The sequence below is a fragment of the Carex rostrata genome, chromosome 1 (assembly GCF_964058835.1).
Source record: "Carex rostrata chromosome 1, lpCarRost1.2, whole genome shotgun sequence".
Classification (NCBI taxonomy): Eukaryota; Viridiplantae; Streptophyta; class Magnoliopsida; order Poales; family Cyperaceae; genus Carex; species Carex rostrata.
Genome location: NC_135918.1, coordinates 15,955,226 through 16,081,386, shown reverse-complemented (window position 1 = coordinate 16,081,386; position 126,161 = coordinate 15,955,226). Strand labels below are relative to the sequence as shown.

Sequence of the window (126,161 nt, the reverse complement as noted above, 5' to 3'; positions counted from 1 at the left end):
CATTGGATATTGGTCGTGCTTATGCCAAGAGAACGTGCATTGTACGTGTACGATTCCGATAAGAAGAGCAAAAAAATGCTAATGATCACTACTGCTGTCGAGGAGTAAGTGTCTTCCTAAAATTTACGTTTGTCTAGAATGCTAATGATTTTATTATTATATTATCATTTTAAATATGTCTCGTAAGTACTGATTGTTCAATGTCTTCATATTTCAACAGCGTCTTCATGAGGGAAATTAGTACTTCTTTAACGGTTCGTAACGATTGCAAGGTAGTTTCTATTGCGATATGATTATAATGACCTAGTTGCACAAATTTGTGAATATACATAGAAGCCATTTGTATGCTCGTAATACAAACATTTTATTTTTTTGAAACTTGTTATATAGTGCCCACAACAACCAGCCGACTAGGAATGTGCATATTATACCATGTTGCTTATGCAAGACATAATAAAGGAATTCCTCGATCTTTTCCTGCAATTAAAGGTATATATGCATTTATAAATTTTTCAAAAATAAGCATTGTTGCTTCAAATATAATAAAATACAAATTTTAATTATACATACTCTTCTAAATTCTAAAAAATGCACGATATTCCCGCTAAACATATGGCACAACGCTTGGCCGACTTTCGCCTAATGTGGGTCCAAATTTTGCTAAATGAGATAAAGCCGAGAAGAAGTACAACAATTTAGGATGTGTTATCTGAATTTGCATGAACATTATTTTTTTGTCATAATTTAGGATGTGTATGATATATAATTAGTTTAGGATGTGTCATATTGAATTTAGGATTTGTGATAAATTAGCATGTTGGCCAACTAAATATATATGGAAGCTGGCCATTTAATAAAAAATATTTTTTAAAAATTCAATAAAGCATCAGGATCGGTTCTTAGCTAAGAACCGATCCAGATAGCATTTTTTTTAAAAAAGGCAAAATAACTATCAGAATCGGTTCTTATATAAGAACCGATCCTGATAGGCTACAATCTGGATCGGGTCTTATATAAGAACCAATCCAGATAATTGTATTCTAAATTTAAAAAAAAAATCTAATTTAAAATATACATCAAGATCGGTTCTACAATACAACTGATCCAGATGAACTCTTATCAGGATCGGTTCTAAGCTAAGAACCGATCTTGATGATGCCTATCTGGATTGGTTCTTAGTAACAACCGATCCAGATGGTGACTATTAGGATCGGTCGTAAAACTGATACAGATTTGTTTAGTATCTGTATCGCCCTGATCAGGATCGGTTGTGAACCAATACTAATATGTGTATATAACCGATCCTGATTCTATTTTTTCAAATAATGTGGTAAAGGAGGTGAATGTCTCTCTTTCTTTGTGCAAATGTATACATGCATACATAGAGTAGAACGAGGGTGTTCTTAAGTTCACCACGTCCATTTGTGAACTCAACTGTAAAATCTATTGGATTGACTTTAATCGACAAATTCCAATCGTTGAAACCCATCTACCTTATGAGTGATGTGTCTACATGAGAAATTTTAAATTTGGTGGAATTTCATGGATCATAGCCTTACTCCATATATAAATTTGGGAGAATTTCATGTATACCCTGCAAAAACTTGAAGATTACGTATTTTCCCCTCTAAAATTCATAATTTCATACATGAAATTGTCAGTCTTCTAATTGGTTAGTTTTTGAGAGCAAACGTGTCATTTCTCTATTTCTAACACTTACATATGCATATATCCAAATGTCACTGTATTGGAGTCCACGTCAGCTACCACAGAAGTGATAATAGTTTGCTACCACAGCTGCAAAGTGAACCATGTGCATATTTATATGGGCCCCAGAAAACAGCATATTTAAATCAAATTATGAAGTTTGTTGAGGGTCTTCACAACACTTAGTATGTCAGATCCAAGATCTGACGATACAATTGAAATCGCAATTGAGCCAAAAGCAAGCTACTTGAACAATTTCAGAGAAATAGCGAAAGAAAAGAAAAGAGGAAATAGTAACTTTCATTCAAAATTGGCATAATCCAAATGATTACAGAGACAGCCTTTATATAGGCGAACAAAAGAAACAAAGTAATTTGGTAAAAGATACAGTGGATCATTCAAATGTACCGTGAACGGCCATGTCAGCAATAACGATGGCAGAGAATAACAAACCTCTCTAACCGTCTGCTGACCCTCCTCTCCTCCAGTGTTAACGAGGGTGACCCCACTTCCCAGTTTAATGTCTCTTTAAAAGGAACAGTTTATGCCCTTAACTATGGTCCCACCTGCAGCGTTTCAGTTTCAAATTCTGGGCTGCCCGCCATCTCCTTCTCTTCAACGGTTGATTGAATTATCCCCAAATCCGCACAGCTCCTATCTTCCTTCATCAAATTCACCTCCGATCGTGACAATGCCCCTCTCTTGAAAGCTTTCTCGTCCTCGAGAATAAATTCTGGGTATTGCTTAGCCATTAAGCAGTAATCTTCCCAAGTAACATCCTCAATTTCTTCCCCTTTCCACTGAACTAGAATTTGAGTTTCAGCGGCATTGTTACGTTTCACCATCTTTCTAGCCAATATTACTTCAGGCCTTTTTGGTGGCTCTGCACCAGCTCCAACTAATGGTAGGGTGGAAGATACATTCAACCTATTACCAATCCGCCCTTTGAGCTGAGACACGTGAAAAACTGGGTGAATAGAAGACCCAGCTGGTAACTTCAAACGATAAGCTACTGTCCCCACTTTCTGAAGTATCTCAAAAGGGCCATGAAACTTAGAATTTAGCTTCTGATTTCCCTTCCTTGAGACCGAACTTTGCCTATACGGCTGTAATTTTAAGTAGACCCAATCTCCTTCCTTGAATGATCGTTCACTCCTCTTCTTATCAGCATGCTGCTTCATTCTATTTTGGGCCTTCTCCAAATTTGCCTTTAATGCAATCAGGGTCTGTTGCCTATCTCTTAACATCAGATTCACGGCTTCCACTGTACTTTTAGGTGCACTACCCAATGCCAGCTGTGTAGGAGGGTATCCATATAATGCTTCAAATGGAGTGGTTTTGATGGAGCTATGGAACGAGGTATTGTACCACCATTCAGCCAAAGGTAAGTAGAATGCCCAATTCTTTTGCTTATCGTGTGCCATACACCTCAAATAACCTTCTAAACATTGGTTCACACGCTCAGTTTGTCCATCGGTTTGGGGGTGGTAGGATGTACTCATATTGAGTTTTACCCCCAATAAACTCATTAGTTCTTGCCAAAACTTACTGGTAAAAATCGGGTCCCTGTCAGTGATCAAGGTATGTGGTAACCCATGGTGTTTATACACAAAATCCAAAAAGGCTTGGGCCACATCAATGGAATTGTAAGGATGAGAAAGGCCAATGAAATGGGCATACTTAGTTAGCCTATCCACCACTACCATAATTACCTCCATGCCCTTGGATTTTGGAAAATCTGTGATGAAGTCCATACCCACACTTGACCATGCCTCATTAGGAATAGGGAGGGGTTGTAACAGGCCAGGACTTGAAACCAGCTCATGCTTGTTGAGTTGACAAGTGTGGCACTTCTGTATGTACTGATGCACATCATTTTTGAGTCCAGGCCAGTAAAAACACCTCTTAAGCCTATGGTAGGTAGTTGTCACCCCTGAATGACCCCCCATGGAAGAATCATGCCATGCTTTTATAATGTCTTGCCTCCAATCACCATGATTTCCCACACAAATTCTTCCCTTAAATCTCAAAACTCCCAGGTGTTCACTAAACTTGCCACTATCATCAGCTTGTTTATCACTGTCATTTGATAACTGTTGTTTGATGGCTTCTATCCACTTATCATCCTTGTAACTTATGTGAATATCTTCCATCCATTTTGGCTTGATGTCACTTACATCTAGAATGCTGGTTGCTTCAACATCCATCTCAATTCCCATTTTACCCTCCTCTCTTCTTGACAATGAATCAACTACCACATTCTCACACCCCTTCTTATATTCAATCACAAAATCCAACCCGAGCAACTTGCTCAAGCCTTTATGTTGAGTGGATGTATGAATTTTCTGTTCAACCAAGTACTTAAGGCTGATGTGATCAGTTTTGATCACAAATCTGCCTCAAATTAGATAGTGTCTCCATTTTGTCACTGTTATTACAAGGGCCAGAAATTCCTTCTCATAAGTGGACAATTTCTGATTTCTTGGGCTCAACTTCTGACTGAGAAAGGCTATGGGTCTCCTTCCTTGTTGTAACACTGCCCCAATACCATCTTTGCAAGCATCAGTCTCCACAGTGAAAGGTTTGCTGAAATCAGGCAATGAAAGGACTGGAGCATTCATTGTGGCTTCTTTTAACTGTTGAAAAGCTGCTTGTGCCTCAGGACTCCACCTGAAAGCATTCTTTTTCAAAAGTTTTGTAAGTGGTTTTGAAATAATGCCATACCCCTTTACAAATTTTCTGTAATAACCAGTCAAACCCAAAAAACCCCTTAACTATTTTATATTTTTAGGCATAGGCCACTGAGCCATTGCTTCTATCTTTTTAGGATCTGTAGCTACCCCTCCCTTAGAGATCACATGGCCTAAATACTCAATTTTCTCAACACAAAAATCACACTTGCTAAGCTTAACAAACAGGTTGTTTTCTCTCAAGATCTGTAATGTTGTTCTCAAATGGTGAAGATGAGAATCTAGATCTGAGCTATATATCAATATGTCATAAAAAAACACAAGGATATATTTTCTCAAATGGGGTTTGAAGAGGGAATTCATGAGGGATTGAAAGGTAGGAGGTGCATTGGTCAAACCAAAAGGCATGACATTGAACTCAAAAAGGCCATCATGTGTTTGAAAGGCCGTTTTGTGCTTGTCATCTTCAAACATACGGATCTGATGATACCCTGACCTAAGGTCCAGTTTTGAGAAATAGACTGCATGCTTGAGTTCATCTAATAAGTCATCAATGATTGGGATAGGAAATTTGTGCTTGACAGTATTCTCATTCAGTTTTCTATAATCAACACACATCCGCCAACTTCCATCCTTCTTCTTAACGAGTAGCACAGGAGAGGAATAGGAGCTTTGGGAGGGTTGGATAAGGGACTTTTTCAGCAATTCAGTCACTATTTTTTCCAACTCTAGTCTTTGAAAGTATGAGAATCTGTAGGGTCTCAAAGCAACGGGTTTTGAGTCTTCCTTTAAAGGTATTTTGTGATCAACTGATCTTTGAGGTGGTAGGGTTGTGGGTTCTTGAAAGATTGCTTCAAACTCATCTACAATAGACTGCACTCTTGGGTCCCTGGCTACTGCTTCTTCTTTTTCATTGTTAATGCAGACACTGATGGTTGCTTGATTCACCAGTACATCTTCATGTTGCTCTTTAACCACTTCTTCTACTATTACTCCTTCGGCTATTTCCTCAAACCCTTCACCTTCTTGCTCCATCTCGGCTTCTAAAGAATGTAGCCGTAATGGTATTTTTCATTGCATCTAAAGCACAACCCCTTGGCTTTCTTCTCCTCTAAGGACAACTGGATCTGATTTGGAGCTGGAGGTTTTGTGGTCAATGGCAAGCCATCCCCTTTTCTGTACTGGTACTGGTCATTTCCCTTTATGACCCTTTGATAGACTGGTGGTTTGACTGAATTCCATTTCTTAGAGTTACCCTCAAGAGTAATTTCTATTTTTCTAGCATAACTAATGGCTGTTTTGAGGGTTGGTGTTTCAAACAAATCAATGGTGTTCTTAATTTCCTCCCTTAACCCTCCTATGAAACTGCCCACATAGAACTCTTCATGGTCAATGTTAGTTCTATGCATCAACCTTGCCTTTGCCCTCATGAAACTAGCAACATATTCATCTACCTTGCCAATTTGCTGCACTTTCTTAAATTCCTCCATTGACTTACCCACTTCATTCACAAAATTAGACAGCACCTCTTCTTTCAAAATTACCCATGGTGGATGCTGGTTGTTGATTTTAATGCATCGGTACCATTCTCTAGCATCTCCCGTAAAATGCATGGAAGCCATCCTGGACTTATAATGTTCAGCTACTTGATAGCAATCAAAGTAAAAATCACTTTCTTCAACCCAATCGACTGGATTTGCCCCACTAAATACTGAAAAATTGACTCGAGGTAGCTGAGTTCTCGGGGGAGGTTGCTGGTAATCACCTTGCCTAATGTCCTTCTCTCCCATAGACTCCTCTCCACCACCGATTTCCTCCACTACAGGTCGCCTTGGACCAGCTGTGAATCTGGGTCGCTCACCTCGATACTGACCGATGCCACTGTTTTCGCCCTTCTCCAGTGCCACTGTATGCATCATAGACTCCAGCATATTCATCATCTTGCTCATCGCCTGACTATTCTCCTCCAATCGACCCTCCATTTGACCAACCCGAGTCGCAACCTCATTTTGCAATAACTCGGATCGGAAGAACTGATCCTGGATCACAGCTAGATCCGGATCCATCTCTCCATCAACCTGAACAGCGGCTTTGGCGCGCGTTGCCATGGAAGCGCGTCGCACTGTAGTGTTCCTCCGCTTGCCCAGTTGTGATCGGAAAGGCTCTGATACCAAATGTCAGATCCAAGATCTGACGATACAATTGAAATCGCAATTGAGCCAAAAGCAAGCTACTTGAACAATTTCAGAGAAATAGCGAAAGAAAAGAAAAGAGGAAATAGTAACTTTCATTCAAAATTGGCATAATCCAAATGATTACAGAGACAGCCTTTATATAGGCGAACAAAAGAAACAAAGTAATTTGATAAAAGATACAGTGGCTCATTCAAATGTACCGCGAATGGCCATGTCAGCAATAACGATGGCAGAGAATAACAAACCTCTCTAACCGTCTGCTGACCCTCCTCTCCATTCTATGTTGCCTCAATCTCCTCCAGTGTTAACGAGGGTGACCCCACTTCCCAGTTTAATGTCTCTTTAAAAGGAACGGTTTCTGTCCTTAACTCTGGTCCCACCTGCAGCGTTTCAGTTTCAAATTCTGGGCTGCCCGCCATCTCCTTCTCTTCAACGGTTGATTGAATTATCCCCAAATCCGCACAGCTCCTATCTTCCTTCATCAAATTCACCTCCGATCGTGACATAGTACATGCTTCTTGGTTTTCTTTGCTTAATATTGTTTCTTTGTCCCTTTTTAGCTAACTCTTTGTATTTGTACCATAGGATTTTTTAAATTACTGTTTGCTACATTTACCATATTAGAAAGAATTTTGATGATTGCTTTATGTTGTCACTATTATAATTTTGGTTTTGCTGTCACATCTCTGTACTGTAATTCTTAAATTTTTAATTTGGCTTTTACTGATCGCTTTTACCTTTCATTTTTGCATTGTTGTTGGGTTAACGGTTTTCTGTTTTCTATATTTCATATGCCCATTTTTATTTCTAAATCACTCTGTCTTTGCTGGTAAATTTTTCAATGGCTATTTTTTTTCTTAAAATTTTTAGTTAATTTCCATCAATGGTGGTTTTTTTCAATTACTGGTTTGGGAAGAGCGGCGACGCTTCTGAAGCAGAGCGCCACTGAACTCATGGCGTTAATGGCAGAGGCTGAGCGACCGATCGATGCCATTGTTGGTGCGAGAAGCTCTGCTTGATGGCGTGTGCACGTAGTAGACCCAAATTGAAAACCTCGCAAAACCCATTTGGCAAATGGCAATGAAGAAACTAAGTTTGGGTAGTTTGAATTGGGCTTAAATTTGGGCTGGGAAGCCTTTTTCCTTTTACATTTTTGTGTTTGGTTAATAGCCTGTTGGGCTTTTTTTTTTTTTTTTTTTTTGGTTTTGACCATGCAATAATCGGAAAGTAAACATGTGCACTGCTAGCTTTATGTATGCATACAATTAGAGATTAGCACATGTTTCCGCACAGAATGAGAGGTAGAAAATCCCACACAAATCCATCTTGAATTGCATTGCATGGAGTTCGCATCATCTGCATTAACTCGAAAGAGCATCTTTTGAATTAACGCATCCCGCCGTTTCATTTTAAACGGAGTCAATCCGGTCAAGGGTCTTTTATATTAGTGTAGATTTAATCCGTAAGGATCTTAAAGCAAGTCGGATGATGTAGATGTGTTAATTCAAATATTTTTGTTTTTTTAGTTAATGCAGAGGATACGAATTCTCTGCATCGTCTGCATTAACTCAACATAGCATCTTTTGAGTTAGCACATCTCGAACGTCTAATTTTAAACAGAGTCAATCCAGCTACAATATTTAATTAATGAGCCCTTTAATATTAGTGTAAATATAGTCTGCATGATTCTTAAAGAGGATCAGATCGGAGATCATCCGTCACTCCATCCCAATCAAGCACGTCTCTACCAGGAATGAATACTTCAACGTGTATGAATGAATACTTCAATGTATATGAATGAATACTTGAAAACGTCTCTACCGGGTTAGATCCGTCAATGTCGATCATATCAAAATAATTTTGTATATGTATATGCAATTAATTCATTTCATGTTTATGTTCCCCTTCCTCATGAAGTAGCGAGTTTTGCAAAGAACAAAGCTTTATTAATGGTGAATTAGGCCACTACGTATTAAATAAATGACATAAAAACAAATTTTGAAAAAAAAATAGAGATATATGAATGAATACTTTAATGTATATAAATGAATACTTAATATCTTAGGTATGAATACTTGCGTGACAAGATATTAATACTTGTGCAACGGACAACTCGAAAGTATGTCATCATGGATCACATTCGAAAGATAAAATTGTATAGAAAATGTTCGTGGTTTCAGATTTGCAAAATTCTTCATAAATCGTCAGAAATATTAGTTAGATTGAACGGAGAAAAAAAAACTCACCTCTAAAAACGTGTAAAAGATGGATGAGTGATGTGTCCAGTTTTTATATTTGCACTTACACGACGAGGATTAATACTTTCTCGATAAGAGATGAATACTTGTGCAACGGACAACTCGAAAGTATGTTATCATGGATCTCATTTGAAAGATAAAATTGTGTAGAAAACATTCGTGGTTTTTGATTTCCAAAATTTCTCACAAATTGTCAGAAATATTGGTTAGATTGAACGGAGAAAAAAAACCACCTCTAAAAACGTGTAAAAGATGGATGAGTGATGTGTTCAGTTTTTATATTTGCACTTGCACGACGAGGATGAATACTTTCTCGATAAGGATGAATACTTGTACAACGGACAACTCAAAAGTATATCATCATTGATCTCATTTTAAAGATAAAATTATGTCAAAAACATTCGTGGTTTTAGATTTGTAAAATTCCTCACCGATCGTCAGAAATATTGATTAGATTAAACGAAGAAAAAAATCCCACCTCTAAAAACGTGTCTAGTTTTTTTTTTAAATACTTGATATATTAGAAATGAATACTTGATGTGTTATAGATGAATACTTGATGCATTATAGATGAATATGTGCGAGCGCCAGTTGTAAAATCTTTGAAATATTATGTGGTTCCCAAATAGTAAGTGGTCCCCTAAGTAGTTAGTAGTTATTGAAGTAGTTAATGACTGAGGGATGAAATGGGGGATTGTTACGGGAGGATAGCTAGGTGCTCCCTAAAAAAATATGAACATTATTTCACTACTAGAATTTCCGTTTTTTTCAAGGGTAGCATCTGTATTTTCAAGGGTAAGAAGGGCCCTTGGAAATGAAATTGAGTTTGCTGACACATTTAACTATTTTCAAGGGTAGGCCATTGGAAATAGTAGCGCATGGAAATCCCTGATGCCAACCCTTGAAAATGCTTGCTATCCACCCTTGGAAATACTTTTGCATGACCCATGACCCGCTAAATAGAACGAATACTATATTTTATTGAGAGCCCATATTATTTTCAAGGGACTACCCTTGAAAATGTTTTGGTAAGTCTGTTTATACTATTTTATAGTGAGGCTCATGGAAATGCTGGAGCACAATACCCTTGAAAATACTTTGTTGATTCAGTTTATATTATTTTATGCTGAGGCCCATGAAAATGCTGGAGCACACCCTTGGAAATGTTTTATTGATTCAGTTTATATTATTTTATAGTTAGATATAATATTTTCATGAGGCTACCGTTGGAAAAGTTTAGCTCTTAGAGACAGAAACATTTTTGATTATTTGAGATGCCCCTTTGAATGATAAAAATAATAAATCACAACAATAAAACTAGTACAATAAACACCCACAATTCCAATTAATAATACTAAATTATATAAAAAGATTACTAAATAACACAATAGTAATATCATATTATGCAAGTATCATATTTACAAAATCAAAGTATCTCATTATTCAACACAGTTTCATATATCTATGATCAGAAAAAATCCACCTACAATTTTTCTCAAAACAAGAAAAGTGTCAAAACCATTAAAAAAAACTCAACGCAAACTAATATATCCCCACTGGTTCTAACTAATACAGTGTACAGGGGGGATTTCATTGTGAATATGTCTAATAATCATGAATATCAATTACATTTTCTTTTGCTATATTAATTTTTTTCAAGATGGGATTTCATTGGAGTAAGGCTAGTGACTGGTACCAAGCCGGTACCAGCACATCAGTTTTACAACTGACCATATGTCAACATTACACAACATATATACCAATAGCATTCTTTTACTAATATAAACTCTTTCTAATAGCTAACCATGCAAAATAAAACCTGAGTTACAACCCAAACAAAACAAGTCTGACAACAACTATTACACTTTTGCAAATAAGTCCACATAACTAAGAAAATATCAAAAACTTGAAATCAGCAGCTAACAAATAAGCAAACTGTCAATTTCCAAATGGTTCAAACAGCCGATTCAAACCGTTAGACGTGGTATGTATATCAACAACATGTGCATGGTCATGCTCAAATGTAACCTGCTCTGCTGGCTTGAACTGCTCAGCCTGCACAAATTATCAAAAACACCAATTTAAAGCAAAAAAATAACATAAAAAGAAAAGGCATTTATTTTCTGGAGTGATTCAATGTCATAGTTATTAGGCAGACTAAACTCGATAATCAAAACTATAGGTTAGGCAAACAAAGCAAAGGAAACCACTTAAATTTTCCTAACATCAACCTCTTTAACAAAAAATTTGATTTCACTTTCAAACCCTTTCCTAATAGGTAACTATGCAAAATAATTTATGAGTTATAAGTAAAGTAAAATAATAAAAAAGAATATATATAATTAAGTCATGTTCCTTGATCCATTGTCAGAGAATTCTTCCCTGACCCGATACACAACCGATGCTGATAAGGAAATTATGAGGTGCAAAATCATGGAAATTATGATGCTGATAAAACCTCTCTCCCTGACAATGGATCAAGCTTAACTGATTCTTAGAAATTAGTTTCTTTGTACAAAATTACCTAAACTGAAAAATTCTCTTGTAATTATATCCGGTGCCAGCACATCCAGCACTAGTATATGTTGACATAAGTCTGAATTTACAAGCATCCATCTAATTTCACGCATAGAGTGCAAACTCTCCCTCTAACAGAAAATTAGTAAGAGTCAAAATATAGTTTTCATAAAAAATTAGTAAGAGTCAAAATATAGTTTTATCAACTTACTTTGGTACCATTGGGTACAAGGTCTTGCAAGATTCTCAGCCTCTCATTGATTATTAGGCTGTGAAGCTCTGAGGGTCTGTTGCAGAACCGTGACCGGCATGTGTTTTTGCAGAAGTTCGGTGTATTGTTTTTATTGTACATAATAGCTTTAAAAAGTGTATTTGGGGGTAAGCAAATAAACCATAGAGGGAATTGCGAAGCAAGGCATTAGATGAAGCAAGATGCATAACCGTAAATGATATCAGTACCAAATAATTTTCAATAAATGATATCTTGCAATAGCTCTGGTAGGATTCCATTATGACAATATATTTCATAATTTTCAATATAACCTAATTTTTCAACAAATGTAGTGAATGTTCCTTAAAAAGGTTAGGATATTTTACATTCTACATAACAAGGATAGAATCAGTTACTGGTAAAACCCTAATTCAATTAAAAAGCCCCAATTAAATAAAAATCAATCAATATCAGTGTATACAAAAAATGGTTAAAAAAATAGAGTGAGAGAGAGTACCAGTTGTGGAGGAGGTGGCGGTGGAACAGAGCTGCAGTGGCGAAGGATTGGACCGACGGAGAGGGGGAAGACAGCAGGGAGGGAACAGACCGCATGGTGTCGACCTTGGGTTTCAGGCGGGGATTTGTCGAAGGAAGGGGAAGGGAAAAAAAAGGTGGCGGCAGAGGAGGAGAGGAGGCAGAGGGAGGAGAAGGGGTGGTGGGAATGAGGATTGGAGGGGAGTAGAGAGAAGGGAAATGCAAAAAAAGAAGAAAAAGAAAGAAAGAATCGATACCGCTAAAGAAAGGGAGTCCGCATCGTCTGCATTAACTCAAAAACGGAGTCCAGCCGTGCGATTATAAACTGGATCCATCCGACCCTCCGCCTAAAACATTGGGTCTTTACTTTTAGTGCAGATCTAATTTGCACGACTCTCAAAGCAAATCAGACGGTCCAGATACATTAACTCAAAAGATTCCTTTTTGAGTTAACGTAGAGGATACAAATTCGAAGAAAGGGACCCATTATACTGTAGCAACTCATCAAGGATTAGATAGATAGTATAGATTGGTCCGGATCTCCTGAGGTAATGGAGATGTCCATTGACAATCAGGATGGCACATTTTTAATTGAACGGTTTAGATTTACAAATGTTCATAGCCCTTCGATGTCTCGATATTCCATTAGCTAGATGGATAAGTAAATGAACATGAAATCAGATCAAACTTTGCTGCAAGGAAATAAATACAGTGCTCTTTAATTTCAACGGTTCCGATCGACCACCGAACAATGTGTTTACGTGCGTCTTCATTAACTCACAAAGCAAGAGTATATGTTCTATAAAACATATACTCTTGCTTTGTGAGTTAATGAAGGCACACATATACACATCATTTGCTGATCGATCGAAACCGTTGAAATCAAAGAGCAATGCATATATATTATTGCAGTAAATTTTGATGAAATTTTATATTTATTTACCTATCCATCAAGTCGATGGAATATCAAAAGATCAAAGGGTTATAAACACTTCACGTTGGATCGAAACTCAAACACAACAAAACTTCAAAACTTTTATGTTGGTTGTGTTTAATATATGCCCTTGATCATTTCAAAACAAATTTATAATCATTTTATTGTAAATCAACCATTGATCGTTTACGCGAAAATGAACGGTCCACAGATATTTGCTAAATTTGAAGGGGCAAATAATGATGAAAGTCTTTAAAATTGACACTTATAAGTATAATTTGGCCATAAAAACATAATTAATTTTAATTTTAATTTTTTCATATTATTTGATGTATATGCATTACATAATTAGCAAATATCAACCTCCAAGCCGTATGATAGATAATGAATGGTGATGATGTATTTATTTGAGGTGATTTTATTAGCAAAGCAGTTTTCATTTATGCAGCGCACAACCTATATAATTTAAGGAGCTTCCAAAAAATTTGATACACTGCTTGAAGCTAAAACTGCTCTGTTAAAATCTATACTTGTCAAATTTAGTTCTCCCATTACATCCAGAGAATATCTTTAGGCGCCTCCTCTCTCTTTTCTCCCTAAATTTTTCATTTCTCCTAAATTTTCCCATTCCCTCCAATTTTATCCGCCATTTTTCTCTTCTTTTTCGAAAATTCCAAATGGAGCCGCCAAATGTGCCGATCTAACTAGACCCAGATTGAACGCGTCTCTCTCTCACACATACTTTACTCTCCTTCCTCTCTTTTCCTCTTCTAACTCCACCGTAGCACCTACCCTGCCGTAGCACCTCCCTCGCTGCCGTAGCACCTCCCGGCTGCCGTAGCACGTACCCCCACCGTAGCACCTCCCCCACAGCCGTAACACCTCCCGGCTGCCATAGCCCGTCACCTGATGCCGTAACACCTTCCCTGTCACCATAGCATCTTGAATTGTGAGTTAGGGTTTCAGTGAGTTAGGGTTCTGGACACATAGAACTCTTGAATTGTTTTTTAGTTGATGCCAAGTAATTAGGTTTTAATTATTTTAGTTTTAAATTAGACCACAACGATTAAATTAGACCATAAATTTCCTGGTTTTCCTTCCTTTTGTTGCTTGAAAATTGGTCGTTTTCTGTTTTACATTTTTTTAGGGTTTTGGATTTTATGAAATTTGGTTCAAAAGTTGAATACCAGTACCTTAGTGTATGCAGTCTAATAACAGGAATATTTGTATACTCTATAGTATGTACCTACATTGATGGCAGTTGTTCTCATTAGTGAAGCTGTATCCTGTACTGGTACGAAAGTCTCTGAGATTGGGACTAAAGGACATTTGTCTAATCCCCAAAGAGTACTACTAATTAATTAAGCCTTCATTGGGGATATATGATCCTAACACTACAAATCCTTATGTCAATTTGTACATATTGCAAAAGTTGTATGGAGAGAAATGCTTGGTCAGACTCTACGGACCCAACCCAAAATCTGGAACCAGTCAGCACATAGACATTGTGCTGCTCATAAATAAAAAGTTTGCCTTTCGTACCCTCATTTTATCAGTATAATTTATTTTCTTCTTTGCTTAAATCAGCCTGAGTTTTGTAATTTATGATAGTCTTAAATAAAAAAAAGATAGCATTGGAGATGTAATACCAAATCCAAAATTGCTAATAGTGTAAACAAAATTTGTAAGAAATTGACTTTACTGGGATCAATAAATTATAGACAGCAGTCGTTCTCTCTTTCATTTGCATAGTTGTTAATGCTTTACAGTAAGTTCATTTCAACAAATTTCTATTTCTATTTTTTGTATAATTAAAAAAGTGAATATGCTTTTAATTGTAGTTTGTCTATTACTTCATTTATATGCATTTGGTTTCACGTAGTTAATACATTCTTTCTTTTTCTGTTTCAGTTTATATTTCTTTACATATATTCTTTCTTTGCTTCATTTAATTTCAGAAACATAGTAAAACACTCTAACACTATTAGTTCTTTGTTTCAGAGGTCATGTATTTCAAGAAGAATGACAGTGCAAGAGCAGATATCAGCTTACATGGATTCGCCCCTGGCAGGCTCCACTATGCCAGAGAGTATCATCACCATTGCCATCACTCTCCAGATTTCGAAGAGGAGGTATCATACCACTTGTCTTTAATTGTCATTAGTCTAAAAATTGTGACTTATAAACTGAATTTCTGGTCTTCTGTCTGTTCAGTGCAACTTTAGTCGCCAGCTAAGCTTTCACTGGTCTCTTCCTGCACAGAGGTAAATTACTGTTTTTTTTTCTTTTCTTTTGTTAATGGCAAGTCTGTTGTTCCTTTTTTCCTCAATTGACTCAGCATTTCACTGATTTTTGTCAATGGTAGTGAGGTAAAAACAAATTTGTTCTACTTTTTTTTCCTGTGATTTTGGGTTCTATATCTCTGTTTTTTGTTGTATGTTGGGTCGTTTGCCTTTTCATGTAGAAATCACCTTATGTAAATGTCGGGAACAAGACCAAACAATAACGGTCCTATACTAATATAATACAACATTTTAAGTCAAAACAGACAAATAGTAGGACTGCAGTGACCATCCAATGTTGATTACAAAATTTTAAATGCACATATTAGGTATTGGGATGTGGATTGGAACTATCCTTGATACAAAAATGTTGCTGTCATGGACATGTAAGTAATTTTGTCAAAAATATTAGCTATATCTTAACATGTGCACTGCCAACACAATGTGAAATTTAATTGATATTATTCGAAATATGTACATGCTTAGTTATATGCAAATAAAAAATAGTATGCAATAATACTCTCAAGAATAACTTGTAAATATTGGTTGTACTAGATTTCACTACATGGCAATATCTTATAATAGCATAAGGAAATGCCATCTAAAAGAGAAGATACCATCTGAAAAGGATTACTTGTCAGAGGTAAATGATCTCATTTCTTGCTATCATTTTACTAAGTTGAATGTAGATGTAAGTTATGGCTATCATTTTATGTGGTGAAGTTGTACTTTTTTATGTTTGTAGAGTGTGGAAGCAAAATCATGACAAGCTAACAGTGATATTAAAGTGGTCCTAATTTGGATTGCTGTTGCGCTTGGCAAGGATTGGTAATGCTTTAGATTTTTACTATCTAAATATTAAATTGTATAACCTTTTAGTGATCACCACCTATTATTACAGTGAGAACAACATAGCAAGATAAAAGGAAGAGTGACTGCATTGTTCTCGTAAAACATTTTTGCAATTTAGTCAATTGTAAATATTATTTTGCTAGTTGTCTTCAATTAGGGCATATTTTGAGTATGTATAGAAGTGTTTTTTAAGCACTTTTAAAGGGTGTATACCATGGTTTATATTAGCGGTGTGCAAGCACACGATATTGTGTTGTAAAGGGTTTTTCACTTTCTTTTGATACAATGTGTTGATTATGCTATGTTAATGATTTATGCTTATTAAATGCTTTGCAATCTCTTTTCTTAATGTGTTTTTTATCGATTTGTAAGATGTGTTATCAGTTTGAATGGGAATTGGAGATTGTAAAGGAATATTGGGTTGGTATCGGGAGAATTATCCAATGAAAGCATTCTGGTACAAAAAAAAAAGAGGCTAGTATTTCCAGGGGTATATCAATGGAAAAAAAATGCATGGACCCATTTAAATAATAGCACCAATATCTGATCAGGTGGGGCCCACTTTCGCTGGTCATGGATATGCTGGGGTGGGTCCCTCGTAAACTACCCTTGAAAATACTCTAGTGGGTCCCAGGGGTGTCACCCTTGGAAATGTTCAAGTGGGACCCATGTTCCCTCCCCTTGAAAATAATCTGATGGGCTCCACGATGCTCCCCTTGAAAATAATCTGATGGGCCCCACGATGCTCCCCTTGAAAATAATGTAGACAGTGGCCAAGTTTGAAAGTATTTCCAACGGCCCTTTTTTCAAGGGTATTCTCTTGAAAAAAGTTAGAAAAGAGTATTTCCAACGGTACCCTTGGAAATACTGACTATTTGCAAGGAGGGTATTATCAACGGTAGTATTTTCAAGGGTAGCGCTTGAAAATAGCGATTTTTGGGCTTTTTTCAAGGGTAATCTCTTGGAAATAGCCATTTTCGGGAGCATGAAAAAAGAGTGAATTCTAATAGTGTTTTTGAGCCGATATTTCAACAAATATGAAAAAAAACAAAATATATACATACCAATTCTACCCTGAATTAATCAAGAAATCATTTTATATATAATCGTATACAATGAGGGCATGTAATAAGGACCAATTAAACAAAAATGACTTAGATTTGTGGCAAGCAAAACCTTTACCAAGAAAAACATAAAATAAAATCTGATACATTGAACTTGAAAAATGAATGTAGCATCCAACATAAAATAATATAGATAAAAAATGTCACATGCCTTGGCACATGTTAGGATCTTGCATAAAGGAACATAGGTTTTTGTCCATTTTATTCCAGACAATTTGTCCATACTTGAAATAAACAGCAATTCAAATTAAACATATATTAATCTCATTTCATATCCCTATGCTTATTTCATTGTATTGCTATTTTTATATTATTTGTACCCAATAATCCTGTTTACCAACAATTAGTGAAATTGGATTCCACCCCCGTCAAACTCGATCCATGAGTACAAGTTGATTTGAATTTGAACAACTATAAATTGAAATAAGAGTAAACAAAAACAGGGGGGGGGGGGGGGGGGCAGATTATATGGACGAAAAATAAATAGCAATTCAAATTAAACATATATTAATTATTCACATTCTATATCCCTGTGCTTATTTCATTTTATTGCTATTTATTTTGTCGGTACTTGATAATCCGATTTACCACCGATTAGTGAAATTTAATTCCACCCCATCAAACTTAATTCATGAATTCTAGTTGATTGAACAAATGTAAATTGACATAAGAACAAACAAAACTGAGCAGATCATATGGAGAGAAAAAAGAAAAAGAAATATCCTTACCTTTGCATGTGATATGTTCTGTGCATCACCACAACCGACAAATTGTGCCAAAACTATAAATTATTATTTTTTATAAGGATCAGAACCACAAGTTTTTAATACAAAAATGCAGTTTTAGAGGTATCCAAGTGTCAATCATAGACCTATATATAAAGACGAAAGTATAGCTGCCCATACAAAGAAATTGACCTAGCAACTTATATGTGAAAAAAATGGTGGGGAAAATGGTTGAGAGAGAAAAATCAAAGCCAAGAGAGATTTTAAAGCCACAATGCATGAAGGAGAAATAAACAAATTCAAGAGGAGCATTTTTGCTGCTAAGGCTGATTCTACCACCTCTGCAATTTTTATTTTGGCTTGTATTTTTTGTTCTCCAAATTAATTCTTATTTCATATATAGCTATATTTTAGTATGATTACACTATCTCTTTCTCTACAATGCTAAAGAAATTAATTAATTTTTGAAGCAATTTTTGGGTCACAATACCTGATATTATGAAAAAAATCTCTGGCGTAAAACATCATGTAGATATCAAATGGACGAGTCAAAAGTAAGATATTGGAGGAAATTGAATCCAATTTTTCTCAATTTTACATGGATTAAATTTCCTCCAATTCTCAAATTTGAATCCCATAAACACCGATGGCAACACAACTACCTTAAAATTAAGAAGGCTTTTGAATGAGCAAGTGAAGGTAAGATATTGGAGAAAACCAAACCAGCAGCAACTCAAGAGAAATGTATTGGTTTGATTTCCTGCAATTCTCACATTCAATGTCTCATAAACCCATAATATAATTTCATATTTCTTTCTTGCAAGATTAAAACTGAATATGAGATGTTCTAGAAAACTGAACTGATAATTTAATTCACCAATTATTTGAGAGTAAAATCAAAGTTCGGAGGTATCAAAATTGATTTATGCTGAAACTAGAATTGTGGGTTAATTTATAGAAAGCGAAACTGAGAAAGAAAAAAAGGCAAAGGCATGTATGGTGTGATTTCTCTTTTTCTGGTTCCATGTCATGGATATGGCATGAGGTTTTACCGAGTGATTGAGTGAACCAGTGATAATTTTTCTTTTTTCTTTTTTCTTTTTACTTTTCAAAGACAGCCTTCTATGCCCTCCTGTTACTTGTGTTGTAACGTCCCTTTTTTATTGCAAAATCACAACAGAATATTGTGTATGTGTGTGTATATGAGAGAGAGAGAAACTTTGGGAAATTCTTTTTCTTTTTCTTTTTTCTTTTTTTTTGCTTGTTTCACGCCCGTAGGCAGTTACATCTCTCCTGTTTTACATCAGAAAATAGGGTATCTGTACCCCACTATCCTATGCCCTTCAATTCTTCCTAACTTTGCCAATTTATCCGCTAATACATTCTGGTCCCTATTAATGTGACAAAATACCCACCCCCTATTCCTTTGAGCTGCTAACCATATTTGATGGACCTCTCCGTAAGCTTTCCAGTCCACATCAATTGGGGGCTGGTATTGAGAGACTGCCTGTACCAGAGTTAAGCTGTCTGAGAAAAAGGTGCAGCTATGCAATCCCAAAGATGTTACCTGCTTCACTGCTTCCTTCAGAGCCCCAGCTTTAGCCTGCAGCGGACTACACGCCTTTGTTGGAGACGCCCCATACTGTAGCAGAGTTCCTTCTTTGATAATTACATAGCCCATCCCTCCCATCCATCCCCCTCCCCAAGAGCCGTCAACATAGCAACAGGAATCCGTAGTCACCTCCTGTTGATCATCTCTTAAATTAGAATTTCCCGCTCTCATCTTCCTTCCTTTATCCATTGCCTGCGCCAATCGGGTTTCCTCCTGAATACCCGTTAAGAACCCCAAGAACTGTTCATGAGTCGGGGCTATTCCTTGGGGAACTGAATCTCCTGCTCCCTTATGGGCAGGAAAATCCTACCCACATTTGAATTTGGTCGGGGCAGGAAAATCTCCTGCTCCTCCTGAATTAACGTTTTGAAGTATTACTATGTCACATTCTTTTTTTTTTGTCATGTGTTTTACAATTTTTAATTGTGGTTCTCTTCTGATTTTGCTAATTTGTCAAAGTTACAAAGACATGTGCCCTTCACCCTCGTGGCATGAGTCAGAAAATAATAAGAAGGTTCAAAATTAAAAGTTAGGCAAGAATTCTGGTACCATGGCACTGGTTACTGGTACAGATGTGATATGTCTTCCTCTGACGCTATTTTACTGGTACATACCTTATGTTTTTTTTATAGTTTCTCGTTACTTTAGTTTAGCTTTTTATTTTACTTTTTTTTAGGTTTTAAATTCTGGTTTCCTTTTGGCTTTTATTTATTTTGTTTTGCACAATGTAATCTTGATACAACTTGTGACCATCATAAATGAAATCTATGGACATGACCCTCACCATTCTCTCTCAAAAATAAAAAAATTATTCAAGGTCAGGATGTCTGTGAGTTACACGTAGAAACGCTCATAGCAATTTCTTAGGGAATTACGTATTTACACATAGTTGCTAAGTAGCTGTGGAGAGAGCCCTTCTCCCTCGCGGCATGAGTCTTGGGAGAGGTGGGACGCATCGAAGAGGAAGAAATGATATTGTGCGCAGGAAGAGGAAGTGAGCAATTGAAGAGGAGGCAGGGGCGCGACGAAGGGGAAGAGAGCAATCAGGCGGCCGAGGGGGAAAGGAGGCAGGGACGCAAGAAGAGAAAAATTAGGAAGAGTACGAAAAGTTGAAGAGATTTTGAAGAGAAAAATAAAATAACGGAGATGCTGCTTACAATATTTCCGTTTCCGTCTAATTTCAGTGTCCAAATGAGCATCACAGCATTTTCTCACAGTGCGAATCTGAAAGCAGATCGGACAACCAAATTTAAGTGTGGGTAGGATTTTCCTGCCCATAAGGGGCAGGTGATTCGGTCCCATTCCTTGGTACATCTTGGCATTTCTCGACCTCCATATTGCCCAGATAACATTCCCAATTGAGCTCCAATCCTCTTCAGGTGTTTCCGAGGCTAGATACTCCAAATTTTCCTGAACAGATCCTGTCAGCCTATCCGTTCTGATCGGAATTGGCCCAATCAGCCAACATCTTCTCGCAAAGTCACACATAAATAGGAGGTGGTTTGGGTCTTCCACCCCTTGAGAGCACACCGGGCAGTATGGGGAACCTGTATTTATCCTTCTGTCCAGAGTTGCCGCTAGAGGGAGTCCGTCATGAGCCACTCTCCAAAGGAACAGACGAACCCTTGGCTGCAAGAATCCCCTTTTCCAGATCAATTTCCAGATTCCCGCTGTATTTGAAGATGATGTGGAGCTCGGGTTCGCTGCGCTTGTGTTGAGAGTTAATTGTTTGTATGCTTGCTTGACAGAGAAACGTCCGTTGGTTGCAGGTGTAAAAATTAGACGATCTTCCTTGCCTTCCTCAGCTGGCAGTTGGATGGAGGATACAATCTGCATAGTACTGACATGACCAAACAGCTGAATTAGCAGCGGAATATTCCATCCATTCCGCCCTTCCTCCTTCAGGTCCTTAACCTTGAGCTTTGCTTGGATTGAGTCTGTTGGCCGATGCCCCACTGCCTCCTGAAACCATGGTTCTCCAAACGCATCACAGGAATCACCCTTACCAATATCCCAATTTATCATTGGTTGGAGCTTATCCCTCAAACTCATTAAACCCCTCCAGAAGGCTGAGCACTGATACGTTCTGTGGGTGTGCCATAGTTTTGATCTTGGCATGTACTTGGCCATAACCAATGACACCCACTGAGCTTCTGCCTTGCTTGCCAACTTCCATAGCGATTTCATTAACAGCGCCTCGTTCACCAGTGAGAGGTCTCTAATTGCTAAGCCCCCTTCCCCAATTGGCCTCTTAATTTTGTCCCATGCAATGTATGCCACATACCTCACTCCCTGTTCCTTGCCCCAGAAAAAAGCCCTAACCAGCCTTTCAATCGCCTGAGTGACCGAAACTGGGAATTTTGCAGTGGCCATAAAATAAATTGGGAGTGAGTGAAGGACAGATTTTATGAGGACTACCCTACCTGCTTGTGATAAAAGCCATCCCTTCCATGACTATGGTCCTGATCACTAAGTGTGTGTGTTTATTGACGAGTTTGGATCCTCTGAAGTAATACACAATTTGAATTTGGATCCAAATCATTTGAATAATTTTGGCATGAATACTAATAGGGCACCGTAAATTTCAACTTAGACCAAATTGGCACACTGTTACTTACAGGAGATCCAACGGTCTGAATTCAACTTCAAATTCAAAATTTGAGTTACTTACATGAGATCCACACCCTCTGTTGACATGATGAGAAATAATAACTTGGCACACTGGTAGTTTTAAAAGCTAGCTCATGAGATAATATCTGTGTAAATTGTATATTTTTCGCAAAACATATGGAGGAGAAATCCAAGCTTTGGAGTCATAGAATAAGCATCCAATTAATGAAATCAACATTAGTGGGGATGGTTTTGGATATCTCTATCAAAACCATAGCCCATGCATCATGAAAGTAGCTAGATATTGATCGATCCCAGAGAAATTTCCTAAAAAAAAAAAAATGTAAATATCGGTCGGCACAAGATTTTTCCATTGTCTAACTAAATTAAAGATCTCCAAGCACATAAAACAGTAAAACCGTTGGATCAGCGATTTTCAAAGTGGCTTAATAAATAGTAAAAAATTTCAGAAAAATGTAAAATTTGGTCTCCAAGCACATATTAATATGGAGAACAAGATGAACGGTTCAGATCGACTTTTTGGATTTTGAAATTTCAAATTTGGACCGGTAGCACTTCGGCCCATATGCTACCGGAAGCACATTAGCCTCTCTCTCTCTCTCTCTCTCTCTCTCTCTATATATATATATATATATATATATATGAGATGAGCTACGGTGAGCTATTGAGTAAAACACGTTTATACTCCACGCAATATTTTCATTTTCAAAATTCAAATAGCCGATCCAAACCATTAGATGTTTAATCTATAATAAAATATGCTTGGAAACTAAATTTTACATTTTTTTTGAATTTTTTTTACTATTTATTAAGCCACTTTGAAAATCTGAAAATCCCGGTGAACAGTAAAAATATCTGGACCACCAGATTGGCGATTTTTAAAGTGGCTTAATAAATAATAAAAAAATTCCAAAAAAATGTAAAATTTGGTCTCCAAGCACATTTCAATATGGAGATCATGTTGAGCAGTTTGAATCGGTTGTTTGGATTTTCAAAATGGAATTTTTTTGCCATGGAGTAAAAAATCACTTTTACTCTATAGCTCACCATAGCTCATCTCATCTCATATATATATATATTCTGAGTATATACATTTCCATGATGATCCACAGCTACTGTTGTTCATGTATGAATTACAGCACAAAATTCCCCATAAATTTTCCCTTATGTCATTCTCAAATTAAAACTGTAAACAAGACTAGAGAATAAAATCCATTGACATACTTTCTCCTTGTTTTATTATATCATCCAGAGGGTGGTCTTACCAGAAATAAACAATATAAATTTACCTACTTGACAGCCTAGAATGGTTGCATAAAACATAATATTGAGTTTCCATGTTATCTATATTCAGACCTAGCATTTCATACTTTAAAAATTTATTTTCAAGCCTGATATCTGTTCAAGACCAACTAAAGCTCATTTTCAAGTCATATTCATAGTTAGAATCAGCAGCTGAAAAGAACAAAGTATCATCAGCGTAGTTTAAATTTTATTGGAATAATAGATAGGAGAAATTAAATTTTCCTAGGCCTTGCTAAATTTGATTGGAATTTGCGTGGAAATTTGATAACTAATTAAGCTATATCGGTTGATAGGAACGGAAGTAGGATCTGAATTTCGTGGAAAAATTATTTGAGTGGTGGGCCCCACATGTACTAAAAATTGGGGTATGACAGTCCCAATTTAACTAAGACTATTGCTAAGGATAAGATCATTTAAGTCAAAATTGATCGGTGATGGATACATTTTAGGGGGCTGCTATGTTTTGGTCAGAAATTCAACTATACTTAAATTGGTTGGTGATGGATACATTTTAGAGATGGCAGAAATTCAACTAGACCTGAATTGGTTGGTGATGGATACATTTTATGGAGGGCAGAAATTCAACTAGACTTAAATTGGTTGGTGATGGATACATTTTAGGGGGCAGCTATATCTTGAGGGCAGAAATTCAACTATTCAGAGCTGAGAGAATTTTCTTATCCTATGTACCACTTTTGCCCTTCTTAAAAACATTCTTGTTTTCTATTTTCTGCTTACAATTAAAATCTACTATAATTAGAAAAGTTAATAACCTGCTAAAAGTAGAAAGAAATTGCTAGATATTGAAAACATAATTTTATTTTATTTTTATTTGAAGTCCATAGGCATGAAAATAGAAATTTGATTCTTTGTTTATTTCAATATCTTATGTCCTCTTTCTTGCTCTATTCTATTTTGGTTTTAGAGTCTAATGTTTTCTTTTCTAAGGAAGAACGAACTTTGACCAGCTTGTTAGAATTTTGAACGGCTGAGATCTGTTTTTCAATCGTTAGAATTTTGAATAGTTCAGATCAAGGGTTAGAATTTTAAACAGTTCAGATCGGTCGTTAGAATTTTGAAAACAAAAATATTGATTTGTATTACGAACCAACCCGTAATATGCATAATACAATAGATTCATTCTAAAAAAATAGCTCAAAACATTGGAGCTTTGAAATAAAAGTTGAAAAAACAAATAAGGCAAACAAAGTGCAAGCCAGTAACAAATAAATTACTGGTAAAGTGCCGAAAATAGGAAAATAAACTAGGAAATATGTAGATCTTGTTCCTGATCAAGTTGTTAGGATCGCCTCCTACATCTGTAGTACCTCATGAGCCAGCTCTTATGCATGTGTCCTTTCTACAAATGAATTATTCAGATTTGGCTGGGCAGGGTCAAAAGTTTTGTGATTTCGGAATGAAATAAATTGAAATTATCTGGATCGAATATCTCAATTCCACAAGGGAGCAAAAAGAAAAAAAAAACGAATAATTCGTAAAATTTAGAAAATATTCATGAAATTCACAAATAATTCGGTCAAAGTTCGTTCTTCCTTAGAAAAGAAAACATTAGACTCTAAAACCAAGATAGAATAGAGCATGAAAGAGGACATAAGATATTGAAATAAACAACGAATCAAATTTCTATTTTCAAGTCTAGGACTTCAAATAAAATTCTGTTTTTAATATCTAGCTCTTTCTACTTTTAACAGGTTATTAACTTTTCTAATTATAGCAGATTTTAATTGAAAGCAGAAAACAGAAAATACGAAGGTTTTTAAGAAGGGCAAAAGTGATATACAATGTATTCGAAATAATAGAAGAAGAAAATTCTCTCAACTCTCAATAGTTGAATTTCTGCCCTCAAGATACAGACTCCTTTCTTCTATATTTTCAGAGAGAGAGAATTGATATACAATGTATTCGAAACCGTCACAAGTATGCGAATGATGCATAATTATTTCCGCATCGGAGGGGTAGCTGCTGATCTACCTTATGGATGGATAGAGAAATGTTTTGATTTCTGCCCCCTAATTTAAAGCATTAAATAATCTGCTGACTTAGTAACAGGTCATATGATTGTAATATTTTTATTTGGCTCAAGTTAAAAACTTTCTTTTCATTGGTTACTTTTGTGTGCTGTTGGTTCAAGAGATGATCAGATAATCAGACCAGTAGTGTTGGGTTTACTATATATATACTAACTAGGTAAATATACTGATTCAGTGTTGGTTTCCAGCGGCCGAAACTTTAATTGTGGGATAATATACAAAAATACAGACCAGATAACATGAAATTATTATTATTATAAAGATCAGAACCACAATTATTTATTAGAAAAATGCAGTTTCACAGGTATCCAAGTGCCAAATAGCAAAGCATAGCCATAGATTGAGCTGCTCGATCATACAAAGAAATTAACTTAGCAACTTATATTAAAAAAATGGTAATGAAAATGGTTGAGAGAGAAAAAATCAAAGCAGATAGAGATTTTAAAGCTACAATGCCTGAAGGTGTACCAGCCAGATGCTGATTCTATCACTTCTGCTGTTTTTTATTTTGGCTGGTATTTTTTGTTCTCCTTCAAATTAATTCTTACATTATATGTAGGTATAATTTTTACAGTACTTATAATGAGGGTATGTAGAATTAATTTATTTTTGTAGGAATTTTTTGGGTAACATTATATTATGAGAAATCTCTTGCATAAAACATCGAGTTGATATCTAATGGATGAGTCAACAATAAGATATTGGAGGAGATTGAATCCAAATTTGCTCAATTTCACATGGATTAAACGTCCTCCAATTCTAACATTTGAATCCCATAAAACACCGATAAGTGCCGTTTATATATTGACATGGCAACCTAACAGACTTAAATTTAACAAGGTTTTTGAATGAGTAAGTGAAGGTAAGATATTGGAGAAAATCAAACCAACAACAACTCAGAAAAAACAAGTAAATGTATTGGTTTGATTTCCTGCAATTCTCACATTCAATACCTCATAAACCCATAATATAATTTCATTTTTTTTTTTCTCTTTCAAGATTAAAACTGAATATGAGATGTTGGAGAAAACTGAACTCATTTAATTCACCAATTATTTGAAGTAAAAAGTTCAATTCCTTCCAACTCTCATTTTCAGAACTACCAATTGATTCATTCTGAAATTAGAATTGTGGGGTAATTTATACAAACCAAATATGAGAAAAAAGAAAAGGCAAAGGTATGTATGGTGTGATTTATCTTTTTCTGATTTCATGATCATGGATATGGCATGAGGTTTTATCATGTGTACTGGTGATATTTTCTTTCTCATGCAGAGACAGTCTTCTATGCTCTCCTGTTACTACTTGTGTTGTAACAGGATTATGGTTCATTTTTTTTTTCCAACTAAATGACGCTCAGCCACTGATTGTAGTTGTGATATATTGAGGGGTGGAATTTGAATTCAAGTTTTCATAACTACAAAGTAAAATTCTAACTATCAACCTACAAACACAAATTTAACATTTATGAGAAAGGCAGAACTTTATAGCAACAAAAGAAAAAAATTAATTAAATTACAATACTCATAATTAAAATTAAAAAATTATAGATGTATAAGCACTCCAGATTTGGCTGTAAATCTGCACCTCAAGATACTAAGTCAAAATTAAACCAACTTTGATTAACATTACAACATGTCATATTTAACATATATATTGACTTTTTTTTAAAATAAACCTTCTAAATAATTATCAAAAAAATTGCCCAAGGAAAATCTATCTGATTTGATTTCTCTCTCGTCAACTCTTTTGTTTAATTTGTTTAATTAGCTTCATGTTTATTGCCTCTCTCACTTGTAGGTACTTTAATATTACTTGATATTGGCATATCTCCAATCTTGACTTTACAAATAAACAAAGTAAACAAACAAGGCTCTTATAATGGGCCTGAGGAAGAATTAATTAAATTGGTCAACATTGTTACTAGAACATAAATTCATCCTAGTACTACCTCAGCACTCTGTTATGGTTAAATGTACCCATTTGGATGTTTCAATGGGCCATTAATGGGCCTCGAGAAGATCATGATCATCCATCATCATCCAGCCCAAAGTATACCGTTTAAATTCTACATTAGGCCTTTTTTTCCATTCCATCATTTTTTGTGTTCTTTTTGCATTTCATGTTAGCTGCAGTTGAGTAAGAATAGCTAGCGTTTAGTCAAAGTCAAGAACTAGGTCTTCATTCAAGGGGATGACCACTGAGTCAAATGCCAAGCCTCTTTTATCTTCATTATTTCTTCAACTTATTTTAAGCTATATATTTCTTCAAAACTTGTGGCAAGTGGTGTTTCTATTTAAAAAACTCTAGTGTGGAATTCAAATTTAATTAATAATGTGATGTTTTTTTTGTTTTGAAAAGTTGTAGTAAAGACGTGAAACTTTTTTATCTCTCCAACTAATTTTGGCTTTTAAGCTAAATAATGTTAACACAGTTGAGAGTTTTCGCAACCGATTTGTCATACAAAATATATATAAAAGTGAGATATTCAAGTATAGGTGCATAAAAGTGAGATATTCAAATACTCAGGGGTAGACCCATTGGTGGTGGTGGTGGTGGTGGTGGTGGTAGTGGTGGTGGTGGTGGTGGTGGTGGTGGTGGGGGTGGGGGTGGGGGGCTGCCCTCCCCTCCCCCCTAGATTTAAGTTCTAGTGGAGATCAGAATGTTCTGATCGATTTTGCATCTCCTAAAAACTTTTTTGTCCCTCTTTGGATGTTTAATTTATAATTCGGGTAACTTTAGAGTTAAAATGAAAACAAATTTCTTGAATTACAATTGGTAATTAGAATTATTGGTTAGATAATAAGAAATTACAAGTCAGAGTATTAATTAGAAAATATAAGTTAAGTCTTTGTTTTTTTATTGAGTACCTAATTAGTTAATGGGTTAAATCTTATTGATATTATCCCCCCCCGATGAAAATCCTGGATCCACCCCTACAAATACTATGTACAAAAAATAATCGCAAATGACTATTTTAAATGCACTTTATTTATATTTGAGATATCCAAATACGGTTTATTAATAAAATAAAACAATGTAAAAATATAGGTGTCTTTCGTACACGGTTGCGTTTTAAATGATTGTTTGTGTATATTGGAGCTCATTTTCGTGCAACCGTCTCGATCCTCCTTTTACACAGTGTTTATTTGAAACTTTTTTGCATCTGTGTATGATATGTTGTGCATGGTTAACGTTCTTGTATAGTAGTGAGTTACCTTTATGGGTTATGTGGTGTTTAAGGTTATTATATCAGAATGAATCAAGCTGTTTTTTTTTTTTTTTTTTTAAACGTTACAAGTCCTAATTAGAAGGCATGTTTAGTGCCATCACATCAATGGCGTGTAACGCGCCTTTTAGAAGCGATGTCAATGTATAATTAATGGTGTGGTCCAGAGGTAGAATACACAGATATAGTTATTTTACCGTTGGTTATAAAGAATTGGTCGGTCTTACTCGTTTAGCAGTACAGTACCAGATTCATTTATATCTTATTGTATGTGTTAACCATAACATGTAAGGAATAATTATCAATAAAATAATATTTATATATGGAGTTCGGCTCTTTTACTTTCCGTCTGTATCTTCAATTTTAAAGTTCAAATAGTCGATTCAAAACTTTCAACATGATCTCCATATTAATGTTCTTGGAGACCAAATTTTAAATTTTTTATTATTTCTTTAGAATTTTTGAAAATTACTGTTTTTAATTTTAAACACACTGATTTCAAAAATTCTAAAGATATAGTAAAAAAAATCTAAAAAAATGTAAAATTTTCTCTTCAAGCATATTTTAATATAGAGATCTTGTTGAAAGTTTCGGATCGACTATTGGAACTTTGAAACTGAAGATACAAGCACAAAGTAAAAAGAGACTTTAATTCCCAAAGCATGATATATAGCCCAACTCTTTATGCATGTTTTAATTCGAATATATATACTAAGTAAATATACTATTTCAAACTATAACATGTGCATAATTAATAACATAAAATAAAACAAAATTTTATTTATGTTTTCTCATATTTTTTTTTTAAGAAAATATAATAGCTATAACTAAATTATAGAAGATGAAATGTTCCATAAATCCATCTTAAATTCGTTAATAATTTGTATTTATCCATTATTCTGTGAGATAACAGTAGGGAGTGGATCAAAACCAAGTTACAAAAGCTGACTTTCTCAGTTTCTTTATTAATTGTTCATAGGATATGGGGACCAATCTACTTAGCTTCAGCTAGAAAATTTATTAATTGGCTCTTGTCTGTTGGAATTTGGAAATCAGATATCGTGCATGCACAAGTCTTCCCTCTGGCAACAGGATCCGTATCCTTCCAGGTACCTGACTCAACAAAATTGAAACGGACGGCCCAGATTTAATATCAGCCGGTGCCTGTTTGGGATGACAAAGGGGGCAGTTTTATTTGTGCTTTGTGATTCGTGCCATGTTAAAAATTTCAATCTTGGGTTGTCTAATTTAATTGTACTCAGTCAGGTAACCTGAGGGGATGTGAATTCCTGGCAACATATATAGCTAGATTTCATGACAACGTTATAAAAGCATCTATTAGTACTTACTAGTTACTAGTACCATACATCTATCCTTGTTATCTGAACTAATCATATTTCCTTCGCTATCCTTGTGCTTTTAATTAAACAATGCAGGTACGCAATGAGTTGTTCATAACTTCATATTGTACGAAATTGTACGTACATGTTATTACTTACTGGTAGCTAGCCATTTATCATAATTGCACCCCCAGTGAACTAATCATATTTCCTTTGTTATCCTTGTTTTTAAATTAAACAATGCAGGTACGCAATGAATTGTTCATATTGTACGAGATTGTGTGGCCAGTCATGGTAACAGGTCTCCTGCTCTACTCCAGAAACCAGGTGTCGATGCTATTTCTCGGGCAACTCGGCACTGCTCAACTAGCCGGTGGATCAATAGCGAATGCTATTACTCTGTGCTAAGGGGTCTGTCGGCCGGCATGGAGCCCATTTGTGGTCAGGCTTACGGAGCCCGGCAATGGCCTATCCTCAGCCAAACAGTTCAAAAAACCATTATTCTCTTACTTGCTGCAACTATACCTATCTCACTTCTTTGGTTATACATGGAACCCATCATGCTTTTATGCTATCAAAAACCCGAAATCATTGCACCCGCATAGGAGTACATTCTGTTCTCCCTTCCTGATCTCTTTGCCCAAGCCTTTCTTCATCCAGTGAGAATTTTTCTGAGGACACAAAACATTACTATGCCAGTAAGTGTTTGTGCCACAGTAGGCCTTCTATTACATATACCCATTAGCTACTTTCTAGTTTTCTCTATGGGTCTTGGGGTTAAAGGTATAGCCATAGCCTCTTCTTTGAACACCATCAACATAAACTTAGGGCTTATTGGTTATATGATCTTTTCTAAAAGCTGTCTGAAACCGTGGACCGGCTCCTTGGTGCCGGGGCTAAAGGGTTGGATCCAACTAATAAGACTTGCCGTTCCGAGTTGCATAGGGGTTTGCCTTGAATGGTGGTGGTATGAGGTGATGATGGTTGTGTGTGGTTGGCTTGTAAACCCTAAGGCAAGTGTTGCATCCTTTGGCATTCTAATTCAAATGACTTCTCTCATCTATGTTTTTCCATCCTCTCTTGGTATGGGCCTCTCGACCCGTGTAAGTCATGAACTAGGAGCCGGTCAGCCAACTCAAGCCAAGGTTGCCTCTTCTGTTGGTATTGTTGTCTCAATGGTTTGCGGCGTTACGTCTTGCCTCTTCACAATATCGGTCAAGGATGTGTGGGGGCAGATGTTCAACAAGGACCCTAGTATAGTACACTTGACAGCAGTTGCTTTGCCGATCATCGGCATCTGTGAGATGGGTAACAGCCTTCAGACTGTTGGTTGTGGAGTGCTTAGAGGGAGTGCGAAACCCGAAATAGGAGCGAACATAAATTTTGCCGCCTTTTACCTTATCGGACTTCCTGTCTCCTTGTTGTGTGCCTTTCCATTCAAGCTGGGTTTTGTTGGATTGCTGATGGGGCTTCTGGCTGCTCAGGCATCATGTGCTTGCTTCATGGTGTATGCTATTTGCACCATTGATTGGGAGGCTCAGGTAGAGAAGGCCAGAAACTTCACTGAATCTAGTGATGAGAAATCTGACTTAAAGGCTAGTCTAATTGTAGCCGAGTGCGCAGTATAGGCTGTGTGTTGTCAGTGTGTGTGTGGATAGTCAGGGATGAATCTTAGTGTACTTCAAAGGGTGCTAAACCACCTCATGATTTTGATTTTTTTTAATTATATATATTAAAATTGAATTGAATTGAATTTTCTTTTAAGTTCTCTTTAAGTTTTTATATATATAGTTCAGACTTCTTATAAAATATTACATGTTTGATTGTACTCTAGTTGTTAGAGTACTCCATTGTGGCCACATATAAATTTTTACATTATATTTTCGGTCTCTCTATTTACATTTTCTAATTCCACCCTGGAATATTAGGTTACATAAACCGGAAAAAAAAAAAATTCTCTAAATTTGTCCTTGCGTTTTTCATTCATGTCAAGACTAGTATCATGAATTAGCACACTCAATGTCCCTTGCTGGGCTGTAAAATTCCGCCTATTTCTTTAGCCCAACAACAAGCAACTATGTTTGGTTGGAAGGCTATTGTTAGAACAAGATTATTTGAAATAGCTTGTTCTTTGAATGGATGAAATTGAATAGCTAGAATAATGAATTCAACTCTTTTGACTTATTTGAATAGCATATTCTTACAAAAAGTTGAATTTGACTATTCTAATAAGACAAATGACAAAAGAATTATTCCAGTTATTCTTGTTTTGCAATCAAACATATCCATAATGTTCCGTAACCATTGCAATACAGTCGTGTCATGCAGTCGACATTTCAACAATATATACATTTTTACATTTTATTTTTATAGAAATTAATGTAAAATAGTGATCCTCTCAAGATTTTGATGCATAAACAAAACCATAAAAAAAAAATCGGCTCCAATGCATTCCAACGTATTTTTTGGCGGAATCAAATCTGCTGCTATTCTCTTCCTGTGAACAGTTTGCTATCCCTATTTTTTCAAATCCAACCGTTCAATTTTTTCGGAAATGAATCTCAAAATAATTTTTTTCAAAACTTTTCTGTGCATGCATCTCGAAACAATTTAATGACTGAATTTGGAAAAATAAGAAAAGCAGAAACATTATTCATAAACAAGAATAACAATAGATTTTGATCCTTCTTTGGCTCCAATTTTTGTTTGTCCGGATCCAATGTATCCAAGTCAAGCAATGTTCGTGGTGTATAGGGTGAATTTAATAGATCCCAACTAAAAATTTCAAATTCGGCTTCAAAGAATGGAGCCGAATTTTTTTTGGTTCCGTCTATGGCATCTAAAAACCTACAGTACTCATTCTAATACCTTATATTATTTTTTATATTTCTTTTCAGAAATAATTTTTTTCTGAAAATACAGTATAGCAAACTTCATTATTTTAGCTTATCTTAGATAAATTACTGCTACTTCCCAAACCCCATGTTTATCTTATCACCAAATATTATCACTTTAATTACATAATCACCAATTTATATTGTTACAGAGACAAAGCAAGCTTACCTAACTAATTTTAAAATGAGATGGATTGTATAGGTATTTATTCTTTCACTGGGTGTCTAATTAATTAAATGGGTCGATTTGGTCCACTGGAGGTGCAGAATAGGATACTTCAATTATTTATTTCTTTTTATTTCTTTTTTTTTTTAGTAAAGGTTGGAGGTCAAGCCACCTAACTATTTAATATCTTTATAATACAACAAATTATTTCTCTCATCTGAGTTTCGAACTCATGACCTTCCATATAGAGACCGTGTGTCTTTGTTACTAGACCAAATGCTAGTTCTTAAGATACTTCAATTCTCGCCTTTTTTTTTAGATTGATACTAAAGTGAGGATTTATTTACTTTTATTTTTTTTTGTAAAGGTTGGAGGGCAGAAAGTGACAAGTGAGAATTTTAATTTTTAAATTCAGAGATTGCTACTGTTGTTTCCTCCTATTTCTTGGGCCATGAAATAATGTCATATCAAAAATTATTGGGCATGCATGTATAATTATATTTTTATGATTTAGTTTGGTCATGAACTCAATAGCAAGTATAAATTTAAAGTCAGAAATAGGAAGAGAGCAATTTACTTACATGAAGAATTGAAACAGTGAACACATTCAAAGTAGCACCTCTAATTTTTACATACATATATATGAAGTTCAAAGCTACTTATTATACTCCTAGCAACATTTAGTACATTCTTGTTCTTATTAAAAAAATATATATATGACAAACATGAAACAGACACAACTCTATCCTGAATAGTGATGACAAATGAATTTTTCGGGTTCGGTTCGGCGAGATCAAAAATTCGTGATTCGGGAATAATTTGGATATAATTCAGGAATGATTCGGAATTATCCGAAGCAGAAATTTCAGTCTTGCAAGGGAGCAAAACAAAAACAAAAAAAAATAATTGTTCTTAGAAAAATTCGGAAAAAATTCGTGAATAATTCTTAAAATTCGGGAATTATTCGGGTTTAATTCGGTCAAAGTTCGGTGAACTGAATAATTCGGTGTTCGGTTCAGCATCACCCCAAAAAAGAATTAAACGGATATAATTCGGGTATCTTGTCACTATTCCTGATAGGAATCTATGTGCTTCTTGGTGAAAATATGAGCAAATTGATTGAAAAACATAATATAGGGATCAATTGATCGATCGCCTCACTCGAGTAGTAACTCGATGAGCAAATTTTGCCATGACTGCAGTGCTAATTACAAATAAATAACTAAATAAAAGCTGCTAGTTCTCTATTGAACAAAACTTATATAGATTGTTAATTTGGTGCTCAATCTATGACCTACTTGGAACAGGAGAGAATAGTTGCTTCTTTATTCCTTTTTGTTTTTTTTCCAGTTGGAAAATCCTTAATGAAGTCTAACCGGTCCAGTCTCTATATCTAAATATATATAGAGAGAGAGAGAGAGTAGATGCTGACTTTTGAGTTTTTAAGAGATAATTAATAGTGACTGCTATTTTTTTATTTTATTCTCTTTATACATTGCTAATGATATTAATTAACTGGTCCAGTCTCTATCTCTGGATAGAATAGATGCTACCTTCTGAGATTTAATAGTGAAAGCACTTTTTCTGAAATAATAAAGGTTGCTGCTGTATATATATAGGCAGCACATTGTTTAAGAAATATCCTTCAAGTATAAATGTATAATATACCTTATCCTCTTGATCTTTCATTTTTTTTTTACTTTCTTTTAGTACGGATAATATAATGCATTTCTGGAACAGAGAAACTATCCAATTTCATTAATTAGCTCTTGGAGTGATAGGAAGCCAATGAAGCAAGGCACTATGTATCTCATATATTCTCATTTAAACATAGCATTTTGGCTTTGAAATATTGGTTATTTATTATCAAGTTCTGATTATTCTTTTCTCATGCTATTATTAGTTTCATCACGATATGTCAGTCATGTGACATGATTCGTGTGTCACGTGATGTGTCAATTCGTGTTATGTGTCTCGCTTCAACTGTAAATGACACGTCAAATGATGTCACATGAACTGACTCGGTTACGTGATGTTACATTATGCATGATTAATTTTTTCAATATTATTTTTATTTTAATATATTTTGTAATATATAGCTTCTTCCTTTTTAGCATCTTTGTTGATTTATTTTCTAGCTAATTAAATCTTTAAAAAATAACAAACGTAATCGTGCATTTATGGCTAGGCTTCTACACGCGGTCCACCACCAAAATTAGTGGTGAACCGAATCAAACTTGACCATTAAAGTGTCACCAAATTTGATCTTTTAAGATAACAAGGCTCCTTTAGAGAATTTTTTTTTTCATTTTTTGAAGGTCTCTCACTCTCTAATCCAATGAGATAATTGAGAGAGGATTTAGTCTGTTTTGTAATTTGGAGACCAAATTATTAAATAAGCTAAAAAATATATATAATTTGATAATTATTCAGTTTAGACCATCATTAAAATAAATATCATCATTAAGTTTTACATATTAAAAATTCATATTCTATGAGACATTAATTTTTAAAATAATCTTAGCCGTGTTAATCATTTTTAATTAGATATAAAATTGTCAGTATACAATTCATATATAATTAAGCCTAACTTAAATTAATGATCCAACAATATCAACATAAAGTTAAATTGAAATTTAATTACTTTTTTTAAGTTTTTATATAGTTCAAATTCCTTATAAAATGTTAAATGTGTGTTTATATTCTAGTAGTTAGAATTTGACTTTATCATTGTGAAAACTCGAATGCAAATTTCAGCAACCACATATCATGCATTTTACGTTTTAGACTTCTAAATCTAAATTTTCTAGTTTTTTCTCTGAATATCTCACCACTTCACATAGATACTACTAGAATCAATGGATGAGCCCCCATGTAGTTGGCAAATTGAGATATTGTAATTCTAAATTGTTAACTTTAACTTTTATAATTTCTAACCATGTCAACAGACATGAGATCATAAGGGGTCTAATGGATATCAGATCAAATTTGATTCGATGTTCAGTCTGGATTATTCAATCGGCGTTGAAAGTTCATGCAGCCGATTTAGATTCACAAAATAATTTATAATTACAATTTCTGCACGAATTTTAAAGCAAATCAAACAGTCTAGGTCAACCATCTCTGAAAATAGAAATATATCATAATCCCATTACAACACAAGTAACAGGAAGGCATAGAAGACTATCTCTGAGAAAGAAAAATTACCAGTACTCATGGTAAAACCTCATGCCATATCCATGACATGGAATCAAAAAAGAAAAAATCACACCATACATACCTTTGCCCTGTTTTTTTTTCAGATTAGGTTTCTATAAATTACCCCACAATTATAGTTTCAGCATGAATAAATTGGCAGTTATGAAAATGAGAGTTGGAAGGAATTGAACTTTGATTTTATTCTCAAATAATTTGTGAATTAAATGAGTTCAGTTTTCTCCAACATCTCATATTCAGTTTTAACCTTGCAAGAAAGTAAATATGAAATCATATATGGGTTTATGAGGTATTGAATGTGAGAATTGCAGGAAATCAAACCAATAAATTTATCTGCTTTTCTGAGTTGCTGTTAGTTTGGTTTCCTCCAAAATCTTACCTTCACTTGCTCATTCAAAAACCTTTTTAAATTTAAGGTAGTTGTGTTGTTACTATTCTTCACTTTCAGTGGACTAAATTGACCCATTTAGACACCTTCTAGTGAAAAAAATACCTACACATTGGGGTGTCCTTTGAATCCGGTTTATTTGGTTTTGAATGGATTTGACAAATTTTGAATTAAATGATTTGGTTTTTCGATTTATATGATTCGGTGCAGTTGATTTTTATATTTAGTTTAATTTAGTCTCAATTACTTATCTTGGTTCAATCAAACGAACCGAAATTTACTTCATATTTACTTGAATTATTTCGATTTTTCATATTTGGTTTGATTAAATTGTTGTTGTTTCGATTCGACTCGTATATATCTTGATCTATTTCTAAAATTATTAAATGTATTTATGTATATTGAGTTTTGACTATTTGAAATTTGATATCTTATTTCAATTAGAATTTTTAAAATCGAATAAAATTTTAATTTGACTATCTTAATTTGATTTTAACCAAACCGACTGTTTAAATATTTGTCTACTGATTGAAGTTAATCCGATAAGTTTTAGAGTTGACTTCACAAAAAGATTTGGTAAACTTAAAGACACCCTAGTTCTACTTTATTATTTAAAAAATGATTAATACAATTAAGATTATTTTGAACATTAATCATGTAGAATGTGAACTTTTTATATGTAAAATTTAAGGATGATATTCATTTCAAATAATGGACTAAACTGAATAATTATTAAAATAAAGAATTATAAATTTTTTTGACTTATTTAATAATTTGGTCTCTAAATTTCAAGACAGACTAATCAATTATCTCATTAGGTTAGAGATTGAGAGACTTTAAAGAATTAGATTTAGTGATGCTTTCACGCTCAAGCAACAGCCGGTCTAATTTCAATAAAGATATCAATTGACTCAATAAAGATATCAATTTTTAATTATATAGTAAATTCTATGAAAATTATAAAATTGACGCCTCGTACTTTTTGTGAATAATTTATATGATTGACTCTAATACAAAACTTTCAATATTTGATCTCCATAAAACTCTGCTCCAGCGCTCAAGTCTGACTTGAATTCAGGTACGCTTTCGTATGAATTTTATACTCAACACAAAAACAATATGGTAGATAACTATGACTTTTCTAGTCCCAACAAGTGATATCAAAACCGTTTAATTCAAAATAACTTTTTTTTTAATTGAAATCGTACCAGATCGATATAGTTAATGAGTAGAGTTTTAGTATTGCTGATGAATTTCTATAGTAGAAATCTTATTTGAAGGTTCAGACAGTGACAATTTTGTACAGCGAAAAAGAAAGTTTCGAGTCGGTTCACCATTAATTTTGACCGTGGACCGTTTGTGAACCAAGTCTAGCCAGAAACCTTTTCGATCGAAAATCGATCGCGTAGCGTATTGTGAACCGAGCGTACACCGCACTCATTAAGGGCGTCGGCGATACACCAGCGCGCGTTTTGTGCACCGCGCAAGACCAGCCGAATTAAACCTCGTTTGAGATACACCGCGCGTAGACCGGTTCAGGATAGGTTCACCATGAGCCGCGACAACACCGGATCCGTATCCTTACCTGACTCAACACCATTTCAACGGTCAGATTTAATTTCAGCCGGTGGGTGCTCGGATGGCGTTAGGGGGGCAGTATTATTTTTGCTTTGAGATTCGTGTCAAGTTAAAATTTTCAATTTCATACCGTTTGAGTCAATTGTACTCGGTCAGGTAACCTGAGGGATGTGAATTCCCCCAACTTAGCCTCCTTAATTTCTCCCAAATATAAATAAAAGTCCAAAGTGGGGGCGCACATAGACCAATTCCATTCTAGGGACGGTTTTTGAGGAGATAGCAGTCATTACTAAAAAAACTGTTAGGTTCAAGTTTCAACCACCTGAGAAAAAAATAACCAGTAACTTAAAAATAAATAATCAATATTTCATAGCCAAAAGGCTGTGTTTACATGAGATATATGGCGAAATTTTTTTATTTACCATCTTTGAAAAAAAAAATTTATATTATCAGAACCGTAGTTTCAAACTGGATATTAGCATTGCATTTTAATATCACACAAATTTATATTTATCAGGACCATAGTTTCAAATTGGATATGAGCAGTGCATTTAATATCACAGTGTATTAATTTGGCAGTGCAGTTCTGATAAGTATAGAATTTTTCAGAAAATAGGGTTAAATGTTTTTTTCCCTTTTTTAAAAATGGTAAATAAAAAAATTAGACAATTTCTTCATATATGTCCCTTAATTGCTTCATTGGCTTCCTATGACTCAAAGAGCTAATAAATCAAATTAGACAGTTTCTCTGTTTCAGAACTGCATTACTTTATCTATATTAAAGGAAAATAAATTAAAATTAAAGAAGGAAGATCAAGAGGATAAGGTATATTATACAATAAATTAATATTTTTTTTCAGTAGTACCTAAAATATAAAAGTCAAGAGAATATACTGCAGTGGCTATAGCTAGCTGTTCTGCAATGCATAAAAATACAGTAGCAAGCAATCTTTATTATTTCAGAAACGGTACTGTCACTATTAAATTTTAGAAAGTAGCATCTATCTATCCAGAGATAGAGACTGAACCAATTAGACCTCATTTGTATAAAGAAGTCAAATTAAAATTCCTTTGTATATAGAAGCATCTATGCTCTCCTGTTCCAAGTAGGCCATATATTGAGCTCCAAAATAACAAAGCAAGTTTTCATCAATAGAGAGCTCTGCAGCCATGGCAAACAACACAATAGGCACTGACGACCTGGAATCGGCCAAACCGAATCAGCCGCAAATTAAGCCGAAAACATTCCTAGCGAAGGCGGGTGACAACATTGCGTTTCGGACGAAATGGGCAGAGATAAATGGCGCCATGGGTGATCTTGGCACTTACATCCCCATCATACTTGCTCTTTCCCTTGCCAGGTTTTTATATTGTGATAAATTATATCTAATTATTTTGAACTTTTTGGTAAAACAAAGATGATGTTCATACTTTTTTTTATGTTCTGATGTAGGAATCTCGATTTAGGAACGACTCTTATTTTCACTGGCATTTACAACATAGTCACTGGTCTCCTTTATGGAGTACCGATGCCGGTTCAGCCGATGAAATCCATTGCTGCTGTTGCCATCTCCAATAGCTCTTTCGGTGTCCCTGAAATCATGGCTGCTGGTAAATTTTAAAAAACAAATAATTGATTAATTTCTTGCTGCCAAATTATCTGAAACTATCAACTAATTATATATAGCAAATGTAATATTCAGGTATAATTACTTCGGGTGTTGTTCTTGTACTCGGTGTAACTGGCCTGATGAAAGTCGCATATTGGCTGATACCTCTTTCGGTTGTTAGAGGTATCCAGTTAGCACAAGGTCTCAATTTCGCCATGACAGCCGTGAAGTACATTAGAAACGAGCAAAACCTTGGAAAGGGGAAATCACTCGGTGAACGTCCCTGGACCGGACTTGACGGCTTAATCCTTGCAATCGTCGCATGTTGCTTCATACTTGTGATCAACGGTGCCGGTAAAGAGGCTCAACAACAGAATGAAGATGAAACTAATGATGACGAAAACCCTGATTCTACTGTAAGGCAACGTAAAAATTTCCTGGAGAAGTTAGTGGATTCGATACCATCGGCTGTCATAATTTTTGTTTTGGGGCTTATTTTGGCAATCATTAGGAAGCCCAGTGCTGTCAAGGAGCTACATGCCGGTCCCGAGACAATCCGCGTGGTAGATATCTCTCGGCATGCTTGGAAAGACGGGTTCATTAAAGGCGCAATCCCTCAACTACCTCTTACATTACTGAACTCAGTCATAGCCGTATGTAAATTGTCCAAGGATTTGTTCCCGGAAAAACAAGTTAGTGCCACTTCACTCTCCGTGACAGTCGGGTTGATGAACTTGATCGGGTGTTGGTTCGGTGCCATGCCATGTTGCCATGGGGCGGGTGGTCTAGCGGGTCAGTATAAATTTGGGGGAAGGAGCGGGGGATGTGTAGCAGCACTTGGAGCATTGAAATTGGTGTTAGGGTTGGTGCTTGGCGGGTCAATACTACGGGTGCTTGTTGAATTCCCGGTCGGATTACTTGGTGTGTTGTTACTATTTGCCGGAATTGAATTGGCCATGGCAGCAAGGGACATGTCAACCAAACAAGAGGCTTTTGTGATGCTTGTTTGTACTTCTGTTTCATTGGTTGGATCGAGTGCAGCTCTCGGTTTCCTCTGTGGCATGGTAGCACACGGGATCATCGAGTTAAGGAAGCTTGCACTCAAGTGAGACGATCGATCCCTGTTATGCTTCTTCGAATAATTTATTTGTTCATATTTTCATCAAGATTTCTGTTAGGGTAGAGTTATGTTTGTTTCATGTTTATCATGCTTTTTTTTTCTTTTTCTTTTTTTCTAATAAGAACAAGATTGTATAAATGTTGCTAAGAGTTCAAGCTGTTTTGAACTTTACATGCATGTCAAAATCAGGGGTGCTATTATGAATATGTTCTCTTCTTCAATGCTTTCTTCCATTTTCTGACTTTAATTTTATACTTGCAGTTGAATTCACAACCAAACTACTAGTATAAATTTTATTATACTTTAATTATTAAAGTTTCTTGGGTTCTATAAATTTACTGATTATGTATTATTTTTGTTTTTTTACTGGCACTTTATTGCCATGATAAATGATTTGAAAATATTCTCGCTTTGAAGTTTAGCACAATATAAAGATCCAATTTTGGATACCAGAAAATGAATCAGATACTATTCTTCACCTTCAATGGACTAAATCGACCCATTTAGACAACTTCTAGTGAAAGAATAAAAAACCTATATGTAGGGGTGTCCTTTGGATCCAATTATTTGGTTCTTAATCCAACAAACAAATTTTGGATCAAATGATTCGGTTTTTCAAGTTAGATGTTTCGGTTCAGTTCGGTTTGAATTACTTTAATTTTTTATATTTAATTTGATTTAATCTCACATATTTCGGTTGACAAACCAAAATTTACATAATATTTACTTGAATTATTTCGATTTTTTATATTTAGTTCAATTTTATATTTCTTATATTTATCTTCATATTTATTTCTATAATTATTAAATATAGTTATATATGTATTGAGTTTTGACTTTTTAAATTTGATTTACTTTATTTCAGTTCAATCAAACAAATTAATATATATTCATCATGATTCGATTTGATTTTTGAAAACCAACTAAAATTTTAATTTAACTATTTTAATTCAATTATAACGGAACCGACTGTTTGAATACCTACCTAGTACCTACCTGCACCATCCATCTCATTTTATAAAGAAAGCTTGATTTTTCTATGTAAAAATAAAAAATGGTGATTCCAGAGAGTGATAATATTCGGTAAAAAGAGAAATTAGGGTTTGGGAATACCAGTAGAAACCAGATCCTCTGCATTAACGCACCGTTTGAGATAATCTCTGAACCATCCAATAAAAATCCAGACCAATCCAGCCCACGCCTGTAGCACACAGGGCCCTTTAATATTCGTGCGGATTTAAATCAGACAGTCCTGATCTTAACTCAAAATTTGAGTTGACTCGTAGGATACGAATTCGTACCAGTAGGCTACCTAAGAAAAGCAGCTAATAGGTGCAACAAAACATAATATACTACCAGAATATACCAAAATACCAAGTTCTAAATTGAGAATTTAAAATTACAAAACATACTAATTTGCCTACAAAATAGATGCTCAGCCATTAATTTTAGTATACAATGAACTACCAAAATTTCACCAGCTCAATATCACACCTTCCTTCAAAGATTCAGAATAAATAATTCAACAAAATTTGCCCATAAAAAAAAAAGAGTTACTCTGATTCAGTCTTTCTCTTCTTACCCTCTTTGTTTTGTTTGGCTTCGCGCCTCTCTCTCTTGAGTCCTTTGATGTTATTCGATAAAGGCATATCTCCAACCTTAATAGAACAAATAAATAAGTAAACAAACAAGGGTCATAAATGGAAAAAAGGGAGTTCTATGAAAAGAAAAAACTAAGAAATAGGTTTGAATCAAAACCTTCTGATCAGGCATGTAGATCCTTCCAGTTTTGCCCTCGATAACATCACTCGAGACATTCTTGATCTGAAATGTAATAGATATTATAAGACTTAGTACCCTATAATTACAAAGAAGCCCTTCTTGTTTAAATAATTACAAAGAAAATTCTGTTAGATATTCAAAAGTCCAAACAGTCAACACATTCACCATATGAAAACGTACTTGTAGATCAAATTTTACATTTTTTAGAATTTTTCTTACAATTTTTTTAGATAGGTAGAAAATCACTTGATCTAAAGATTCTAGACCATTCATAAGTAGTAATTTCTTTACCTATCTTAGAAAATAGTAAAAAAATTTCAAAAAATATAAAATTTAGATATACAAAGAATAATGGCTGCTAAATGATGCATATGTATATGTATTATGATAGCAGTTCACCTTCTTCGCCTGATCAGGTGCTTTCATGGCATCTTTGAATAAGCCTTCACTAGGAAGCCGGTGCCTTCTGACGACCAAGTCCATAGAGGGGCCCACCTCAACCAACTCCATTCTTGGTACAGCTGTGCCAGACTTCTTAAGACGAAGTGCACAATGATTCAACAGCACAGATTTTGAGGAGATAGCAGTGCATACATACACGTGATCCACCCCTGTTAGGTTCAGGTTTTCAACCACCTGAGAAGCAATAATGAATTAATATACTTCATATATATATAAAAAAATTCTAATAAAAGATTTGCATGTACCCAAAATATAAGGACCAGAAAAAAGGGAAATGATCTTTGCTGCAAAAGTTAATATTGCCAAAGCAATGCAAAACACAGTATATATGTTTTTAATAATTTGACCATATACTTTTTAAAGAGTTCCCAATATTTCTCATATTTGTAACTAACACCAATTATTGTTTGAACTTTGCAGAAGCAAAAATTAGAAACAAAGGTACATTGAAATTTGAACACAGAACACTCAATATATAAACTACCACAAGTATATTTTCACATATATTCAACTTGCTTCCTGACATACTAATGCAATGTTCTAAATCAAAATCTAAATTCAATTGCCTCTATTCGAGTACATTTGGGCCTAAAAAAGAAAGAACAGTAACAAGAAATAAGAGCAAGAGCATCGAGGTTTCATATGTACAATGATTATTTCACAACAGTCACATAGTCGGGCATAATTACAGTATATACAGTATGAAAACCCTGCTGTTATTTGTGAATATAGGGTGTTAAGCAAAAACCAGAAAACAATGATTACAAGTACCATAGAGTGAGGCTACAGTACTATGCATAGCACATAATGGTCCGTACTATGGTTCAATATCTCCATTTTCAAAGTCCAAACAATCAATCTAAACCGTTCAACATGATCTTCATATAAAAATATACTTGTAGATCAAATTTCAATTTTTTAGATAGGTAGAAAATCACTTGATCTAAAAATTCTAGACCATTCAAAAGTAGTGATTTTCTACCTATCTAAAAAAATAGTACAAAAATCTGAAAAATGAAAAATTTAGTATGCAAGTACATTTTCATATGGAGATCAAGGTGAACAGTTTGGATTGGCTATTTGGACTTTGAAAATGAAAATTATTGATCCGTAGTATGGACCAATCTGCGCTATGCATAGTACCATAGCCTCTCTTGGCATTGGCCAAAAATGAGCATACCTCTCCCCTGAAAATATCAAGTAGCACCTCTTTCAAGTGCTTCAACTCATCAACAGTCTCAAATTCTTCTCCTATAAAAGCAAAGAACGGTTTTGACCCGATTTTCGGTGTCAACTTCTTGTCATATTTGAATGATTCCATGGATTTGAAATTCTCCACTCCAACTTCAACAAGGTCATAGATGTGGTGGTCATATGTTCTCCCAAGAACTAAGTTGTTCGGCCTTTTCTTTGAATGCGCACCATACTGGCACATAAATAATGTAATATTAGTCAGAGAAAAAAATGACCAAATAAAAATTATAGGGGAAATTTCAAAATTTGTAATATCATGTTTACCCTTCTAAATTTGAAGAACTCACAAATTTACCAGATTTATCGAGTTTTAATAGAAAAGTCAATAAATTGGGTAAATTGTGAGTTTTTTAAATTGAAGAGGGTAAATATGATATTATGAATTTTAGAGGACGAAATACACAATTTTGAGATTTATAGGGGTATACATGAAATTCCCCCGAAATTGTATAAATATTTCAAAATTGTGAAAGTCGTGACTAGGACCTTCGTAATGCCAATATTTTAATTTGTTTTGTTACTTTCTTCTTCTCTAAATTTTCTCGACTAAAATCAGGAGATGTAATTAGGAACAATTGATGTTACTAAAAATTAAATAAATAAACAATTAATTAACATACCACAAAAAGACTGCAATCTGTCTTTAGAGAGTAAAACTCCAGAGAGGTCTCGCCACCGCTCTCAAAAGGTCTTATATTTTCATTCTTTTTTGAGAATTTCACCGCACTGCCTCTTTTCAAGTGGTATAACTCAGTCAAAATTGAATTCAATACAGCGCTTGTCTTGGTGCCATGTAGAATCAGTGTTTTCTTCCCATTTTCAACCTAAATAAGAAGTTAAATCAATTATGCACAATTCACTGAAGAAATATATTTTTTTAAACTGAATATTGAAAAAATGTACCACTGATTCAGTGAACCGGATATAATTTTTACAATTAACAAGAGCCAACAACCATTATATTATTTTTGTTGTTTTTATTTATAATAATGCAGTGCACATCCCAAAGAATTAAAACAGAGCACATTATGGTTTGTGCGCTGCTTGAAGCCAAAACTGCTCTGTAAAAATCTTTTGCCGTTCTATTGGGGTATGGTTATTTAGATTAAACCACCATGGATCAACAGCAATCAAGGTTCTATTGGGGTAAAAATTGAACAGCGCAGTTTTGACTTCATGCAGCGCACATATCATAGAATTAAAACAGCACACATATGGTTGGTGCGCTGCATGAAGCCAAAACTGCTCTGTTAAAATCTTTGCCAGTTCTATTGCCTTAGGAGTATGGTTATTTAGATTCAGGTAAAAGAACAACAAATTAACAAAAACAAACAAAAAAGGTGAGAAAGAAATTAAGTGGACTTACGAGTTTAGGAGCGCGTTTCTCAATCTCCCGCTTCGCTCTTTTCGTTTTCGGAGTCCTTATTTGCATGATACCAGCTATGCGAAACCTCAACACGAGCAGAGCCAATCGCCGTAGAGGGAGAGAGAGGCGGAGAGGGGGAAGAGAGAGAGAGAGCGAGCGCAGCCTAGGGTTTTAGAGAGGGTTCTCACTTTTCTCAGCTGGAAGAAAAACGAGCTTAGTTTATAATTCCATCATGGATCAGACGGATGATTAGGTGTCAATAGTCGTGCTTCGTTGATTAGAAGGATTATTGAAGGCCCCCGGAATTTTTAGACCTAAAGTAACATAAATATTCTGTTTATACTCACACCGTTTAATCAGAATCTGCACGACAATTAAAGGAACATAGTTCTGATCTTACGGTGCTGATCTAAACATGAAGTTTATGTTACCTCAGAGATAAATAACTCCGGGGATCCGCAGCTTTTCTTTCTTGGGCTGGAGATTTTTCCTAACTTTTGGAATCACATAAATACTATTGGGCTATTTGGGCTATTTGAAGATTCAATTGGAGAAAGATTTCAGAGGCTTTGGAATTTCTCTGTCCGGCAAGTAAGTCTTATATTGTATTCATTCATGAAATCACATATACGTAGGGGCCAATTTAGGAAAGACCGATGGAAATTTAGGGATGCAAACGGATTGGATACGGGGATCCGATAGTGGTAAACTCATATCCGTATCCGTTTTTATTTCTGGGATGCAAACGGATTGAATACGGATCGAATAGTGGTAAACTCATATTCGTATCCGTTTTTATTTCTCGGATACAGATACATATATTCGCTTTTTTAAATAGTAAATAAAATATTTTTTTAAATATATATTAAACTATATATCTATTATTTGCATGGGCGGATCCACCTTGAGCTAGAGGGGGGCAACGGTCTCTCTCTGGATTTTGAAATTCAGTAGAAAAATACGGATTCGATATCACTTTGCCCCCTTCCTAGAACTAAAAATTTCACCAAACCAGTTCAAAAGCATTGTTAATGAAAAATTGTGTTGTTTTTATATAAAATTTATAGAAATTTACAGATCCGGACCAACTTTGTTGTTTTTTAATATGTAAAGTGATTTTTTTTTATTAAGTAAGAGTATGTTATTTATAATGTTTTTTATTATGTTGATTGTTTTTTTTTATTTAGTATTCGATAGTTAATGAGTTTGAACCCTGTAAGCTATTTGAATCTGATTCCTGCTAAATACTGTATCCGCCCCTGATTATTCGGATGTGAATAAAAAATATTTAAAATTATATCGGTAACCGTATCTGTACGAATATCAGTATTTAATTTTCAGATACGAATCTGAATACGAACGGATAACATCCAACCTGTTTGCACCACCTAAATGGAATTCATATCACGTGTGAGGTAACTCAAATTTTGAGTTTTGATATGCTTTTAGGGTATAAACGGAGTTAATGCGGAGCGAATAATGTTAATATTAAATTTGTATGTGTGTTTCAATGATTGAAACGAATACAGATAGTAAATAGATGTCAAAAATTAAAATCAAATCTGTCTTAAATGGAAACGGAGCAAATAATTCATAAATATGAATAAAAAATGGATTATTGAGTCATATAAATAATCCAATTAAATAATATAATACAAGTATTATAATTAAAAAAAATTAATAATGTAAAATAAAAAAAGAACAAAAAAAAGTTGCTCCGATCTGGAGCACAGTTTAATTAGTCCCACAAGTCACAACTGTAATCAAAAGTGTAATCGTGGGCTGTTACATTTCTATGCGGTTATAGAATTGGATGATTTTTTATGAATCCGCAAATTTATCATGTTTCTGCATTCGGATCCGAAAATTATTCGATCCGTTTACACCTCTAATTTAGCCGAAATATTTATTGATAGAAAAATAAACAAATATCGACAATGAAAAAAGAAATGGTGTAAAATTGAGATTTAGGAAAAACATGATAGTCTGTTCTAATTACTCTCTAATTAAACTGCGGGAAAAAAAAAAAAAGTTCTGGTCTTCATAGACTATCACGGCCAAAGGCCTTCGTAGACTATCATGGCTAGAGATGAAGGCCTGATAGTCTATGAAGCCCAGAAAAAAAAATTGCAGTTTAATTAGAGAGTAATTAGAGCAGATTAACCAGGCCATCAATATTGGACATTATAAACTATCACATTTTTTCTATATCTCAATTTTACTCCATTGTCGATATTTATTTATTATTTTTCTATTAATAAAAATTTCAGCTAATTTAGCACATATATTAAAAAGACTTTGTATATTCTATTTTGGATCAAATTAATTCGGATTCTGACTGGATTGTGCCGATCCAAACTAAAAATATGATTGTGCATATCTGCTACAAAATCGAAGAAAAGTATTCCTTAATATATGGTTATGCAAAAAATTATTACTTAATCTATCAAGAAATTAAGATAAACAATGAAAAATGAAAAAAAAAAAAAAATTGACCAATTCCTTGTTGATACTTAATGAAAATTTTGCTCAATACATTTTTTTTTTCATATGTCAAATCTTTGTTGAACGTATTGAAAGTTTACAATTCTTAATTAATAAACGAAATAATTTTATTACTTCGGTTTGCTGAATTTTATGTCTTTTATTATACTTATATGTTTATTTACAAATAATAAAGTAGGAGGAAAGTAAATTATTTTTTAGATTTTTTGTGACAGTGGATTTATGTGCACAATCAAACGGATAATTTATTTCTAAACGAGCGTACAAATTTTGGAGCAAATTAGACGATTCTGATAAGCATCAAACTAATTTAGTTTTCAAAGCTGAAGAAGCAAATACAAAATTGAAATGGATGTTGACTCAATTATATAATTAGGAGATCAGATCTACATTTCAATAATTGAATTTTTTTTATTTAAGCTGTCCTTTTCTGCAATTATTTTTCCTTCAAACAGCATTTCATTTCAATAAATGTATTTCTTTATTATCAATTTAAATACCTGAAAATAATTTTATTAGAGGAGCTAGGCTACAATTGATAGACAAGAGCAGAGAAATCTCAAAATATCTTGTATAGTTTTCATGTGTAAAAATCAAAATAAACAAAAAAAAAAATGTGATACTATAATGTTGTTTGTTATATATGAGCATGAAATTAATGTGAGGATTTCTATGAATGGATTATAAACACTAAAAAAAATATCACTTAATTCTTCTATCTAAAATCTTGCACCTTACCGTCTATTTACCTAACAAAGTCGTCTATGTATTAATCAAACACAAAAATATAAATTTAAAATAAGATAATGGAGTAAACTAAAAAAAAATTTATTAATTTTTAGCAACCGAAAAATTATATCGGTTTTGTTTCTCTATTATAGAATTGCTTAATCCATCTGAACTAAAATCTTTTCTACTTTGTTGCGGCCCAATTGCTCCATAAATATTGAAAATTTTAACAAAGTTAGTTATTTAATTATATCCAATTCATTTCAAAATAAATTATTTATTTAAAAATATTAATTTATCTGTCTTAACCAATGCCTTTTCCAATTAATTAGATAAAATGATTTTGAGATCTTGAGGTATTGGTAGGGCAAACTCGAGTTTCAGCTCATGTGCCATCAATGTATTGAAATTTTCTCCGCATAAATTAATATTTTTCTCAAATTGTTTCGTTATTGATGATTTTTATTCCAAATTAAAAAAAATTCAAATATAGAAAACATTTTGCAGAATCTATTTTGTACGTTAATAAAATTTTGAGACAAAATTGTGTAATAATAACGAATGTTTTTAAGTAATTGTGGAAATGAGCTGAGAATTATATTATGCGACTGTTATGCAATTTCATCCGTAAATGTTGGTTCTTCTGAAGAAATTCATTTAAATGATGTATTCAAACAAATTTTTTTTTGCAAATGATAACTAAATTATGCAAAACTCGAGTTATAATTTTTGTGAGAAATTAACAAAAAAAACTTTTAATCCTTATTTGGATAAAATTATAAAAATATATGCATTGTTTCATATGTCAAATCTTTGTGGAACGTATTGAAAGTTTACAATTTTTAAAAAAATATATTTTTCATAATGCTGCAAAGTCTCCTCATTAAAAAAGAAATAATTTTATTACCCTTCGTTTTCTGAATTTTATAACTTTTATTATACTTACATGTTTATTTACAAATAATAAAGTAGGAGGAAATTAAAAGAAATAAAAAACCGACTCTGTATCCGGCATTTTTTTAAGTTGTTAGTCCCAAAAATTTTACAAGTCATAAAATATATATTTTTTTTCATCAATGCCTTCAGCTCATGAGCTTCTCTTGCTAATTTTTTTTCTTCATGGCCAGAAAATGGCATCTGTCTGTGTGCCTCTTGATGAAGTATTATTTTTTAGATTTTCTGTGGCACTGGTTTTATGTGCACAACCAACCGATCACTGATATCGTTGTATTTAAGCTTTGTAGTAGAGATGCTAAGTTAATTCATTTTGCATCATTTTTTACTGTTTGATTTTATGTTAAATTAATTCAAAATTTTAATTTTTGCATAAAAAAATATTATTCGTAAAATAGAACAATTTGAACAGTTTCAATTTCTTAATTATTAATTTAATATTGATATAATTAATTTTAAAATAAATTCACCAAAAATATTATGAGCTTAAAGGATACTATAGTTTTACTCAAATAAATGTATCTCTTTATTTTATTTTATTTTTGGGCTTTTTATTACCAATTTAAACACCGGAAAAGAATATAGGCCAATTCTAGACCTCTCTTAGTAAATAAAATAATTTTATTAGGGGATGTTATAATTAACGGACGGGAACAGGGAAATATCAAAATATCATGTATTTCTTCTCATGTGTAAAAATCAAACTAAACACAAAACATGTGATACTATGATATTATTTGTTATAAATGTGCATGAAATTAATGTGAGAACTCATGTGAATGGGTGATAAACACTAAAAATATTAGTTAATTCTCACTCTATAAACTAACACCTCACCGTCTATCTACCTAGCTAGGTTGTATATATGTCAATCAAACACAAAAGTATAAATTCAAAATAAGATAATGGAGAAAACTAAAAAAACATAATTATTTTTGGGGAACGAAGAAGAGTTATATCAATTTTGTTTTCTAAAGAGTCAACGTGAAATTTTCCCTTAAATTCAATACCAGAATTTTATATGAAAGATACTTGATAGTTAAAAGTAAGTTATTAATGTTGTATGGTTGATTCAGGTCGATAAATAAACACAAATGAAAGACGTAATTTTGTAATTTATATTATATTTACGAGTTTTTGATGGTTTTACAATCGCTAACAAGGTTTTAATTAATTAAAAATATATTGTAAATGAAATCAAAATTACAATTTTAAAATAGACTTTTATCATATTATTTCCAACGTTTTTTTTCTCCTATATTTTTGTATTTTTTTTTTTTTGTAATTAACATCCTCTCTCCTTCTTGTGTGCTCAAATAAAATTTTTCATTGTTGTTCGACGTTACTTGGTCGCTCTTAAGTTTGATCTTGCGTTTCAAATTACAATCTTAGGGTTTATATTTTTTTGATGTGATCACTCGGCTAAAATATTTGAATTAAATAATAATCCCAATTTTTCCCCAATTAAAAAAATTAAATTCGAAATTAATTAAGAATTTTATTTACATACATAATTCTGACTGCAACTGGTTCACCGTGTACTTTGAAAAATATATTCGATCTGATGTTTGATCGAAGTCGTTAGATCCGCATTAAGATTCATATAGATAATTTATTTTAAAATCCGCCCCATAAATCTAAATAAGCGTACAAATTATGGAATGGATCGGACGGTTCTGATCGAGTATCGAATTGAATTTGTTTTTCAAAGCTGAAGAAGCAAATACAAAATTGAAATATGTTGAGTTGTTGACTCCATTATATAATTAAGAGATCATGTCAACATTTTACTAATTGAATTTTCTATTCAAGCCGCCCTTTTTTGCAATTTTTTTTATTTCAAATGTCATGTCATGTCCCCAAAACAACCTAATTTAATCCAAACAAGTGATCTCATTGCTAACATGTCACTTATATTTATTTTTCAAATAAGTCATGAAATTAACTCGGCAAAATAAAAGATATGCAAGATAAATCTTTATTTTTTTCACTAGGACTTTGTAACAAAAAAGAAATATGACCAATAATTAGAATTTAGTAAAAAAAAAATCATTTCAGGTAATTATTTTTTTAATTAATTTTAATTTATGTTTTTCACTGCAATTCATTTTACTTTTAATTCATGAGATTCATTAACTATTTTAATTTTTAGCATACTTATACATTATTCTTTTTATTTATAATCACTAGTTATAAATTAAATGTAAATGTTAATGAGAAGGCTTCAAAAGCCTATATTTTTGTGTCTCCATTATAATTTTATTTTTAGAATTATAATTACAATAACTTAAAATTTTAAATTTAGATTAAAACAACTAGATATAATCTAAATTATTTTCTCTATGCACACGTAAAAGATCATTACATTTCAATTCTTTTATTAGTATCAAGAGTTTAAAAATTACAAAAAACGTGGATAAATTATGGACGTTAATTTTCAACTTATTAATTCATATAAAATTGAAATTAAAAAATGATAATTTTTATTGTGCATGTAGTTACATCTAATATCTAATAATTTTAATTTGACATATACATTTTTAAATTTTATTATTAAAAATTTTAAAAAGTGAAAACACAACGAAGAGACAAAAAGATAATGATATTTCAACCTTCTTCAACCTTTTCAGAGGCTGCGAAGTTATGAGAGAGAGTTTTGTGAAGAAAAATTAAACTCTCAATCTTTAAATAACGAATAATCTTAGGACTTTTTTCCTAACCAACTGTGCTACTTTTCTTTTCTCGAATCCTTTTCAATGTTAATATAATATTTTAATCTTATTGTTATTAAATAAGAGGAGTGATCCAATTACACCTTTTTGGTAACACCGAATTACACTCTCCATTTACAAAGTTTTCAAAGTTCAAATAATCGATCCAAACTGTTCAACATAATGGATATATTAAAATATGCTTGCAGATCAAATTTTACATTTTTTTTTGAATTTTTTTACTATTTATTAAGTATTTAACAAAATCACTGTATGCAGACCATTGATTTTTTGTATCCATTTTAATATATAGTAAAAAAATTCATAAAAATGTAAAATTTTATCTGCAAGTACATTTTAATATATCTATCATGTTTAACGGTTTGAATCAACTGTTTGAACTTTAAAAATATATAGTATAATCCGGTATCACAAAAAAAAAATGTAATTAAATTCCTCATTAAATAATCATACTAAATTTGATCTGTTACAGTTCGGATCGACTAGACGGGTCACATAAGTGGGCCGTAAATATTTACTCGGATTGTATCTGTCTTCTTCTCCAAGACAAAAAAAAATCTACCGGGGGGTAAAGTTCTTAACAGAGTAGTTTTGACTTCATGCAGTGCACGAACTATAGAATGATAATAGCACTGCATATGGTCCCTGCGTTGTATGAAGCCAAAACTAGTTTGTTAAATTCTTTACCCCTTACCCACGCCATTAATTACTTCAAAAATCCGGTCCCACGTGTCAGAGTGATTGCTAGATGAATTTTATTTTTCTAATAAAACGGGGCGTTCAACTCAAAAGTCGCTCACGGCTCTTGTGGCTTTATAAAAGCTCTTCTTCAATCTTTCATTCTCGCAAAATTCTCTCTTCTCATTTTCTTCTCTTTTCAATTTATAAAAGCTCTCTCTTTTTGGCTCTAATCTAACAACACCATGGGTAATGAATCAGTTTTCAAAGCCTTTTCATTAATCAAAATGTACCTACACTTCTTTTATGTATTTATGTATCTGTCTCTGATTTTTCTTTTGCTCTTTGTTTTCTGTTTTGTTTCCTCTGTACAGGCAAGATCAAGATTGGAATCAATGGTATACAATTATTTTTTTTTGGGTTTTTTTCTTTTTTCTGTTGCATTAGTTGTCTTATGTAATTACAATTTTTTTTAGAGAAAATGATAAATTGGGATTTATTGATTGGAATAGGTTTCGGTAGAATCGGCCGTTTGGTTGCCAGGGTTGCTCTTCAGAGCGAAGATGTCGAGCTAGTGGCGATCAACGATCCATTCATCACCACTGATTACATGGTAACACACAAATTAAATGTACCTTTTACTAGTAATTTAGTATTATCAACCATGATACCAGTACATTTTATGATCTGATACTGGTACAGTACATTATAATACCAATGCTGGTATAATATCAGGTATCCAATTCCTTAATCAATCTCAACATGGTAATTAGTTTAACTAGATATGATTGATATTTGTAACATATTTTTGTTTCAAATGCACCAAAACTTGTAAGATTTAGAAAAGTTTTAATGGGTGGATCTAACACATTATTTTACATGGTAACACACAAATTAATGTACCTTCTATTAATATTTTAGTATTATCAACCATGATACCAGTACATTTCATGATCTGATACTGGTACAGTACATTATAATACCAATGCTGGTACAGTATCAAGATCTGGAATTGCAATTATTGAGTCCTGTTTGTTTAAAATGAACCAAAACTTGTATGATTTAGAAAAGTTTAACGGGTGGATTTAACCCATTATTTTCTGAAATGTAGACATACATGTTCAAATACGACACAGTGCACGGATATTGGAAACACAGTGAAATCACTGTCAAGGATTCGAAGACTCTTGCCTTCGGCGACAAAGAAGTTACCGTCTTCGGCAACAGGTACCTTATCAAATTGCAACTATTTTATTATATCAACCTCAAATCAAACAATAAATGAATAAACAAATAAAATGGATAAAAAAGAATAAATAAACTATGTATAGTGTGGATTGGTCGGTCCTATGGATCATTATTTTCGTTTTCCAAGTTCAATTAGTCGATCTGAACCATTCAACATGATCACCATATGAAAATGTACCTGCAGATCAAATTTTAATTTTTATAATTTTTATAATTTTTTTACTTTTTTTTTGGATAGGTCGAAATCACTTGATCTAAAAATTCAAGACCATTAAATAGTAGTGATTTTCTACCTATCTAAGAAATAGTAAAAAAAATCTAAAAAAATGTAAAATTTAGTCTGCAAGTACATTTTTATATAGAGATCATGTTGAAGATCAACTATTTGAACTTTGAAACTTGTTACTATGGAATTTAATGACATGATAAAGTTTCATTTAACTCATTTAGAAGAGGATAAATATGTTGAGTTAGCTCTATTTGATTGTTTCTTTTATAATTAATAATTGGATATTTTTTTTAAAACTGATAGAAATCCAGAGGAGATCCCATGGGGAGAGGCCGGAGCCGAGTATGTCGTGGAGTCAACCGGTGTTTTCACTGACAAGGACAAGGCTGCCGCTCACTTGAAGGTATATCTTTTGTTAGTGTTAAAATGATAGTAGAAGTAAAACAAATGAAGAACCATCTTTTATTTTGATATGTTTTGATATTTGGATTCTGTAAATGGTACCAGCTTACTGGTACCAAAAAAACATAAACTGATTTATTTGGTAATTACAGGGTGGAGCAAAGAAGGTGATCATCTCTGCTCCGAGCAAGGATGCACCAATGTTTGTTGTTGGTGTTAATGAGACCGAGTACAAACCCGACATTGACATCGTCTCGAATGCCAGCTGCACCACCAACTGCCTTGCTCCTCTTGCCAAGGTACATTTTACAAAATTGTCCCTCAATTTTTTTTTTTCCATTTTCACAAAGGTATATATATTTTATTGATGATGATGATATATGTTGTGCCAGGTTGTTAATGACAAGTTCGGAATCATTGAGGGCTTGATGACCACAGTGCACTCAATCACTGGTGAGGAATATTAATTTTTATTATTAGCATGGTTGATGTTGTTTACTGATGTAAAATAAGTAATAAGCATTTTCTGGTTTGGAATTACTGGTATATATAAGTTATTTATAGCATAGAAATTGATGTGAAAGTGCAAGAATTAGCAAACAACATTGATTTATTTTACCAATTCACAAATCCATCTTTTGCCTATATATAACATAATTTTTAAATTGCACAACTTATCTACACAATGTTTTTGCATTTTTTTTTTCACTAATTTTTAAAATAAAACTTTTTTTTCCAACATTTCAGCCACCCAAAAGACAGTTGACGGACCCTCAAGCAAGGACTGGAGAGGTGGCCGTGCTGCCAGTTTCAACATCATCCCAAGCAGCACCGGTGCTGCCAAGGTTATTAAAAAAATTTCAAACAAACATACTCAAAGAAAATTTAATTTTAATAGATTTGCATTGAAATTACCTTATAATAATTGATAAATGTGCAGGCTGTAGGGAAGGTGCTCCCTGCTCTAAACGGCAAACTCACCGGGATGTCATTCCGTGTCCCCACTGTGGATGTGTCGGTGGTCGATCTCACTGTCAGGATCGAGAAAGCCGCCACCTATGACGAGATCAAGGCTGCCATCAAGTAAGTTGATCCCATCCAAATAATATATACCACATATTCTTTCAAGAACTCTACAATACATGTGAGATAACTAGAGTGTTCAATTTTTCAATAGATGTCGAAATGTTATATGCTTTTGAGCATTCAATTGAGTACCCAACAATACCTTTTAGACTCATATCTCTGTTTTTAAAGTCTAAACTGTAGATCTGAACCGTTCAACATTCTCTTAATATGAAAATGCACTTATAGACCAAATTTTACATTTTTTAGAATTGTTTTAGATTGGTTGAAAATCACTTGATTTGAAAATTCTAGATCATCCAAATGTAGTGATTTTCTACCTATCTAAAAATATAGTAAAAAAATTCTGAAAAATGTAAAATTTGGTCTACAAGTAGATTTTCTTATGGAGGTCATGTTTAATGGCTCGGATCGATTATTTAAACTTTAAAAATAGAGATATAGATTCATAATACGAGTCAATCTGTAATATGCATGTTATCATAGCCTCACTCTTTTTTTTTTGGGTCATATTTAAACTTTCATAATAATAAATTATTACTTAAATAATATATTACAGGGCAGAATCTGAGGGTAGCTTGAAAGGAATTTTGGGATATGTTGATGAGGATTTGGTTTCTACTGACTTCCTTGGAGACAGCAGGTACTATAATAACTGTGGAATGCATCAATTTTTCTTGTTTGCTCAAGTTATGAGTACTGGCATTAATTTTTTAACCAATAGTGGAAAACAAAATTAGAGATGGTATCAGGAGTGAGAAAATTAAATTTTGCACACATGTTCTTCTGTAAAAATTTTTTTTTTTAAATGTTTCAAATCTGTTTCTTCAATTGGGACTTTGAACTGTTATTCTGTTATTTCTTTGGCAGGTCAAGCATTTTTGATGCAAAGGCAGGAATTGCTTTGAATGGTAACTTTGTTAAGCTTGTCTCCTGGTATGACAATGAATGGGGCTATAGGTACCTCTCTCTCTCTCTCTTCATGTCAACAACACTTCCTAAAAAAAAAAATTAGAGAATTCACTCTGAGTGATGATACAGTACTATGCATAGTGCATATTGGTCCGTTTTATAGATTGATATCTTTGTTTTTAAAGTCCAAACAGTTGATCTGATTCATTCAACATGATCTCCATACAAAAATGTACTTGAAGATCAAGACTACAGAGTACATCAGAAGACCTATTTTAGGTTTGATGGGCTTCAGGACCATTCGATCTATTTTAAGATTTGTACGCATTCACATCAAATTTTGTGCACATGGATCTTAAAGAGGATCGGACTGTCCTGAAGCCCATCGGACCAACTCCATTCTCGTAGATCAAATTTTACATTTTAAAAAAAAATATATATTCTTTTAGATAGATAGAAAATCACTACTTTTAAATGGTCTAGTATTTGGATCAAGTGATTTTCTACCTATCTTAAAGCAGATAAGTACATTTTCATATAGAAATCATGTTTAACGGTATGAATTGACTGTCTGATTATTAAAAATGAAAATATAGATTTATATGCATATTACCATACCCTCACTCATTCACTTTTTTATATCTCAAAATTAATTGTTTTCTTTATGTTCTAATTTTTTACAGCAACCGTGTTGTTGACTTGGTGCGCCACATGCACAAAATTGCATAAAAGAGCTCCATATTTGCCTTCTATTGATTCCCCAATTTCTTCAGCTGTTGTCTGATTTTGTCAGAAAATAAATCTGTGACAATTTTGTTTTTTGAGAACTTGTTATATATGTATATTTTTTTTTTTTCATTTTCTGGGATGGTGCATACTATTGCCACCCCTTTCTGTTTAATCTTTCTCTAGATGGAAATAATATATTTGTTTATCTATTCTCATAGTAAGAACTGTTTATTTTTTTTTCTCTTTAATATTCTTGGAAATAATGCTTTGAAATTTGAATCAATTTTAGATTCAATTTATAAAGTTTTGAAAGGATCCGTATATAAATTTACTAATTGAATATATCAGGGTTCAAAATGATATATGGTTGTCAATTTTGATTCAATTTATTCATATAGCGCTATCAGTTTTATTTTTAAATCACTTATATTCCTCAAATTTTACTTATATTAAGTACAATTAACATTTTTATTGAAAGATAATGATTTAAATTTTAAAATGAATTGACATAATTTTTCTTCTCCTTTATTTGCAACTAATTTCGTTTAATTATTTTTAATTCTTAAATGAAATTAGTTTCCAATAAAAAAAACAATTAGATGAGATCATAAAGTAATTTAAAAAAAATTAAGATAAATTTGTTTAGTTCTGGCAAAGAAAGATAATCATATCAAATCTACTTATGCCACAAACTATATGTTTGGTGAGGAGGGATTAACTTACAACATTTGTAAGTTACAATATTTTACAACAAATTGGTTTTGCAATTTTAAAAATTCAAACCGTTCAACATAAAATATATATTAAAATGTGCTTGGAGATAAAATTTTACATTTTTTTCTATTTATCAAGTATTTTACAAAACTGCTTTTTTTAGACATTCTGGACCACTGAAAAACAACAATTTTGTAAAATACTTAATAAATAGTAAAAAAAAAAAAAATGTAAAATTTTATCTTCAAGCACATTTTAATATGTATATCATGTTAAATGGTTTGGATCGACTATTTGAACTTTTAGAATAGCAAAACCAAATTGTTGTAAGCAAGATGTTTCGCAAAAACAATGTTGTAAGTGAAGCCTCCTCATATTTGATATATATTATTAGGGTTTTTTTGAAAAAAAATATTAAGGATCGAGTCTTTATTTGTTGATTTGAATAACGATAAAAGTTCATGTTTTGAACTAAAACCTGTTTTACAAAACCATTAAAAAAAGGTACCAATGTATTAAGTCGCCAAATTTGAAGGAAAACAAAAAAGGGTTGAAAACGAACATGAAAAAGAGATCAAAAGAAGACGATGAATTGTAAAACTCTTCATAATTCATCTTGGCAGATTAATTTATACCTAGTTATGAAAATTTAATTGTGAATGTATTTTCGATATAAATATTCGATATATATATATTAAATATCATGTGATATGTAAAATTACAATACAATTTTCATACAGTATGTAATCATTTTTTTTTTTTTTTGTAGTTTTAGATTTTTCTTCCATGTCTGTAATTTTTTCACATAAAAAACAACAATAATTTCATATAAATTTTTTTTCAGGTTGTCTAATAATATTATATGCCTTTTTCTGAGGAGGTACATGAAAGTGACCTTTAATTATTTATTTGCCTTTTCTTTTAAATTTAAATTATTAGCAAAACCGCGCATAGAAACCAAGGTGCGGTTGTGGCAGCTTGCCGCAGAATCGCATCTCTGAGTCAAGCTTCCAGACAGCAGAGAAAAATTTCCAAAACCCTAATCCAAGGTTTCAGTTTATCAAAACCAAAAACCAAAACAAAAATCAAAACCAGAGACCGTTTCCTTTGACTTGTCTTTGATTCAAGGAATCTCTCTTTGGATCCTGTCCTTTGATCCGCACAACAAATTGAATTTTTAAAGACATATTTGATCGTATGAATTTTCTTTTATCTGTAACACATAAAAAAAATTGAAGTTATATCGTTAAAATAGAAATATTTTCATTTGAGATTAAGAAAATGTTGATTGGTGGAACAGTTTAAGGAAACCATGTTTCAGTTCAACCATTTGGTCAGTTTCTAACAAAAATGTTGCTTGGTGGAAAACTTTTAATGGCAGATAATATTTTTTTTTGTTACTTTTAATTCAGTAAATATATTAGCAATATCTGAAGTAATAGATTAAGAAAGAAATTTGAGTATTTTTTTTTAAAATTGTTTTTCTCAACTGTATTTTTATTAACACCCACCATCATTCTAGAACAACATTGGCACAAATTATCAGTGTTTTAAATAGCGCGCTATAGCGGCGCTATAGCGCCGCTATAGCGTTTTCCGACCAAAAAAGCTATGGCGCTATGCTCAAATAGCGCCGCTATAGCGCGCTATTCCGCGCTATAGCGCCGCTATTTGAGCATAGCGCGATTTTTTTAACCCGTACGCTATTTTGCGATAAACGCTATTTAAACCATTGCAAATTATTATTGAGACCAGAGCGTTTATTTTATAATTAGAAAATTGACTTCAATAGAAACTAGAACTTATAAAACAATGGGGGAAATGAAATTGATAGTGATATTATTGTTTGGTGTTATTAAAACTGTATAAATATTTGAGAATTATTATTTGATCTAATAGTTAAGATAATATTTTCCGTATAAAAGATCGCATGTCCGAAATTCAGCTGGAGAATTTAAAGTGAATTTTTAAGTTGAAAAGTTTGATCTCCATCTTTGCTTCAAAAAATTACATAAATATTAAAAAAAAAACAATGAAAATTCAAACTATTGTGTGTTGTTTTGAAAAAAAATTATATCAAAGAATTAGATGGAAGTATAATTTTGTAAAGCTAGTGGTGATCAAATTCTTTCAGAATTGGATAATTTTAAAAGTTAGATTTTTGGAATTAAAATTATATTTCCTTACTCTTACTGAAAACTTTTCATCTTTTATTCAATAATAATAGTAAATATCTAATCTGAAAATTATAGTCAACAAGATCTTCTTTTGCTCAATTTTGTATTTATAATTATTAACTCAAAAGTAAGATGAATTGTATTTTCACAATAGAATATTAAAATACTAGTCCAATTAAATATATATATTTTTTCAAACAATGTTGGCAAAATGTTTTAATGTCATTTGAATTATTCCTATCAATCCTTAAAAATAATTAAGTGTTCCAGCATACTAATTCCTTCCTACATCCTTTTGTATTTTTTCCCACAATTTTTTGCAAATTAATTTTGGAATTCCATGCATAAGTTAGTAATTAAGAATTATATATCCAACAAAATATAATTAGTAATCAAATCAGGAGGTTAGGTGCAAGGTACAGGAAACCCTATTCAATTTTTCAAAAATAAAAAATAAGTCAGATTCAGTAATAGAATCAAATTAAATTCTTTAAAACTTTTTAACAAAAAGTCACCCATGGATCTCTTTCTCTCTCTATAATTCTCTATAAAAACTCTTCTTCAACCCTCCATTCTTCACAAGTCATAAGCCTCTATACTTTTTCTGATCAACAAATTAAGCATATATTTCTCTCTAATTCAAGACCACCATGGGTAACTAGTACTTTAATCAATCTATTAAATGCCAAAATTGTACTTATTTAACTGTTTTGTATTTCTCTTTCTAATTGTCTCTAAATTTGTTCTTCTTCCTCTGATACAGGCAAGATCAAGATCGGCATTAATGGTATGTAAAATATATTTCTTGTTTAGAGTTTGCTCTTTCTAATAAATTATTTAATAATTAATCTAATTTGCTTTTGTTTTGATAGGTTTCGGAAGAATTGGCCGTCTGGTTGCCAGAGTTGCCCTTCAAAGCGAAGATGTCGAGCTCGTTGCGATTAACGATCCGTTCATCACCACTGATTACATGGTAATTTGTTAATATTCTTCTATCCATCATGCATTGACATGATTTGATCAAATTTTGTCAGAATTGATCATTAATATATATTAATTTATACTCCAAAAGAAAAGAAAAAAGCATTGATTTGTGTAATTTTGAAAAATTTATAAAACACCTTAATCTGATATATGTATATATATAACCTATGTAATGTAGACATACATGTTCAAGTATGACACCGTACATGGCGCATGGAAGCACGGCGACATCTACGTTAAGGATGCGAAAACACTTGTCTTTGGTTCCCAAGAAGTCACTGCTTTCAGCTCTAGGTAACCAGATTTGAACCATAAAATGTGTAATTTCATTTTGAAATGTTAATTTACATTTTATTTGATTGATATAGAAACCCCGAGGATATTCCGTGGGGCGAGGTTGGAGCAGAGTACGTTGTCGAGTCGACCGGTGTATTCACTGAAAAGGCCAAGGCTGCTGCTCACTTTAAGGTATCTAACTAATTATCCTTTTGTATTAATAAAAATGGCTGCTAATCTTATTCAATAATTGAAATGAAGGATATATATATCATAGATTGATTTGTTTTGTAATTAAAATACAGGGTGGTGCTAAGAAGGTGGTCATCTCTGCTCCTAGCAAGGATGCACCGATGTTCGTTGTCGGTGTCAATGAGACCGAGTACAAGTCCGACATTGACATCGTCTCCAATGCCAGTTGCACCACCAATTGCCTTGCTCCCCTTGCCAAGGTACAATTACTAGATTACCCTTTGCTATGTTTTGCTATTTCCACAATACTGGTATTTCAGTTATAAGAATACTAAGGTATCGATACATTCTGACAGGTTGTCAACGACAAATTCGGTATCGTTGAGGCCTTGATGACTACGGTGCACGCAATCACCGGTAATTAACTTATATTATCAGATTTAATCATAGTAAAAAAATGATTTCTACTGGTAAAAAAACTGAAAAAAATTAATATATTGATGTTTTGCATGATTTGATTTAAATATATTTCAGCGACCCAGAAGACGGTTGATGGACCGTCAAGCAAGGACTGGAGAGGTGGCCGTGCCGCCAGCTTCAACATCATCCCTAGCAGCACTGGTGCCGCTAAGGTACCAATTAATCGAAAATTATAACAAATAATAAAAAATTTCACTGAAATTACCAACAATTAATGAATGCATCATTTTAAAATTGAAAAATGTGAAGGCTGTTGGTAAGGTGCTCCCGGCTCTGAATGGAAAACTAACTGGCATGGCATTCCGTGTCCCCACCGCAAATGTGTCAGTGGTGGACCTCACCGTCAGGCTCGAGAAGGCTGCCACCTATGACGAGATCAAGGCCGCCATCAAGTAAGACATGAGATTTATCATGTTAACCTTGCTTTCTTTGTCACCTAATTATTAATATTCAATAAGATCAAATATAGCATATTAATCATATTTCATATTTTGATTGTTACAGGGCTGAATCTGAGGGAAGCATGAAAGGAATTTTGGGATACGTCGAGGAGGATTTGGTGTCGACCGACTTTGTCGGTGACAAGAGGTACTTCAATTGAAACCGAAAACACATTATTTGAACCGTCAACAGTATTCTGGCATTTTTTTATTTATAAACAGTAATTAGGTTCTTAATTTTGTTTATCAAATCTATGCTTTTCAGGTCAAGTATTTTTGATGCAAAGGCTGGAATTGCATTGAATGGTAACTTTGTCAAGCTTGTGTCCTGGTATGACAATGAATGGGGATACAGGTATCATCTCTCTCTTTGCATCCATAAAATTTATTTCATTTTGGTTTATGATTTTTTTTTTAATTTTTTCATTTAATTCTAATTTAACTAATTATGTTTTAACAGCAACCGTGTTGTTGACCTGATACGCCACATGAACAATGTCGCTTAGAAGAACTTCATATGCATCCCTGTGTTTTTGCAAGTTTTGGTTGAATGTGATTTTTCATGAATAAATCTTTTATTTTCATGTGTAATTATAAGGTGCTGCATTTGATTTTCTTTCCTTCTGTTTTTTTTATACACTATGTTGCAATCCTTGTCTAATTTTGCTGAGTTGGAAATAATACCTATATCTTGTTGATTGCTTTTCAACTGATAAATAGTGATCTTTCAGGTACCTTGCCTGGAAATGCTACTTAATTATACACAAAATATTAACCTTAATTAGAAAAATAAAATTCATCTAGCAATCACTCTGACACGTGGGACCGGATTTTTGAAGTAATTAATGGCGTGGGTAAGGGGCAAAGAATTTAATAAACTAGTTTTGGCTTCATGCAACGCAGGGACCATATGCAGTGCTATTATCATTCTATAGTTCGTGTACTGCATGAAGTTAAAACTACTCTGTTAAAAAAAAAACAGAACCCTTTGTTGGAGAAGTTCATTCAAGTAACAAAAGGATGAAAATTCTTGTGCATGAGAAGTTCATTCAATATATTCAGGTCGGAACAGTCCAATTTGCATCAAGATTCGTGTGAATAATTTTAATGCTGATCGGACCGCCCTTCGCTACCTTACATGAGGAACTTTAGATCCATTACGGTACCTTACCGTGTAGAATGATATATGTATCGTCATTTTTAACCTAGCTCGAATCTCAAAGCAGACCCCCTATAATCTAAATAGACACTGAAACTATTTTAACTCGGCTGGAAGCTCATTCTACTAAGTGCGGTACCGACGAGATATGGACTCTTACATGAGGTAGGCAACGAAATAAAACACATTTATTGTGTTTCTAATGGCCTAATTCAGGCTAACATAACAACCCCTCAGGTTACCTGACTAAGGACAACTGAAATGGACGGTTCAGGATTGTTGTTTTAACTTGGCACAAATCTCAAAGGACAATTCTGAATATTCACCGGCTGTGATTAAATCTGGACCGTCCGTTTCAATTTGCTTGAGTCAGTTACATGAGAGGATACGGATCCATTCAGGCTTTGGGCCGGGATGCATGAATATATATATATATAGGCCTTGTTGAGGAAAGTTACACCTTAGCTTATTCTCATTGGATGTCTGTTTTTCTATTCTCCTTTCTTCTTATTTTTCTTGTTATTTTTGGTTCAGTTTTCTTATTATAATTTTTTACTACCAAACTATTTTTACCTTGGTGAAATGTCCAGTGAAAATCCATTATATCTAGAGCTTCTATAATAAGTAGCAAAGGAGTTAAGAGCAAATTTATGGGCTCAGCAATAAATGAAACAATTACCCAATTACATGTTAATACCAGTGGCCCAATAAAATTCATTAATCAATCAAGCTGCTGGGTCTGATTTACAGTCTGTCTAGATTTTTTAAAATAAACTGAGACTATGGTAATAAAGTAAAGCTAGTGTGTATTATGAACATAATAGTGTGTATTATGAACATAATACTAAGAAAGTTTGGTGAACATAACTCTTATAATTTTTCGGATTTATTTCAAATGACAAATCAATACTCTCCACGAGAAATGTATTTACATGCAAAATTTTAGAAATTTCAAATTTATTTAGTACAAAGTTAAGTTGTCAAAAAATAATAAAAAATGAATACATTAAAATAATTCATATTACAAAGTTAAGCGTTCAAAAAATAATAACCAATCCCTCTTAGTGAACACATTTCACCCAAGCTTTGTTATTAAATATGTCTAGAAAATTACTTCACTTGAAAATTCTAAACATTCAAAATCAGTAATTTTCTACCTATCTAAAACAATAGTATAATAAAATTTACTTATCATATTTAATGTTTCCACTGTTTAAACTTTGAAAACTAATTCTCTAAAACTATACGTTATGTTGTACTTGTTAGTTTGAGTATACGCATAAAAATAGAGAGAGAGAGAGAGAGAGAGAGAGAGACGCAGACTCTATTAATATTGTGATGTTTAATTTTGAATTGATGGCAGAGACTTTGATTGATTTAAATTTCTGACTAACTTCAACTTCCCCTCTGCATCCGCAAACTGGATTGTTATGTTTAAATTATATAATTAATATTTGGAATTTTCATCCATTGAGAAAAAAAAGGAGGTGCAACTTAATTTGGATTTTCTAAATTACTGCACATGGATGGATTAAAGACATTTTATTATTTTTAGAAAAAAAAATATGAATCCTTTTAAAGAACCGGAAAGATCATAATATTTTTTTTTTTTTCTAAAAATAAAATATATTGTCATATTTCTGCTTCATTAAAAAAATATTTATTTCATTTGTAAATAAAAAAAATTCAAGGAGATAGCCCCAAATAGTGCATGAAGTTTCAAAATTCCATATAGATTTTCTTTCATTAAAAAATTGTTATAGCTGGATCTGTATTAATTAAAGATTTATTTTAATTCAAATATAATACATGACTTTTTAAAAAAAAAAATACATCTCACTAAAATTTTGTTTCTTATCAAAGTCTAGTCTTCTTTGATTAATTTATAATTCTCCCCATATTACAGCAACCACAATTTTATATTAAACATTTACAAATGAAGGCTAATTAAAAAACAAAGCGAAATTACAGAGTTATTGGAGCCACGCACTTGGTCTCCTCTAATTGAAAAATTCCTATTTGATTTGATGTGATAATAAAATTTCAATAAAATCATCCAACTAAAATCCAACTATTTAAGCCAACATTTTTAAATTTTAAGAGACCAAATATTTTATACTATCCAATTAAGATCATAGTATTTTTTTTTGCCATCATTGCATCATGCAATAATTATGTATGAGCACCTACATGATGTCACCAACAAATATAGTATGATGTTTTTATTTCAGATAAAAATGGGTTGATTTTTAAACTTTAAATATTAACAGAAATTAATTTTCGATTGATTTTCAAAACTTGCATTTGTTACCCAGGAATTGTTGTCTTTAATTAGCCATTTAATTAAAACCTAATTCTAAAAAATAACATTATATTTTAATTCACTATTTCTAATATATTGTAAATAATTGACAAAGATTTTTGGATTAAATTTCTTATTTTCTTAAAGTACTGTAATCTTATTTTAACGGTCACTGAAAATACTTTTATTATGCTGGTATGAGCAGCGCGGACCCAGGTAGAGCCAGGAGATGCCTCCTGGATTTTGAAACTTTATATAGATCTATATAACCGGATCAACTTTGTCCCTCCTTGAAAATTTATTTGCCCCTCTTTTAAATTCTGATTTTTAATTATAGTTAAATTTAGAGTTAAAATTAAAATAAATTTATTAAATTCTGATTGATAATTAGAATTAGACATTAAAGTATTGCAATTTGAAGTCAAAGCATTAGAAATTATAAGTTAAAACATTGTTTTTTTTTATCTAGTATCCGATTAAATATTAGATTTCAATCTGATTAGTTATTAAAATCCGATTCGTTATTTAAATCCAATTTGTTATTTTCTTTTATCTTTTGACAAAAATTCTAGATTCGCCTCTAACTTTGACTGAGAGCCATTTGAATTTTGAGGACTTGGTGTAAAATATTCTCTGGTAAATTTGGCGGTATATTGTTGTACATAGTACAAAGTCTAATGTTCTTTTTCCTGGTCATTGCAGATATCCATCAAGATGGTTACATTTAGTTGTAAAATGTACAGAAAACCGCGTCAGATCTTTGAAAAAGAATTAAAATTTGACAATGACATGAGAATTGAACTATCTTCTAAATGCCAAGAAATTTAGGTCATCGTTTATAATTAATTATTCCGTGTGTACTTAATTTCTCCGATTGTACACTGTTCGTACTACATTTGTAGTCTAGTAGACTGTCAAAATCAAAAGATGCTAATACTAGTGCATCTCAGCCGTCTGATCAGGATCAGAGTTAATCCGGTCCACGCTTATAATGTATATGGCTCTTTAATATTAGTGCGGATATTAATTGAATGGTTCAGATCTATTAATGCACGTTCCGTTAATGCAGATGATATGAATTCCTAAAACTAGGGATGGGAAAAGAGCTTATTGCTCGTGAATCGATTGGGATCAGTATGTGACTCGATTGTTACTGTCTCGAGCTGTTAATAAGTCAGCTCATTATTGACTCAGTTCATATTAAATGAATTTGAACAGGATCTAATTTACTCGCGAGCTGCTATCAATTATATTTTAAGAAGCAGTGTTTAATTTTGTGAGAAAAGACAATATTCTTTCCGTAGGAGGTTGCATCTTTGAAATTCAAACGCAAATTTTTTATGAATATTAAATAGATGAATGGTTTGATTTCTGTTTTTTTCTAAATAAAGATAATAAATTAGTAAATATCAATATTTTATTATAAACTTAAAACTCAATTAAATATAGTTCCTTGGTCATCTTTGATAGACTTCTACAAAATTGGTCCCATAAAATATCTCTATCAGTTAGATTCTATATGATTTCATCCGAGCAATATAAACTCAAACCTAACACAAAGTAACATGAATCATAAAACCAATTTAATCCGAGCAAACATAAAATTTTCCTTTTATATAAGGATTGAAATCAAGCCTCTCAAATTTGAATATTCACAAAATAATTTCTCACTCAATTTTAAATTTGCAACATCTCACACATATAAATACCAATTCTTTCAAATTTAAGTTGAATCCTAAACCAATATAAATTTAAAATCCTTATACAGTGTGAATTTGAAATCTGGTCAAATTTTGAACCGCTTGTAGTATTGATGCTTACGCAATAGTTTGACCGCTCAAAATTAAGGTCAACGAAATATCTCTATCTAAATCAAGTGTGTATGAAATATCTCTATGCAAGACAGCTAACGAGAGAATTTATCACTAATTGGGTCAAATTTTCTGCTCAAATCACGGTGCGTTGTCTTCAATAAATGATGCATCCAAGCAACACGCACATGTCATATTTATTTTAGGGGAATTCATGTATACCCCTCAAAAACTTTGAAATTACGTATTTTTGTCTCAAAAGTTCATAATATCATATTTGTCCTTCTAAATTTTAAAAAATCACAAATTTATCCATTTTATTATTTTTTTTCTATTAAAATAATAAAAACTCACAAATTTGTCCTTCTCAAAAGTTCATAATGTCATATTTATCATATTTGTCCTTCACAAATTTTAAAAACTCACAAATTTGTCCATTTTAACTAATAAAGATACCAAAATATCTTCATCCAACTAATATTTTCTTCGTTGGCAGCTCTATTAAATTTTATTTTTATTTTCTTATTTTTTATGACTCAAGAACAAGTCTCCCAATTTGTTTGAATAAAATACAAATCTCATATTAAGGGTGGATTTAAGTGGGTTAAAAAATTAAAATTTTTTGTTTAATTTTTGTTATTTTTAATAAAATTCTATAATTTGTCCTTTTTACAAATAAAATATTTGTTTAATTAAAAAATAAATATGTTTCATTCTAAATATATCTCCTTGTGAGTAGAACTAGGATGTTCTTAAGTTCACCGAGTCTCTTGGTAAACTCAAGTTTAAAATCCATCAAATCAGCTTCAAATGACGAATCCAAACTGTTGAAACTCACCTATCTTACGAGTGATGAGTCTACATGTGAAAATTTTAAACATTCGAATTAATTTAGTATAAAGTCAAGTGGTCAAAAAAGTTAAAAAAATAAATGCATTTAAATTAATTTATTAAGCTTCTAATTTTGACCACTTGACTCTATACTAAATTAATTCAAATTTTTAAAATTTTTACATGGAGACGCATCACTCGTAAGGTAGACGGGTTTCAACGGTTTATATTTGTTATTTTAAGACAATTTGACAGGTTTTAGACTTGAATTCACCAAGAGACTTGGTGAACTTAAGAGCACTCTAGTTCTACTCCTTGTTAAATATTACTTTTTACAATTCAGCCCTCATTATAAAAAGATATTTTATTTCACCGAATAATGATTTCGTCACCAAATTAAAGTATTTTTTTTGTACTAACTTTAAAATCAATATTGGTTCAAAATCATTATCATACTAATCACTGCCTTAAAAAGAATTGTTTTCCCTCAAAAAGTGCATTTCTTTTGAGTTATCTAAGTAGTTTGACTATTAGTAGGTTTCTTTTTGAATGGAACAATAAATTCATAGATTCTTTCCGAGAAACTAAGTTTGAAAATAACTTCCATGAATATTTTTCTTAATTCAATTGAAAAAATGTATACCTTTTCCACAATGTTGGAAAGTGGGTGTTCACATCAAGTACCTAAAATTCTCCAAAAATATTAGCACATAGTCAAAAAGTTAAATCATATTGGAGTATGATATTTTTGTTACATATTATTATTTGATGAAGGACATTTTTTGAATGGAATTATTATTAATAGATTTTTTTTCCGAGAAACTAAGATTGAAAATAACCTCCATTAATATTTTTCTTAATTCAATTGAAAAAATGTATACCTTTTTCACAATGTTGGAAAGTGGGTGTTCACATCAAGTACCTAAAATTCTCCAAAAATATTAGCACATAGTCAAAAAGTTAAATCATATTGGAGTATGATATTTTTGTTATATATTATTGTTCGATGTAGGGCATTTTTTTGAATGGAATTATTATTAATAGATTTTTTACGAGAAACTAAGCTTGAAAATAACCTCCATTAATATTTTTCTTAATTCAATTGGAAAAGTGTATACCTTTTCCACAATGTTGGGAAGTGGTTGTTCACATCAAGTGCATAACGTCAAAAAGTGAAATCATATTGGAGTATGATTTTTGCGGAAAATATCTAAGTTTTTTTTTTTTCAGACATAAATTTTCAAGCCTTTTTTTTTATTCATAGGCACATCAAAATCGGGAGGGCATAGTTTAAGTTTAAGTGATTTTTTTCCCCATAAAAATGATAGTTTTGTGATAATTAATGAGATATGTATCGAAATAATATAGAGAGAATGTTTATCAAATAGTGTTTGGAAATTGATGGAAATATATACCTAAAATGATACCAGAAAAAACAACCATTTTTGAAAATATTTTTTATGGGGTTTTATTTGTTGAACAATAAATTCAAATAAAATGCAAATAGCATAAAAGAATAAATATACTATAATAAAATAATTAATTAGAATTTTGTTATCCGAATCACGATACACTATTTTAAGCGTATAATGTCTTAATTATACGTAAAGAATTCGAAATCACTATCAATATAAAGAATTTGAAACATGGCATAGCCCCAAAATATTCAATGAAAATTTGAAATAGACTATGGGATTTTACAATCTAATTAAATATAAGGGATTTTTGTATGTATTAGCCTCTTTTTGTTTTTATGTTCATACCTTTGGCAAATGGATTGGGCTAATATAAATAAATAAGCAAATAACGGCTAGTATAAAGTATAAACCATATTAATTGAATATATAATTGTTAGTAAACCATATTACTTGTTGTATTGGCTAAGAATAATTGTTAGTTATGGGTGCAACTTATAAAAAGTTCCACTTGTTAGTAAATAAATTGAATATTGAAATCTCAAATGGGCTGTATAGTGCTGTATTAAAATGAGTACATGTTACTTCCAACAAGATTTTTATTTTTTTATTTTAGTGAACTTAATAATAGAGAACATAATTAAATTTTATTATTAAATGATTTTTGAATTTTCTAATTATATGTTTCAACAATAATTCCCACAAATAATTCAGGGATACAGCCATCCTTAACTTAGCAGAGTTTGGTACCTACCACCTTCTAAGTTTTTCTTTTTTCTAAAGCTTCACAGAAGTTGTGAAGTCGTGAGTGGAGCTCGAACTATCGACCTTTAAGTAATCACAATCTTAGAACATTTTCTCGTAGCCAACTGTGCTCTTGCCATCCTAAAAAAATATTAATCTATAAGTCAAAAACAAGAAAAATACCCTACACTATATATGTTTCTTATATTTTATTTAATTATTATTTAAAAAAAATTATGTTAGTTATTCAAAGTATTGTAAGATTCTTTCTTAACATTTATGTTAATAGTTTTGCCCCACTATAAATCACAAACACAGAAACACTCCTAGTATAGTGTAAGAAATATCTAACCACAAGCTTTATATCTTCAGATTTTTTTTTTAGAACATGCAGTACCTTTGTACAATCATTGTAAAGCCATAAATTTTTATTTATAGAAATTATTTAAAAAAAATATAAGATAATAGATGGTTTGTCTTTATATTTAAGCTTCATTCAGGGACGGAAAGTGAAGAGAATGAGATTAACTAATCCCTATTTTTACTTTAATTTTTCTGTATTTAGGTATGATTTTATTAGGGGTGTTCAAACAGTCGGTTTGGTTGAAACTGAACTAAAATAATCAAATCAAACTTTTTTTTGGTTTTCAAAAATAGAACCGAACTGAACCGATTAAACTTATAAACCGATTAAGAATTGAATTGAACAAACCGAAGTAAATTTCGGTTTGTTCGGTTCATACCGAAATAAACCTATTGTGTCATTATAAATGAAAATTATATATATTCATACACAAATTGTTCAATTCCATACAAAATATGTACATGTTCTAAAAAATTTAAGCTAAAATGAAAAAAAAGGAAGCAATGATTGAACCAAACAAAATATAAATCATACTTGAACCAATATAATTCGGTCGGTTCGGTTTAGTCAGTTTTGAAAAGTCTAAACCGAAATAATTCAAAATTTCAACCGAACCGTTCCATTTAAACGAAAAACCAAACCATTTAAATCGAAATTTTTCGGTTTGGTTGAAAACCAAACAAATCGAACCGTTTGAACACTCCCAAATTTTATGTATAATTTAGAGTAAAATGTCACACGGTATTGTAAAATTGATTTCAATCACTATAAAAAAAATTAATATGATTGACTCTCATTGTATGTTTATCTGGTCACGTCCTTGGTTCCATTAGGCATTAGCCAATTCTGAAGAAACCGGAAAAAATATTCGGCTCTTTCTATATGATCAAAATTTTCATACAATCTTTCTATCATCTTATTTTAAACAATTTCTATAAACAAAACAAAATCTGTTTTAAGGCAGCTTCCCTCACAATTTCCTATTCAACTTTGAAAATTTTGAAGTATTTCTGTACTGTGCACTTCTGTAGTCGGCTATTATTTTAATATTATAATAATAATTGTTTACATAAAGCAGGCGCCGCATTAAAACCTGAGCAGCATTTGTCTATACGACCCCATAATATTGTTAATATTATATTTTAGCTGTTGACTACGCGGCAATCACACGCTGTCTTCAAGTTTTATTATTTACATTTTGGGAAATATTCCCACAGGATTTAAGAAGGAATATGACGGCTAGCTTGCGCAATTAAAGACTTTGATTAAAAAGCTCGTACTTTGTGATTTAATTGAGTTCGATTTGAAAAAATAAATTCGCTATTAACTCATTCGATTGAAGTTCGTTTTCAAATGAATTAATCTGGTTCGGTTCGAAATTAGTTCAAACTCGAATTCAAATTGGGTCTGGTTCAATTCGAAATTGATTTGGCTAGTTCGAAATTGGTCTAGCTCAGTTCGAAATTGATCTGGCTCGGTCTGAAGCCTCCCAACTCTTCCGATTCTCCCACGATTCGCCTCAATTAATTCGAATTAGTTCGAATTGCACGAATCGAACTCGAACTCTTCTTTTCCGTTCAAAATTCTGCTTCAAATCAAACCAGCTCGGTTCAAACTCGAATTCGAACTAGGTTAAGTTCGATTTGGTTCGATTCATTTGCAGCCCTGTTTGATTCGCATAAAATGCAAGAATAAATTATCATAATTACAGGTTTTTACTTTTTTAAGACAAATTTGTAAAAGCAAACTTTTTATATATATCCTATGTAGTAGTAATGCAAAATTTGAGTTTGTATTTTTTTTTTTTTTTAAAATCCTTGGCAGATGCTGCCGAGTTTGTAATTCGAACCATTCGATCAGAGTCCGAATCAGTTTGGACAAATTTATAAGTTAACAAAATTCCTTTAATATTCGTGCTAATTCAATATAAACAATAGTTAATTAAACATTCTCAATTAGTAAATAATTAATTATATTATAAAAGTTTATTTATTGATTTTTTTCCTTTTCCTTGGTATTATGCTACTATTGATACTTTATATATATATATATATATATATATATATATATATGAGATGGGCTACGGTGAGTTGCGAAGTAAAACGCGTTTCTACTTCACGCCATATTTTTATTTTGAAAGTCCAAACGACCGATCCGAACCATTAGATGTTTAATCCATATTGAAATGTGCTTGGAGACCAAATTTTACATTTTTTGGAATTTTTTTACTATTTATTAAGCATTTTTGAAAATTGCTGTTTTGCTGTGAACAGTAAAAAACAGTAAAATTTTCTGGACCATCAGATCAGCGACTTTCAAAATTGCTTAATAAATAGTAAAAAAATTCCAAAAAATATAAAATTTGGTCTCCAAGCACATTTTAATATAGAGAACAAGATGAACGGTTCGGATCGACATTTTGAACTTTAAAATCGCAAAATATGAGCGTGAAGTAAAATAGTTGCTTTACTTCGCAACTCACCGTAGCCCACCTCTATATATATATATATATAGTTGTTAGAAAAAAAATTAATTAGAAATTAATGGACACATGATTCAATGAATTCTTACATAATTTTGTTAACAAGATCTTGAAAAAAATGATCCGATGTGAATAATTTTTCGACTTATTAATCTATTTTTTATGTAGAGAAAAATATATATCACATCTGACGATTTTATTTTGACATACAAATTAAAAAAATATATAATAAAAATTAAAACAAAAACAAATGAAAATATTTGAATCATCATTTATGAAAATAAAGATACCAAGTCAAAGAGCTTAGTAAACCAAACAATTAATAAGCATGGTGTAAGCCATCTTATCCAGTTCATACTACAATCCAAAATTCGGATGATATATTTATTTATTTGACTCTTTTTTTATAATTTTTGGGTTCCTAGCTAAAAAATAAAAGACCTGGTTGACAAAATTGTAAATACGAAAGGGATGTGTGTATTCAATCGTCAACAATATACGAACTAATTAATTAACTATATTTAGATAAGCCGCGTATAGCTCATCATAACTTGGTATTATTCATTGGAAGTACATGAGAAATTGATGTATAATTACTTCAGGATATATGATAAATTATTAGGTGCTTTATGGGGCCTTTTTTTTTTTTTTTTTTTTTTTTGGGGGGGGGGGGGGGTTGGTTGACTTGATAATATGTCTCTTCCTTCCGAGCATTAGATCATATGAATACAAGTTTTAAAAAAAAAATGGTATAAATTAAATTTACTTTAAATGTTAAATATTAAAAATCAGTATTTGAATCTTTGAATCTCCATCTCTTGGCGTAAGAATCTGCTGCTCTTCTCCAAGAAAAAAACAAGTACCATTTTTTTTCTCATCCAACTGTTTAAATATTTTAAAGAGAGAAAAAACAACATATTTTATCTCCAAATTAATCTGATTGATAGAAAAACATTTAAATAGTTAGAATGAAAAAAAAAATACATATTTCTATTTTTCTAAAAAAAAAGAGCAACAGATTAGATTCCCAATCAAACATTGTAAATCCACTAAAGGATTATATCTCAAAAGTCAAAACCCTTCAAACCTATGTAACCAATTGCGGTTAATAAAATAGAAGCACGACTCCTATTTCTTACTCAAAAAAAAAAAATTCCCAATCAATAATTCCAATTAACATTTTCAACACAAATGTTGGCACTTGGCTTCGATATTTATGCTGTCACAATCTGTTCTCAAAATTCATTGGTATGAAGGCATGCCACGGTGTGAACTTCACCATGCTCTCTCATGCCGTTATCTGACAGCTCATCTCATCCATAAATTCAAAATCCAACGGCTCAAAAAATATTCTTTAATGTAATACAAAGTCTGAACTTTTTGTCATGATGTTAATTTAGAGTCAACTGGTAGCAACTTCTCTCCTTCTTCCCTGCTCTTTACACCCACCCACACACACACACACACACACACTCTCTGTGAGAAAACATGCACCTCTTGAAACCTATAAAATGAACATTATCCATCTCTACTTTCAATGAAATATTCTCTCTAGCTCCTTAATTTCTTCTCTCTCTAGTTCTCTTTCTTAGATCAATTGAGAAATTGAGATAGTCATCTCTCCTGCTAATTAAGTAAGAGACATGGGAACACAAGCGCCATCACCTCGTCATGAAGCCCATCTCTCTTCTAATAAGGTGCGAACACACACACACACACACACACACATAATTTGCTTTAATCATATGTCTCTCTCTCTATCTCTCCTCTCTTTTTTTGCTTCTCCTTTCTTATTGATTCCTATTTTGAACTGGCAAATAGCATATCCATCATTTTCAGTTCAGAGACTATATATGATGAACTAATAATGTGTATATATATATATATATATATAATTAATTTCCTTCAAGGCTTAATTAATCACTAATTAAAGTGCTGATATGTGTTTGATTGAGTATAGCTAGCTATATATAATGTTGCACGTATCTTGTTAATTTATTTTATTTTTTTAAAAAGTTAATGTTTTGCGTTTCTATTTTTCTAATTTATTGGTTTTATGTTGAATCATTCCAAGACATGGGTCCTTTGATCTGCCACGTCATCCATGATTTTTTTACACTTTTATAAACCCTTTAAATAATTAACTTCTAAGTGCAATAAAAGAATTATATTAGTTGGTAACCAATGCATGTCAAGTAGGTTAGGTAAGTAGGTAACCAAAGCAACATAAAGTAAGCTTCAATTTGATGACATGCACATGACTTATAAATATGACATAATATACATGTTACTATGTTTCAGTTCCCAAATTACAAAATAATAATAATAATAATAATAATAATAATAATAATAATAATAATAATAATAATAATAATAATAATAATAATAATAATAATTCCAACCTGTTGTCACGGAATACTTGGTAGTAAACCAGAATCCTGTGAAAATAAAAAAAAATCATATCTCATGGTTGTAAATTTTTGCAAGTTAAAAAAAAATCCTGTTTTTAAGTTTGAATTTGTCAAACTATCTCTTTCCAAGGATCATGGGGTGTGCTATCACATCTGGTTAATGCAACAAAGCTACAACCATGTACCACCTAAAATATCACCTAGCTAAAGTTTACCTAGTATTATTATTTTTCTTATTCTAGTTGTTGTAGTAAAAAACTAGAACATCACACTATATATATGTAATTAGAAATTGTAAATTAAAACAATACAAAATTGAAGTTACAAATATATATATCAATTCAACAAGCTACATTAGTGGCGGCTCTAACTTTATCTTTTTAAGGGTTTTTAGTTTTCTTGACATTATAAATATTGTCTTTTTCTATTCTTGTTTTTTTCACTTGTTCTCCTGCTAAACTTCTTTAATTTTTTTACTATCACTCAAGTATGTGCACCACAAAATATCATGTATCTAATAGAGTATAGCTGATTAAGAAACCAATTCTTACATTATTGGATTTACTCGTCTCATGTTCTTCATAAATATCAAAATTTCTATTAACTTTGTATTATATATACTCTAAACAATCATGTTTGTTGACACATCAAACTTATTTTTTTTTAACTAATAATAGAATAGTCGGCTTGATTATATTCGTCATCCACGAGTTTTAGTATTGATTTTGCTTGAACAATTGTCAAATAACTAGTTACTTAGGCATCATTAATTACTTATTCATCCTAGTAAACATCATTACTTATTAAAAAAATATTGATTGAAAGTAAGAGTTTGTAGACTATTATGTGCATATTATAGGATCCCAAGGACAAAGTTCTAAATTAATATTAATTATCTTATTATTAATTATAGAGATGTTCCCTTATACTTTGAATAATTGTAAAACTAATAAATGTAAATTTTATAAAAAATGCCAGCTGATTTATTTTCATTAATCATTAAATTGTTAAATAACACCCTATCATATATGACGTCTACAAAAATGTTTTTGACTATTCATCGTGCTTATATTCTTGTAAGATATCTTTTAATTCACATCACTAAATCTTCATTTAATTTCAAAAAGTATCATAATGTCTATTAGGAAAATAACGTAGTAACAACTTTGAGAATTTTCTTGTTGATAGTTCAAAATCATTTATCTAGAATAATAAACTCGAATTAATTCTGGGAAAGGGACTTGGAGATTCTTATCAACCCTTGAGGAATAATGTGGAATTGTTGATCACTAAAGTAGAAAGTAGTAAAAAAAGGCACGTGTTGATACTGTGCGGTGCCGTGAGATCCATGTCTACCTCATTAACTCGTCAACTTATTCACATTCAAAGTCAACATGTGTATTTATTAATTAAAAATTACTTCTATACCCATTTAATAACACCATATTGTAAACACAACCCTGCATCGCTAATTAATCTTAACGGCTACCCAATCCCAATGTATAATCATTAAACGATAAATGATTTTCAGGTTTATTTGAAATAGAGCATGGTTAAAATGTACTATTGGTTTTGTGTCTCAATTATACTTCACATTTTTTCTTTTTTCGAACCGCTCAACATGATTTCTATATTAAAATGTACTTAGAATTCAAATTTTATATTTTTTGAATTTTTTTTTTTTTTTACTATTTTTTTAGATAGATACAAAATCATTGTTTCTGGAACATTCAAAAACAGTGATTTTCTATCTATCTAAAAATAAATTTAATTTTTTTTTTCAAAAAATATAAAATTTGGTCTTTAAGCACAGTTTAATATGGATATCATTTTGATCAGTTTGTATCGACCGTTTGATCTTTGATACAGGTGATAGAGATGTAGAGTATGGTTGGGCACAAAACCAATAGTGCATTTTAACTCTACTCTTTGAAATATAGGGTTTGCTTTAAGATTCATATAAACTTAAATTAAACGACTCGGATCTAATACCAATAGTGCATTTTAACTCCTCTTTGAAATATAGGGTTTGCTTTAAGATTGATATAAACTTAAATTAAACGACTCGGATCTAATATGATCATGTGAGATACCTCATTTGATCTGAATTCAACGGCTACTTCTCTGTGAGTATTTCAAAAGAGAAACCTTGTTTAATTATGACCTCTCTTGCTTACAAAATAAATTACATGAAAATGCAGTCAGAAAAGGAAGCATCACTTGATGCTTGGCTCCCAATTACATCCTCGCGTAACGCTAAATGGTGGTATGCGGCATTTCACAATGTCACGGCCATGGTCGGCGCCGGTGTGCTTAGTTTGCCATATGCCATGTCAGAACTCGGGTGGTACGTGAGATATCTAACCTTCTTTAATTTCTAAGTATCTTAATTATTACAAGAGACCATATGTTAATTAGCAATGTACCAATAATGTGTCACTAGTACAATGTACCAGTGTTGTAAAAAAACGTCCGTTTAGTCCGATTAATCGGCCGATTAGTAGTTGGTAGTGACTAAACCGTCGTGATTTTTTCCGACTGATCGACTGATTATTCCCGCTTATTTCCGATTAATTGCTTGGCGGTACCATGTCCGTCCGACAACTGCATACCGTTATTTACAACACTACAATATACATCCCTTTCTGGAATTCTGATTTTTTATTAGAGTTAAATTTAAAGTAAAGATTAGAGTAAATTTTTTGAATTTTGATTGGTAATTAAGATTACAAATCAGAGTATTGAAGTTTATAAGTTAGAGCATTGTTTTTTATCTAATACCCGATAATTAGCTAATGAATTTGAACCCGATTAGGTATTTACACCCGATTCGCTATTTTCTTGCCCGCCTTGATGAAAATCCTGAATCTGCTACCGGTGATAAACCTATAAATAATGTGAACATATCGGTATCGGTTCCTTAATAAGAAATCGACACTGGTTTAAATAAGTAATCGATTTTTTGTAATAAATCATGTTTCGATTTTGCTAAATTCTTTCAGGGGTCCTGGCATTGCAGTACTTATACTGTCATGGATAATCACTCTGTACACACTATGGCAAATGGTGGAGATGCATGAGATGGTACCGGGCAAGCGGTTTGACCGGTACCACGAGCTTGGTCAACACGCATTTGGCGAGAAACTAGGGTTATGGATCGTCGTACCACAGCAATTGATCGTTGAAGTCGGTGTCAACATTGTTTACATGGTCACTGGAGGGAAATCTTTGAAGAAATTTCATGATTCAGTCTGTCCCAGTTGCAAACCGATCAAACAAACATATTTCATCATGATTTTTGGATCAGTGCATTTTGTACTGTCTCAGCTGCCTAATTTCAATTCCATTTCTGGTATTTCCTTGGCTGCTGCTGTCATGTCTCTCAGGTAAGGAATTCCTTTTGTTTTGATTTCTTCCAGTTTTTTATTAAAAAAATTAATTTAGTTTATGAGTGAGGTCCACACTATGGACTCATATATTTAAAAAAAAAAAAATGTTTTAGTATTTTTAAAGATATGTAGAATCACTTGATTTGAAAATTCTGAACCATCCAAAATAATAGTTTTTTACTTATCTAAAATATATTAAAATGTATCTAAAAAATGAAACTTTTTGTCTGCAAGTACATTTTCGATCATATTTAATAGTTCGGATCGACTGTTTGAACTTTGAAAATAAATATATAAATCTGTAGTATGAGTCGATCCGTAACATGCATATTACCATAGCCTCACTCTTAAGTTTATTAATTGTTCTGTGCCTATTGTTATTTCTTCCTATATCATTTTGCATTTCACTAACTTGTGCTATATATGCATCACTTACATTGCCAGCTATTCAACAATTGCATGGGGTGCCTCGGTGGACAAAGGAAGACAACACGACGTGACATATGCCTTAAGATCACATACCACATCCGGTAAAGTATTCGACTTCTTTAGCGCTCTAGGTGACGTGGCATTCGCCTATGCGGGTCACAATGTAGTGCTTGAAATCCAGGCAACCATCCCTTCAACCCCCGAAAAACCATCGAAGAAACCCATGTGGAAAGGTGTCATTGTGGCCTATATTGTCGTTGCGCTATGCTATTTCCCGGTTGCGCTTATCGGATATTATGTGTATGGAAATACTGTGTCGGATAATATTTTGATAACTTTGGAGAAGCCACGGTGGCTCATTGCTATGGCCAATATGTTTGTTGTCATCCATGTCATCGGTAGCTACCAGGTATACTGTTCTGACGACTTATTTTTCTTTCTTGGTCGAGTTAGAAATGTCGCATCCCATATTTACACAGTAGTAGAGGTGTCAACGGGTATCAAACGGGTCAGATGGAAGCATTTTCATATCCTTAATCATATCCGATAAGCTCACGAAAAAAGCACTTTACCTTTACCAGCTTATTGATTTTTTTTTTTAATATTTACTCTATAGGGTAACAGGTACAAAATAGTCATTCCCATTTCCTTGTTCTGTTAATGAAAAAATAACTTTACTCTTATCCATACCCGATAAGTTAATGCAAATAAAATTACCCGTATCTGGTATCGTCTTATCATTCATTTCTCTCTGAACTTCTAAAATTTTACATATTGTCTTTGTAGATATATGCCATGCCAGTTTTTGACATGATAGAGACAGTACTGGTAAAGAAGCTACGTTTCCCGCCTAGTCTGGGCCTTCGTATAATTTCTCGGAGCTTATATGTTGGTACGCATCCAATGCTATAACTAATTTGTTTATTAAAACAGTTTTTTACCTTATTTTTTTCAATAATAGGATACAAAATTGACTATATATATACTGGTTTAATTTCTTGATGCAGCATTTACAATGTTCATTGGCATGACCTTCCCATTCTTTGGTGGATTGCTCGGATTCTTTGGCGGGTTCGCATTTGCACCAACAACATACTTTGTAAGTCAATTTTTCCTATTAAATTATATTTCCTATTTAATTGATATTTTTAGAGCATTTCCTATAAGCATAGCTCTAATATATTTCCTTCTCTCTTTTATTGTAGTTGCCGTGCATTATGTGGTTAGCAATCTACAAACCGAGAAGATTTAGTCTCTCTTGGTTCACTAATTGGGTACAAATCTTTTATATTTGAATAAATTATTGAAGAATCAATTTTTTCTCTCATGATATTGTCACTAATTACGAAAATTACCAGTATATTGTTCATACCAGTATCTTGTGACATTTCTTAAAGTACTTGATTCAAGTAAAATGCCATCTTTCTTGAACTATTTAAGGTGTTAATGATATTGTCATGAAATTTAAACTTTGAATAAGTTATCCAACAATCAATTTTCTTCCCCATGATATTGTCACTAATTTGGAAATTTATCAGTATAGTTATAGCAGTATATTCTGATTTCTGATTTATTTACCTTCTTTTATATACCAGAATATACAGTGACATTTCTTAAAGTACTTGATTCAAGTAAAAGGCCATGATATTGTCATGAAATTTATTTTGATCTCCTTTTTTTTCATTTTCCAGATTTGCATTGTGCTAGGAGTTATTCTGATGATACTGGCACCAATCGGTGGACTCAGACAGATTATTCTACAAGCGAAAACATACACATTTTACTCATAATCTACTATTTCTTGGAAATTATGTTGAAACTTTTGGATTGATATATTATGGCCTGGAAGTAATTAGTTAATTAGTCCTTAAACTCAACCAAATTGGATTTCAATGGCTAAATCTTCATCATCTCTCAGTTCTTCATCGGGTAGAGATGTTCAACAATCGACATCGATTCATCGTTTGGATGTTAAATTTGAAAGAAAGGGCATGAGGCAGAGTAAAAGATAGGTTTGTGTTTTGTTCTTCATTTTGTGGTTTGTGTAAATTTTGTGTGGTGTTTGATATAATATTTTTCTTGCTTTTTTCTATTTTTGAGAAAAGGGGTATGATATAAGTTGTAAAGAGGTATGCTTTAGGTAGATACAAAAGCTATTATAGTTCCTCCTTACTATTTGTTGAATTTATAAACTTTTTCTCTGTAAATTTGGGGCTAAATCTTTCATATTTTCATAAATAAAAAGAAAAAAAATTAAGTTTCTACATTTTGGTTTTAAGATCTTGCTTTATTTTTCTAGTGAAAGATGGTGCTCATTTTCGAAATGATTGATACTTAACACAAAGCAAATCAATCATTAAATCAAATAATTACAAAATGTTGTTTGAGCTACATTATATGCTGCAGATGGCACATGTGTAAATCGAATGAAAGAAAGATACCACAAAAAAAAAAAAAATCTAAACAATTATATATCAATGGAAAAAAAAGCAATTATATATACAAAACAAAAACAATTATATACAAAATCTTTATCAACTCTAAACAACATCTAATTATATACAAAAAAAAAAAACCTCTGACAAAAATAATGTATCAAATTCCAAGTAAAAAAAAAAAATTCAAATTTGGACTAAGCTATATTTATAATAAAAATAATAATAAAATAATGGTGTGGTTTGGGGTCTAAATTCCACATAATTGTTTCGTTATCAACTCTTAAGCAACACCTAATTAAATATAAAATGGAACCTCTGAGAAACATCATGTATCAAATTCCAAGGAAAAAAAAATTCATATTTGGGCTAACCTATTTTTAATATCAACATGTTGTTACTTGGGTTCATTTACCCAAAAGACAACAAATTGATTGGGGCCATAAACTCAATTTGTTTAATTCCTCTATTTTGGAATCCATGTTTATCCAAACTCTGAGTCAAATTTTTGTTCTTTAGTCAGGGCAGTAAACGAAATTGAACACTAAATCCAAACTTGACTTACTATTAAAGGAAGCCTTAGTCAAACCATTGAGCTAGCTTGTTAACAGCTTGTTTGTATTGTAAGTGTCAATAGGTACGATAGTGATCGGTTGGAAATATTTTTGTATGATACTTATCATGATAGCAAAAAAATCTTTATCCTTACCTGTACCTGATAAGTTAATGAAATAAATTTTATTTTTATCCATCTTTTCAAATACAATACGGATCAAGTAACGGATAAAAAAATGTCATTACCATCCCTATTGTGCTTTTGATAATATATTTTTTCAAAAAATGGAAAAAAAAAGAAACAGTTAATAACAAATACAACTAATTTGTATTATAAAAATTTAGTAAAATATAAAACTTTATCAGCTTTATCAAATCATGTATCATCTTCATAAAAAATATATATGTATATATAATTTTATTTTTAAGAAATATCTTATAGGATAAGGGTAAAAAGTAATTTTATCTGTACTTTTATCAGTTATAATAACAAAAAAAAAAGTTATCATTATTCTTATTTGATAAGTTAATAAAAAAAAAAAGAAATTTTACTTTTACTTATCTTTCAAAAATACGATGAATCTAATAAACGGATAAAAATTAAATGTGCCATAAATTTAAACTTATTTTTGTAAAATGCTACAGATAAAAATACAGCAACAAATTGATGGTGTTCCTATAGTCAAGTTGTTTAATTACTCTATTTTGGAATTCAAGTTTATCCAAACTAGAGTCAGATCTTTATCTTTAGTCAATAGCATGCATGTGATTTGTTCTACCAATTAAGTTTATTTGACAATTTGTTTCTTATACTTTGAGAAAAGGAAGTACCTCAAAGAATTATCTAATGACTAGTAGAGCATCTATAGGTGTCTAGCACACCTCATCAAATTTGTCTCTTGTACCCAAATTTCAAAATAGACTCTTAATTGTTGCATTTTATTTTTCCATCTTCTTTGACTTTATAGAAATATTTGGGGTATACAAACATTTCCTTGTAATTCTTTTTTTTTTTTTTGAAGTTGTGGATTAATTTTTTTTATATATATATATAAATTAAGGAAGGTATTTTCAACTATGTCATAAATTTATTTTATTTATTTATTAATGCCATAAAATATAGTACTTTCTATTCTTTAAAAAAAATGTAAGAGACTGTTTCTTTATTTTCATAATGCAAACAGTATTTGGATCCATGGTGAATATAAAGGAATTTCTGTGTACTTTCTATTACTAATTAATATATATATACTCCATTAGTGTAATTCATACGGAACCAATTTTAGTGAGATGTAGAAGCAATGAGCTGGTCCTAGTTGAAAATAAAGAATATAAAAATATTATATAATCTGATATGATCTGGGGGAATATACAGTGCATTCAACATTATGAATAAAGTGTGATAGGCAAATGTTGACTTAAAAGATTCAGTATCAAAAAGTCACAAATAAATTATTCTTTCAACTAACATCTTTTGCTTTCAAAATTTCAACTCTATTTAAACAATCATTTTCACACTTTCTTCCCTTTCTTTCTTTCTTTCTTTCGGCATATTTTGTGATTTCTTTTCAAAAAGACAATGAAGAAACCATAAAGTATTTATCATAAGTCAATAGTATTTATTATAAGTCAATAATATTTATGAATTATATATTTTGTGCAATCAAACAAAAATCCAATACAAGCAAAATAAAATAAAAATGGGTACATATTTCAGGGACGTATTGATCTGGATTCTGATAAAGGTTCGGATTCAAATTTGGCATTTAAGTTTTTGTGAGATCTGAACTCAAAGCTCCATATCTAGAGACGAAGGGATATGGAGTACTTTGTCAAAACTAATGATTATTAGATGATTTTGTTATATATTTTATGGTAAAATGCTATATATATAGACACCATAAATTGACTCCAATACTTTTTATAAAAAAATATTAAATGCTTGATCTCATTCTTTTTCAAAGAAAAGCTAGATTATTGCACAATGTGTACAACTTGAGTTCTTGTAGCATTCTACCTTTATATGTTTTTTTTGACCTGCATTACTTCAATTAATGGCTGCCTTCGCCTCTGTTCGTATCTAAATTAAAAAAAAAAAGTATACTAACTAGACTCACCATCATTTTTATTACATTTAATAAAAATGAGACACCAAAAATATTATCTTTTATCACTAGATCAAAAATTAGTTCTCAATCGTAAGATAATTTGAAAACTTAAAATTGCACTTAATGGTCATTAAAGGTGAGATAATTATTTACCTTTTGATAATATGGTGCTGATATAAAATTGTCAAAAATTATAGAACTGACATATTGTATAACATTTTTTGTCATATATTACAAAAAAAATAAAATACGAATGATATAACTATGCTACATATTCATTGTAGATTATAAATTCAAAATATAAAAATGGTGTTGAAAAAAGAGAAAGTATCTGAATTTTATTACATTAAGGTGCTAGACTTAGAGCATTAATGGAAACTTACAATAATCAACAATATATGCTACATATTAGAAGCTTGTCTATTAGACATTGATTTTTGTAAATATATTTTTTGGACTAACTAGAGTTCCTTTTTTTTTCTGATTAATATCAATGGATATGGTTGTAAAAAATATTTCCTCCTTAGACAATTAATCTTTTGTGAACTTGTAATATTCATTACTTTTACTCGCTTTTAATAGTGACGGAGCCACGTAAAATCAGACAAACATGTCATAAAAGTTCTATGCATGTTTCAAAAATATACTTCTTTTGTGTGTTTTTCCTCAAAAAAATTTATAAAAATATACTTTAAATTCATATAATATAAAATTATACCTTATCCAAAAAGAAATTTCTCATAATATGCTTCTATAGAATATATATGTATATATATGCATATAGAGATATGCTAATGTGCTTTCGGTAGCATATGGGTCGAAATACACGCGGTCCAAATTTAAAATTTCAAAATCCAAATGGTCGATCCGAACCGTTCATCTTGTTCTCCATATTAATATGTGCTTGGAGACCAAATTTTACATTTTTCTGAATTTTTTACTATTTATTAAGCCACTTTGAAAATCGCTGATCCAACGGTTTTACTGTTTTGTTAAGCCACCGTTGGATCAGTAATTTTCAAAGTGGCTTAATAAATAGTAAATAAATTCAGAAAAATGTAAAATTTGGTCTCCAAGTACATATTAATATGGAAAACAAGATGAACGGTTCGGATCGACCGTTTGGATTTTGAAATTTTAAATTTGGACCACGTGTATTTCGGCCCATATGCTACCGAAAGCACATTAGCCACTGTGTGTGTGTGTGTGTGTGTGTGTGTGTATGTATGTATGTATGTATGTATGTATGTATAGAGAGAGAGAGAGAGAGTAAAGCTAGGGTGTGATGTGCTCACCAAGAGAGTTTGGTGAGCATAACTCCAAAAGTTCATCGGATTGACTTCAAACGCTGAATTCAAACCATTGAAATCCATGTGCTTCATGAGTGATGCATGTGCATGCAAAATTTTGAAAGTTTCGAGTTCATTTGCTACACGGTCAAGTGGTCAAAGAAATGAATATTTTATTAAGTTAATTTATAAGTTGTTTTATATAGTTAATTTTTATTATTTCTTTGAAAACTGCTGTTTTGCTGTGAACAGTAAAAACAGTAAAAAAATTTGGCCCATCGGATCAGTGATTTTCAAAATTGCTTAATAAATAGTAAAAAAAATTCCAAAAAATATAAAATTTGGTCTCCAACCACATTTCAATATGGAGATCATGTTGAGCGGTTCAGATCGGTCATTTGGACTTTCAAATCACAAAATATAAGTATGAAGTAAAATAGTCACTTTACTTCGCAACTCTCCGTAGCCCATCTCTCTCTCCCTGTCTCTCTCAATTTATAAGAAAAAAAATATAAAATATACTTTCTATCTAAAATATTATAAAAGAATGCATCACCATAAAATTTTGTTTCATTTATTTTTAATTAATTTTGTGCTTGTGAAAGGAATATAATGCCACCTCTCACTGACGAATGCCGATTACAACATATTTATAACTTGGCGTTTAATGGCAAAGCATGACGTTTCAAAAAATAATTAAAAAATGTACATTGAGGTATCAAATAAAAAAATTCGGCGCAAGTGAATTTTTTTTTAAAACTAAATTATTGTACCTAGTTTATACCTACTTGAAATCAGTTTCCTTTTTTTTTTTTTTTGCGTGCAAATTGGGATTGTTTTCTTGGTCTTTTTCATCGGTGCAGAAATTTGCATTAAAAAAATATGAGGAAGGTTCAGATGCACCATCATTTTGGTGCTCCAATATGCACCACGGGCTTTATCTCTATTTTCAAAGTCCGAACAGTCGATCCGAACCGCTCAACATGATCTTCATAATAAAATATGCTTGGAGACCAAATTTTATATTTTTTAGAATTTTTTTACTATTTTTTTAGATAGATACAATATGACTTTATCGGATGGTCCAGAATCTCCTTAAAAAGGTGATTTTGTATCTATCTTAAAAATAGTAAAAAAATTCTAAAAAATATTAAATTTAGTCTGAAAGCATATTTTATTATGAAGATCATGTTGAGCGATTCGGATCGACTGTTCGGACTTTGAAAATGGAGATAAAGGATGTAGTCTATGTGGAGCATATTGGAGCACCAAAATGAGGGTGCATTTGAACCCTCCTCAAAAAATATATATTCAAGGTTTTGTATATATTTTTAAAATTTTAGGATTCATTCTATACAAAATATTAGATAATTATTTACATGATCATGAAACCTATTCATTTTTTTTAACTGATAAAGACGATTTTTTTTGTTTTGAAAATATATTTAACTTGATTTAAACTTTAGTGTGAGCTATAGGAGTTAATATTTGAAATTGTTGAATAAATTATACCACTCAGAAGCTTATCAGCATAATTTTAACACCATATTAATTTATAACCGTTCAATTCAAAAATCAATGTTTTTTATTGCTAGAAAAGAATATGATAAAATTTGAACAATTGAACATAACCCAAAACCTCTAATGATGACAAAAGAAGTTAATGCGCAAATTTTACATGATGTTAGCTAAAAGAATTTATAAATCGGTTCTATGATTTTTTTTTTCTACTAAAATATAATATTGTAATTTATTTTATATACCATTAGCCCGTTGTAAAAAAAGTTATATAAGCATTCAATTGGTACCATAAACCGATTTTAATGCAAACAAAGTCTTAATTCTATATCATAAAAGTTTTATTTGATAATTTTGAAACATTGACCCTTACAAAAAAAATTCCTATAATTAATGACTCTTTATTGTGACTTTGAAATTAAAATATTTATCCAATAATAATTGTTGGGGCATTTAAATAGTCGTTCAATTTTTATTTAATTTTTGTTTTCCCTTCTGAATTGATGAGTGCTGGTGAAGAACCATGCATGTTCTTTTTTGTTAATTGGATCAAAGAGCAATTAATTTAATTCAATTCAAATTAATTGATAAATGTCTCATGAGCTCTGTCATTCTCCATTTGTGCACACAACTATGTTTAGTTGTCTCCTCAGCAAAATTAAATCCATGGTATAACATGAAAAATAAAAATTCCAAAGGGGCTTGAAATTAGAAACACACAATAATAATAAAAAAAAACTATATAAAAATATAATTCATTGTGTTTGAAAAGTGTTGACTCTGACTAGGACTTATTTTTTACTCCAAAGTCCAATCAAATTTATTCTTTTTTTTTAATTAAAGGATTTTTATGTCTTGTAACTACTCAAAAATAGTTAAAAAAATGCAACTAGTACAGTTAATTAAATCATTATTTTGTGTTGAAAGTTGACATTTTGTAAGTCAATACATGACAGTTGATATTTATTTAATGCTTAAAAAAATAATCCAGACAATTAATTACAAATATGGAAAAAATAACATTATTTGAAAATTTACATGAATGTAAAATTAAATGATCCAAATTGCACAATATCTTTAAATATATACCTTGGCAATATTAATTATATATGAGTCCGGATTATCTGAGACAACTCAAATTTTAAATTTAGATCTGAACCAATTTGGTCCAAGATGAATTGTACGAGTTCCTTTAATATTTGTGCCAAAGCAGATTTGACGGTCTGGATTCAAACTCAAAATTTGAGGTACCTTAGTTGATATAAATTCAACAAAACATGATATACTTGCGTGGAGCATAATTTTTTGTTACATATTTTTCGTTTAATTCAATAGAAATATTGAGGTGCTTTTTTGGTGTTTTGTTTTTGTAAACTAATTGTATTCAATATTTTTTAGTCATTTGGGAAATAAACACAATATCTTCTATATTCAAAAATAAAAAATAAAAAACAAATCTCGATGCAGATATAGGGGTGTTCAATAAATGTGGTTCATTTGGTTTTCAACTGAACTGACAAATTTTGGATAAATGGTTCGGTTTGATTGATTTTTTTTTTTAATTACATAGTTCTTTTTATATTTAGTTTTATGTAATATCTCTTATTGCAGTTTAAATGATATATATCTTGATATTTATTTCTATAATTATTAATTATATAATATTACTGAGTTTTGACCTTTTGAAATTTAATCTCTCTTGTTTTGGATCAACGGAACAAACTAAATTTACTTTGATTTTTTTTCTTTTTATTTGGTTGTTATTCATTTTGACAAGTTTAATTCAATTAGTTCAGACAGAATTTTGAAAATAAACACAAATTTTAGTTTTACTATCTTAATTCTCTTGGTTCAGATATCAGGTAAGGATTATGTTAAGTAAAATATATATATACTCTTTCTTCAATAGAAAGAGTATAAAAAATAAAAATAGATCTGAGAAAAGAAATACAAACTGAAGGAATCTGACAATTTCCCAGAAACCCATTTTGAGGAAGTTGTCCAGAAGGAATGCATGATGATGTCATGAATTTTCTATCTAGTTTCTATTTTAATTGTATTTTTTTGTTCAATTATTATTATTATTTTTAGAAAGAGATGTCAGAAGGCTCCTATTTATTCCATGTGGAAATGATTCATGAGTGAGTCTATGATATTATGCATAGGGAGGATTAGTCTGTACTACAGATCAATATTTCTATTTTTAAAGCTCACACAATCAATTTAAACGGTTCAACACCTTCATATGAAAAAATATTTGTAAATCAAATATTATATTTTTCACAACTTTTTTACTATTTTTTAAAATAGATAGAAAATCACTTGTTTAAAAAATTCTCAATCATTCAAAAGTAGTGATTTTATATCTAACTAAATAAATAGTAAAAATATTCTAAAAAATGTACAATTTAATATGCAAATACATTTTCATATAGAAATCATATTTAACGTTTATATTAACTATTTGAATTTAAAAACAAATATATTTATCCATAGTATATACTAATTCGCGCTATGCATAGTGCCATAGTGCCATAGCCTCATTCATGATTCATGAACACATCAAAATTGAAGTGTAAAAAATATCATGTAAACTCATGATTCTTGCCACTCAAAATTCAAGAAGTGTAAAAAATTTGATTTACATCATTGCATGCTTATATATGTACATTTTCGTATTGAGAAAAAATAAATACATTAACCATCAAATTTATTTAATAGCCATTTGAACTATTATTTATGATAAAAAATAGTTTTCAAATTTCATATTGTGGATAACAAAAATTCATGAAGTTTTGTGTGAAATTGTACCGAAAATAAAATTTATATATACAAATATTATTTATTTAAGCGAGTGAACCATGCGTTCATTTTAAAATGTATATTTAAATTCAAATTCGCGTTTAATGTCACTGAATTTATAAATCCAACTAGCATAGAAAATAATAGAAAATAAAATACAAACAAAATTTATTCAACAAGGTACTATTTGCAAAAATGTCCTTTTTAAAATACATTCTAGATTTTTGTCCTGACTCGTAAGTCAAAGTCAACTGTTGTAGTCCTCTAATTTATATAATTTATAATGGTACATAGTTCAAAAAAAATAATTAAATAATGAATTTATACCCGCTTATATCTCCGAAATTTAAGGTTTTCAAATTACTCCACCGAATTCAATTTCTTTGTTAGTTTTCACACCTCTCAATTTTTTTGTTTTTGTTATTATCAGTAATGTTTTTTTCAATCTATTAAATCTCTAAAAAATTTCAATTTGTCTATTTTGATTTTTTTTTGTGTTAGTTGTTCATACAACCTAATATATAATTATACTAAGAACATAGATAATTGTATTGTCAATTCAATTTTTATGATACATCTTCTTGATATTTCAAAATAGATGTTCATATAAAACAACAATGTTGAGTGAATTTCAAATTGACTCAACATTATTATTTGAAAAATAATGAACACATCTCTGATTTAAATTTTCTCATCTGAATGATATTTTTCAAGAAATCAAACAAATAGAAATAGAATTTAGTTGTACGCAACAATTAACTACCTCAAGAATATAGAAAACAAACAATAATATTATTCCTTTCTCTCTTTTATCAATAAGCAGATAATTTAAAAAAAATTAAACAAATAATAATAGTGCAAGCACACTTAAATATTTTCCAAAAAAAAAAATACTTGAAGATATTTGAAAAATATATTGACCAAGACAAAGACAGTTGCAAACAATTCTATTTTTAGTCTAGTTTACAAGTAAAAAAATTCTGTTCACAGATGCAACTTTACTAGATTTAGGTAAAAGAATCAAACTGTGCAACTCAAAATCTCTGTTAAACCTTTTTGTCAAGCAACTAATTAATTCATCTGTTAATTTATTTTATCAGTGTGAAAAAAATTATTTTCAAAGAAATTTTAGAAAGTCCAGATTCACTCAATTTGACAACTTTTATTATTTGAATTAATTTATAAAATTTATTATTACAAATTACTACTAATAATTATATTTTTTGTGTTGGATGTATCTATTAAAGAATGGTTGAAAAGATTCAATCCTCAGAATTAATTACAGCAAAAAAATGGAAACACAATCAAATAAGGATCGTTGTAGAATCTCAAGAAAGAAGATAAGATCCTTATAATAATAACCATAATTAATTAACAAATAAATAAATATATAAACAAGGATGTAATGAAGAAATAAAAAAAACTCAAGGTCCTTATAGTAAATTATCCTTTATAAATATATATCCTCCACTCCTCTCTGCCTGATGGTTCAAATAATCTCTCTCTCTCTCTATCTCTCTTTCTCTCTCTCTCTCATTTCAACTAGTTAGAGGAGCCATTTATTTGGTTCCCTTTCTAATTAGAAATGGGGATCCAAGATGAATCAAGCACACAAGACCAAGGCTATGAACACATCACTACTAAGAAGGTGCTTGCTCTTGCTTTTCTCTTTCTACCATTGTTTTTCTCATTTTCATGCATTAATTAATGTGCTTCGATTTGTGGGTTATAATGCGTTATATGATATTATATTATTATATATATTGTAATTGTTGGATTGAATCTTGATGCCATTTTGATTCCAAAGAAACAATAAATGCTGAAAGAAACCATGGAAACAAAGAGATATAATTAATAGGTTAGATTAATACTGTGATTATCAAGGTTAATTTTAAAAATATGTATTTAGTGATAAGTAATACTTTATTTTTCTTGAAATAAATTAAAGATATATTTTTTAAATTTTTTTTTCCTATTTAAAAGGCTATGAACACATCACTACAAATAAGGGGCTTGCTCTTGCTTTTTCTCTTTGTTTCATTTTCTTTCTCATTTTTATACATTAATGTATCTATAATATATATTGTAATAGTTTGGATTGAATCTTATATGCCATTTTGATTTGGAAGAACAAAAAAAAAAGTCTGAAAAAAACTATGCAAATCATAATCAAATTTTTGCAAACATTACAGCTTTCTCATACACCGGTTATCGATCCGTTACCTGAAATTAGATATAATAAGCAAGATTACTACTGTTATTATCTAGGTTAAGTTCTAAAATATACATTTAGTAATAAGTAATAGTTTATTGTTTCAAATATGACTTTTTTCTCATATAATAATATTTATATTATTTTCAAGAAACTTATATTGCCACAAGATTTACTTTTGAAATGTGTGCTCAAAATTAAATTTTGTGTGTGGAAAAATACAGACAGCAAGGGAAATTGAGGTGGATAAATGGCTACCTATCACATCTTCACGCAAAGCGAAATGGTGGTACTCGGCATTTCACAATGTCACGGCTATGGTTGGTGCCGGTGTGCTCGGGTTGCCCTATGCCATGTCTAATCTTAGATGGTAAGAACAAAATTTGATCCATTTAAGTTTTAATTTGAGCATCTGAAGACAACAAGTACCAGAGGGTTGTTCAAAGAACAAAAGAAGTTGTATCAGTGCAGCATAAATTATTATTTAATTCTGTTCATACTGGTAACATTAAAATATCAATCAATTAGTAACCTTATGAATAAATTGTGTTTACCTGGTTGTATTATGATTTATACGATTTCTGTAGGAAAGTCGAAATTAACTAAAGAATTCACACATTTTTAGGGGTCCTGGAATTACAATACTTGTCATCTCATGGATAATCACCTTATACACTCTCTGGCAAATGGTGGAGATGCATGAAATGGTACCAGGAAAGAGATTCGACCGGTACCACGAGCTCGGTCAAGAAGCCTTTGGGGAGAAGTTGGGGCTGTGGATCGTTGTGCCGCAACAGTTGGTCGTTGAAATTAGCGTGGACATAGTTTACATGGTCACTGGAGGAAAATCTCTGAAGAAATTTCATGATACTGTTTGCCCCGATTGCAAACAAATCAAGCTCACGTATTTCATCGCAATTTTTGCATCCGCGCATCTCGTGCTGTCTCAACTGCCAAATTTCAACTCCATTTCGGGTGTTTCATTAGCCGCTGCGGTCATGTCGCTTAGGTATCTAAATTTAACTAGTTCTTTCCTTGTTTCTATGTTCCAGTTGTTTATTTAATTTGAATTATAATTTCTCACATTCAACTTGATAATTTGAATTTACCTAGCTCAAGCACTTCCTCAAGTGCAAACTTGATCTTGCTTAAATTTTACAATATATGGATATTTATTACCATAACTGTGTATACATATTTACAAATAAAAAATAACAAAATTTGGAGTGACAATTTTGTATGAAATTTACATAAAGGATTATAAATTATTATTATTAATATTAATATTATTATTATTATTCCATCATAATAATAGCATTTTACAACATAGTGGTATGAGAGCATTCGGTTCTCGGACTGTGTTTGAGTCCATATTTCATTTATTATCAGTATCCTATCTGAGTTCTGAGCTATTCTGATTCATCTAAAAATAAATCTTACTGAATCCCGTATGTCTATCATTCAATAATCAGCATTATTTTTTTTTTCCGTCTTAACAGTTACTCGACAATTGCATGGGGTGCCTCAGTAGACAAAGGAAAACAACCTGAAGTGTCATACGACTACAGACATCACAGTACACCCGGAAGAGTGTTCGGATTCTTTGGTGCCCTAGGTGACGTAGCATTCGCTTATGCGGGTCACAATGTGGTGCTTGAAATCCAAGCAACCATCCCTTCAACCCCCGAAAATCCATCGAAGAAACCCATGTGGAGAGGTGTTGTTGTGGCCTACATTGTCGTCGCCTTGTGTTATTTCCCCGTTGCACTTATCGGATATTGGGCATTTGGAAATAATGTCGAGGATAATATTTTGATGAGTCTCGAGAAGCCCCGGTGGTTGATCGCCATGGCAAACATGTTTGTTGTCATTCATGTCGTCGGTAGTTATCAGGTAACTTCAAGGGCGGAATCATAATGCAACCGTACGATTTTAATTATAAATATTGAAATTTAATTGAATTTTTTTTCTTGAAGTTTTTATATGTTTCAGTCCCAAATACCAAATGTGTGCTTGTAGTGGTTAGAATTTTCAAATCTCACCTACAAATTAAACATTTTGGCATTTTAGGATTTTATGTTTCAACGGCACCCCATAATCTAAATTTTTTCTAGTTCTGTCCATGGTTAACTTGAAATTTAATACTCTCAATTCATCCTAACATATACCATACCAGGGCAGAAATATACTTATATGCCAAATCTGATACAGTGTCCCAGAGGATAATGTAACAGTAATAGTTATAACCGTATTACTACCTCTTTTTTCATCTCATTTTTTTTTTTTTTTTGCTTTCTTCTTGTTTTTGCGCTTTAGATATACGCCATGCCTGTTTTCGACATGATGGAGACTGTGCTGGTAAAAAAACTCAATTTCGCACCGAGCTTTACCCTTCGCTTGATCACCCGAAGCTTATACGTTTGTAATGCTCTTACCCCTTTCCTTTCAAAACGATTGTAAGATTGTCAAAAAATATTGTAGTTTTTGTTATTTTTGTTCTAACTTGAATGTAATATATGCAGTGATTACAATGTTCATCGGCATGACCTTCCCGTTTTTCGGTGGATTGCTCGGATTCTTCGGTGGACTGGTGTTTGCCCCGACCACCTATTTCGTAAGTCATATTTCTCATTTTAAAACTGAGGGATGCATTGAACAATAGATGATGATATTATCAAGATATTTTTCATTTTTATCTGCTTAAATTTGTAGCAGTAATTCTTTTTTTCTTTTTCTTTTTTTCTTTTGCAGCTTCCATGTGTTATGTGGCTAGCTATCTACAAGCCCAAAAGATTTAGCCTCTCTTGGATCACTAATTGGGTAATATATTTGAAATAATTTATTGCTATCATGAAATGCCTAATCCTGTTCATGCTATCGTATTTTCTAAATAAGAAAATTCAAGGATTTCAATGAGAGGTTTAATCCTCAATTTCTACAGTAAAATTCTTTATTTGGATTCTACCAACAAAAATTCAAAAAGATCTTTTACTAAATAAGCTTGTAATAACAAAAAAAATAAAAAAGAGTGAGGCCATGGTATTATGCATAGTGCGGATTGGTCCATACTATGGATCAATATTTTCATTTTTAAAGTTCAAATACTTGATCTAAACTGTTTAATGTGAAAATTCCAGGATTCAATGAAAGTTTAATCTACAAATTCTAAAATAAAATTCTTTTGCTTGCATTTTGCTTATTACCCACAAAATTCCAAAATGAATATTGAACTAAATAAGCTTCTAATATTTAATAAATAATGTTATATTAATCTATTTAATTGCAGATTTGCATTATTCTTGGAGTGCTTTTGATGGTTTTGGCACCAATTGGAGGATTGAGGCAGATTATTTTAGATGCCAGTAAATACAAGTTCTACTCATAGACACTTGTTTATCCTACCAGAACAATTTTTTTAAGTTATTATGGTATCATACTTTGGGTCAAAAAGAAGAAAAAATGAATTAATTTTAAGTTGATGTACTTGTGTTCTGATTTATGTAATTTGGGTGTGTGATAATTTAATGTGATTTGTTGATTTGTGGGCCTCAACTGGCTGCATTTGCTGGTACTGGTACGGTTTTGGTGCAATTTGAACAAATTGGAATCCTATTTCTTCTCAAATTGTCATTTTTCATATTAATTATTTGCATTTTTAGGTAATAATTACAGATAAAATATTTTACAAACTTTTCCCTATCGTTCTGACATCGCATTATACAAAATTTATTGGGGAAATTTTTTAAATTTGAATGACTTCATCAAAAAAAATTTCTAACACAAAAAATATGTACAATAAAAAATAATGAGATTAGGTATCTAAATTCTATTTTAAATGATGAGAGAGTAGATTACATCAACCACTTAATTGGAATAAACAGAAACTGGTCAAATCATTGCAAAATATTTAAAAGCTAACACCAGTTACAAATTATAATAGTTTTCTTTTTGCAGTATATGTTTAATATTAAACAACAATTCAGCAAAGAAACAAGTACACTGGAAGAATAATGAAATTAAGTTATACTAACAATAATTATCTTGGATCAGATAACACTTGGTATTTCTACAATTTTTCACAAAAGAAGAGATAATAAAAAAAACAGCAACCAATCAATTCAACTCAATCAACTAAACGGTTACTTGTTTCTCGAAACATAGTCGACACATTTTTTAACTTCCCAGCCCTTCTCTGTATAAACTTCAAAAGCACAATGCGGTGATATTCACCGAAATAAAAAGATTTACTCTAAGAAAAAAGGGGATGTACAAAAAAAACCAGTTAATTTCCTAATTAGAGAGGGATTATAACTAATAAGTAATAACTAACTCAGTCTATCTCTCCCTCCTCTACATCCCCCACTCTAATTGTATCGGGTTCGGTTTCGGTTTCGGGTTCCGGTTCATCTTCTTCTTCGTCATCAACCTTCATGAACAGACCCAATTGTTCAAGCGGGTTTGTACCGGGTATGAAACCCGTTCCGATTCCCTCTTGCACATCCATTGGACTGGTCTCACCAACTGAACTGGCAATATGCTCTGGAACTGTTCGAAGCATCTCAAGATCTCTCATGAAAAAATTTCCTTCGTCAATTTCTACCGTCTTTTCCATCTGAGAATTATGAGGAAAAATATATATCTATAATCTTGTAATCTTTCAAATATATGGTGTAAGAGGGACTATGAGCACTTGCAAGTATGATATGAAATCTTTTACTAAGGTATTCATCCAAAGAGAGCATCAAATATGTCAAATCTCTTGGTCCTAATTCATCAAAATTACCATATTTACTCTTCTATAATTTGTAGTTATACTGTGATATAGAGGGGTAATTTTGACATTTTTAATCAGAAATTCCTAATTCTTGGAGGATATAAACATGATATTCTATTTTGCAAGGGATAAATGATATTTCTCACTTGACAGCACATGCAAAATTTTTGAAATTTTGAATAGACACACACACGAACCTGCTCCTTTTATTAAAAATAAAGGTCTCTAATTGTAAGTAAAGATTACTTGTTGCAGGGCTTGGCGGGCCGCCTCTCTCTCTTGGGCTCTCCGGCGCTTGGCCTCCTCGGCTTCAGCCCGCTTCCTCGCTTCCTCAGCTACTTTTGCCTCTGCTTGAAGCCTTGCTTTTTCTATTTAAATGCCAAAAAAAATATAATAATAATTAGTAACGAAAATTATCGAAAGTTAAATGAAATGTTTGGCAAAGGAGACAACCACCCACCTTCTCTTTTTAACCGTTCTAACTCTTCTCTTTCTCGCCTTAGCTTCTCAGGGTCCTTTTTTGCAACCTTCTAGATTGCATTAGTCATTAATCAAAGTTAGTAACCAAATATAAATGATTCCATAAATTCTGACTTAATTATTTTTGTTTTTGTTTCCAGACTTCTTTGGAGCTAGGGGTGGTCATTGGATCCAGTTTATCTGGTTTTCAACTAAACCGACAAATGTTGGATTAAATGGTTCGTTTTTTCGGATTAAATGGTTCAGTTCAGTTGAAATTTTCAATTACTTCGGTTTTTTATATTTGGTTCGTTTAATTCTCGTATTTCGGTTCAACAAAAAAAACTGAATTTACTTGACATTTACTTGAAATACTTTATATTTGGTTCGATTTAATTTCTCTTATTTCAGTTCGATTGATATATATCTTGATACTTATTATGTATTGAGTTTTGACATTTTAAAATTTAATTTCTTATTTCGGTTCAACCAAACAAGCCGAAATTTACTTCGGTCTTTTTGGTATGCTTGTCATTCGGTTGACAAGATTAATTCAGTTTGTTCGGTTACATTTTTGAAAACCGAATAAAATTTTGATTTGACTATTTTAACTGTATCGATTGTTTGAACACCCCTATTTGGAGTGTTGCAAAAAGGTTGTTGCCTTGTCCTTTTCAACTGTGTATGGACCAGGTTATCTTTCTAGATTAGACAATCAAAACCAGATGGTAGTACTTTTAAGCCCTACAATGTTTGCCATAAACCAATAGAAAGGCAACAATTGAAAACCTGGTCAAGAGTCTTTTCACGAGCTTTCAAAATAGTATCAGCAAAGCGGCCCCGCAAGAGTGCAGCTCGGTATTGCTTGCCAGGTGAAACTGGCCTTTCGGCAGAATTACTTTCTCCTATATGATTTCATGCAGGATATGATAACACTTAGTATACTCTCAGATTTATGTCACATAGGAAGGTTGACTTTCATTAAGTTTTTTCTTACCATCCTGTGCATCCATGTCAGTAGGATTGGCCAGGTTTAACGGGTCATCCGCATCTGATTGTTTCGACCCATTAGATGATTCTGTATGCACATCAAGAATAAAAAAAAATATTAGGTAAATAATTTTAATTATTTCATCTCATTGCAAAATCGAAGGCAAGACAAATTTAGACAGGTTGAGAAGAGACTAACTAACTAAGATGCACAGTACTGAGTTATTACTGGTCCAACAAAACAATTGGTCATTGGTATGTCCCTTATTTTAATTGTTTTGGTTTCTTCGCCAATGAGGAGCCTACCCCCAACTTGTTTTTGGGACTAAAAGCTTGGTTGTTGTTGGTGGTTGTTGATTTCTTCGCCAATGGTAACCAGAAATGACAGTCCCTGAGCAATCTTATGTTACCAGTATGTACTGGTAAACTATAAAACAGTTAAAGTTACATTACTTTTTTCACGATCCGAAGCAGGCCCAGAAGCTTTTTCCTGCAGTTTGAAGTGTGACAAAAATACCATCAGATAATTTACCAGAAATAGTTCTATCATCAAGAAGGTGCGATTCTTAGTAGCCCTAACAAGTACAATCACAGTAAAAAATGTACCTTGTTTTCATGAAGTGTTGAGGCTTTGGCATCTGAACCACTTCCTGAGGAACTACTTGAGTCTGAATCTGGAAAAGAGAAAAAAATCTCATCAATTGCAATAGATACAATTTGAATTTAAAAAATTGCACATGGCAAGAAACCCTAGGTACCACCAGTAAAAAGCCAAAAAGAAGCTGAACAGGTGGACAAGCCTCCCTCCCTCCCTCAAAGAGGTTTTTTTTTTCTCTCTACAGTGTCATTTAGGTGATTCAAGGTGTGGAGTGCAGGCTGCTAGAGATGAACTAAGAGTATTGGTCAAATAGCATATGCCTTACTGTACAACATAAGCAAGATATAATGCCTACTTTCTAATGATTTTGTAATGGAACTTGTTCAATATATGTTTTACATAGTTGCTCTAGTTCATTTCAAATTGAGTTCAGCCAAATGATTGGGCCGAGGATTCCCAACTTAACAATGGAACTCAAATTAAATTATGATCTGATAACGTTGGTTTAGTGTATATCTATTGTCCCACTAGTGTAAATGACCTAAACTATACCAGAAACTAAAAATATCCTGTGTATTATTGCAAAACGAGAAAAACCTTGCATATTCTAACAAGACATGGGCATTTTTACTGATAGGCATATACAAATATTGTCCCCACTACAAACAAACCCAAAGAAAGGGGTAAGGATATTGACAGAGCATTCTTTGCATCATACAACGCACAAGTCATGTGCAGTACTGTTTTAGCACTTTAATCCGAGCACTGCATGAAGCAAAACTGCTCTGTCAATATTTTTACCCAAAGAAAGTGAGAGAGAACAAACCATGGGAGGTAGATGCAGAGCTATCACTGGAGGAGCTTGAAGTGTCACACTTGCTATTTCTTTGAAGCGTCTCCTTTTCGATCACAACTGGAGAATACCTAGACACTGGAGGTTCATTGCCTCCTATATCTATATCCATCTCCTCCTCTGCTGGTTCATGGCCTACAGTATATACACAAATTGAGAAATAGATCAACAACCCAACAAAGAAACCAAACAAACAAATACAAAGAATTCTTCATAGCAATACTAAGTAAGGCACATAAATGGATTCTATTTACAAAAATTCTAAGATAGTGTTGAGTATACAAGTATAGCTCCAATTTATATTAGTTTATATTATTAAAAAGTTGTTTTCCATTTCCTTTTTTTCGGGGGGAGGGGCATATATTGAGTCATTACCTTTGCCTTCGTGCATTGATGAATTGCTGAGTCCAGATTCATTCAAGACCTACATGAGAAAGAACTTCAAACATAAATAAAGTAATATCACTAAATTCTTTTTAAAAAGTTAGAAATCCAAACTGATATATGACTTGACCAATAATGGCACATTTCAATCCTAATTCGCAGCTGAAACCAATACTGAAAGACAATTCTGGCATGATATTTTGATGAAACACTATTGATTAAAAAAACTTTCAGTGATTAATTTGGAAAAGACCAAGTTTGAAACGACCTAAATTACAATTCCACAAAAAGAAAATAAATTTAAAGCAGTATGGACCTTTGTCTCGCAATGCTCATTCTTTGGTTGGTCAAGGGCTTCTTCTTTCTCTTTCTCACTCATAAACTCGTCCAAAAGACTCTCAAGCTCAAACAAAGTTTCATCAGCAAGAGAATCAATATCTATTTCAATCTCATCGTCCCCGCTCTGACTATCATTTGAAATATGCCGCTTCAAATACTCTATTATGTGCTCTGGCAATTCCCCCACTATCGATTCAAGTCTTCTACTAAGTTTAATCTTATGTTCGTCGGTCATTTTTCTTTTCTTCGGGCTCACTCTCACCATCTCCATTTCACGTACAACTTGGGGTTCTGCTTTTCTCTTCTTCGGCAAAACCCCCTTCACTTCTCCTCCCTTAGCCTCCTTCTTCTCTCCAGTGATTTCTCTTTTCACAATCGGTTGTTCAACCATACCGATTTTTTTCTCTATGGGTTTCCACCTTGCCTCGAAAAATTTCGCCAAAACATCAGCCATTACATGCACATCATTACCAGCCGGGTTGTAAGTCATGGCATTAGCGAAGGTTAACCGCACATCAGAAGCAAAACCGGATGGAGTCATATAAGACCCGGAATGGAGTTTCTCCTTTACTGTACCAAGGTCCATTGGGTGCTTTATCACATTGTAATAATCAGGTAAATTCAACTTAACCGCATCGACCGGCGTGTTAAAGACCCATGCATATTGATGCGCCATAAGCCTTTTAAGGAGCGTTTCGCATTGCTTCATCACCATTACATGATTGTTACCGAGTTGGGGCTTGTTAGCTGGAGGAGGAGGTGGCAGTTGTACTGGCGCAGAAGCAGGTTTTACGGGTTTGGAAGAATTGACCCGATCCAATTTGGGATTCTTTTGTAATGAACCATGCCCTTGTTTCTTTGTACCAGGTCGAGTGGGCCCAGCAAAATTACTGGTATGGAACCGCCTTTGGAAAGTCCGGACCCGCTCAAGTTCTCCTCTGAGCTGGGACTCAAGCTCCTTTTTTTCAGACAGAGAAAGCTTAGAAAGAGAGAAGAATTGGAGAGGTACATCAAAGCCTTTGGTTTTTACTGCATTTAAACGGCTTGACTTAGGGTTTGGTGCACAGGAATCCTCTGAGTCAATCCGGGTCGGGCTTGCAAAAACCTCTGATTCACCAACTGTCTCTACCACATTCCGATAATCAGGTATAAATCCCACAGGACGCTTTTTTGAGATCTTCTGGGTTTTCCCCATCATTGTATTAAAAGCTCACTTTTTTTAGTAAACTAAAAGAGTTAATTCGCCTACAGAGAGAAAAAAAAAATGCTACTGATTAGCAATCAAAGTATGGATAACTATAAATGTGGCACAAGTAAACTATTTTGCTTTATGGCCAAAGAAACCCTAATTTTCACAATGAGCTTCTTCGCTGCAATTTCCAATTCGAAAACAAGTCTAAGTAAGGTTGTTTGCTGAATTAATATGATTAATGTTCCATAATCAGCTAATTAACAGAAAGAAAGATAAGGTACTTTTCAATGCAGATCAATTTGGGTTTTACCCAGCTTAAATTTTGAAATTCAAGTAACCCTAATTTCCACAATTGAGCTTCTTCGCTGCAATTTACAATTCGAAAACAAGTTTAAGTAAGGTTGTTTGTTGAATTATTAAGATTAATGTTCCATAAACAGCTAATTAATAGAAAGATAAGGTACTTTTCAATGCAGATCAATTTGGGTTTTACCCAGCTTAAATTTTGAAATTCAAGTAACCCTAATTTCCACAATTGAGCTTCTTCGCTGCAATTTACAATTCGAAAACAAGTTTAAGTAAGGTTATTTGTTGGATAATTAAGATTAATGTTCCATAATCAGCTAATTAACAGAAAGAAAGATAAGGTACTTTTCAATGCGGATCAATTTGGGTTTTACCCAGCTTAAATTTTGAAATTCAAGTAACTTTATCCAAACCCAATTTGAGCTTGTGCACTAAACAATCACCAATTGAGGCAAAACCCTAACCAAGGCCTCACTCCAAAATACTTACCCCAAATCGACAAAAAACAGCTCACACAGATCAAACGAAACACCATTTGAAAAGGAGAGATCGAAGCTAGGTCGAACGACCCCAATTCGAACCGTGGGAATTGTGATTTGAGAAATGCAATAGCAAAACCTGAAAGATTTTGATCTAAGAGCGCGCGACGAGAAAACCCTAGGTGATGAGTTTCTCTTCTCAGGATAAAATTTCTCTCTTTGCTTCCTTCGCCTCTTCTCTGTTCCGAGCGCGTCGCGAGAGAGAGAGAGAGAGAGAGAGAGAGAGCCAGAAAATAAAAAAAAAAATCAAAAAACGAGAAAGCCGTGAGAAATTATGAACTTATTTATCTCAAGTCAACACTCCACCGGAGATATCTCAAGTCAATGAACAAAACGACGGTCTGGATTTAAGATGGCTACACAGTTACTTCGGCGGAAAACTACTGGATTCATCCATTTTTTTTAAAATGGAAAGGATTCAGGAGTACATCACCAGGATTTCGGCGGTATGAAAGGTGGGTCCATTATTCAGTGAGACTACTTCCTTTTTTATCAAATGTTCTGGGAGTATTCAGTAATTAGTTAGTACAGCCGCTCTACAAAAGCGTGCTGGGTTAACAGACTATTTTTTGGTCGCGCTGTCGATGACAAATGGACCCCACTTTCTGACAACATGGGAGCGTTGTTCATACTTTCTAGAACTTTTCTATTTATTGTTTCTTTCAAATTAGGAAATTAAACGTGGGAGCTAAAAAAAGAAAATCATCTTTTTTTTCAGAAAAAAATAAAAAGAACCATATATGGTTTCTAGAGATTTTAACCTTTTTGTATTAACCGTTTCAAATGATTATTCATTTATTATGCTTTTTTTGTTTCATAAAAGCCAACAAGTTTGGAATTTGACTTGGTCAAATGAAGGTAAAAAAATTTAAACTTTTTTTAGAGCCATACTTTTATTCCTCATTCTATTGTTGTGACCTTTTTTTAAAAACCTGTGACTATATATTTATTTCAAAAGCATCATCATATCTGGTGCTTGCCATTTTTTCATACTTCAAATAATAATTAGAGAGAAGTTATGTACCATTTAGTTTTCCTAATGCACAATTTTGATTTAGAAAAAAATACTATGTATAGTGTAGGGATTTGGCTACGGTGCTATGGGTTGCATAGAGCACTACGGTGCTACAGCTCAATATTCGAGTTTTCAAAATCCTAACGGTCAATCCGAACCGTTCATCTTGTTATCCATATTAATATGTGTTTGGAGACCAAAGTTTACATTTTTTGGAAATTTTTTACTATTTTTTTAGATTTATTGAATATTGCTGTTTTTTATGGTCCAAATTTGTTTGAAAAACAATAATTTTCAATAAATCTAAAAAAATAGTAATTTTTTTTTAAAAAATGTAAAACTTGGTCTCCAAACACATATTATTATGGAGAACAAGATGAACGGTTCGGATCGACCGTTAGAATTTTGAAAACTTGAATATTGAGCCGTAGCACCGTAGCCCTCTATGCCATAGCACCGGAGCCAAATCCTATATAGGATGAATATATATATATATATATATATATATATATAGAGTGGCTAAGCTCAAATCGTTTGTTCCTGGGCTCAGGAACAAACGATTCGGTTCTCCTATTTCCAAAGTTCAAAGGGCCGATCTAAACCGTTAGATGTTTAATCTATATTAAAATGTGCTTGGAGACAAAATTTTATATTTTTTGGAATTTTTTTACTATTTATTAAGAGGGTTTGAAAGTTGCTGTTTTTATTAAAATTCTGCACCATAAAAAAACAGCGACTTTCAAACCCTCTTAATAAATAGTAAAAAAATTCCAAAAAATATAAAATTTTGTCTCCAAGCACATTTTAATATAGATTAAACATCTAACGGTTTAGATTAGCCATTTGAACTTTGGAAATAGGAGAACCGAATCGTTTGTTCCTGAGCCCAGGAACAAACGATTTGAGCTTAGCCATTCTCTCTCTCTCTCTCTCTCTCTATATATATATATATATATATATATATCTTACAATTTCATACCCTAATTTATAAGATTATTAAGTGTCTTTGAATGAATTGATCAACAAAGAAGATAGCAACTTACGCTATTTCATTGGACTCATACCAAGCAGCTAGCGGTTCTACCTATTTTCCGTTACAAGAAAAAAAAAAAAGTGCAAAATGGGCTTCGGCCCATTTTCTTTTTCTACACAAACAGTGCCAAATGCATAATGCTCTAGTATGGTAAATACTTTCGAGAGCCGTTTCTCTTTAATGTTTATTTCAAATTAGGAAATTAAACGTGGAAGCAAAAAAATCTATCTTACATTTCCAGAAAAGTAACAATCTGTAAAAAGAAAAATATGGGTTTCTAGAGATTTAACTTGTTTTTCTTTATCCGTCTTTATTTTTCATTTATTCTGCCTTTTTTGTTTCATAAAAGCTAGCAAGTTTGGTATTTGACTTGGTCAAATGAAGTTCAGAATTAAAACCTTTTTTAGTGGCCATACTTTTATTCTTCATTCCATTTTTGTGACCATCTTCAAATAACAATTAAAGAGATATTATGTACCATCTTATTTTTTTCCTAACTCACAATTTTGATAAAAAAAAAATACTATGCGTAATGAAGACTGAACCTTATTTACTTTCAATGTTCCAACGGTTTATTCAAACCGGTGAACATGATCTGTATATATAAATGTACTTTGAAAAAAAAAAACTTATATATTTTTAACAATTTTTTAGTACTTTTTTAAATAGATAAAAACATCACTATTTTAAATTATTCAGAATAAGTGATTTCCTCCCTATTTAAAAAATAGTAAAATAATTCAAAAAATATAAAATTTGATCTCTATATATATTTTCATATAAAAGTCACAGTTAGCGGAGTGGAGATGACTATGGCTGTTAAAAAAGCTCGTAGTTCGTGATTCGATTGACTTCGATTCGAGAAAAATTCACAACTAAATCGTTCGATTGAAGTTTGTTCTAAAATAAATAAAATCAGTTCAGTTCGAATCTTATTTAAACTAAAATTCAAACTAGAATAAATTTAAATTGGTTTGATTATTTTGCAGACCTAGAGATAACTATGCATCATGTGGAATTACTTCACTGAAGTGAGGTAAAATCTAAAATGATTTTTAACAAGTTTCAAAGTTATTGGTATTTTAATCAATGCAATATGATTTAGTGGCAAAAAGCAATGTTCCAGCAAATTTCATCTTTGAAATTTGTGGAAATCTTGAATGTTATCAACAACTTGATAAATTGACCTCCGATTTTACTCAAATATAAAAATTTATTGGTCTCCTAAAATCATCACATGTGGTGCTCTCCAGTTCTTCATACTTCAAATAAAAATCGAAGAAAAGTTGTGTACAATCTTATTTTTCCCAACGCACAATTTTGATAAAAATAAGATTGATCCTTATTTATTTTCAAAGTTCAAACGGTTGATTCAAAGCATTTAACATAATCTTTATATACAAATGTATTTTTAATTAGGTAAAAAAATCAATATTTTGAATGATTCAGAATAAGAGATTAATTTTCTGATTATTTAAAAAATGGTAAAATAATTCGAAAAATATAAAATTTAATCTCCATATATATTTTCATATAAAAATCACAATGAGCGGAGTGGAGATAACCCAAATTTTTTATAAATATCCAAAATAATAATTAAATTAAAAAAACTAACCAAAGTTGCACTGGATTTCGAAATCTACCCAAACCGCAAAAATATTTTGTGGTAATTCAATATAAAACCGCAAAATAAATTTGCGGTTTTTCCAAAACTAGCAGTAAAAAAAAACCGCAAAAAAATTTTGCGGTTCCATTGTTTTTTTCATTTTTCATATTTTTTTTATTTAAATAGAAATATTTATAATTTATTTATTTTTTGTATTGATATATTAGAAATATTTAATATATTTCTTTGAAAATAGATGAACTACTATATAATTTGATTTATTATAAAGACTGCTACAAATAATCCGGATCAACATTTTTCATCCCGGATTTTTTGCGGCTGTAAGAAAAATTAATATATTTCTTTATGAGTTATTAAAAAAAATAAAAATGCTTGGATTATGAGTTATTGATCTCGGTTTAAAAGTTACTTCTAGGTAATACAAAAAATATTATGATCCTTCCATACATTAATTTATAAAAAGTTGTATCTATTTTGAGAATTCTTTTTAATAACAGTCATTAAATAACTTAAATTTTTTTTTTAAATAGATACAATTTTTTTCATATTAAATGTACTAGAAGGATGACAATATTTTCTATATTTACTTAGAAGTGACTTTTAAACCGGGATCAATAACTGAGAATCCAAATATTTTTATTTTTTTTCCAATAACACGTAAAGAAATATATTAATTTTTCTTACAGCCGCAAAAAATTCGGCAGGAAAAATGTTGATCAGGATTATCTGTAGCAGTCTTTCTAATAAATCAAACTATATAGTATTCCATCTATTTTCAAAGAAATATATTAAATATTTTTAATATTTCAATACAAAAAATAAATAAATTATAAATATTTCTATTTAAATAAAAAAACTGAAAAATGAAAAAAAAATTGGAACCGCAAAAAAATTTTGGGTTTTTTTTTTAACTGCTGGTTTTGCAAAAACCGCAAAAATCTTTTGCGGTTTTGGAATTCCGAAACCACAAATTTTTTTGCGGTTTTAGATTGAATTACCGCAAAAAAAAAATTGCAGTTTGGATAGATTTCAAAATCCAGTACAACTTTGGTTAGTTTTTTAAATTTATAAAAAATTCGGGGAGATAACTATGCATCCTATAGAATTACTTCACCGGAGTGGAGTAAAATCTAAAATGATTGGTAATAATTTTCAAAGTTGTTGGTCTTCGAGAATCAATCTTTAATTTAGTGGCAAAAGAAAATGCTCCAGCAAATTTCATGTTCGAAATTTATGAAGATCTTGAATGTTATAAATAACTTGGTAAATTGACCTCCAACTTTACTCAAATATAAAAAATTACTGGTCTCCTAAAATTTCCCCTTAAATAAAATTAGATATTCTAAGTTGTCATTCCTATTCACTATATCTCCTTAATTATTTTAAGTGGTACTCTTCAGACTACGGAAATATCCATCTAAACTCCACTTTCCTTTCATTTACATATTATTGAGTTGCGTTTAGACGGAGGAATAATAGGAAGTAATTAATGTTTTATTACAAACAAATGAAAAAGTGTTATTTCTTTTTAAAATGAAAGAGTGGAGACTAAAAAGATCTTCCATACAAATCTCATGTAAAAATGAGTTTTGATATTTTAACAGTAATTTTTTTTTTTTTTTGGTTCTGATGAACATGAAGAAGAATTGGTTGTGCAAATTGATCTATATTGAGATAAGGGTCATGTTTGAAACATTCAAAATTTCTAACTTTTTCCGTCAAAATTGAATTTATAACTTTGTTTCTCATTAAAGAAAAGTCTTTCTTTTCTTCCAATTTGTTCATCCAATCTGAAAAGTTGAATTAAATCATCAATTCTTTATTAAAGCCTGATATATGTCTAATTTGCTAGAATTGTGTGAGTCAATATCAAGTAATCAAACCAAGTTTGAGGTAAAATGTACGTACCGGATATCTTTAATATTCGTGCAGATTTTGACGAGACAGTTCAGATGTAAAGAGAAATATTGTGTTCCCTTAGATTATATGAATTGAATTTAATTCTAATAATTAATAAATGATTTAGTCATTAATTAAATTGGGCTGGGCCTTGGGCTATCAAGTAATGTTTTCCTTGGGCTTTCTCCCTCTCTTCCTTCATTTTAGTCCACTTTTATGCACTTTGACTTTAATATGATCATCAGGTAAGAAAGGGTCAATCAAAATGATTAAGATAGAATTAATGAACCAACACCTTTGGTGCATGCTCAATAATATATGCTCTATAGTTCACTGTGGAAAATTCAGCAATTGAAGTCTTTGGTTAAAATGACAGTCGTCTCTTATGAACAACATTATTAATGAACAATATATTATAAGTTTGTAATGCAAAAAAAAAAAAAAAAATAGCATCAGATTTGAACCCATTAACTAATTAGTTACTTGATAAAAAATAATACTTTAACTTATACTTTCCAATACTCTGACTTATAATTTATGATTATCTAACATATAATTATAATTATCAATCATAATTCAATAAATTTATTTTAATTTAATCCGAATTACAAATCAAACATCTAGAGGGGAGCAAAAAAGTTTCAGGGGAAGCAAAGTCGATCGGAACGTCCCAATCTCCACTCTGCCCCCCCTCCCCTCGACTTGTGGGTTCGCCCCTACACACATTTAGTGTTTTACGAGGAAAACAACAAATATTTAAACATTTTCAAATATTACAAAAATGTAAAGAATAGAATTGCTAATTTGTATCTTTGGAGATGGTATAGTGTTGGACAAGATCCCTTCATAATAAAATTATTTAATTATTTTGTCAATATTTTTTCATTAATTTGAAAATTGTAGAAATTAAAACTAAATTTACTTGATGCGTTGGGCACAACTAAAAGCATATTCATCAAGTTTCATGCATATGATTGTTGTTAATAATATATCAAATCTCATAAATTTTATATGCATGGCATGTGTTCCATATTAACTATATACTATAATATTAGTTTCTTACTTCAATTATGATATCCTAATCATGCATTTTGACGATCATCATTTTAGCTTCGTACATATTAGAATAAAGTGATGCTACGATACCATGCATAGCATAGCTCGATCCGTACTATTAATTCATATATCCATTTTTAAATGTCTAAACAGTAGATTTGAACCGCTCATCATGATTTCTATATGACAATGTTATTCGAGACCAAATTTTACAAAAAAAATTAAGAAAAAAATATAAAAAAAAATGAATTCATAGTATATCTTGGTTGGTTATAAAATCCACAACTTATCTTTTTGGAGCAGCTAAATAGTTAAACATTATATTGGGTTTGTACACACTAAACTTCTTAAGAAATAAACAAGGCTCTCTGAAAGCCCAATTAGAATTTTATTGGCCCGTTTCTATAATAATACAAACATCATTTCTTTTTCAATCTGAGTTGCTGTTCTCCCAAAAAAAAGTTTAGAGTTTAATAAGGACGGATCTTCATCTCTGAGCCATCTATGATTTTAATTTTTTTAATTATGTACCTTGAAATTTAATTGAAGTTAAAAAAAAATATATATATATAGTTTAGTCTCCCACAAAAAAATGTTAAATGTGTATTCTCTGTAGTTGTAAAGACTTGAGTTCAAATTCTAACTGCGACCATTTTGTATTTTATATTTCAGCCACCCAATTTAAATTTTCAAGTTTTGCCTCAGTCAACCAAGTCGAAAGATAGAGACGAAATAAAAAACTGGTCATCAAAATTTTAAACTTTTCTATAATAATTGAAAAAAAAATCTACTTCAACCTAATAAACAAAAAATTATCACTTTATTTTTAACTATTGTAATCCAAAGAGGGCATGTAAGCTTTTTAAAGCATGAACTAAATGATGGCATACTTTTATTTAAGAAATAAAAAATCAATGTTGAATTAGGAGGTAAAAGAATTACACTGATTGATTTTAGAATACTGCAGCTCCACAAATTGTCAAATATTAGTTTGGATATGGTCTTCAAATGGTATTTTAATTGTTCACTCCTTGTAGAGTTTGCTTGATTTTGGGAGAATAACTAATACATAATGTGAGCTGCTATTTTGAGGTCAGAAATTCAACTTAGGGGTGTACAAAAATACTGTCGACCCACCCGATCCGTCTGACCCATTCGACCCGACCCGTATTTTACCGGGTTGAGTTTTTACTGGGTCGGGTACGGATTGGATTTTGATAAACCCGTTACTCTGAGTTGGGTCACGGGTTTGCTCTTAATAACCCGTTTATATCCGGACCCGGCCTCAAATTTCTTGGCTTGCATGTTAATTTTGCCTGTTTCGAGCAGGAACATCTTTTGAAGTTCTCTTAAGACAAAGAGGCATCTTGAATTTCATAAGTTGAATTTAACAAATGATAACAGCTTTCAACAAATGGGGGGTATTCAATTGAAAATGATCTTGATCTTAATTAGGTACTGAAACTTGTGCAAATATGAATATAGAGAATGCTTACCTGTCGTTATTTCAGTTTTTGATGGAACAAATGATGGTACGACGCTGTCACTATTTTCAGTTACTCACCAAGTTCTTTAAATTTAAGAATGCTTGTTAACAACTGCATATGGTGTAATTCACACCGATTCGCCTAACGGTACTGCCTTTATTTGAATAAAAAATATTTGAATGAAAAAAAAACAGTGCTGCCTTTACAAAATAACTGTGAATTTTGTACGCAATACAAATTTTTTATGTAATTTACAAAATAGCCCGTCTAACCCGCATAACCCGTAATAACCCGTATATAAAAAAATAGATGGGTTGGGTTGGATTATGGGTGGGTCAAGTAAATAATTTTTTTAACCCAGTGTAATCGGGTTGGATTCAAATTTTAATAAAATATCATCGACCCGCCCGTTGTACACCCCTGATTCAACTATTGAGAGGAGAGAGAACTTTTTCTTCTATGTACCAGTTTTGTCTTTCTTAAAAATCTTTCTATGTTTTTACCTCGAATTCGAATCTGCTATAATTAGAAAACTTACTCCTAATTGCAATAGGGGCTGCTATTTTTTTCTTTTTGTAAGAAAGAACCAAAATGAATCAAAATATAGAGAAAGTATATATGTGGTTTTCAAATACTTTTAAATTCTTCTGACAATAATACTCAAGAGCTCAAACTTTGTACAAAAACAAGACCAACAAAAGTTGATCAAAATGAATTTATGGTACTCATAAAAAGACTGGTCTAAAAGTCCTAACTATTAAGTTATTAATCTGACTAATTAATGAATTAGTTAAATGAGTTTATGGAATTTGTTAAATGATAAACTAATTTATCCGATTGATGAGTTAATCTCTAAACATGAGTTTGTTATCTTTTTACAAATATACGAATATGATATTGAAGAATGATATGCTGTGTTGGATGCAAATTCATGTAACTTTTATTTGGATTTAAGCCTCGATATGAAATTATATCATTGCATTGATGTTGATTTTTGAATGTTATTTTATTTGAGGATGCATTATTTAAAAAAATGATCAAATGCTAATTCTCTAACTTAGCCACCCTAACTCGTATTCTCTTATAATTAATTGCTCTGTATCTTTCTCTTTCCTCTCTATCTCTCTCTCTCTCTCTCTCTTTGAAGGAAACCTGTGGAGCCATAGCTGCCGAAACATGTTTTGAATATTGTTCTTTGCACAAATATTGCATGTTTCTTATCCTCCTCTCTGTCCAGGAAGAATTTGTATTACTTTCTTGGCCCACACAAAAAAGCAAAAGAATTCATTTGAAAGCAAAAGAATGTATATATACAAGCAACCAAGACAATAAGTATATCACTTTCTTGTTTCCTAGGTCACCTAAAAGCATTCGGGACAAGAAATATAAATATCATTCCATACTAACTTCTATTAGCAAAATATAACATTCTACAAGTGTGGTGTTATGTACATTTTAAACCTGAAATAGTAATAAAATATATTTTTTTAAAATTCTCGTACAGTTAGTCATTCAATAATAAATCACCTGTAATTAATTAAGCTGACTGGCGTGGTAATTATTAATTAAAAGTTGTAGTTGGCCTAAATTACGAAGCTGTTCAGTTAATTAACCATCGGAACAGTTTGTATGTTTGATTAATTAGATTGTGTTATACTTTCTATTTTGTACCTAATACTACAGTAACTCTCTCTCTCTCTCTCTATATACATATATATACATACAAAAATATTAATTAGACATTAAAATACACAAAGAACAAGGCGTAAGGTTGGAGCATATATAATTAAGGTTCACTTTGTGAACGTACAGTAAAAAGAGAGGATTCATATTGGCTCTTTATGTTACTTTATTCCAAATTGAGGCATGTATGTTACTTTATTCCAAGTTGAATGTGGTCAAAAGTTGATTTCCATGTGAATGCACGATACCCATCTTAATTAGTGTATTTAAATAAAAGGAGTGTAATCATAATTATAAGTTGCTCTTTTGCTGCACTTCACAATATATAATTTGTGCCACAACTAAAAGTGAGCCAGCGATAGATATATTACTTCATTTATATAAATATATCAAAATTGAAGACTTGGAGATATTATTAATGTTAAAAATGTCATAGATAAAATTTAGTTATTTATTAATTGTTCAATATATCAATTACTCCCTCAACGTATATATAAAATTGTAATGCCGGACAATTTTCAAATTAATTCTTCTCTTTGAAGTAAATTATATATAAATGGTGTATATATCAGATGAACGAATAATGAAATGATAAAACTAAATTATAAAATTTGTTCAAAAAATCTCATGTGCGGTGGCATCTATTAGGATTCAAATTGGAAGATAGGAATAAAGGTCTAAACATAGAGTGCAATTTACTTAAAGGCAATATTTGCTTAGCTTTTTGTTGTATCTTAAATACATTACATATTAAACTTCCCTATCAACCATAAGTTCCTCTCCAGCACTCCTACTTCTCTCTTCTTTTTCTAAGTCCACCGGGTCATTTCTTCTATCTTGAACCTGAAACTGCAACGGTACCAGGTGAGTGTCTCCTCTCTTCTCTCTATTTAGGATTCACTTCTGTCTTCCTTACTGATTTTCTTCCCATTATGTACTGTTTCGGCCTGATCTGTTGATGGCGTTTGATATGTTGGTAGGGGTTCTAAGGTCTAGAGTTTCAAGCTTCAGCAGCCTTCAAGTTGGTAGCATTTGACAAATATTTTATACTCCATAATTAGAGTTAGATTTCAGTTTTTACCAGATATAGTACTTTTTTAAATATTTCTTTTGAAATGCAGTTACTTGGTGGAGTTCGCAGTCGAATTGAGTGTTAGATTTTGTTACCATAGAGAAAGGAGAGACTAAATTAGTACCTGGAGCAACTTAGTCAGAGGTATTCTTAATATTTCTTGAAAATGAAATCTTATAATTTATAGGTAACTGTTTGGTGTATACTTTTTTCCTTCGTGGCATAAATGACATCCCAATATTAATAGTATGATTTATGTTTCAAACAGTTAGGTCATTGTCACTACAATAAGCTCACGGTTCTAAAAACAATGCAATTTTATAATTCATTTCTGCAACTTGACTCTTGATTATCTTTTAGATAAAGAGGTCCTCATTGGGGTGTTAATAACCTCCTTTTATCTGTTCATCTTTATCGTATTTAATAAGACGGGTATTGCTAAGCCATTTTTCTATTAGCTTATTGGGTACGAGTATTACTAAAGTTTTTTTTTAATGTTAGCTTTATGAATAAGGATACCAGTAACATACCTATCTGTTGTCCTATAAGATAATTATAAAAACTAAAATTATTATTATCTACACGTTTTTCTGAAATGTCTCTTCAATAAAAATATATTTGAAACAATTATACTTACATCATTTTTTGTTGTTGTGACAGTGTAGTGTAGAAAAACAAACAAAGAAATGCATGGGAGTAAACTATTAGTAAAATTACATTTACACATATCTAATTTTCAGATTAAAACAATGCCAAGAAAATGATTGTGATGCAAACAAAAATTAGGTTGTAAACTGAAAGCTATACTATAGCTAGCTCATCCTAAAACTATTATTTATCTAGTCTAAAACTAATCTTACCATACCAAACTTGAAAGAACAAAAAATATTTGGCTATTGCTATCTGATACCTTTTATTCTATGGATAATAAATCAAACTAATAAAGTAAAAGCACCGTACAGATTACTTACCAAGTTAATTTTTAGTATCATTGTCTTTTCTAATTTTCTTATGGACATTAGTTTATGCTTAAAACTCAACATTAGAAGTATAATTTATATAATAATAATATTAGAGTGAGGCTACGGTATACTATGCATTACGCATATTTCTATAAAAATAACAAGATTACTTCCAATTTTGCTTTTCACTAAAGTGATTTAAATATTTTTTTTAAACATAAATATTATGATTGTTGTTGTGTTACAAACTCTAATCACAATGTTGAGTTATTTGAGAATTTAATTAGCAAGTTATGTACATTATGAACAACTTATAATATAGTTTTTAATTATAAAGATAACTTAACTTAATTTTAAAAATACTTTTAAGATTTAAAAAAGATTGACAAATAATTATTAATTAGTATTTTCTATTTATTTTTTAAACTCTTTGTTTTGTACATTCTCTTTGAAATTCATAACATCGTACTCATATCATTCATAACATTTAATGGTTTTAGAAACCATTAATGAATTTAATTTTGTTTCCACATTAGTTAAAAATAATAAGACTTAGTTTATATCATTTGTATGTTTCATGAGATTGTCTAATTATTCCAAATGAATGATGAATTATTTATGAAAATATACTTTTTAGTTTTTGTATAAGAATAGATATAAAAAAAATATTAATTAGACATTGAAATAAACATATAACTAGTTTGACTCTAATTTTGTATTTTATATCTATTCTAAAAAGTGTGGCTATGGTATACTGTGCATTACGCATATTGCTCGCGATATGAATATCTATAAAAATAACAAGATTAGTTCCTATTTTGCTTTTCACTAAAGTGATTTAAATACATTTTTTAAAAACCTAAATATTATGATTGTTGTTGCGTTACAAACTCTAATCACAGCGTTGAGTTATTTGAGAATTTAATTAGCAATTATATATGTACATTTGAAACAACTTATAATATAGTTTTTAATTATAAATATAATTCAACTTAATTTTAAAAATACTTTTAAGATTATAAAAAAGATTGACAAATAATTCTTAATTAGTATTTTCTATTTATTTTTTAAACTATTTTTTTTCCGTACATTCTCTTTAAAATTCTTAACATCGTACTCATATCATTCATAACATTGAATGGTTTTAGAAACCATAATGAATTTAATTTTGTTTCCACATTAGTTAAAAAATAATAAGACTTAGTTTATATTTATTGTTCTCACTAATGATTTAAATGTTTCTTTTTTCAAAAACCTAAAATTCGTGATTTTTGTTGTATTATAAACATATAATATATTTTTTATTTGAACTTGAAGTAGTAATAAAAATTTTGTTTTATTCTACGTACAATTTTTCGTGAATCATTTGTATTTTTGATGAGATTTGTCTTATTCCAAATAAATGATGAATTATTTATGAAAATATACTTCTTAGTTTGTGTATTAGAATAGATATAAAAAAATATATAAATTAGACGTTTCATCTTGTGTATATATTTTACTATTTTGGTAGCTTCGGAATGCTAAAAAAGTTGAAGCATGTATATATGTTACTTTATTGGAATTTAGATCTGGTCAAAAGTTGATTTCCATGTGAATGCATGATACCCGTTTTAGTCTTATTTAACTAAAAGGAGGGTGATCATTATTAGATCTTATCAAAAGTTAATTACCCTCTGATCAATCTACCCTGTGGTCAAAAGTTAATTTCCTCTGTTCTTGCCTACCCTGTGAATCTTATTTAACTAAAAGGAGGGTGGGGCCTTATTTGTTGTCAGGGGCATATATACATGCTTAAAATTTAGCAACTTGATAATTTAGCAACAGTCTTAAAATTTAGCAACTTGATAATGTCAGATTACAGTCATGCATCATTAATAGCACTTTTTAAATGTTTCTATTGTATTGCAGTTACTTGGTGGAGCTTGCAGTTGAATTGGATGTGAGTGAGGGAGGGAAAGAAGGATTAAACTGTTTTGATTTCGACAGGATAGAGAGAGAGAGCAGATTTTTTTTGTGATTTTAAGAAGTTGAAAGAGAGATGGATGCTATACCTTTCATAAAAGAAATGCTATCTAAACCTTTCCTCAGAGTTTTTTTATCAGACACTGTTCTTGACCCCACAATTTTTGAAACAGAGAATGATAAAATGTATGAGCGTGTATGGCGTATGAGAAAGTATTTAGACAGGGGGCACACTGAGGACCAAAAGCTGAAAAGAATTAACAAGCTGAAAACAATTTTCAGAAAATTTGGGATTTCAAGGAGGGAGATTTCAAGGAGAGAGAAAGGGAAGAAATGGGAGATTTCAGGGATATTTCAAGGAGATTTCAAGGAGATTTTAAGGAGGGAGATTTCAGAGAGAGAGAAAGTGAAGGAATGGGAGATTTCAGGGAGTTTTCAAGGAGATTTCAAGGATATTTCAAGGAGATTTCAAGGAGCGAGAAAGTCGTCACAATCACAATGGGATAGTCATCGTGATTTCAGGCTTCTTAAGACAGAACTAGAACGTTGTATTGCTGAGTTGGTTTCCTGCAATTATTTGGGGCAAATAAAAGTAGAAGGCGAGTTAGAGCACAAAGTCGATAGAGATGCAGTTATAAACTCTCTCCACGACATAAAAAGCATGGAAGACTTGCTTCTTGACAACGCAAACAGTTCAAACTGCTTTACAAATGATGAGAAGAGACGAGCACTCCTCCTCATAACAGCGTTTCCAGCTCTTTGTGAGCTCAAAGACTGTTATAAAATGCTCCGGTTCTTATTCGAGTTATCCACAGAACTGGACGATCTTCCTGAACAGATTTGCAAGGCATGTGAAGGACAGCCTCAGGCTCTTCTCCTTATAGGGGGTCTCCTTTCGGTCAAACCAAGGGACTACGACACATGGAACAGGGTGAAAGATGATTTGTTCGAGATCAAAGAGTCCAACAATGGTGCTTCTGATAATTATATGTGGGACATTTATACCTACTGCTATGATGATTTACCTATCTCTCTCGCACTATGCTTTCTTTATTTGGCATGTTACCCGATGAATTATGAGATTCCTGCAAGGTCTCTAACAGAGATATGGATTGCTGAAGAATTTGTTGATCCACAGGATGGAGAGACAATAGAAGAGACTGCAAATAAGTACCTAGAGCAACTTGTTCAAAGGTATTCTCAATATTTCCGAAAATTGTCATTCGGTCTTATAATTTATTGGTGATTTATGGTTAGGTGTGCATTGTTTTTGCTTTTATTTCTTAATTAGTTGTTTGCTATTTAAAAAATTAGCTCATAGTTTCTTAAAAATAGTTCATCAATAAAACTGAATTTTTGCTGGTATAATTCTAACGTCACAATACCAACTAGAAATATACAACACTCCCAGGCCAAGAACAAAGAAAGTTTATATTCATTTACGTAAATTGACTCTTTAATTTCTTATAGATAAAAAGGTCATGTCCATCTAGATTTTTTATTTATATATACATGTAATTGTTGTTTATTTATTTTCCTTGTTGCTTGCAGGTCATTAGTTTGGGTTACAAAGAGATCAATTTCAGGTGCAGTCAAATATTGCCGAGTACGTCAATCTATTCATGAATTTTGCATCAAAAAATCCTGTGAGGAAGAGTGTTTGGTTGCCAATCCAAAAGAGGAAGAAATGAGATCCCTGACCCGTGTATCATTTTATAATGATGACAAGAAACAGTACACGGGGGAGGAATTTAAGACATCCAAGCGGTATCGTGATATCACTTCTTTAGTCTGTTTTGATTTTGATATGAGTGTTTTACAAAAAATCAAATTATATATGCCGGAAGTGTTGGAATTGAGGAAATCCACAAACACAGAAAAAACTTTATTTGCCTTTGATTCCTATTCATATCTAAAATATCTGGGTATGAGGGGTAGTAACATATCTAAGCTTCCTAATAATTTTGGGAGCTTTATATATGAACTCATAACCTTGGATGTTAGAGATACAAACATAGATATCCTACCTGAATCTCTATGGAACATTACAACACTTCGTCATGTATATGTCAACCCTAGCCCCAAAATTAAAGGCCCACCCTCCACAGCAAAAATAATGACCTGCAAATCCTGAAAACAATTGCGGTTCACAAGTCGTGGCTAGAAAATTTTCCGCAGTTCCTGAGCAACCTTAGAAAGTTAGCACTTTCAAACAGGGACAAACCAAACTCCAAATCAAATCCATACTGGAAACCTATTTCTAACCTGTTGAGTCACATGGTTAATCTCCTCTCGATGGAAATTATCGGTGATATTGTACCATCAGAGTTTGTAGATACGAGGGCCTTACCGAATCTTGAGACGGTGAAGTCCATTAAACTAGAGGGACAATGGAGGGTCCGGAAACTATTAATAGATAATATTAAATTTCCACCAAATCTTGTGAAGCTCACCCTAATCAAGTCTGGTTTGAAGGAAGACCCCATGTCCGTGCTAGAAAGACTACAAGCCCTGAAATATCTGAGCTTACAAGATGGTGCATACATAGGGAAGAAAATGGTTTGCTCCGCAAATGGGTTTCCACAGTTGCGGTTCTTAGAACTTTTCAAATTGGAGAATTTGGAGATTTGGGAGGTAAAACCGAAGGCTATGGCACAACTTACCACAGTGCGTGTTGTTCAATGCCTAAAACTCGAGAACTTTCCAAATCTAGAGCATGTTACTTATCAGGTTATATAAAATTAAAATGCTTCCAATCTGAATTTTTATTAATTAAGTCTGAATTTTGACTTAATTCCTTCAGAAAAATGTACATAATTGATTAGATTTTTCTATTATTCACAGGGAAGTTCAAGCTCGCACCATACATCGATGCCCAATATCGAGGATGAGGGATGAGGCAGAGGATGATGATAGTAATGACTCAGATGATGATGTTTGATGTTATTTGGTTCGATGTTTCATGCTTAGATGGTATATATTAGATGTTAATTGGTATGATGTTTGTTGCTTAGATGTCATGTTTGATATTATTTGGTATGATGTTTGATGCTTAGATGTTATGTTTGATGTTATTTGGTACGATGTTTGATGCTTAAGATGTTATGTTCGATGTTATTTGGTATGATGTTTGATGGTTGATGTTATTTGGTACGATGTTTGATGCTTAGATGTTATTTGGTGTGATGTTTGATGTTATTTGATATCTTGTTGTATGTCGATATTGAAAGATTACGAAGCATACAATATTAGATATTGGATGGAATTATTAAAAAAATAAATGACAAACAAAAAAATAATGCCTACATGAGCATTAGTGATTGGTATTTTACCATCAGCAACGTTCAATATATAGTTGATTGCTAAGAACAAGTATCCGCAGCCGTATTTTAAACATTAGCGATTAATAATTGGACACTAAAATAAAAAGTTGGTTGCTGAAAAAAGATATCAGCGTCCGAATTTTAAACATTTGCGATGGACAATCCGACGCTAAAAGCCCCTATATGACGTTAGCAAATAATATCAGCAACCGTAAAAAAATGGTCTCTGAAAATGCATCAACGACCGGGATGACGTCAATCAGTGATCGGTGCCATCATCATGCTAGTATCGGTGACGATGCCTTCTGCGACCGGCCATCTGCGACCAAATTCGATAGCTGATATCCATCTGCGACCAAATTCGATAGCTGATATCCATCTGCGACCAGCGCAGTTATTATCAGCGACTGAATGCCCAGTCACTGCTACCCTTTTTTGCTGTAGTGTTTTTAGATAATTTTGAATCACTGAAAATGATACTTTCATAGATTACAATGAAAATGATTAGATCTTGAACTGTACCATTAATGATACTTCGCACATATTAGAATGATGAGATGCTACAATACTATGAATAGCATAGATCGATCCTTACTATTAATTCATATATCCATTTTTAGATGTCTAAACAAGTAATTCTGAATGTAATCTAAAGAGAGCATGTAAGCTTTTTAAAACATCAACCAAATGGCTTACTTTTATTTAAGAAATAAAAAATCAATGATAAAGTAGGAGGTAGAATAATTACACTGATTGTGTTTTAGAATTGTTTTAACAAAAAAATGCAAAATTACCCGGTTGATTTTAAGAATATGAATCTTCACTACAAGATCTTATTGGAAAAGAATTCTAATTGTTTATAATTTGTTTGAAAATTATAAACTCATCAATTTCATCACGAAACTTATAGTTTGTCCTTACAAATAAACTTGTCAAATTATAAAAGCATTTTTAACTAAATTGCCTGGAGTTTTAATTTGAGCAGAAGTTCTCTAAAAGTTCAATTTGGGACTATTACTCTTGGCCTCCTGCAAAATTTGAATAAAAAAATAGTAATAAATGGTAACGGTTTGATTTTTTTTTTTCTTGGATAAAAGATAAATAGTAAGCAATTAAAAATTTAAATATTTAGAAGAGATCCTCTGTAAAAAAAAAAAAAAAAAATAGTGCGGGAGGTCGGAAAACTATTGGAATCATCCAAATACAGATAAGAGTGCGGGAGAGAATGCCGTGAGATTCGTCTAATATGTCGCCAAATCCTTTGATGAACAAAACAACGGTCCTGATTTAAGATGGCTGCACAGTTACATCGGCCGGGATGCTAAGCTAGGGAGTCAGAAAACTACTGGATTCATCTATTATTTTAATAAATGGAGAGGATTCAGAAGTACATCACAATTGGTTGATCCAGGATTTTGGCGGTATAAGGTGTAAATCATTGTTAAACGAACTGTGGGACCAGTATTCAGAGAGACTACTTCCTTTGTTTCAAATGTTGTCCGAGTATTCAGTAATTAGTATCTAGAGCCGTCCTTAGGGGTGGCAACGAGCCGTTAAAGAGCGAGCTAGGTCACACTCGAACTCGGCTTGTTGGTGTATCAAGCTGAGCGAGCGAGTTTGGATTTTAGATCCCGAGCTAAAACTATTGCTCAAGACCGACTCATGGCTTGTCCGAGTGAGCCGAGCTAGCTCGCTACTAGCTTGACAGATTTATAAATTTATATATTTTCTTTCCTGCTATATCTTAAATTTTCATAAGAGCATCTACATCCCTAAAACTCAACATGATTTCTAAATAACTGTTAACTACATTTTAGAAATTATAGTCTTTAAAGTTTCTAAGTCTCACATCCCTGAAACTCATTTTAGAGTTTCTATTAAGCCACATCAGCAACAAATTAAAAAAGGAGAAACAATTTGAGCCAATCATTTGGCCAACATAGAGTTTATAAACAGTTTCTTAATAAGAAACTTTCATGCATAGTTTCTAAATAAGAAACTCTCCCACATCCCTGAAACTGGATTAGAAACTGCCACGTCATATTAGAAACTCTAATAGTTTCAGGAATGTAGATGCTCTAACACATCTTATCAATTATGGCTAAAACAAAATAATATTTATATGACTAATTACTGAAGAATACTCTTAATTCAATTGTAATTAAGCAAATCAACTACTATAAATTAACTTTACAGGTAAATTCATACATACAAATATATCAAAATCCTAAATTCATACAAACATATTCACAGAATAAATTCATGCATACCAAATCAAACAAATTCATACAAATTAACTTAATTGCTTATAATTAATTCACACATATTCCATACAAAATTACCAATCAACTTAAACATAGTCCAAAGTGCAATTGCCATAACACTGGCTATAACATCCATTGACCATAATATCTCCAATCTGAAGTGAACGGATCCGATTAATTATTAAATTATGTATATTAAATAGCTCGTTAACGACCGAGCTGGCTCGTGCCGAGCCAGGTCAAACTCAAACTCATTAATTCTGACTCGAGTATGTAGCGAGCGAGCTAATTTTAACTCGATCCACTAACGAACGAGCTATTATCAATCGAGTCACGAGCGAATACCAAGCGGGCCACGAGTCACGAGCTTTTTTGCCAGTCCTAGCCGTCCTACATAAGCGCGCTGGGATAACAGACTATTTAATAGTCACGCCTTCGCTGATAACGGGTCCCACTTTCTGACAACAGTGTGCTACATAATTTTTATAGCCTTTCTATTTAATGTTTCTTCCAATTTAGGGAATTAAACGTGGGAGCTAAAAAAAGAAAATCTTTTTTTTTTCTTTTCAGAAAAAATAAAAAAGAACAATATGGTTTCTAGAGAGTTAACCTTCTTGTATTAACCATTTCAAATTAGTATTCATTTATTCTTCGCTTTTTGTTTCATAAAAGCCAACCAGTTTGATATTTACTTGGTCAAATGAAAGTCAAAACTTAAACCTTTTTTTAGTGCCATATTTTTGTTTCTAGTGACCGTTCTTTTTTTTTAACCTGTTACTATATATTTATTTAAAAAAATATCATCCCATCTTGTGCTCTCCACTTCTTCATACTTCAACTAACAATTAAAGACAAGTTATATATGTACCATCTTATTTTTCCTAATATACAATTTTCATAAATAAAACTATCTATAATGCAGATTAGTATCTATTATGAATTTATATTTTCGTTTCTAAAGTTCAAATAGTCGATTCAAACTATTCAACATGATAATTGATAGTAAATTTCATGTTCCAAATTAATGGAGATCTTGAATGTTATAAATAGCTTGGTAAATTGACCTCGGACTTCAATCAAATATACAAAATTATTAATCATTCCTATTCACTGTATCTCCTTGATTATAGTAAGAGGTATTCTTTAGACCCTGTTCTAGAGGAAGAAGAGGTGAGAGGAGCTGCGGAAATGTCCATCGGAACTCTGCTTTCCTTTTATTTACAGATTATTGGGTTGCGTTTGGACAGAAAAATAATAGGAAGCAATTAATGTTTAATCACAAATAAATGAAGAAGTGTTATTTTTTTTAAGATGTAAGAGTGGAGACTAAAAAGACGGTGATTTTTATATATAAGAAAATGGAAAAATAAAATATTAAAAATAAGAATGAATCGGTGAAAATTTTAAAAACAAGGAGTACATGGCTTATGGCGTCCCTGAGGGACGCCATTTGAAACTCATATCCGTCGGAAAAAAAAAAAAAAAATGAAAACCCAGGGACGCCATGCCATTTGTATTCCCAATGGGACGCCATGGCTTGGATGAGGTCCGACGGAAAAAAAAAAAAAAATTGAAAAATGCTGGGACGCCATGCCATAGTTTGGCCCTTTGGGACGCCATGCAAATGTCCATTCCGTGAGAAAAAAAAAATTTCCATGCGGACTAACATAAAAAATTAAATAAAATAAAAGTTGGACGCCATGGCATATTACGACAACCATCGTCTCATAAAAAGATGCAGAGACATATGTTTCTCTCAGCTCGTTTCATTATCATTTCTAAAAACTGATGAGCTCTGAGATCTCTAAAAACTGATGAGCTCTGAGATCTGTCAGGTAATAATTTTTTAGTTAATTTATTTACAATACTGTTGAACTTATTTATTATTGTAAACAGAAAGTATTTACATTTTGTAATTTATATCTATTATGTAGGTTATTTTTTTTGGAAACAATCAATCATGGTTTTAGTAAATGTGTTTATCGGTGGTGAAATTCGATACGGTCCGAGGGGCGCGGAGTATAGTATTAGCCATCGGTATTCATTTCGTGCGACCGTTAATCAAAATTTTGACGATTTGAAAGGTATGATTTATGGTCATTTTGGATATTCCGAGAGTGAATACAATCTAATAATTTATGCTCGATGTAATGTTGGTACGCCAACTGGTCGTTATTATGAGGTTGTGGAACTTATTTGCAATGGTGGTTGGATGATAATTTTTGAGCAATTAATAAATTCCGGAAGAGAATACCGTGTCATTGATTTTTTCATTGAGTTTGTTCCAATTGTGGGCACAACGCAACTCCAGTTGAACTTTGATAGTATGGTACCTGAGACCCAGCCAGAACCTCATCAATCCCGGTATTGTGACCCACATGCGGGTTCCAGTCGGGTCCAACCCCATCAGAGAGAACATACACCGCCCCAAAATATTTATTCTGAACCTTTTCCAAATATGAATGAGTTTTCACCAGCCGTCCAAGCAGAGGTGAATTGGACACAATACGATAATCCTAACAATACACCTTATATGCCAACTTTTGTTGATCCTTGTCCCGATGATGACGACTTACCACAAAGTG

The 126,161-nt window shown here is 31.9% G+C and overlaps 7 protein-coding genes and 1 long non-coding RNA gene across 14 annotated transcripts; 6 read left to right on the top strand and 2 right to left on the bottom strand.

Moving 5' to 3' along the window:
- The first annotated feature begins 30,961 nt into the window (after positions 1-30,961).
- On the top strand, positions 30,962-31,825 carry LOC144566271 (protein DETOXIFICATION 53-like). Its single transcript, XM_078316294.1, has one exon. It carries the CDS (start codon positions 30,962-30,964, stop codon positions 31,823-31,825), a length of 864 nt encoding a protein of 287 aa, XP_078172420.1.
- Positions 31,826-39,534: 7,709 nt separating this feature from the next.
- LOC144560987 (molybdate transporter 1-like) lies at positions 39,535-41,390 on the top strand. Its single transcript, XM_078310209.1, has 3 exons — positions 39,535-39,800; positions 39,893-40,050; positions 40,143-41,390. The coding sequence occupies exons 1-3, from the start codon at positions 39,610-39,612 to the stop codon at positions 41,156-41,158; spliced, it is 1,365 nt and encodes a 454-aa protein (XP_078166335.1). The 5' UTR covers positions 39,535-39,609; the 3' UTR covers positions 41,159-41,390.
- A 1,113-nt stretch (positions 41,391-42,503) lies between these two features.
- LOC144561044 (ribosome production factor 2 homolog) lies at positions 42,504-46,244 on the bottom strand. Its single transcript, XM_078310264.1, has 6 exons — positions 46,034-46,244; positions 45,288-45,491; positions 44,594-44,839; positions 43,351-43,587; positions 42,928-42,993; positions 42,504-42,827 (listed from the first exon to the last, which is right to left on the bottom strand). The coding sequence occupies exons 1-6, from the start codon at positions 46,097-46,099 to the stop codon at positions 42,723-42,725; spliced, it is 924 nt and encodes a 307-aa protein (XP_078166390.1). The 5' UTR covers positions 46,100-46,244; the 3' UTR covers positions 42,504-42,722.
- A 7,508-nt stretch (positions 46,245-53,752) lies between these two features.
- LOC144560868 (glyceraldehyde-3-phosphate dehydrogenase 2, cytosolic-like) lies at positions 53,753-58,477 on the top strand. Of its 2 annotated transcripts, XM_078310093.1 has the most exons (12): positions 53,753-53,880; positions 54,006-54,029; positions 54,144-54,244; positions 54,743-54,858; positions 55,412-55,511; positions 55,663-55,809; positions 55,903-55,963; positions 56,258-56,355; positions 56,451-56,593; positions 57,156-57,239; positions 57,467-57,556; positions 58,192-58,477. In XM_078310093.1, the coding sequence occupies exons 1-12, from the start codon at positions 53,877-53,879 to the stop codon at positions 58,235-58,237; spliced, it is 1,014 nt and encodes a 337-aa protein (XP_078166219.1). In that variant the 5' UTR covers positions 53,753-53,876; the 3' UTR covers positions 58,238-58,477. The 2 variants fall into 2 exon arrangements, with proteins under 2 accessions (XP_078166219.1, XP_078166223.1); XM_078310097.1 differs by having other exon boundaries at positions 53,824-54,029.
- Positions 58,478-61,695: 3,218 nt separating this feature from the next.
- On the top strand, positions 61,696-64,091 carry LOC144560876 (glyceraldehyde-3-phosphate dehydrogenase 3, cytosolic-like). Its single transcript, XM_078310099.1, has 12 exons — positions 61,696-61,782; positions 61,892-61,915; positions 62,001-62,101; positions 62,291-62,406; positions 62,481-62,580; positions 62,694-62,840; positions 62,937-62,997; positions 63,115-63,212; positions 63,310-63,452; positions 63,565-63,648; positions 63,766-63,855; positions 63,961-64,091. The coding sequence occupies exons 1-12, from the start codon at positions 61,779-61,781 to the stop codon at positions 64,004-64,006; spliced, it is 1,014 nt and encodes a 337-aa protein (XP_078166225.1). The 5' UTR covers positions 61,696-61,778; the 3' UTR covers positions 64,007-64,091.
- A 12,109-nt stretch (positions 64,092-76,200) lies between these two features.
- LOC144560995 (lysine histidine transporter 1-like) lies at positions 76,201-97,308 on the top strand. 3 transcript variants are annotated; one of them, XM_078310223.1, is made up of 8 exons: positions 76,201-76,305; positions 79,221-79,366; positions 80,022-80,405; positions 80,853-81,246; positions 81,624-81,729; positions 81,845-81,936; positions 82,043-82,111; positions 82,529-83,101. In XM_078310223.1, exons 1-8 carry the CDS (start codon positions 76,252-76,254, stop codon positions 82,625-82,627), a joined length of 1,344 nt encoding a protein of 447 aa, XP_078166349.1. In that variant the 5' UTR covers positions 76,201-76,251; the 3' UTR covers positions 82,628-83,101. The 3 variants fall into 3 exon arrangements, with proteins under 3 accessions (XP_078166349.1, XP_078166355.1, XP_078166343.1); XM_078310229.1 differs by lacking the exons at positions 79,221-79,366; positions 80,022-80,405; positions 80,853-81,246; ... (2 more) ...; positions 82,043-82,111; positions 82,529-83,101 and adding exons at positions 93,981-94,126; positions 94,382-94,765; positions 95,256-95,649; ... (2 more) ...; positions 96,508-96,576; positions 97,043-97,308 and having other exon boundaries at positions 76,202-76,305; XM_078310217.1 differs by lacking the exons at positions 76,201-76,305; positions 79,221-79,366; positions 80,022-80,405; ... (3 more) ...; positions 82,043-82,111; positions 82,529-83,101 and adding exons at positions 93,035-93,192; positions 93,981-94,126; positions 94,382-94,765; ... (3 more) ...; positions 96,508-96,576; positions 97,043-97,308.
- LOC144561085 (uncharacterized) lies at positions 76,478-77,831 on the top strand. The gene is made up of 2 exons (XR_013513580.1): positions 76,478-77,657; positions 77,731-77,831. It is a non-coding gene; the product is annotated as an uncharacterized LOC144561085 (long non-coding RNA).
- A 477-nt stretch (positions 97,309-97,785) lies between the features above and the next one.
- LOC144560884 (transcription factor GTE11-like) lies at positions 97,786-104,398 on the bottom strand. 4 transcript variants are annotated; one of them, XM_078310110.1, is made up of 11 exons: positions 104,270-104,398; positions 102,131-103,398; positions 101,806-101,854; positions 101,404-101,565; positions 100,586-100,653; positions 100,433-100,469; positions 99,987-100,067; positions 99,779-99,894; positions 98,991-99,060; positions 98,777-98,898; positions 97,786-98,368 (listed from the first exon to the last, which is right to left on the bottom strand). In XM_078310110.1, exons 2-11 carry the CDS (start codon positions 103,349-103,351, stop codon positions 98,087-98,089), a joined length of 2,208 nt encoding a protein of 735 aa, XP_078166236.1. In that variant the 5' UTR covers positions 103,352-103,398; positions 104,270-104,398; the 3' UTR covers positions 97,786-98,086. The 4 variants fall into 4 exon arrangements, with proteins under 4 accessions (XP_078166236.1, XP_078166230.1, XP_078166242.1 ...); XM_078310104.1 differs by having other exon boundaries at positions 104,141-104,392; XM_078310116.1 differs by having other exon boundaries at positions 98,991-99,057; positions 104,141-104,392.
- Between the last annotated feature and the right edge of the window lie 21,763 nt (positions 104,399-126,161).

What these genes read in the sequence shown, in the direction of transcription:
- LOC144566271 (XM_078316294.1), top strand. Translation starts at nt 30,962, where the DNA reads ATGGGTCTTGGGGTTAAAGGTATAGCCATAGCCTCTTCTTTGAACACC.
- LOC144560987 (XM_078310209.1), top strand. Translation starts at nt 39,610, where the DNA reads ATGGCAAACAACACAATAGGCACTGACGACCTGGAATCGGCCAAACCG. An exon ending in CTTGCTCTTTCCCTTGCCAG is followed by an intron (nt 39,801 to 39,892) that starts GTTTTTATATTG and finishes GTTCTGATGTAG; the next exon opens with GAATCTCGATTTAGGAACGA. An exon ending in CCCTGAAATCATGGCTGCTG is followed by an intron (nt 40,051 to 40,142) that starts GTAAATTTTAAA and finishes TGTAATATTCAG; the next exon opens with GTATAATTACTTCGGGTGTT.
- LOC144561044 (XM_078310264.1), bottom strand. Translation starts at nt 46,099, where the DNA reads ATGCAAATAAGGACTCCGAAAACGAAAAGAGCGAAGCGGGAGATTGAG. An exon ending in CAGATTGCAGTCTTTTTGTG is followed by an intron (nt 44,840 to 45,287) that starts GTATGTTAATTA and finishes TTTATGTGCCAG; the next exon opens with TATGGTGCGCATTCAAAGAA. An exon ending in CACCTGATCAGGCGAAGAAG is followed by an intron (nt 42,994 to 43,350) that starts GTGAACTGCTAT and finishes ATTACATTTCAG; the next exon opens with ATCAAGAATGTCTCGAGTGA.
- LOC144560868 (XM_078310093.1), top strand. An exon ending in GTTACCGTCTTCGGCAACAG is followed by an intron (nt 54,859 to 55,411) that starts GTACCTTATCAA and finishes TAAAACTGATAG; the next exon opens with AAATCCAGAGGAGATCCCAT. An exon ending in GCCTTGCTCCTCTTGCCAAG is followed by an intron (nt 55,810 to 55,902) that starts GTACATTTTACA and finishes ATGTTGTGCCAG; the next exon opens with GTTGTTAATGACAAGTTCGG.
- LOC144560876 (XM_078310099.1), top strand. An exon ending in AGGCTGCTGCTCACTTTAAG is followed by an intron (nt 62,581 to 62,693) that starts GTATCTAACTAA and finishes ATTAAAATACAG; the next exon opens with GGTGGTGCTAAGAAGGTGGT. An exon ending in GACAATGAATGGGGATACAG is followed by an intron (nt 63,856 to 63,960) that starts GTATCATCTCTC and finishes ATGTTTTAACAG; the next exon opens with CAACCGTGTTGTTGACCTGA.
- LOC144560995 (XM_078310217.1), top strand. Translation starts at nt 93,130, where the DNA reads ATGGGGATCCAAGATGAATCAAGCACACAAGACCAAGGCTATGAACAC. An exon ending in ATGTCGTCGGTAGTTATCAG is followed by an intron (nt 95,650 to 96,072) that starts GTAACTTCAAGG and finishes TTTGCGCTTTAG; the next exon opens with ATATACGCCATGCCTGTTTT. An exon ending in CACCCGAAGCTTATACGTTT is followed by an intron (nt 96,179 to 96,278) that starts GTAATGCTCTTA and finishes TAATATATGCAG; the next exon opens with TGATTACAATGTTCATCGGC.
- LOC144560884 (XM_078310110.1), bottom strand. Translation starts at nt 103,351, where the DNA reads ATGATGGGGAAAACCCAGAAGATCTCAAAAAAGCGTCCTGTGGGATTT. An exon ending in CTCTGCATCTACCTCCCATG is followed by an intron (nt 100,654 to 101,403) that starts GTTTGTTCTCTC and finishes TCTCTTTTCCAG; the next exon opens with ATTCAGACTCAAGTAGTTCC. An exon ending in CCCGCCAAGCCCTGCAACAA is followed by an intron (nt 98,369 to 98,776) that starts GTAATCTTTACT and finishes CATAATTCTCAG; the next exon opens with ATGGAAAAGACGGTAGAAAT.